Here is a 123,603-nt window from a genome sequence, read left to right as displayed (position 1 = left end):
GAATATATGCATAATAATATGTATATGTAATATGAATCATCTTGTAATGCTGCCATATCAGCTGCAGTGGAGATACCTATGTGTGCACTTTGGGAGCTCATTCCCAGGGCACCCAGCAGGCTGGAATGATTCCAGGGTGTTGTAACCAAGGAATGCCTGGCTCCTAAAACTCACCAGTTGAGTCTTAGAGGTTTTTTTTAGGAGCTGATTTCAGGCAGCAGAATTGACCCCTCAGCAGGCCCTCTGCCTGCTCTCCTGGATCTGAGGGATCTCTGGACCTTCACACCGGCACTGAGCTTTTCTTGGGAAGGCCCTCAGATCCCCAGACCATTCTGGGACACAGGAAAGATCCCCCTGCATTATATAAATCAGGCATTCTTCTGGCTTTCTACCCATACACCTTGGGTGGGGTATTTGGTATTTTGGATATTAATTGGGGAGTCTGGACTTAAAAGTTTATTTGGCCCTGGGAACTGGTATTCAGGCTTTTTTCTGTTCTGCGTACTTGAAGTTCCAAAGAAGGAATCTTGAACAAATGACTTTTGGGTTGTATGTTGAAAGCTCAGGAACAAATTGGGGCCTCCCTGGAGGGATGGTGCTGTTGATGCCCATCGGGGTTCTGAGACCCTGAGGATTCCAACACTCACCAAAAGGATTATTCAGGAAGATCTTCTGGCTCCCTAGACCTGGAGAGTTCAATCCAAGATCCCTGGGATTTTATTTAGGCATTCCTGGGAGTATAAAAGGTGTACCTACCCATCATAGAAATGGAGCTCTATAATGTAATATAATTGGTTTATAAAGGTGGTGATATAACTGTGAAAGAAGTTTATATTGGGATTGAGAAATGACTAGTGATGTGCAATTGGCTATGTTCTATTAAATGTAATTGTAAGAGCTCTTCTCAGAGGAGGCAAAACCACTTTGCTGTCCCTTGTAGGACTGACTGAGGCTGTGGATTGCAATGCAGAGCATCTGCAGGCTCCTGGTGCTTGGGGCTGTGGTGTTTGGAGTGCAGGAAACATCCCTGACTGTCTGATCTGGGTGTGGATGTGCATTTCCAGGACTAACTCAGTCTGGGTATCCCACCCACCCAAAGCTTCTGATGAAGTTCCAGGACCCGCAAGTCCCTGAAACTTGAGGGAGAGAAGAAATGAGTTCAAGTAGAAAAATCAGGTAACACATCTTGACTGATAAATCTTTTCCTGCCCAGAGTTGTTACTGTGAGGGGAAAAGCCTTTGCATCCCTGTGGAGCTGAGCTGTCAAACAGCCCAGAGAGGTTTGGTTTCCAAGTGGGAGACAAATCTGGGGCTCACTCCTTGTCTGGTGCCAGCTCTGCTCTGTGCAGCTGAGTGGACAGGAAGTGCAGAATAAAGTTCAATCCTACCTTCAAGCAATTCCCAAGGAGCTGATGACGCTCCAGTGGAATCCTGACCTGGGACAAGGCTGTCCTGCCTGTGGATCGATCCAGGTGAGTGCAGTGCTCTGGGCTGGGAGTGACACTTCAGGGGGCTGGGGTGGCTGCAGCCCCCTCTTGCTCTGGAAGGGAAGCCAAGATGAGCCCAATTCCCAGGGCCTGTGCAGGGGCTCCCTGTGCAACAGCAGTTCAGTGTTTTAGTCCCTGGCTTCTGGTCCTCTGAGGACAATACCTTGGTCTCTCCCTTATTTTTCAGACACTCACATCCTGCTCTTTTTGCCCCCCCTTTGGGGGCTGCATTTTGCCAGTGCGATTTTCCCACTTTTCAGTAGACCAGGGATCACTTTCCAAGGTCCCCAGGACATTTCTGGAGCTGACCCATTACTGAGCACAGAGCACAGGACAAGGGAACCACAAAGTTTTTAGCACTTACCACATGACATTTTCTTTTCCCACAACAACTTGCTCCAGCTCTTCCCATCTCAGAAGATTGTCTTCGTTCAGCCTCCAAGGATTCTGTGAGGAGATTTCACACCCACAAATCAAGATCCCAAACCCAGAGGGCTGTCTGTGGAGTGTTGGCTGCTCCAATGAACTTCCTCCACGGGCCCAACATAAAAATAATGACATCACTTCATAATCATCGTGGGCTGTACTGTAACAATGGAAAACTCCTTTTGCATGTCCACAGGCAGGAGATTGTCTTGGTACAGGCTGTGAGACCTTAAACTGCACATTTGTCTGGGGGGCTGTGACTGGGATTCCAGCAGAGAATGAACCTCCTTACACATAAAAACTCTTCCAGAGACCAGCACTGAAAAGGTTGGAAGCTGCTGCTTCACCCCATGGTGTCAGAAAAAGAGAGAAAACACAAAATGTGTTTCCCAAAATAATGATAAAATGATTCCTCCTGCTTTTAGTGGGACCAGGGATAACTGTGCTATGGAATGACAAAGAATTTCTCCCTCAGACCACCAGAGCCCCCTCCAAAAGCCAAACTGTAGCAGGTCAGGATGGCAGGGCACCTCTGCCTCATCTGTTAGGGACAGCACAGCTCCTGCTGGTCCCAAGGGCTGGGAATGTGGTGGGAGCCAAAAGCATCCTATCAGGCCAGAGGGTCTTTCCTAAAGCACCACCTCTGGGAAGCCAAGGGTTATGGAAGAAATGGAGTGGTGATTTACAACAAAACCAAGAAGAATAACAACAACAGTAATAATAATGGTGAACAGCAGCAAAGGGAGCAACTATAAGTCCAAGGGAGCAGGAGGGATGCTGAGCTTTAAATGGGGTTTGGGTGAGGCAGCATCTCCCAGGATTTCTGAAGCATAGCTCCAGCTCTGGAATTACATGATCAGTGCAAAGTCCTTCTGTCCACTCTCTGCATTTGCCTCCTGCCAGTGCTTGGCACCTCAGGCATGTTTTGGGTGAAAGTGCTCCAGTGCTGCTGCCTGAGGGACCAGGAAAATGGGCATTCAACCACTTCCCACAGGGCTGACTCTGAGCTCTGTGCCTTTGGCACCTCAGGCTTTTCAGTAAAACCAGTTTCCATCACTGTGAAAATACACTGAATAAACCCAGCATAGATAAATAACCTTTCTCCAGAAGGACAACCCCAGGGAATACACAACTATTCCTACACCTGGTCAAACACACCAGCAGCCAGTTCTTGGAGAGAGATTCCAGACTCTTGGCTCCCTCCCTGGCTGTAAAACACTTGCAGAAGCTTTGAAGTTCATACACGCATATCAGGATTTGGATACTTGGGCCTTAATTTAAATTCCATTGACACTGAGGAATTGGAAGTGTCCTAAAGGCACCTCCACTCATACTTTCCTTTTAAGCTTCTTTCTCCCACCCATGAATTTTGCTGTTCTTTTGTCAGGAACACTCCACCCTGCTTCTTTAGGCATCTCCATTTGGGAAATACAGTATATGTGGAAAAAGTTTGGAATGCTGCTTCCAACGACACCCTTTTATTTTAAGGCATCTCCAAGGGCTATTGCTTGGGATTTAATTCCTGTGAGGGAAGACTCCCTTGGCTTTAACACTGCTGCAGACCATGGAATGTTATTGTATTTTCCCCCAATATTTTGAGGTGCTGCCCTGAATTAGTTGATTTCTGCCTCCCTCCCAATGGTGTTTCCCAGCAGTCCCACGGCATCTCTTGGGCAATGCAGCTGCCAGAGGTCCCTCGGGACAGGCAAAAACCCCACAGCAAAGGAGAACCTGGATTTGGGAGATAGAGAATTGAATGGCACCAGTTTGAGCTGTGCCAGTCCAGGGAATGCCAAAGGAAATAATTCCAAGACTCCTCCAGTGGGAGTGCTTTTCCTGGATGTGTGTAAACACAGGCACAGTTTTTTACTACAAAGTGAGTTACTGAGATTTGGGGTTGTTTTCTCAGTTCCTTCTGTAAGTTGTCCCTCTCTCAGCCCCACTGGCCAAACGGGAGGAGCAGCAGCAGCTCCAGGGCCGGAGCTGTTGGATGGGTTTGGGAGCCCAGATTCCCATCCTGGTGCAGATGTGTCCTGCAGCCTCCCGGGGGGATGTCCCTGCAGCAGCGCCCTGGGGAAGGGATGAGACATCTCCTGGCACTGCTGGCGCACAGGAACCCCACTGACTCCCACCTGGGGCACCCATTAATGATCATTAAACTTACTCCAGAAAGGGAAATGCAAGTTCAACCTATTACTTCAAAAAATGTTTGAGCCTAGAAGGGGGAAATGAATGACTCTTTATCCCTAAAATTAGGTGTATATAAACCAAAACAAATTTAAGATGCTTAAACTGCAACAGCCTTTTCCACTGAAGTGTGTATAAATACATGGGTTTTTTCTCATTGTTAGAAGAGCAGAATAAATAACAGCAACTGTGTATTTTAAAATTACATTGTTAATAAAATCCTGGTACATTTACATAAATGACAACATTAATGTACAATTAACAAAGCATTGTAATATTACAGCAACAAAAGAGGACCTACATATTTGTACAGGTAGCTGGAGCAGCTACTTGAAAATACTTTCCAAGATCAAGCCTTCTGTGGTATTTCTCAGGCAGACCAGTGATAATTTTGAACCCCCTGTATGGCTTTCTGCTAATAAATAGGGTTATTGGAGCTGGTGATGTTCAGAAGCAGATGTGTACCTAAAGCACAAAGGCAGTGTGCCCTGACCAACCTGTCAGCTGACTAAGCCTAGACTTATCCTTGCATGCAATTTGCCTCTTGTGTAAATCCTTTAGGACTGAGGCTGGGTCAGCTTTTGATGGATTTGTTGGGAGATGCTGTCGTTCCTTCTCCTTCCCTGCATCTACCTAAACAGTGTCTATATTGTGCTTTGGAGCTTGGGCCCAGCTGAGCTTCCTTCTTTTCCAGTGTGTTTAATTATAATATTGATTAATTGTTGAGTTTGTAAGAAGGAACAGTTCTCCACTGAAAACTTGGTTTCCTCCACCCATTTAAAATGAATGAAAGGGCCTTGGTGAATGCTTCTGGTGGGTGCAAGCAAAGCTCAGTGGGAATAGCTGGAGGTCTTTTCCTTAAATCTCGGTGAGAGTAAGGTCTGTGTTTTAACCTTCCTACAGTTGGGATTATTTAAAGTAAAAACACACACAAAAACACATTGCTTTAGATTCAAAACTGTAGATTGAACTGTCTGCTTTTTCTTCTCCTAAGTCAGCTAGGATGAGGCCTTTTGGACCAGAAACATCTGTGAACAAAGGAAAAATGTGAATCTTGGGCATTTGAGTCGAGGCATCTTGTTTAAGGCTGCAGCCAACCCCCAGGTACCTGCCAGGTGTGCACTGTGCCCAGACCCCCTGAGGTAGCGTATCTGTGGAAACAGCAATCCAGGGATGAGGCTGTGGGAGTGGAGTATAGAGGTCAGAGCTGCTGATTCCAACTAGCTCCAGAAAGAGACCAAACCATGGAGCTCTGTGTTCCTCTTGGGTTCTTGGGGAGACTTTAATTGCTATTTATGCAACTGGGCAGTTTTTAGCATAGCTCCTATTACACCTGAGTCTTCTAGAAAGTGTCTTTTATGCTGTGAGGTCTCACAGATAATGTCCAGAAACAGGTTTTGAAGGTGAAAGCAACTGAGACTATCAGACCTTGACAAGTGAAAGGGCAGACAGTCTTTTTATATCTCCTCAAGATAAAACAAGATTAACAACTAGCACAGTGAAAACACACAACCCCCCAACTCTCCCCTCCCTGCCCCAGCTCGGTTCTTCATATAAGGTTTAAAGAACGAGTAATTTCAGAGTTAATATTAGTTTCTACTCAGCTTTGAACATCCAAAATATCTCTTTCAAGGTGCAAACAGTTTTGGGGGAAAAGTTATGTGAGTCTCTTGCAGACACTGGTGGTGTTACTGAAGTAGTTTGTGGCACTGGCTCATCGGATGGGCAGTGGATCAGAAAACTCCTTCTATGCAGCCTTTTTACACGGAAAACATCTGTTTGTGTGTGAACTAGGTGGTGTGTAGACACTTAAACCTATGTATTAGGCATCAGGTCTAGGTAAAACTGCCTCTTTCTCTCCAGCCCTGCCTTGTGCTTGTGGAAAGGGCAGCGCTGATCTCTGCGGTTCAGGTTCTTCCCTTGCACCCTCAGCCCTTATTTGTGCTGTGCCAGGGGCGCTTCTGTGACAGCAGCAGCACAGAGAAGCCAAGCTCCCCCTCCCTCAGCACCCTGGCCTGGGGGTGGCTGCTGCAGGGGGCTTTCAGCGAGATCCAGGAGGCAAACAGGTCAGCCACAGCTTTCCTGGTGACGAATCCCAGTGCCTTGTCCCGCCTCACACCCTGGAGGTGACATACACGGAGTGCAGGCGCACAGCCAGGGCTGTCTGCAGGTCCCTCAGTGGGTCCAGGCCCTGCACTTTGCTGTTCCTGCTGTAGATGAGCTGTTTGAATGAGTCCTGCTCCAGGAGGGAGCTCATGTGCTTGAGGAAGAAGCCCTCGCAGAAAGAGGCCAGTTCGGGTGCGTTGTGAATCTGAGGGAGAGAGGACGATTTTTTTAGCCTTGAAGTCCTAAATTACATCCCTGAGTCTCTCTTTCTAATGCTTTTTCCTAAGACAGAAAAAGGACAGTGGGAAAGCACTGAAGGCAGGACCAGTGATGGCTGATAATTTCTCCTGGTGCTTTTTGTAGGCACAGGTGTGAGCAGGGAGGCATCCAGGCTTTTTTAATTCCTTCCCCTGCTGGCCTGCTGTTGGCAGAGCCCCTGGCCTGCACTCCAGCCTCCTGCTCTTCAAGGAGCAGAGCAGCTGGCTGATGAAGTGGCCAAGGTACCTGTTTAGCTGTGACACACAACACTGCACTGCCAGATGGTGAGCACAGCTCAGGGCAATCAGGATACGGTTCACAGGATGTGAGCCTTGCTCCTACAAAAAGGAGATGGATGTAGAAGAACAGGGATATTACACTTCTAAACCATACTGGGTGATTTCTGGCTGGGATCTTCCCTTTGCTTCAGAATCAGTCAGGTCAGTAATGAGAACAAAACTCAAGTTCAGCATTAAGAAGCTCTGTGCACATACAGCCTGTTCCTGGGAACTTTGTGCAAATACTATTTTAAGGAAAAGTACTAAAGGCCAGTAGGAAATGTTCTTTTTCCCCTCTCTACCACGGCATACTGTTAAATTTTAGATCCTGAAAGAAACCAGCCCAAGTTCCATGGGAAAAAAACCAGCCCAGTGTGAGAGTCAGGAATTGAAAAGCCTCAGTGTGACACACTGAACACAAAATAAAAAAGTCATGATCAGCTCTCTGTTTCTTTTGCTTAAGGGATTTGATCCTGCAAAATTCCAGGAATAGCAAAGTATTTATGATTTATTGATAACATGGGTTATTTGCTACAGAGGTGAATATCTGCCACACAACTGGGTTTATGTTAATTCTGGAACTGTAAGGAATATATTCCAGCAGTAGGGGTCCTAGGAAAGGGTTTATTTCGTAGCTGCTGTGCTGTGATCAATGGCCCCTGCTGCTCCCAGGATTTGAATCCCTTGGGCTTTGCTGATGTTTGCAGGATCAGCCTGCTCAGACAGCTCTCCCCTCCTCTGCAGGGATCCCCCCTCAATTTCCCACATGATTGCTTCAGACAGGAAAACACACTTGGGCTGTGCAGGACTTTACAGACTCACTTTATGGTGGGGTAGAGTCACCTGCAGAGAGGTGCCCACCTGTGCCTGTGCTATTTACTTCCCAACAGGAGCCCATGGGAAGAATCCTGCTGTTTCATTGGGATTCTTAAACAAGGGGGGTTGGCATTTACCTTTGCATATTTATAGATGTTCACAGAGTTGTCCATGCTGATGGTCTGGGCACAGAGGATCTCACAGTGTCTCTGGAGGCCGTCCAGCTGGAACAGGCTGGCAGCCGACAGCAGCTATGGGGACAAGAGAGAAGCAGCTATTTGAGATCATGAGCCTTGAAAGGCCTAGGGAAGGCAAACAGAACGGATCATTTCCTCTCTGAACAGCCTCTGACTCCCTGTTTTAATGGCCAAGTCCTCATGAAAGAGCAGAAAGGCCACTCAATGCTAAAGTGATTGACAGACACACTTCCCGTCATAGCAAAGGCTCCTCATGCAGGAAATGTATTTGTGCTCCTTTCTGTCACAGAAGCACCAAGCAATGATGTTTTGAAACTTTTAAGCTCATTTCCAAGTGTTAAGTACACTCCTGGATTGGATGGGAGCTTGCTGTTAGCTCCCAGAGTTTGCCTTTCAGCTCTGTTTATGCCCCAGTGCACTTGGCAAGACTTAGAAGAAAATGCTCTCACCTCTAAGATATCAGTGGTGGGAATTTCCATAGATTCTGTTCCTCCATAGTATAAATACTGCATCAGCATCTAGAATTGGAAGAAGGCCAGGCATGAAGTTATCACTGAAGTCACAAGGGGCTGTTGATGGCTGTGCTCCCCTTCCTGAACAGACGGGAATCGTGTCCTATTCCAGCTCTCGCCTCCATTGGTGGCTTTTTTTTCCCCTAGCGTTGCAAATCTGCTGCTTTCTAACAGTCCTTTCTCTCTGGGGTTCTGAAACAAGGGCCCTGCTGAGGATTTTAGGCTGAGGGTGACAGTGTGTCTCTGGGCAACACCGCTGTCCTTGTAAAGCGGTGTCTCAGATCCGGCTTTGTAAAGCCCGGCCGGCTGGTCACGCGCGGAGCTGCCAGCGAGCCCAGCATGTGTGTCCCAGGGACCTCCCAGCCACTTGCCTTCCCTGCTGGGCTTCTAATCATCTTCCAGCCTCCCATCAGGGCCAGAGGAAAAGGCCTAATTGTTTTCAGAAAGAGCGAGAGGCAGCTTTTCTGTTCTTTGATGTGCATGCGCTCACCCCCAGCCCAAACGGTACCAGGGACAGGACTGGATTTGGTGTTGGGAGAGAAGTGTCCTGGGTACTGTGTAAGCAGGTGTGGGGCCTGCAAGCCATGCTTACCATGTCCCACAGGGATAGTAACAAACTAAGCTGCTATTTTTAAACATTTTCTAATTGTACATATTTGTATATATAACAATTACGGGAGAGCAAAGCTGCTTTCCAGTAGAACACTCAGATCTCTGGTGGCTCAGCATCCTCCACTGTAACTGAGATGGCATCTCCTTAACTCATCTGATTATATTTGCCATCAAATTGTTTAACTCTGTGAAGCATTTTGCTGTTTCAATTCAATTCCCATCTCCCTGTTCTGTACCTTTCTTCCAAATCTGAAATGCAAGTCTGGAAATCTGGAATACCATAACTATCACATTTCACTGACTTGTTTTTTAACTTCGTTGTGTGTAACCTGCCTTCTCTCCATCATGAATAATCCTCCCTTAGGTCCATTAAATACATAAATGTCATAAAAGCAAAGTATAATTCTCAATTCTGACCCTTTCTTGACAGGAACGCCATTGATTTCTGATCACCTGATCTGAATGAATATGAAGCCTCGTAATCCACCTGCTATAAATAATTTACTTTTGTTTAGCACAGCATGAAAATGGTGCTTTAAAAAAGTATGAAAATGGTGTCTTAAAAGTATAAAATGACTTCAGTAGAAGGCTATTTTCTCCTGCTTAATGGAAGAGCCTACTAAGAAAATAAGACTACAGACTGGAGGATTCTGTTTTAAGGCTGGTCCTACCTGAGAACTTTGGAAAAAAGAACAGAATACTCCTGAAATTCAGATGTATTGAAAGGAACTCCATTTCTACTTGTAAATTACCTATGATATTACATCTTACCTTCCAAGTAGGTGAGAAGATGATAAAGAATAAAGCAAAAGTAAAATAAGTTACATACCTTGAAAATATTGTATTTCATATCACTGATTTCAACAGTCTTGCTGCCGTGGCTGTCGTGCTCTGTTTTATTGGTCATTAGTGTCTTAAACCTGGAAATTGTTTTAAAAGATTAAGTTTAATTACACTTTAGATTGCTGTGTTAGTGTGTCATATACTCATCAACTACTGACAAGCAGCCAAAGCAAGGGGAAAACAAAGATCCTTGTTCTTGTTTGCAAGTTGAAAATTGAAACATTTCTTTCAATTTAATGGTATTTAGTTAAGGGACAATTTAACCTACAAGTTGCTTGGGTCTGATCCAATCCCACCTTGTAATAGTTGGAAAACCTGTTCCTATGCCAATAATAGAGAAAATAACTAATAAATCCAAGTGTACCAGGTCAGTGTACCAGGGGAGTGTGAGATTCCAGGAAAGCTGGAGCGAGTGTAGCTCTCACTGCAAACTCCGAGAGAAGGAAAGGGAATGGGTATGTAAAATCCCAACTACTGCACACATGTTTTAGGGATAATCAGGTTATTTAATTATATCCCTGGTTAGTGACTCACCTGTTAGATGCAGTAACCAGCAGGACTTTGTGTGCATAAAAGAGCTTTCCTTCTACTAAGAAAGTTACGTCGGACATTTCTTTGTTGTTCAGAAAGTGAGGATCTGTCGGGTGAGGGGAAAAAACAGGTGAATATTTTTTTTTAAACTGTGCATGTTTTTAAAAAATAAAAAAAACCCAACCACAACCACAAGAACTTCCCTGTGTAGGTGAGCACCTTACCTAGGCGAGCTGGCAGCGTCTTCCGGATTTCAGGAATGCTGGGGATCGGGCTGCTCCCATAGCAGTGAGTGAAGATGGACGCAAGCTGCTGGTTGATGGAATCATTCTGTGAGGGGCATGGAACAGGTATTATCACTCTGTTTGAAGCAGGTTTCAAATGTGCTGTAACAGTTCACTTGAGGCTTAGAGCAACTGCGTAACAACAGGAATAACCTCCCCACAGAGGGACAAGGATCTGAGCAAGTGTGTTCTGACAGAATTCTCAGCAACAGAGAACAGCCTGTCAGCAGAAGCTCATGCCCTTCTCTGGAACAGATGAGCCCACAGGTGTGTCCTCAGCAAGGTCTGATTTACACTTAGCTCATGGTCAGATCCATTTGGTTCCCAGTCTGCAGTTGGTTTTAGTCAGCCAGTTACATCTCTTGCTTTTAATTTAAAGGAGAGTTACAACACATGTTGTAGTGACCAATTATGGAGGTATCAAGAGCTGGATCTGCTCCTCAGCTTCCCCCTGTCTGTGCATTTCAGGACTGCTTTGGGGGCTGTATATGCATTTAGATAAATGCTATCAGGGCTATTTCCATACCATAACTCCTTAGGGACTTTGCACTTGTTCTTGTGCACAACCTCGTACAACAACAAAAACACTGATTTTCACACTGTCACAAACTAATACTTACTTTGCTGGTTTTGAGGATATCAAACATGAGCTGCAAGCCTTCATTAACCAGTTCTTCATTGTAATCCTCCTCTTTAATAGTGACAAACTCCCTGAGGAGGGTCTGTACCACGGAGTAACGGGACTGGTAGAAGGTTGTCCGTAGGGATTCGATCCACACGTGGAGTTTCCAGGGAACCCCTGCAGCCACAGAAAAGGAACAGTGAAAGATGATTTGCTGAAGTACCTGTGAGTAATTGTCCTGCTGCTATTACTAACACTTGGCAGCACTGGAGTAGACCATTACATACAAGCCAACAGCACATACATTTTTGTTTGACATTGAAGGTGACTGAACTGGGTCACTGACAAATTGAGTTATCTACACAAGCAAAGGATTGGTACCAGGATCATAAATTGGAGCTTTATGCTGATTGTTAAGGACCACAGACTCCCTGTTTTGTTCTGAGCTTCATGATTAGTCAGAGCCACAAAATAAATTTGAACTGAACTTGTAAGAATACATAACCCTACGCAAACATGGTGTGAGGGGTCTTTTCTCCTGGTTACCTGTAATACGCAAGCTTTAAAACTTCTCTTTCCTACCTTTACATCAGGTTTGTTCTCTCACCTTTAACCATTTAATCTCTGATTTTATTTATGGTTTTGAGACCAGCCTGAATTTTAGATGTCAGTATCTGACAAAGGGATACGTCCCTTTGTTTTGATATGTGGGAACAGAGAATCCAGCCAAGAGTGAGGGACATCCCACATCAGGAATTTGTGAAGAGCCTTAAACACTTCTTTAATTTAAATTACACAGCCTGGGATAGCTTTGCAGTTGGAGTTAGTGCTCCTGCAAGTGGAAGGGGCAGAGGAAAGAGCTTTTTATGCCTTAAATTTGCACAATGGTTAAAAGGAAGAGCTTACCCAGTGCCCTGAGCTCCATGGTGATGTCCACGTAGCCGTGCTCAGCACTGTAGTACATGGCCTCCTGCAGAGCCTTCATCCTTGTCTTGCAGAGCTTGACCTGGCCCTCACTGGAGCTTCCCTGGCTGGAGGTGTCACTCTCCACCCCCTCAGCCAAAATCTCCTCCAGGGAGAGAACATCTCCCTTCACTTGCTGGGGCTGGGTCAGGAGCTTGCGCAGGACGTTCCTGAAGAGAAGGAGGAAGAGATTTCACTTATTAATAAGTGAAGTATCAATTCACACAGGACTGTGGTGATTTAGCTGTGGGGATTTGGCTTAGTAGATGATTTCCTTCCCAAAGACAGACAGCAGGCACTATGGAACAGCATTTAAACAACTTGTCTTTCCTTACCCCACATCCTCATGCCCTGTTTGTGCACATGGACCATACCCCTCATACGGTGGGTTTGTTTGGAATTTCACACAGCAGTTGCAAGTGAGAGACTTTCTTGTTTGTGTCCAGCCACTTTGGGAAGTTTGCATCATTGGTGTCCCTCAGCCAGCTGGAACCATCTGCTCTAGACATTCCCAATCCCAGCAAGGCCACCCAGCACTCAGCTGTGCTGCTGCATTGCCACTAGCTGGTGCTCTCCTTGCACCCACACCACTCCCTGTGGCTAAATCCAGTTAATTTGGGTCTTTAGGATGGGAGAACAAACCTTGAATTTCACAGTTTGCACGGTCAGAAAATGGTGGGAGGGGAACAGTGTTTGTGTAGTTTTACACTGTAAATAACTGCATTAGGCCGTTCCAGCTTTGCAGAGTTTGAGCCTCATTTGATCTTGGAATACTTTTCTGGGTGTATCCAGATGTGAGATGTACCTGGAGGTGCAGTTTTGTCACTGTAAAGCTCAGCTGGGTTCAAGGGAGCTGTTATTTAACATGCCATGTTGTACAACCCTGTGGGTTTCTCTCAGCCCATCTCCATGGTTGTTCCAGGGTTGTTTTAATTGGCTTGTTACACTAACATTTTTCCCTGGGAACAGAAGGATTTCTGGAAGAGTTTGAAATTAATGACCTAGTTCTAAATAACTACCCTGCAAACAGGGTTGGAAAGCCCAGGCTGGCTGCTCAGCATCATAATGACTCATCTCTTGGTTGGCCATCCAAAAACCAGAGGTGCAGTCAACCAGATTCTGTTGCAGATTATTTTTGCCACCTTAACAAGATTAGATTCTGTCTCAGAACATGACCCAGGATCTCATAACCTCAATCTCATAACCTACCCTTAGGTGGAACTCAATCTGCTCACACAGGCCCTAGAACCAGCTCCTGCTCACTCCTAGTGCTGCAGAGCCAGACCAGCAAGTGACAGACTAAGAAAAAGCAAAGATCTCTGTTGTATTTTGTGCTTTTGACTAAAATATAATCCCTTTCTTTTATGAAAATTATAGTTGCTGAATAATGAAGTCTTGCATCAATTTTTTCTCAAAGGGATGGAAAAAAGAGCAACAAGCAATTTAAAAATCATGCCTAAAAGGCATCAGAATAGATTGGGAAACTGTGGTTTCTCACCTCTAAAAATGGTTATCAGGAGTGTCCTAACACCATCTTCTGAGCCACACACCCTGCGATTTGGGTCACAAAGTCATATATACCCATATATATATGGGTATATATATACACCATAGTGCAAAATACCCATAGTGCAAAAACCCCACCCTGTTCTGAACATAAACAGAGCCTTACCTGTGCCCGTGTGCTGCTGAGTGGCTGAAGCAATTCATGTCTTCGTGGAGAGATGAGGACATTCCATTGACTTCCAGCATGCTCAGGAGGGGATCTGCACCTCTGCTTAGCAGCAAACTGACCAACTCGTAATTTCCTGGGGAAAAATGGACAGAAGCATTACGATGGTTCCTCTCTGGAAGCATAAAAATAGGAGTGGTAACAGGCAGGGCTCCTTTCTCTATCCTCATTAGATGGAGGAGTGAGTGGCAGGAGACTCAGCACAGTGAACATCAATATCCCTTCAATAAATGTTGGAGCAGAGCAAACCAGAGAGACTCATCATAAAAGCACAAAAATGAAGCGGAAACAAATCAAGGGAAAAAAAGTAAAACCAGTTAGAGGTGAAAAGTACTGAAAAACAACAACTAGCACAGACTTGTTCCCAGAATGCCCAACTCCTGACAGCCCTCTAGAAGAAATGCACAATTTTACTTGTACTTAATAAACTAATAAAACAAATTTCTTTACATAACAGTGATTTTTCCCCAGGCTGGATTTAAACTTGTTAATTTTTTTGCATCTGGATCTTACTTAGATCCATGACATGCCTGGACTAGGCAGGGCTGATTCATGTTTCTTGACAGTGCTTTGCAAAGGAGTTGGTGCCATCAGCTTTGCTGTGGTGGCCTCTGGGAGGAGGCAAGTGTGGGACTAATTGCAAAAGCAGATAATCAGGGCCCACCAGGCCTGTGGAAGCAAGAAATGGAGCATGCTGGGGTCACAAGGAGCTCACCTGCAGCCGAGGCAAGCTGGAGGGGTGTCTCGGCATAGTTGTCCTCTCCAGTGTTCACAGCAGAGCCCTCAACATGGGCACCAGCATCCAAGAGCAGCTGCAACAGGCACATGGAAGACAGGGAGGTGGGAAAAGAGCAATTCAGAAGGGCAAAACAGAAGGGGCTGTGTGTTAGGAAGGAAAACCAGTGGATTCACACTGAGAAGGGCACACACACAAAGGGCCTGCACACAAAGGCTACGGCAAAGTATTAGTTACGAAGCAAATTTCTCTTGCATTTCCTCACTCATTCCTCACCATGAATGGCAATTTACAGCTTTCTGTAAATTTTCTTTCGTTCACTGTGCTTTCAATATTTGAGTTTATTCTGGAAAGGGGCTCAGCTGGCAGCCTGGAGAACATCACCACCTATTTTTTATCTCCTTTATGGACGTGCCTTTGCAATTGTAATTTCCCAACTCCAAAGAGCTCTGCAATCAGAACTTCTCTTGAGCACAGGAAGTCCATCTTACTTAGTTTCATGCTGTGTGCAGGAAGCAGGGTTCCTCCAGGGAATCAGCCCTGGAGCTGGTCATGGCTCTCGATCTGTTGCCCTGTGGAGCCTGCTGAAAAAGGAGCTCTGGCAGCTGCAGTGATTTGTCACACAGAACTTGCTTTCATTGAACCACTGAGCTGCCTGTGAGGGAAGAACCCCCTCCCAGATGAAGGGGACAAGGTTACAAGGTGATGGGGATGTTTTATGGCCAGGTGGGGCTGGCAGATGGCACAGGGGGTGGGACAGGGCAGGGAGGACCAGCCTTGTCCATGTGTATCCACCAGGATATTCTAATTGTGGGTAGTGCAGTCCAGCAGGAGCTTTGATATACTTGGCTTCATGTCCTGGGAGAATCAAACTCATATCTTACATGTAAATTAAGGCTGCCCAGGCAATTTGCCAGGTGGAATCTAATCTTTATAATTATTTACAAATGTACACAAATGATGAGTGTGTGCAGCCTCCATTTACTTATATCTTTTTTTCTTTCCCTTTGAGCAGAAGGTAAATTAAATTCATCAGCAATTGACTATCTGCTGTGATCAGTTTGTAATTCCTATGGAAGTCTGTGTAGGATTTCCAGAACTCCACTCCATTTTGCTGCCCCTTAATTCCACAGAAAAGGGAGCAGGGAGGATGTGCAGGCTCAAATCCCACGACAGTGTAAGTCTTATTCATGCAATTTTCAAGGATTATAGAGAAAGTTACAGATGATTTGCTTCAATTAGAGCAGAAATCAGCACACACAGAATTTTTGCACATGTAAATTTATAAACCAATCAATATCTACTGTCAGAAAGCTCCTGATCAAGCAGTCAAGCTGTAACCACTCCACATGAAGCACTACTTTGTCTAATACTAAAGAAATGATTGTGCAACATTGTTCTTGAAGCAGTAAGACTTGGATCAATACTGAAACCAAAGAAAAATAAGGAAACACACTGTGTTTTGTTAGGAATTCCATCATCAATTTTCCTTCTCATTTCCAAACATGCCGTTTTTCACTGTTTTTTTAGGAGGCTCCCACCAAACTGCAGGTGGAGCCTGGGCCAGATCTGTGCTCAGGAAGGCTGAGAGTCAGGGTCACAGTGCTGTACTTCAGCCCCTCCAGGCCTCCTGGAAGGATTCTCAACCAGAACCTTACCTGGACCACGGAGATGTGCCCATGTAGCACAGCAAAGGTGAGGGCAGTCCAGTGCCGGCTGTCAGGGTGCACCGAGGGGTAGCGTGGAGAGGTACTGGGAACCTGGCAGAAGGGAACCAGGCAGTCATTCCCCACTCTGTCTGTCTGCCACCATCTCTAGACTTGTACAGACCTGGCTTTTTCCTTTGTAAGTGACTTAGGCCACTTAGAGAACGCTGCTACCATCAGTCCCCTGAGCCTTTTTAATGGGCTTACTGGTTTCTCCTCATGGCAGCTCCTTCCCCTCCCCCCACCCCCGTGCCTATTAGACTTCCAATGCTAATCATAATTGTAGTCACTAAATTCTCCAAGAGGTTTGGACGGTTTTCTCCCCCCTCCAAAATCCCTGAAGACATGGTTTCTGAAAGAAATTCCTTGCTTGAAGCTTCCAGATCTGAAGCCTTCAGTTTCTAGAAGGAATTTCACAGCTGCTCCTATTAGTTTACAGATGAATAATTATGGGGAGAGGGTCCTCTGTTACTCACTGGTATATCTAAATTTGCTCCAGCATCTATAAGCATTTGGACCATGGCTTCATCTCCAGCAGCACAGGCGTACATGAGGGGGGTCATACCCTTCAGAAAGAAAAAGAAAAGAAAAATCAAGTTATCTTTCTATATCTATCAACACTGACACTGTCACGGACACAGGGAGTTTGAATCTTGTGTGTAGGGACAGCATAACACATGTTTTTAAAACAGTTTTCTATGCAGAGTGGGAACAACATACTGGTATTGGAAAGTGAGGTGGACAAAACACCAGGGGACAAGGCTGCAAGAATACAAAAGGCATCACTGAAAATCCTTGCTGTGTATTGCCCACAATTCTCGAGGTTTCTCAAGGCTGCCAACAAAGAAACAGCATTTCTTGGCTCATTTGTAGCCAAATGAACTGAAAGCAGAACACAACACAAAAATACAGAAGATGAATTTATTTGGCAACTTCTCCCCATTGCTAAAATCCTATTTGCCACAATATTTCAGAATTTCAATCCCATAAATCTCTCTCTCTCTACTTAACCAGCAAACCATGACGGCTCAGAGATGAATTATGAGAGAAATGAGCCTTACTTATGGAGTTCATTCCAGAAGTAGCTAGGACAGAAAGGAAATGGCCTAGTAAAATCCATTCCTGCTCAAATCCTATGACTTTCCTGCCCCCCCTTAATTATTGCAGGCATTTGAATTTTTCACAGGCAGTATCTCTGTTGCTTGGTGTGTAACAATAATACAGCTTCATCTTTACTGGGACCTGTATTGTAAAACAGAATTACATCTCTCACATAGGAGTTCTGCTCCTGAATTTGCAAGGCATCTTTTCCAAGATTCCAGGCACAATTCCAAGCTTCCTGCTTTGAGGTAGTTACATGTACAAGTCTTTAGAAAAAAATCTTCACAAAGGTATATCTGGGTGAGGGGGTTTGGGAGGATCCCCTCTCATGAGAGATAAGTAAACTGAGAATTCAAAACTCAGGTCTGCAGGTACAAGCCCATATTTACTGCTCCGGTCAGGGTTCTAAAATTATAGACTTACCTTTGCCTTTTTTTAAATTTTTAGTATTAGTTTTGCATTCCCTGCTTGTTCCTCACTATGCAAAGAGAAGGAGAGTGTTTTCCTAAAAATCTCAAATGCCATTAAACCAGAGTGCTGCTCAGTCCCCACTAGAAGGGAATAACAGGGTCCTGCTCCAAATTTGAGTTTCTGAGCACATGTTCTGAGTTCTTTCCAAAAATCTCCACACTCACAGATGGAGAATTGGGTCTGAACATGCTCACATTCTGGGAATGGTCAAAATTCAAACCTGGATCTAAAGCCTTCATGTTAAATTAGTCCAGCAGTCCTGTCTAAAGCTTTTGCTGCACATGGCAGGTGAGAGATGGTAACACCTGTCTGTGAGGCCTTGCAGGTGCTACCAACTGTGCAACCTGTTAAGGAGATGCATCCTGACCAAAAGAACCCAAATATATGAGCTTATACGGTCTATCTTATGACAGGACCTGTTTTATCTTGTCAGTTTTCCCAAGGCTGGGCATCTGCCTTTGACTTATTCCTTTCCAGGAAGGGCAAAACAAACTGGTGGCAAAATTCAGCTTTGGTTTCATACTCCAGCTGTGGCAGAGCTCGCTCCTAGAACTTGGATTTCACTCTGTCTGGGGTTGGCAGTGCCATGAAGGATCAAGTGGAGAATTTCCAGGCAACAATGTCTCCAGAGGGGGCCTGTCCTGCCCTCCTAGGCTGGTGTCAAAACACTCTCTGTGTGGCAAAGATGACAGAGCTGCCCCGCTCACAGTAGGGCTGGTGAGAGGATCCCATCAATAGGATGGCAATGAGACCATCAATCAGTGACAGCAGAAACTCCTCCAACTTCCAAGGAGCTGTTTACAAGGGTCTCCACACATACAAAAGCCAGACAGCTCCCAGTTTTCTGGCTGAATGAGAGGTAGGAAACACCCCCCAGCAAGAAGTGACAGCCTTGGCACCACTGTCTGTGGTGCTGGGGTAGTAAGGTTCACACAGCAAAATAATCTCTGAGAGAGCAAAAGGGCTACAGAAACAGGAACTGCAAAATTTATTTTAAAAAATTTAATACAGCAAGTGGAAAACCTTCATAATGTAAATCTGCCACCTTTGTCACTTTGACAGAGTGAATATAAGGTGCACCTATGAGGGGATACACACCTTTGTGACCACAAAGCTTGTGGTACTGGGTATGTAAATAAGGCAACTACATACCTAGATATATTTCTGCTCTATTTGTCTATACATCCACACTTCCTCTAAAACTGCAGAATGGTGGGAAGTACCAGAAAAGATGTGCCGGGTTCAGAATTCAGCAGTAAAATGCTGTCTGTAAGAAAACGTCTCTACCTGAACATAAACCCTTCCCACTGCTCAGTATCCTCTTGTTTCAGAGACATGACAGCTCATTCTCCTTGCTGTGACAGCTGTAACGAGTGTTTATTGGGGGGAAGTGTGTTTTTTTTTCCTTTTTAAATTAAAAGCTAATTCTATGCACTGAATGATGCCCCAGAGGACAGACTCTGCTGTTACTTGATGGGACTGACAGCATGAGCAAAAGCAGCCAGAGATTCCCAGGACTACCAAATCCCTATGGTTCAATGGAGCAGAGAACAGGTAAAAATGAATAAACAGACACATCAGCACGATGGACTTTGAGCAAATCTAGTACTGACTGATGACACCACTGGGGTTCTCAGTGCTGTTTCTTGTATTCCAAACTGTTCCGAGCCTGAAAACCATCAGACAGCAACACCTTTTGGTCACTCATCACTGCCCCAGGCTGGATTTGGGCTGTTGAAGCAGAAGAGAGTGTCAGTGGCAAAACCCACTTTGTCTTGACATCAGACTTTCCATTCACTGCCTGTGTATTAACCTGTCTGCCCTCAGTGCCTGAGACAGCCCATCCAAGGAACAGACCTACATTCCAGCTGATAAACGATTCATTCCAGCCTCTGATGGGCATTTTTGGAGGGGTGGCATGAGAATGGGGGGGGGAATTTGAGGGGTTATTTTTTTTATGGTTTCAGACTCCACTTTCAGACTAAAACATGCGGTAGAATTAGAAAAACCCTTGGAGAGGCAGCAAACACGACCTGGTGTATTGATTTGCCACATGGAAAGGAACATGGAAGTTGTTCATGCAGAGAATTTGTGGGTGTGTTTGTCTTCTGTGACATACCTGGTCATCCATGGTGTTAACCCCATCGGGTCCCAGTGCATCGATTGCTTGGTTGATCAGATCTGTCCTCCCGCAGTTCAGCATCCGGAAACCCAGATCCTGCTGGAATTTTTCAGTAGCAGCTTTAGCATCCAGTCTCCGGAAGGAACTAAAGCAGCATTCAGGTCTGTGGAAGACAAAATCATTCCTGGATGGTGCCCAAACCATGACAGGCACTGAGCAACCAGGGTTACTGCAGCAGGACTGAGGTTACTGTGCTGTGCAAACCTGCAACAACCAGGTCTCCTTAGTCCTACTTCTCAAAAAACCCTGTATTGTTTTAAATAATTATCTATATATTTTTTAAATATCGTATTTGTATTTTTCTACCTGTTATAGTCCATCAAACATACATAAAACATATTGCAAGGAGGAGAAAGAGGTGGAAAGTTTGTTTATTATACCAGTATCATTCTAGGATGAAATAATTTTGCTGCCTGCTTACCGGACTAGCTGTTATTTTGAAATAAAAGACATTTCTGAAAGAAAATAGATATCCCTTAGTCTTTTCTGGGGGGAAAAAAAATCAAAATTTTTTTAAAAATGAAATAAAAATGAAATTTAGACGGCAGAACACTCTCAACTCTTTTCCAACGAGGAAAGTGTGCTAACATTTCTACGAGGCTCTACTAACTCCTTATCCTTCAGATGAGTATCAAACAACCTTTATCTCATCTGCATGGAGCCCAGGGATTACTGTAAAACCCTCTGGTTGTCTGCTCACAGACTCCTGAATCCAAACCTGGAAGTGTATCTCCTTCACTGAAGAAGCACTTTCGAACTGGAGATTTCCTATCTCAGCTGGGCACTGATATGGTCAGGCCTTTGATGTTATTTTGGGGTGATGCCTCCACCACACGCCTGGTTTCCAGCACAGCCTCTTGTGCAAGCTTTCAGTGAGTGAGATATCACCCTGCCAAGTTCCTCTGATAAATGAGATGCTTCCAGCACAGCTAAACCTCTTCTGGAAACTCTGGATGGCCTTGCCAGAGAAACAACACTCATCACTTCACATAGAAGATGCAGGATGAATCTTATTCACATTTTAGTTCAGCTGGTCATTTTTTTTCTGAGCTTGCATGGCTGGTGGATGACAAATGGTGAGCAGAAGCTGTGAGCAACGTGCTGAGCAGGCAAAGATCCCCCCACAGCCTGGGGACTGGTCACCCTTGTACCAGAGCAACCATCATCTCATCACAGCTGCTCTGAGAAAGAAACTGCAGCAGGGCACAATCTGGGGCAGAGTCAGCAGGGAAGGGAGCCACTGGTTCTTTGGAGGTACAGCTGCAGTAAAACGTGCCTCTGTGGCAGCTGAGCTTTTGAAGGCAAGATCACTGAACTACTCAGATCCTAGATCAGGACACAGCACAGAGCAGAAGAGGACAGTGGGGTAAAAGGCCTAATATGCTGGACATATCTAAGTCTTACAGCTGGGCTTTAATAACCCTGTTCTACTAAGGTGGTTGGTACAGTATCACGGTGCTACAATATTATGACTTTGTATAATAGTAAGAAGAAAGAGAAAAAGAAGAATTCTGTGAAAAAAGTGAAATAAAATGACACCTCTTGAAATCCAGTGAACTTCAGAAAATAAGAGTTTTTGAAGGGATGGCACTTGTCTTCACATATTTTTCCTGTTTTGCCAACAGGCATAATTCCACCCAGAGCTATTGTCAGGAGGAAGAACACTCACTGACAAGCCCTGCAGAGCCACCAGAGAAACAGAACAGAGGTGTCAGGGACCCCGGAAAAAAAGGGGGCTGTAGTTCTCAGTGTAGAGCTGCCAAGAGGCCAGTTGAGGCACAAGAATTTGAAGTTATAATGCGTGAGCTTTGCTGCTGGGGACCCACAGGCTCAGGCATGCAGAAGTTCCTGTTGTTCTAGAGCTGGACAGTGTGATTTTCTCTGATGGATGCAAAGGAATTTTTTTGTTTTAGAATGCGATAAAAAATCCTACAAGAGCTGGGGGGGAGAGCTCACTGCTCGCTGCTGAGCAGCAGCTGTAACCACAGCAGGATTTCCATGTGTGAGTTGTTATCCTGTGGAGAAGAGAGGGAAACCCTTGCACGCTTCCCAGAGTGAAGGCTGTGCTCCTGCAGCTGCCCAGAGAGCAGCTCCTGTGTCCAGGGAAGGGACTGAAGAACTGGAGGTGGGCTGGGAGGAATGAGGAAGGCAGAGCAGGGGATGGGATAGGGCTGAGGTGTCCTAGTTTGGGAAGGGATATTTTCAGAACAGAGCAGGAACCTGGTGTGCTCTTTGCATTCCATAAGCAGTAACTACTACTGGAACTACTGGAAACAAGTGGGTTAAACAACTACTAGAATTAGTGGTAGTAAGTGATTTAAACTACTACTAGAATTACTGGAAACAAGTGATTTAAATTTGCTCTGCAGTGAGGAAAAATAATAATAAAAACATTGTGTGCTAATAATATTAACCTCCCCAACACTTATATTTAAGTAAGTGGAAGGGAAATACAGCTCTCTGAAATCTAACATTTCCCCACTTAGATTCTCATTTAACCAATAACAGGTGAGTGCTGAGGATGTTTATAAATAAATCATCTGGCAAACATAAAACAAGAGCATCCTATTAGAAGGCTTCATCCACTGAGACTCAAACAGTTGTTGTGGAGGACTGTGGCAGAGAATAGATATTAGAGGTGTGAATTTTAGGTTATACTAATTATACTCTATTTTTCTGCACAACTTCTCTTTCAGGGATGTCAACATACCCTACCTGGTGCATCACCACTGCAAGGAACATCATTATTATTATTTAATAAACAGACTTTTAGCCTGTGCTTCATGAGGAAAAGGAAGTTTCAATTTGCCTACAGTCACGCAGCAAGCCAGGGATAAATCAATCAATCAATCAATCAATCAGTTCTAAGATTTCTTTTCCCTCTAAATGTGCTGGATACAAAAGACTGCTTTAAAGGATCATATAAATGGCACTGGGAATGACGGATTCCTCTCTCTTTTTTCTGTTAGTTTAAATCTTTCATTCAAGGTATCCTAAAAAGCAAAGAATAATCTTGCAATTAAGGCATAAAAAAAAACCCCAAATCTTTGTTTTTCAGTCATTCTCTGTCTCATTCTTACTTTTGGCAAGACAAAAATCTCTGTTGAGTTTGGCCAAAGCTTCTTTACCTCTTGGAGTACCTAAAGGTTAAACAGGTGTCACCTGTGGAGTATCGTGAGCTCTGGCTCCCATGAAATGCAGTAAGAAGAATATTATAAGAGTCATACAATTACTGTAGGTGCTTATAAAGCTTAGGCCACGTACTTGAGCTGCCTGGGCTCGCAGTCCAGCCCAGGTAGGAGCAGCCTGGCTGTCTGCCTGATGTCATCACTGTCCACGGTCAGGCTGCGCCGGTGCTCGGCGTAGGTGATGGCCACTCTCATCCACTCCATCAGCGGGGGCAGGAGCATGAAAGGGCTGTGAAAATGAGAAAAAGCCCATCATTTAACACTGCCTGATGCAGAAGGACACTTCATTGCTTGCAGGTCGGAGGCTGGCACGGGTAAAACCCACCTGTGGAGGCAAACTGTGCTCAGAGAGACTGGCAGGTCACAGCAGGAGGAAGGAGGTGGAACTGCTCAGCCTTGGTCATCTGAGCAGCTTCTTACCAAAACTAGGGCCATGATGGTCTCATTTTGTACTGAGCCTGAACAGAAGGGTCCTCCTTCTGCTGTTCCTAGCTACAGGTCAGGCCCCTCCAGTGCTTTGCTTTGAATCAGAGGGGTTCTCACCCCAGCATGCAGCTTATATAACAATTGTGTCCGCTCTAAATAATCCGTACGTACAGGCTGCTCCACCACCAGGAACATGAAAAATATCCTTGATGGTTTGAAACTTCAGTTAAGCCAGGCTAATTCAGTCCTACCTCCATTAAGCTTTACATTACCACTATCTAATAGCTTTTCATATCCTACATTTCTCAGGACTCCATTTTTGCCCACCTGACCCTCTAGAGCCTAGCAAAACTGGTGGAGCAGGGAGGTTTGACTCCATGTGAAGGGTTTCAAGGCAATAAAGGGATATAAATAAGGTAATAACAACAGCACTGGTGATGAGGCCCCCTCATTCCTACAAGAAGAATGAGCACAATACTGAGACTACACATTAATATATAGGTACCATAATACTCATACGCAACATATCTCATCCACCCTCTCAATAAACAGCCAGACCGATCTATTATTTGCTTGATTTTTCCCCAAGGATACCTGCCATCCCAGTGGAAGGCTTGGAAGTGCCAGCTCTCCCATTTCCAGTAATGACCTTATTAACGGTGTGAAAACAAAAAAGGCTTTTCCATTTAAGCATTCAAAAAAAATAGGGGAGAAAGTACCGATTTCTTTACAAAGTTCAGAGAGAAAAAAGATACAGATGAGGAAATATGAAGTGATTTGGGCATTAATGAGAGCAGCTGAAGCCATGAAAGGCATTTTCAAAGGTCTGTGTGTGTGCATGTGCACTCTCATGTGAGAGCAGTAAGAGTGAGCAGCACGGATCCCGTTAGAAACCATTTATCCATAATGGGATTTGCAAGCAGAACTCCCTTTGTTATGACTTTGAGCATCCTTGAGGGTGGAGTAACTCCACTCCGTAAAATATGTGCGTTTTACCAGTTTCAATGTGCACCCTAAAATGCTGCCATTGTCACTTTGCAAGCACATCCACTGTTTTTCCCCTCCTCTTCTTCTGAGTGGAGAAGCAGCATCTACAAAATCAAAGGTGTTTTAAGCACCTGATCCACCCTGGATTGCCAAGACAAAGGTGTTTTTAACAGGACTGTTGTTACCCTTCTATTTGATGTCAAAGAATGGGACTATCAGGGTTGCTACATTTATCACTTTGAAAATCACCCAGTAGCTCCTCTGAAAAGAACGGGATGGGATGAATCACTCCAGCCCAGCCAATTCAGAGCTCAATGACTTCCCTAAGCGAAGAGCAGCAATTGTCAATAGGCATTTGGGAGCTGCCTTTCAACAGCCTATTCCAGAGAACGTCGATCCTTATCAGGCCTGCAAATGAGGCATTTACACTTTTTAAATTCAGGTCCTTAAGGGAGGAGCCAAAACTAATTATTTGTACTTTCTATGTACTCTAAGAGTCCCTAGTATGGGATTCAAGCTCTGTAAAGGACAGAGAGGTAGGCAAGGGAGGCTAAAAGCACCAGAATTAAATACAGAATTAAATTAAAGTTAGATGGGGTGAAAAGCTCAGGAGCACTGGAAAAGCTCATCTTCCAAGCAATTATATCTGCCACTTTTTATGCTAGATAAAGATTTAGGCCACATCCCAGCTTCCCTGACACTCCCAATGATGGGAACACTGCTGGACAGAGAACCATGTGGATCCAGCCCTCATCATACCTTGGGAACTGTTACTCATGGCACTGGTCAGCCAACAGCAAATACCACGCAGTCTGCACCAGAAATAACACCTAAATTTCCATTCTGTAAAAAAATCCACATGTGCCAGGGTTATAAATGGCTTCCAAACAAGCCATTTGAATGTGGAAAAACCTGCTTGGGGAGGAATGGGAAAGAAAAAGGATTTTTTTTTTTGTTTCTTTTTTTAATCTCAACAGATTTTTCCAAAGGCTTTAAAAGTGACAGCTCAGACTGCCTGGTTACCCTGTGTCCAAAGGGAAACAGGCTTTGGATTGCAAAAGGCAGCGTCAGGAAGGATGTTCTCCTCATAATGCTCTTCTGATTTTCCAAACCCCACCACTGGTATTGCTGTGCAAGTTGGATAATTCATTCTTTATTATCCATTATTCTATCAGGGGTGACAATAATGACTCCAATTGCTATTTTGCTGTAAAAACTCTACTTCTCTCCCAAATTTCTAGCTTGAGGATGGGCTTTCTATTCCTCCCTCCACCCTTTTATCCAGCTATTTCCTTTCTCCATACTATAGGAACAGTTTTATCTTTGCTCACTGACACTCCACCAGCTAAGCAGCATTATCACACGATCGAAGCAGAAAGAAGAAATAAGCAGAAAGAAGAAATACTGGATAAAACACCCGCACTGGGTCACATTGCACTAAGAAAATAAATGCAATTATTCATTTATAAAACACAATTCTCATCCCTGTGGCCCTTAACCTGGGCATCCATCTGCCTCCAGGGAATCACTGATCATTTCACAGTCTGAAAACACTGCAGGAGGGGAAGGGGAAAAACCTTCATGGAAAATTAACTGGGAGATGCTGCAAGCTAAAGAATTAATTTCTGTCTCTGCATTCCTGTCTGTGCCACATTCTGCAAAGTGCCATTTTCCTCTGGTCTTTCTGACATTTAGAAGCATTTGGCAGCTCATTAAATTCCACACATGAAGTGATCCAAGCCTTGGGAAACTGTCATATTCCAGCAGCAGCTCACTGGGGACACAGACTCTGTGATGTGTTACTGTCATGTGCTGTCAATATTCCATCCATAGGTTCTTTGAAATTCTCTCCATTTAGAACTGGACAGCCACTCCCTTCCCGAGGGGATCAGGCCAGAGCTGGGTGAGATGTGCTCTGAGAAAGGCTGGACTTCACTGTGGGCTTTTCCCCCTCATTTGAACTGAACCACATTGTTTTATTAGACATAACCAAGGAGGCCAAGCAGCACTTGGTAGAGATTTTATATCAATTTTATACTAGCTTTTTCCTGGAAAAAGGTACTGGCATGTGGAGATCACATGCAGCATCCTAGAGGAGAAGCTGTGGGATCACAGATCTCCTGGGTACCAGTTCCTCCTGGGGAGATTCTGCCTGGACACAAGAGGAAAACTTTCACAATGAGAACAGTCAGCCACTGGACCAATTTCCCAAGGGAAGTGGTGGATTCCTCAATATTGGACACTTTTAGATTTGTCTGGACGGGATGCTTGGCCAACTTGCTTTTGCCAAAAAAGGTTGGACCAGGTGATCCTTGAGGTCCCTTCCAAGCTGGTGTTCTATGATTCATCCATCACAAGGAAACCAGCCCCCAAAGTGGGTTCTTCTGAAGGTTTTTAAGAGTGCTGGGATCCAGGTATTTCTGGCAGAGGGAAGTTAATTGTATGCAAAAAGGAAAGAGCTCCAGAGGAGTCAGAAAATTATGTCATCCCTCCTCTGCACTGAATGCTGGGACAATGCTTTGGAGCTTCACTCTCAGAAGTGAGGAATATCTGCTACCTCAGGTGAAAACAGTCAGTTTTCCCAGAAAAAGCAGACATGCTGTCACATTCCTTCCTCCTCCCTGGGTCCCCAGGAGGGTCCTGTGATTAGGTTGCTGAAGAATCACAGAATAGTTTTGGGTTGGAAGGAACCTCAAAGATCATCTCATTCGAAATCCAGGAACACCTTCCACTAGACCAGGTGGCTCTAAGCCCCATCCAACCTGAAGGAAAAAAGAAGCAAGAAGGAGACATTTTCCCTGCAGCCACACCTCTTCTCTGTTGTTTTTCATTGCCTCCTGTTTTGCTCCAGCAAAACAAAGCAGGAGCCAACAGTGACAGCAACAGCAAGAGAGAAAAACCTTGTTCTTCTAAACAAAAGTCTCCTTCTTCTAAAGCAGGGAAGAAATGAGTGTCCTAATGGAAGCAGGTGAGAATGGCAAAATTCACCTCACTCTTGGCAGCCTGAGCAGGTCCTGAGTCACACATGCACAGTCTCCCATCCTGCCTGTCCTATGGTCTTCTAAATGCTCTGAGTGAAAACTTTCTCTTCCCTCCATCTGTAACTGCTGCTCTCTAAGTCCCTGATAACATTTTAAACACACACAAACTTTAGCATCACAAAACGTGTAAGCATCAGTACTTTCCAGAGTGGGGTAGTCCATGGTATATCCCCATATTTGATTTACTGGAAATATACAGATTCTACTGCAGAAAAGAACCCCAAATCTTTAAAGATCAGTGTGTGTTTTTGCAAGGGACTGAAAAAAAAAATAAAGAAAGGCTTTCAGTACACTAATGTTTGAGTTTAATGCTGGAACCAAACTCTGTGGCTCAGTCCCACCTTGCCCTAAAATGAGAGAGCTCAAAGTGACTAAGACTTTGCACGAAGATGGAAAAATCCCCAGGATGGTAGCAGAGAGAAAAAGAAATCAGAGTGAAGTCTCATTAACTGGAGAAGGGAAAAGACTTTGAGGCAAGACAGAGTATCCAAAACCCAAACCAGGTCATGCTTATGTGGAAATCAGTGGCATATTTATAATTTGGAATCTCAAACACTTAAAACCCCTCTTCAGCCAGCAGGAAAAAAATAATATCTCAGAGTATATAATTACATGTGAATAGAACAACAACAGAAATGCTGATTTAGAAGAAACACAAAATCTTTGCTCCAAAATACAATCAGTCTCAGTCACAAGCCATTCCTCACAGATTTAAAAATATTTTACAGAATTTTAAAACTTCCCATATTTACAGAGAAAAGATAGGAATTACCATGCTGGATCCTACTCAAGGATCATCTCAACACATGCCACCACGTCTTTTAAAGCAGACAGTTTTCACATCTTCACAGAAAAGGAAGAAGAAATTCAATCACTTTCAACTGACCCAAAAGGTATTCTTCTGAATCCCCTTGAAACAATGGCTGGCTCCCATCTCAGAAGATAAGAGTTCTCAAATTTTAGTGGATCATTATCAAGTTACCAAGGTCTTGGCTTGGATATGCCAGGAGTTTAGTGAGTCATCCTTCAGTCAGACACTGATGGAATGAAAACCATCTGGATAATATTATATTTATTTGGATCCTTTCTCCACTAAATCTGCATTCACAGCTTCCTCTGCTTAGAGAATATAAAATGGTACAAGAATAGTTTCAATCTAGAACCAGCAGCTCTGATCTCTCCTACCACTCCTCGTAACCACAGACAGAAATAACACCTTTTCCATCCTTTGCAAATCACACTTAAAAATAAGATGCAGCATCACACAGGTTTTACTTCATGCAAAACCAAGTCAAAACTAGATTTGAGCTCACTAAAAAAAGACATGAAGGGAATTCACCGGGAATCTTAAAAAAGACCCCCAAGTCTGTGGTTTATTTATTATAATCACATTTTACAAACTTTAACAACAGGGAAAAGATTCCATTTTCAGGCTGAAAACAAGCACTGGTGCTGCTCTGGAATGTACCATCAGGAAAACATGTTTGTAACATCTGTGTGCTGTGGCAGGAGGAAGGTTTCTAGAGGGATAGAAAATAATTAAAACCAACTTAAATTGTATATACTTGATGATCAGAGGCAGATATAGATACACATGATAGTTTAACTACAGCAATCTGGTCATAGTTATGTGGTCAAGGATGTGACTGACTCCCATCTGCCCCCCCAGCCCCACACGGAGCTGTTTGATCCCTGATGGACATTGTGAGTTGCCACCTCCTGCTCCTCTTGCTCCTCCCAACTCCTTGGTGTCCTAAAACTCTCCCTAAAGTGAAAACTACTGCAAACAGTTCAGGAGATGAACTGTTCTGAGTCTGGACCTAACTGCAGTCTTGACCTCAATTAACACAGAGCAATTCCAGAGATATGGAGGGAGTCCAGAGGAGGCCACGAAGATGTTCCACAGGCTGCAGCAGCTCTGCTCTGGAGGCAGGCTGGGAGAGCTCGGGGTGTTCAGCCTGGAGAAGAGAAGGATCCCAGGAGAACTTAAGAGCCCCTTCCAAAGCCTAAAGAGAGCTGGAGAAGGCCTGAAGTGACAGAACACAGGGAATGGCTTCCCACTGCCAGAGGGCAGGGTTAGATGGGATATTGGGAAGAAATTCCTGACTGTGAGGGTGGTGAGGCCCTGGCGCAGGTTGGCCAGAGAAGCTGTGGCTGCCCCATCCCTGGAAGTGTCTGAGGCTGGATGAGGTTTGGAGCAACCTGATCTAGTGGAAGGTGTCCCTGTCCATGGCAGGGGAGCTGAATGAGTTGGTCTTTAAGGTCCCTTCCAACACAAACCATTCCATGATGATTCCATGATTCTAACAGTGGCTCTGGCCAGGTCATCTACATCAGATCTATTAAGCCTCTCCCAGCTCTTACAAACAGGTGTCTACCCTGCTTTGCAAGCACAAAACACCCTCCCAGACAAGATCCAACAAGTCCAACACATGGAGTCCTGGTACTCAGGACCCATGCCAAGGAGACTGACCAAGGAAAACCTTGCCATGCACGACAATTCCTGCAGCAAAGGAAAACACTGGTCCATTTTGGAGCAGGACATGAATCCAAATGAGATGCATGACAGAAATGAGCTTGTAACAGCATGCTAGGTGATAGTCAGAGATAAACACGGGCACAGAGCCAGAGTGGGGTGTCTGCTATTCTTGGATTAGCCTTGATCCTGTGGGCAGAAAAACCAAGAGGTAACTCCTACAGTGAATTCCAGCAGCTCTGCTGGCAAACTAAAAAAACCAAAACCATTGGTCTCTCAAAGCAGATTATCAGGGGTCAGTGTGGTTCTTCACTATCCACTGCTGAGACTCCTTCCCCATTTTTTTTGCCCATTTTACTTAATTCCCAACAGCACGAGAAGGATTGAGATAACAGGCCTTTTAGTTATGACTTCAATCTGATTTGCCAACATGCATATGTTTAAAACATATGCTGATTCTCGAGCCAAGACCAATCTGCCAGATTCAATCACTGGACTCACTTTCAGGGCCCAGTTGTAAAATCCTGACACAGAGCGTTGCCACGCTCAGGAAAACTGCCTGAAGCTCCTGAGTTACAACTGTGGGAACAAAGAGCCAGAAAGATAAATATTTTTGTGTAGTTCTGGAAAACTGAAAGCTGTTTAATTAATTACAACTGAAAAAGTTTGCTCAGTCAAACACAAGACAATTCTCACCAAAGCAAAGGGTTTTCACAATGAATAGGGGAACGTTTCCCATTTACCTCCCAGCATAAGCCAAAACCTAATTAGTGTTTCAAAAGAGGAATTTTAAAACACAAAATACTGGTATCTAGAGGCAAAACATTTCAAGGTTAAAAAGATGATTCTTTCCTTTTCAGAACTGAGAAATAGTTGATCAAACTGTATTTTTTTAATAACTTTAATTGACATTACACTTGTGTGCCATGTCACGCTCCCGTGAGCATGGACATTGTGTGGCGTCGCTCACCCCCTTGCTGATGTCAGTGCTTCCTTAATTAAAATCTAAGTAATCTTTTGGCTTTCCACATTCCCGCAATCCGAGATGTTCCAGAAACTAATTTAGCATGGAGGCACGAGGAACACACCAGTACATGCAGATGACAGGAATGGGTTTTGGAGCTCTCTTAGGTACAATTGTGCCATGTGTGCTCTGAAATCAGGTACCCACTCCACCCCCGCAGTGGAATTACACAACCCAATTTCTGGCTGCTCTCTTACAAACACAGAAGGTCTCACAAAAGAGCCAAAATTTAAGAGTCCACTTTCTTGAATAAAAGGCATTCAAGCCCACAGTGTGTGGCATTTGTGGATGAACAGGCAGAACTATACCAGTGCCAGGTAAGACACATCAAATCTGTCATAAATGAAAGTTCAGAAGGAGAAGTAACATCACTGCTGGATCAAATAATTTCTTAAATTATTATTTTTCAAGAAAGTAAGACTCTGTCCTAATGGCAAGCTGCTTAATGAACATATTTCACCTAAGTCTTCAGGGAGTTTCTGTTCCTTAGTTCTTGTCTTAAAATATTGAAGAGTTGATGTGCAGGATGAAGAAGGTGTTCTGTTTGCTACCAGTGGTGAAGGGATTTGTTTCTGTTTTCTACCGGAAAGTATAATTAGATCCATGTTTGCATTTTGCCTTAGATAAATAAATAAATAGTGCCATGTAAAGGTACAGATATGAGAAATAAAAGCAACAGAAGTGTCCTGTTTAAAGAAAACTATCACTGCAGTGAAGTTCTTTTATGCCAGACTAGAAATCATCCCATCCTTCCCTTTTGTGTTTAATACTGTGAAATCTCCCAACTTCAAACTCTTTTTATGCTGCTATCCCTGTGATTTCCATGGTCCTATCAATGGGTATCGCAACCTAAATAACACTGGGAATGGCAGACACAACAGCTTAACTCTGGGATTCTGATAGGTGGATGGATTTAACTGGCCCAGCTCAAATTCCTTCTGTTTCCAAATATCCTAAATTTAGAGCACGCCTGCATTACATTTCAACATTTGGAGCTGCAGTGCTTCTCAGCAGATGCCACAAATTCCACTATTAAGTCTGCTTTCAGTACCAGCAGTGCTGCTGAGCAGTCTCTTGCTTTGCCTGTGTGTGAACTTTCACTGAATTTCAAATAAGAATAATTAAAGTAATAAAAATACCTCAATATATAGATCTTTCAGTAGATAAGTTTCGCCTAACATCTCATGTATTCTGAACAACAGAGTTGCAGATTTTATGCCAGGATGGCAAATGATTGAATAAGACCCAGCAATGTTTGTTTATACCCAGGACACCTGCAGTCCAGGGAGATGAAAAAACCCGACTGTCCCACAAGTCTCCATATCAAGGTTATCTGTTACCCCATCTCTCTCTCTAAAAAGCCACACTTAAATAGCCTTATATTAACAGATTAGATAAAAATTCTAATGGGGGGTAAGAGAGTGAAGTTTTCTTATCCACACCCAAAACCTGTTCTTGCAACAAGCCCAACCTGGTTCATGCTGACCATTGCAGAGGGTGCAGCACTGTGGTTACCACAGGAACACAGAGGAGTTTCAAGCTCCAGCTGCCTCCTCAGCTAATGACCAGCATGACAAAATAATAACTTTTTGTTTCTAATACCAAATTACAAGGATTTTCTCTTTCTTTGCAGCCCCCTGCGGCCAGAAAGCAGATCTAAAACCACAGAAGCAGCAATGATTGAGATGTTAAAAATGACAAAGCTGAAAGTGCATCAATTCTAATGCCAAGTACAATGTGCACAATTATTCTTTTCCAGCTTGTTGAGAAAAATATTTTCACTCAAAATCTTCATATGCTCTACACTTCAGCACCTGTTGCTTGAATAAACCTTTCTATCAGCACCCAGTGCTCTGCATTCCAAACACAAAAAAAAAGACGAGACATGGGAAACATCTTTCTTCCCAGAGTTTTTTCCTCAAAAAAACCTGAAGAAACAAAATTATTTGAGAAATAAATTGATTTTCATTTACCTTTCTTCACAGGAGGTACCTCTGAGCCCTGACTGTGTGGCTAAAGCTGTAAATAGCCAAAACTGTGCCACATCACTGTCCTGGGGCAAATGCCCTTTTGCTCTCAGATTAAGCCAGTTTGGCCACTTATCCTTAAGCATATTAAGTGTCTCAAAACAGACAGTTTAGCAGACTAAAAGTGGTCCCAAAGTGAGTTAATTAAACTATTGTAACTTCTTGTGTAAGGAAGAATGGCATGCCCAGATGGAAAGTCATTTAAAGGCACATATGTTTCTGTGATGTTCTAATGCACCAACTCTTCAGAGAGATCCTTCCTGAAGAATTTGGCAGCCCCAACAGAGAACTGAGCACTGACTACCTGGCACAGTGCAGAGCTGCACAGAGGGAACTCTTAATCACACAGTCTGGCTGCTCGGAGCAACGTAATTACAGCGAGATACAGGTTATGTTAGTTCCTGTTATAATTTCATGCTAATGTGCTCATGTTCCTCTCAACTAATTAACTATCCTGGACATGCATCATGGACAACTCATCCTTTCCTACTGAAAATGTCTATAGTTCTGCAGCACCTGTCTCAGAAGAGCCCCATGTTTCTCTGGCAGGATCTTTTCCATTTCTCAAGGAAGCCAAAGGGGTGAGGAATCATTAACTGAATTCCTTACAGTAGCAGAGAGTTTTCCAGGAATAAAACTTTCCAGCTCCTGTCTCCCCCTTCTATCCTCTAGCCATTATGATACACTTTCTAATCCATGGAAGAAAGACCTCCAGGTACAAACTCTTCAGTGGAACTCGTGTTGTCAGTGGTTTGGCTCCAGACTGAGAGTGCCTCTTTCAGCAGCATCACCCCAGATAAGCAGCAGCAAAGCACAGCTTGGTCTCTCCTCTCTCAGCAAACATGTCAGACCAGCACCCGTGGTATCAACACCAGGTGGTTTAGCCCCAGAAGAATCCATGAACCAGGGCTGAATCAGCTCAGACATGCAACTCATTTGAATAGGATTTGTCTTGCAGAGCAGACATGCTTTTTCAAACAGCCACTTCAGCAGTTACTGTAAAAACATGTGATTAAAACAGGGCAGTTGAGCTCCGTAAGTGACCGTAAGGTCATGGCAGCACAGGCACTCATAGGTATGGGACAGGGAACTGCAAATTGCCAGGGTCTCCTTTAAAAAGGAAACCAAGCAGAGACACACCAATCTAGGATTACCCCAGGGAAAGCTTAGTTCTAATCTCCACAAGGTCAGAGAAAAAGAATGATTGTTGCTATTATCATAAATTACACCCAGAAACATTTACTCTTCAGAGGAGCTTTGCTCTCAGCTCTGTGTTACAGAGATGTCAGGAACAATAACAGCAAAGCCACCAACAACCTGCCAGCCCTGGCTGCTGCACAGCAAAGACTCACAATTGTATTTATTTAGTGTGGCCTTTGTTAAAGCACCAGCTAACTCCTTCCTCAGGAAACAGGCAAGTTCTGCAAGGGAAGGGCTGTAATTTAGTCCAATAGGAAACAATATTAACTTCAATTGGAAACAGCAATTACTGAAAAAGGAGAAACTTGCTGGCTTGATACCATCATTGTTCTTTGCTACGTGCTCAGAACTTTTCATCCACTGAGTTGCTGCTTTTTAGATATATTAGTGCAAAAGCATGATGTTGGTATCACAATACTGACAATTAAGGATCTATTCAAGGAAAAATGGAGACAGGCTCATAGGAAAACACAGCAAACCATCAAGAATCAAGCAGAGAACTGTAGACTCCATCAGTCCTCTATCAATAGGCACTCACTGTCCAAAAGGCGGAAAAAGAAGCCAGAAGACCTTGTCTTACTCATTTCTGTGTTTCTACAATGCTCAAACAGTTTTGTTTTAGGTTTCCCTGCATTATTTTCCCTTCATTTTTAATGCTGGGTTGCTGCTCATTCTTCTCATCATGAACAGCAAACAACGAAAAACACACAGCCCAGGGTGCCTGCAGGCACTGAGGATTCCTGGGTGCACCAGCCCTGAGAATCCAGGCAGCTGAATTGCCAGGCTCTCATTTTCTTACACCTTTTTTATCTGCACAGATGGAAACTCAAGAGCAGAAGCCAAGAGCTCGACGTGGGCATCTTTACAGTACAGTAATTACTGCAGCTGTAGTTACAGTAATTGCAGGGTGGTAGCACACACATACACAGTGGCTGTCATCTCTTCACTGCTAAACAAGACAGCCAGAGATCATCCATCCACTTTCCAAACACCTAGACAAACAGGGACTTTCAGCAGGAATGGCTTAGGTCGGTGCCAGTCTTTCTGGGGATTTCCACACACCACCAGAAAAATGTCTATGAAAGAAGAAAATGTTTTTTTCAAACAAATGTTTGACTGAGAGGACAAAGGCTGTCAAATGCCTTATGCTTCTCTAGGTAGGTGGTGAGGACCAACGACTGCACTGTCTGTGAAGAACCAGTTTTAGGAAACAAGGTATTGATACCTGTGGATGAGAGGGAAGTTACCAAGAGGACAGAGGTACAACAACTTTAAGGACAAATATTGGAATTAGAACCACAGAAGTTGAGGTAGAAAGGCACTTCTGCAGATCATTCAGTCCAAACCCCTTGCTCAAAACCAAGGTCAGCTACAGCAGGTTGCCCAGGACCACATGAAATGGGTAATCTTTCAGGTGACCTGTCCCACCTGCATCTGTGATACCTGAGACTTCTCAGACCATGAAAACCAGTGAATATGCAGCAGCAAGGTCCCAAGACAGCCCATTTTTGGCTCATGGCTCCACTACAGCCACTATCATCAAATTTTTGTTTCACTGTGCATTCTCTTTTTTACCTGTAATGCCTTCCCCATGTGTCAGGCCTGGCAGTGTCTTTATTCTCCACACACACTGCTCTGTGCTGCTCCATTTCATACACAGAGAGATTCCTCTCCTTGCAGTTTTGCAGAGAATTTAAATAATCTGTGTTTGTACCCCACCCCTGCTCCAAAACAGCGAGATCAGAAGATATAGGAGCTACTTTGGAAACACAACAATAACACTACAAATTGCTTACAGCCAGTAATGTGGAAGAAAGGCTGGGCTGTCCCAGGTGTGAGATATGCAGAGTTAAAAAAAAATAAAATTGAGCAGTGTTTGTTTATACAAAAAACATAAAAGAGAAGGGGAAAATTATCTAATTCAGAGCATTGCCAGCTACAGCAGTTGCACTTGGATGAATTCGATCCTCAGGGTTTGCAATTAACTCCCTTCACTCCTGCCAAGGTCATCTCTCACATTCCAATTCTGCAATCTTTGAACTAGAAAGAAATAAACAATTAAAAAAATTATGAGCTGTAAAAATAGGTGATGCCAGGCAAAGGCAGGAATGTTCCAGGAACACAAACATAACTAGTGTCTGTCATCTACTGACTTCAGCCTGACTTGGTTTAATTCCATTCCCTTTAATATTCCATAAATACTTCATCCTGGATCTCTCTCCTCAGTCTTTCAGTTAAAATACCAGGAGCACATATAGAAGGAATCCCACTTGTGGGCTCTGTCAAGAAATCATTTTTTTCTATCTAAATGTTACTGAGATGTCCCATAAACAGCAGGAAGGTGAAAGTTGCTCATCAAAAATGTTGACAAATAAAGCTACTGACTCCTCTTTTTAAAATATGTTTCCGATTTTTAAAACTGTGGAAGATATTCAATGTATTGCAGCAATTTAGTACAGGTTCAGCAAACAGATTATCTAGTCTAAGGTCAGGAGCAGCACTGCCAATGAACAGTTAATTTCAGTCAATAGACACATGTTGATTGCAGCTTATTGGCCTCTGAAATAGGGCCATTCACTCCATCTTCCCTGTGAATGAGCATCTCAAAAACACAATTAAACCAGACATTAACTGGTCAAAGTCTGAAAAACACAAGGTAACAGCTTCCCTCCTTAGTGCTGGTGGAGAAAGTTAACCTTATCTGTTTATAACTTTCTTATTCTTCTAATAAATCTACCAAGTTGATTTTTCATCAATAGCAAATAGTTGCTTTTTTTCGGTCCCCTCTGCACAACCAATGGTACAGTTCAATGTAAGGTTTCTGTTTCTCTATATTTAATCAGTATGTTTATATCAAAATAGCTTTGGGGGAAAAAAATAAAATCAATGGACTGTTGCATGGGGATGGGACTGGAATATGCTCATCACTGACACATCTTTCTGTAATCACCCTGTTGACTTCAGGGATATTCGGAGTGGATTTAAGTACTGTTAAATATGAGTGTATGATTGTGCTCTCTCAAGGCAAATAACTGGATCAGGGTTTACTTTTATTATTCCTATACACCTATTTTTGTCTGGTGAGGCAGCTGCAGACAGAATGGAAAGATACTCAGATCTCTCAGACAAGCGACCCCAGAACTTGTTTTATTGCAGACCTTTTCAAAGGCACAGCTCACTGAACTAAGTGTATCAAGTTCTGTCCCTGATACTGCATGGAAACAATAGGATATGGCTGTAAAATACAAGAATTCAGACATAAATACATTAAATTTGAATTAGGAAAGGCTAGGCCACAGATAAATCTAAAAGACAGACAATGATGTAGCTATTACACTTCATAAAATTCCATAAACCTGTAGTTAAAAAGAGTAGAGGGGGGGGAAAAAACCTCATGACAGATCAGGGAGAGTCTGGAAACATCCAGCTGGAGAAGAGATTTGTCCTGGAAAGCCTTACCCAGTTCTGAAATCAGTGATACCTCTCGGTGATGTTGGCGATGAAGCTCAAACCCAGCCCTCAGCAGCAGGCTCTGCAGGTTATTCCTGATTTTCCTTCCTTTTCTGCCAGTTGGATGCCCGTGCAACACAGAGCAAGGCTTTTTGGAGGCAATTCACATTAATAACTGGGATATTAATATCCCTTTAATATGGATTAATACCGCTATATAAATTTGATCCATGTAGCCAAATCACTCCTGTCTCAAGCAATTCCAGAAGGAACATTTAGTTGTGCCAGGTATTTTCTGTACACAGGGGAAGAAGGCAGCAAAACATGAGGGAATGAGCTGAAGGCTCTAATTATTCCTAATGATGCACCTAGAAACCATCAAGTAAATAGGAACTAAGTAAGAACAAAGTAATGCTTTTTCAAAACATGAAATTTAGGAAATCTGATGAGATTCAGAAATAACCATAGCACAGGGGCTCTTTATTTGAATCAACCACTGCAAATCAATCAATTAATAAATAAATAAATCCTGCTTGGGCAGGATTTTGACAGAAGAATTAATTTAGGCCCAACTCTGGTTTCTGTGCCAGCCGAAGTAGGTTTAGATTTTACACAAGACAAAAAATATTAAGTGTTCCAGCCAATGATGATTTAAATCAAGAGCTCAAGTATTGGAAGAACAGAACATTTGAGCAGAGAGCACTCAAAAATTGCATGAAAGGGCTACAATCTTTTCTTCTTCCTTCAGAATCAGATGCATTTTTCATCCTTTCTCAATAAATAATGTCTGAGAGCTGACACTGCTGGAAATACTCCACAGAGAGAAAACCCAAGTAGATGGTTCAGCTCCTTCCTCCTCCTGCCCCAGAGGAGGAGGAGGCACAAGTCCATTTTTCCTGCTTGACTCTACTAAAAAATATGGTTTGCATGTTTATCCAAGGATCATGTGAGGTAACAGATGTAATGGGAAGACTCCTACTGGAAGTAGAAAAAAATTTAGGTCATTTTTCAACCTTGTAGGTAAGAGCAGGCATTGAGCTGAAAGCAGGATGAGCAGCAGCCTTCCAGCTAAAACCAGGATAAGCAGCAGCCTTCCTGAAGGATTATCTGTGGCAAGGAAGAAACTGAGTGAGCCCAGGTTTGTTTACAGTCACATCACAAAACAGACTTCTCCAAAAAAGCAGCAAATCTGGAGCCTGCACATGGCAAACAGCACGAGGTGGCCCCTGTGTGACTGCAGTTGGTTTCTTGCAGTGTCCACGGCTTTTCCAGCTGAAGAGCTGTGAATTTCCAGCAAATTGGCAAGCCTCAAATTTTACTGTTGTTGGCAGCTGACAAATCCTCCATCAGCTCTGGAATTTCCCTAGTGTTTTACTGGATTTTCACTGACAGAGTCAGATGGGTACAGTCTGGGTGCTTCTGCTGATGCAAATTGTTTTGTACTCACTGATGTTTGGAATAAAATAATGCCCCAGCAAACTCAGACAACATGTAGAACTTGGCACAGCTGCCACATGGATAGTCGGGAAAGGCCTGACATGGCTGGATCCACGAGCACTGATGGACAAGCCTGGAATTAGTTTTAGAATGTTCTGCAGACCAACAACAGAAAAACACAATTCAGAGTTTTTTAAAGGGGCAGCTGGAAGGGGAGGATAATCAGCTACACAAGGAAGCAGGATCCAACTTGTTTGCCTGTTCTTGAGTATTAGATCATGCTGACTTTCCTATAATAAATGCTGTAGGCACATGATAACCAAAAAGAGACAGGATGAGGACAGTCAGTGGTGTCCATTCCCAGCTTTAAGGCTGGACCACTATGCTGGCCAAGTCAATTTACCCAGGGCAGACAAGTCCACCCAGCTGTAAAATGAAACCATAATATTGACCTGGATTTGGGCTCTATGGGAGCAGACAAATACTCCCCAAGATAAGCATCACTGTGAGAGCATTCTTGCCTTGACATACCATTAAAAATAAAACAAAAGCTTTATGTTCCACTTAGGAAAAGTGAAAAAGGAGAAAGAAACTTTCTTTACCTTTGAATGGCTCTTGTCAAGTCACAGTATCTCAAACAATCCCAGTAAACATGATCTCAGGCTGTGGAGTGCTCCCAAGCTCAGCCAGCCTGACATAAGCAATGGGAAAAATCCCAGAGCAGGAACAGAGCAGAGAGTGGAGTGCCACGTGTCTGCTTGGTCCTTGTGCTCCAAAAACACATTGTTTGACCCCTGACACAACACAGACTAAGATTTCAGAGAAAATCAAAATATCTTATTGCCCAGCAGAGCCATTTTTTTGCAGCAGCACAGACAGGTGTGCTCTGATGACACCAAAAAGCTCTGAGCCTTCAGGCACCCAGGTGTATCCTCACTGAGCAAAGCAGCTTGTGCTCACCTCAGGGTCTAATTCCTTTGCCAAAATATTGCACAAGTGGCACTCTCTGTTTGCAAAATGCTTCCTCAGGTGGCCCATCTGACACCAAATAGCAGATGGTTTATTGTCCCTCCAGCAAATAAGGTCATTCTGGGGTTCTAAGTGGGCCATGGCTCGGTTATACAGCTGCATTCACTTTAATGTTTTGCTTAAGATACCTGTGTGCTTTCTCTCTAATTCTGCTTCCTCTACTCCTCTTGCTTCAACACCTTCATCTGGAGGTATCAGAACCAACATCACAACAAACTTTCCAGAGTTTCAGTGTATTGGGATCCATTCACATACTGGAGGCCGAAACAGAGAGCTCCTCTCTCTGCCAAACTAGAGGTAGCTTCACCGACCCTACTGCTGCAGGACTCTCCAGCTTTCTCACCTCAGGTCTTCTGCCATGGTGTTTAACATGGATAAACCCCACTTTAAACTGGTTTTGTTCACTGGGGTGCCTTAAATACCTTTCTGCAGCGTGTCTGTTTTCATACCTTATGAACTTTGCTGCAGGATACATTCAGAAGCTGAGCAAGATTTTTAAAGTCCTTTATGGCACGTGACAGCCCCCATTAGGTGTGGTTTCAGAGCTGAATTCTGTGCTTGCCTTCATGTTGAAGACCTTCCAGACCCTTAAGTGTTATGATTTTCACAGCACTTTCCATCACAGTGTGAAACACAGAAAGCTCACAGACAGCATAAAGCCAAAATAAACAGCAGATTGTCAGGTCTCTGGATGAACAACTGCAGTTCCTTCCACTGAATCAATGTGGCTCGTGGATTTTCCCAAAACAAGGTTCTACCAAGTTTGCAGCTCTAACAGCCATCCCTCTCTTTGCTAAATTTCACATCAATGCTCAACAGATTTATATATTTATACAGGAAACTGAAGCACAAGCAAACACAGAACAGCTCAGTGTTACTGTCCTGGTCTGTGACAGATTTTTCCAGCAGGAAACAAACTGGGATTGCTGTGCACAGAACAAGAATATTCCAGAGAGCCAGCACAAACACACAAAAGAGCAATGTCGAGTTTGCAGCTGATTTAGCACAGCTCAGGAAAGAATGAAAGGCTGCCCAGCCTTGCCAAGTCACACTAGGTGAATCAGTGCCCTCATCCCTCATGCCACGAGCCCAGCATCTCGCATGCAGCCTCCACTGTCCCTCCTCTTCAGCCAGGAATGAGTAAACCACCTCCTCTGCAAAGTGCCGCCAGCAATATTTATATAATAATAATATTTATATAAATAACTTGCCCAGAGCTCAACACATTAAGACACAGATAAATCCACCTTGGAGCAAATGAAAGGTAGGGTTGGATGTTCAATTCTGGTGCACCAAGCAATATTAATTTCATTCTCAGCTTTCATAAACTTCTCAAAACCAGTCCTTTAATCTGATAGTGCTCACTTCTGGTTGGGTTTTTTTTTCCTAATTTTATTTTTTTGCTCCATTTTAATATATCCTCTTTAATTTCCTTTACAGCTAAGTACCGGTCAGTAAAAAATGGCAGAAATTTCCCTTACACCAGCTGTCACAGGATCTAGTGAGGATTTTAAAACAGAATAGAGTTGCAGCCCACATTCCAAAAAAACTCCGGTGAACCATGTGAAGAGCATTGTTTGCGAGCAATTGGAGAGATAACTGCACTCCTGATTTAACTCATTTATTGTCCTCAGTGTACAAAACAAGTAGCTGCAGTAACATCATCCCACTGAGAGTACTGAAAAGGACACAAAATAGAAAGCCTAATCTATATTTCTGGTACAAACTGTTCAGCAGCTTCAGCTGTACAATTGTTGTACCTGTAAACTGTTGTACCACAATACAGTGGTACAACTTTAGACAATGTGGCCTCATAGAAAGTAATTTTTTTACAGAGTGCAAGCATGCACAATAAACAATCTTGCACTAGGTAGGGCATTTGACTAAAGCAAGTAAGCCCAAAAAACTGAGCTCCCAATGGGTTCTGAGTTATGCAGCTGCTTCTTTCTATTCCTGTTTTATTCAACTTCACTTAATTCCACTTGATTCTTCATATGTGTACATCAGTTCCCTCTCTCGGTGTATTCCTGTTCCTTTTGAAAAGATTTTAGAGGAGGATCAAAGAAAAAGACAATTTTTTTTTACCTTTGTAATTATTTGTCTGTTACTATGATTTCACAGTAATTTTAGAAGGTGGGACTGAGCACAATGAAGCTCAAGATGGGAAGAAGAAACCATGTTATTTCCAAAGTTGCAGAGATGTTGTCCTTTCCTGTCCAATAAGCACCTTGCTTTTTTTGTTTTGTGAGTGTGGCCTCCCCTCCCAGGCTCCAATACCTCAATACACCATGGAACTTCCCACCCACTTTGCTTTTGGGAAGGGGCAGGATACAGCCTTCCCTCAACCCCGATGTCCAGCAGGCTAAAGGACATCCACAGAGCAAGCTAGCATAACTAATGGATAATCAGGAACCAGAATTTCCCATTTAAGATTTCTGAAATAAATAGGAACTCGTATATGCACTTGGAAATGGGGAACTGAGCCTGTAACAGCCTGGGTCTTCCTGCAGAATGCAACTGGGGAGCAGGAGCTGCCTGACCTGTCAAGGAACTCAGCTTGTGGCCAGGGCTGTGAGGGCTTCTCAGCTCTCCTCTTGCCACCAGCCTGTCAGGCAGACTGCCAAGGAGCTGGGCAGGAAGGAAACCAGGGAGGTTTCCAACAGAAAAAACGTCCCTCTGGAAAACTTCTGACCACTCTAATAATGGGCCTACTTTCAGAGTCAGTTACGGTGCTGGCAGGAGGCAGGGAGACCCACTGCATTCTCTGTTTAGTTATTGGCTTCCTATCCAAATTCCTTTCTGCACGAGACACAGGGCATCAACTGAAGTAATCCTTAGAAGGATGTTCATAAATCCCTCCAACCCCCTCCATGGTAAACGTGGCTTTTCCCCAGAACGATGACAATTGTTAATTGGTGCCATTCAGAAGGTAACATTTTCTTTGGTAAGGTCTTTACCGCTTCAGGCAACCACATGTACTTTTGGCAAGGTCTCCAGACAAGCCCTGTTGGCAGCACACAGCATGTGCCTCGCTCGGAAAGACTGCATGAAAAAACAGCTCACTTTCCAGTTCCAATTCCAAGGCTTCGTAAACTTGGCCACACAACCTGGACTGACTGCAGGAATAACTGATGCCTGATAGGTAGCATCCACAAAGCTGCCCACACAGTTACCCTACAGAAGGGTAAAAACCTAAAAAAGGGCAAAACCCCTTCTCAGCCTAATCCCACAACTACCGAGAGCGAGCTGACTGATTTACGTACCGCTCGTTGCTCAGGGTCATCCGTGGAGGGTCAAGGTTGGGGTTCTCCATGGACTCCATCTGGGGACAGCGTAGGAAGTAGTAGAGGGTGTGGAGAGCATCAGGGGACCAGGAGATGGGCTGCTGCTGCCGGGTTTGCCGCACGGGGCTCATCCCGGGGCGGATGGTGTTCAAGCACTGCATGTGGTGCATTGCTCGTGAGACCAAATCACCTGCACAGAGAGAGGAATAAAGTCCTTTTAAGTGCACTTTTTGACCTAAATAACACTTCTCTCAGCTAAGAGAAATGTCTTCTGTGTGCACACAATTTTCCTCCACAAAGGCCTGTCCTCAGGCTGCCACTCTGCAGGTTGTTGCGTGGGAAATTTAACTTGCTTTCAAATGACAAGTTGTTACTTAGAAAACATTAAATGAAACTCAGTCCCCACACATTCAGAACAATAGCTTTACACTGAGTTTTCTGGTTTAGTGTTGGTTTTCACCTCTTTCCACCCACATACACCAGTTTCTTGCCTGCCTACAAAAACTACTGATGTCTTTGTAAAATGTCCTCTGTCCAACCTGGGAGCAACAGCTTTCACAAGGCAAAGCCTTCAGCACCAATACAAATACTTTACTCTCATTTCTGTCATGAGGTTGCTCCCATCTCTTCCAACTGGGTCATGCTGTTCTACCCTCCTGCCCAGGAACTTGAGACAAACCAATGACATTATGTTCAATACAGAAATTCCTTCTTTTAGGGATCTGCTGCTCTCATTCTTACTGTAGCTGTAGGTTTCTCCAGAATAACAAGACCTGACTATTGTATTAAAAAGCCAATCTTTATCATGCTGCTTGTCACAAGCTGTGCCAGAAATTTGCTCCTGAGCTTAATCCAGGAACTTTCTGGGCTTCTCAATCCTCTTGGTCTTTGAACTCGAGCCACCTGCCTCTATGCTGGAGCATGGTGGACCTGAGGAGGTCTGGAAGAAGGTGACCTGTATTACACAGTTTCACTCAGAAAGGATTTTAAGACTGCAGATTTTCAAAAAGTTCACAAAGCAATGACCCCAAATCTGCTCTTTGTGTAATAACCTTGCTTTATGCACACCCTGGTTACTCTCCTTGTATTCTGGTGCATTACAAAATCTAAAAAACCTTTTAAAAGCTTCAGACATTACATCTCAGAGCAGTGTGACTACAGGGAACTGAATTATTACTATAGATTACTATACTTAGCTAGGATCTATTTTTTCCTTGGGAGAATCCTCTATTGCTTTATGTTTAACAGTCCCCTAAAACTCTCACAGGAAACGTTACTCTATTGTGTCCAAAAGTCACAATACTGGGAAAGGATGGAACTGAAATAGTCGCCCCATCACAAAGCTGGTTCCTGAGAAGGCGCCCTGAGTTTAGCTGTGAATTAGTAACACCTCCCTCTGAAATCCTTAGGAAGTTGTTATTTGTTCATTAATATCTAACAGCAATACACTCAATTTGCCAACCAAACTCTGGTTGAACCCCTGGGCTTCTGTTGTTACACGGGAGAAACCCCTAAAAAGCTACTCTATGTCTAAACATGACGTTATCAATGGAGTATTAAAAATCTCACTTTACAATCTAAAGCTGTGCCACTCGTTTGTTGTACAGTATGTTCAGGTTAAGGACCCACTTCAGAATTAAAAAAACCTTCTAACAACTCTGCCTTTCCACTCCAGTAGCCACAAGATCTGCGCATTTTATGAGAATATCATGAATCCTCCAGCACTGGTGCTAACACAGAAGTCTGTGCGTTATAGCAGAAATGCATCTGGAATTCAAATATTCAGCTCAGAATAACGTTCCTTCTCCTTTGCACACTCACTCTATTTTTCTGGCAATGTGCAGCAACATTTAAAAGAAAGAAAAAAAAAGTAGGCAACTGTATCAGGAGATCTATTCACTGGATGTACTGACCAAGTTGGCCAAGGCAGGGATGGGGGAAGAGAGGGAGAGAGGAAGCTGTATTCAATCTCAGGCCCTTGATACAAATGTTCTCTTGTGTTCCAGGATAAATAGAGGTGTGTTAAAGGAATTCGAAAACCTCAAATTAAGGCAGGTTGCAAAATAAATGGTGAAACCCACAAACTCCTTGCTGGCCCTGACATTCATTAGCATTCAGATGGTGCAGACTAAGAAAATGATGCCAGCAGAAACTTTGCAAGGGAAAAGTAGGACCAGGAAAACACAAATCATTTTTGTTTACTTTAAAGGGGCTTTGTGAGTACTCTAGGAATGGAACATTTCATTTGCTTAGCACGAAAAAAGGAAGGGTTTGAACAACTTTTTGTTACCCAAGTGCTCTCCGATTTTTTTTCCTCCACTTTTTGTTTTTTAAGTAACCAAAAAGCTTTTCCTTGAATATCCTGCACCCTTGACATTTCCACTGCAGAAACACTTAACAAAGAGAACCCTCTCTGCTATCTGAGGGAGGTGCTTCACAAATGTGCAAAAAATCCTCCACAGGCATCTAGGCAAGAGCATCCATCTTCAGTTGGCACTAACACCACTACCAAAAGGCTAGAAAAGCCACATCTTGTATATCTCCAGGTGAATTAAATTTAAAGCAGACTAATGAAACAAGCTGATTTTCATAAACAGCACCACGAGACAATTAAATCTTCCCCAACGTCAGCCAAATGCTGCTTGTGCTGTCAACAATGGCAAGGCTCCCACTGACCTCAGAGGAGGAACTGGCTCTCCTGCTTTGCTGAAAGAAACCTGTGGTTGATTGCAGCCAAAACTTACTCAGTTCAGAGATGCTTCCAACACATGTTGCCAGCAGGGACTGCTCCAGGGTCCGGAGTTCCAGCTGGGCGTACGCATCGGCCCGTCCATCGCTGCACACCGAGCCGTCGTTGTAGGGGCTGAAATAGGCAGGTAGGGACAGCACACCTGGGGCAAGAGCAGACAACAGACCTGTTAGAAGTGAAGCTACAGGTGTGCAAAAGCAAGTCCCTCTAAGAACTCAGCACCTTTCTTGGGGGACTTGAGGTCTTCTGACAAGTTCAAAGAAAATCAAACTGTGCCATAAATACCCTTGGAATGGTTGAAACAGGGGAATTGGGCCCTGGGGACTGAGTCTGGGTGTTTCTTCAGCCTTTAAAAGCTCAGAACAAATTGCAGTTGAGATATAACTACATGAAAAGCTTTGGTGAAGTCTCCACTCTTGTTTACACAACAGCTCTGCTGCACACACAGCTCAGCTTGCTGGGGAACAGCTGTATGCAGATTGTGGGATACAAGGGCCTGACCTGGAGATGTGGAATAGCCTCGAGTCCACCTCAGGTAGCTGAAATCTCTGCAACCCTGCAAACAAAACCATGGGCTGTGCCAGCCCTTTGAACCTGCCACTGCAGTTTCAAATGCTCAGACTGTGGTTTCTACATGTGCAAAGATCTGGATAAGCCAAGCAACGCCCACGAGTTTTGAGGTTATATTTTCATCTCTATAAATGACCCCGTGCAAGAGACAGAGATTAGAAAGATAATTACATTGCACACATGCATTTACCACACACACACTCCTTCCATCTCCTCTTGCATGCATTACTATGCAGTCATTGATGGATTTGCACTCAGTTTTGTTAGTTGTTGTTGGGACCCCATCCAACTTTGTGCATACTCCTACAACTCATTTGCATTACTAGCAAATTAGAGACCTTTTGGGTAAATTGGCTGGAATGGCAGTGAAGGGTATGCTACCAAGAACCCACACATTAAGGTGCAGGCAGTCTCTAACAGGGGCACTCATTCACTTTCCCCAAGTCACCTTTCTCACCCATTATCTTTGGCTGACCATGGCAGATCTGCAGCCACAAGGCAAGTCAGTGCAACATAAAGATCAAAAAAAACATGCCTTCCCTGCTTTCCTCCCAGAAATCCATTAGTTGAATAGTTTCTCTTCAAATTAGCCAGCTGAAATTTGTTGCCTTTTGGCCACAAGATTGTTCCATGTGGCACAGGGAAGGGGGAATGTGATCCCTGGAGCTGGTGTGAGACAGGGAGCTGGGTATGTGATGGGGGCTGGGGTGGGACAGTGACCCTGAGGTGGATCAGATGAAACCCAGAGTGACACTGCATCCACATGGCGAGTGGACTCCAAAAAGCTGCCTGCAGTCACTCAACCAGTGTTCCTGTGCCCTTGCTACTGCCACACCTTCAGCTGTGTTTGACTGCTACCACAATTTTAATTACAGATCCATCCTGCAAATGCAGTAGCACCCCCAGCCCAACTTTTCCATGATTTCAGACAAGAATGCTAACAGCCACAACTGCCTGTGCTCTTACCCTGCGACATCCTGTATTTTTGCTTTTTAACTTTGATCCATGCACAGCCATACCAATCCATTTCAGCTTGGACCCACATTTCCTTCCACCCTTCACCTCCCGACCCCGGGTCAGTCTCAGATGTGGAGATACTTTGCTCCTGTGGCAATGACCTCCTGTCTCATTGGTGCTGTGTATTCTTGTTCAACAAAACCCTGCCAGAGGAACGGCAGCACATTGTACAAGACCTTTTGTTTCTTTGTCTTGATGTTTTCTTTTGAGATTTTATGCTGCATTGATCTCTCCTACCCTTTTCACATCCTCTTCGCATCCTGCTTGGTGGTAAAGCCAAGGGCTGCATCAAAAACTTCCTGGACATTATGAGAATAAGGGAATGATTTATCCTGTTGTGCTTCTTCACTGTACATCACTGTTAGTTAATGGAGAACACTCTGCCAATGCCCTCTTAACCTGAATAATTAGGAAGTTGAGGCTTTAAGAGCTACCAGAAGTGATGTATGCAAACTAGAAAAGCTTGCTTTAAATACACTATACAGAGCCTAAGCCACTTCCTTTTCCATGCCAAAGCTATGAAAGGATGTTTGAAAGACATATGGATTGAATTTATGGCAGAGGGAGAATGAAAATAGACTGATTTGTCAAAACTTTCAAATAGAGGCACATAATTCCACAGAGGCGAAAACAGAAACTGGCAGTTACATTACCAGGAAAAAAATGGGGCACATTTTCTCTGCCAGCCGGTTCCAGTTGGTTCTGTTTTCTAACAAGGAATTAAAAATAAAGATTTGCAGAGGGATTGAAGTTGGCTCCCAGACACAACAACATTTTCTCAGTTTTTCAGTTAATGCTTCACCAGGTGGTGTGAGGAAACAGGGAGGATTTATTTACCTTTGGAAAAATGACTCACGCAGGATGGTCGTGGATGAGATAAATGTTGTCATCTGCCTTGGTACAGCTGAGGAGCATCCTCTGTGTACCAGGGAGAAATAAGGAAGTTACCAAGACTTGGGCGATGTGCCAAACCCTGATGGTGCCACCGGGAATTTTCCCTGGGATCGGGAGGGGTATGAATCAGGCCCTCATGATATAAGGTTTCAAAGGCTCCTTGTGTCTGGCAGGCCTTGATAGATATGAGCAGTCCTGGGAATGAGGACACACCTCCCAACACTGATTTTGAGACAGGGAGAACAGTGACTAAACTCTATTTGTGGGGTAGAAACATACCCCACAATTATTATATCTTGCAGCACCCTCATCAGGATTTCCTCTCTGATACACTTCCAGTGGAGTTGGAAGAAGCATCATCTTTGCTCTTCAGATCAGAAATTCAGGCACAAAGACATTTGAAGTTGAGCTTTTCCCACTGGTATTATAATTAGGAACAGGACTCAATCATTTATATAGAATAAAAATAGTTGTTTGATAGCAGACAACTGCCTTGTGATGACTGTTTATACCCCAAACAGTGGTTCCTGCTCTCCTGCCTCTCAGGTCAAGGAATGTGCACTCAAAAGGTGTTATAATGGTAAACCACAGGGACGGTTTCTGTCTGGCATTCACATTCCTACATTTTTTGAATGTATAGAACTACTGCTTTTAATCACAACTGGCTAAATAAGCAAAACTGGAATTGAAATAAATCAATCCATGTCAAAACACTCTCTGTTTGAAATCACCTTCAGACTGCCCACTTGTTTCCTGACTTGCAAATATGCATTTCCCCCATAAAACAACAATGTGAAACAGCACATAATTACACTGCAGGAACGAACTGCTCTTACAGTATTTACTCTATGTTGCGTTTCCTACAAATCCCTGGTTTTATCCTGGAATTCTGGTCACTTTTTTTCAATTAACTAAGATTTTAAGTACAGGATCCAAGCCCAGATCCACTGAAGTTAGTGAGTTAGTTAACCAACTAATTTGAGCGTGGCTTAGCTCAAACCTCAGCAGAAGGAGCTAAGAATTCACCTCTCTAGAATGGTGTGATTCTAGATTAACAATTTGTTTCTCATATTTCCATAGCCTTTGAAACAGCAGCTGGAAATAAAGGCATATTTATTCTACCTCAGTTAAATATGAAACCTGCTCATGAGCACTTGCTGCCAACCATCTTAAAAGGCAGTCACGACTGGGTGAAATTCCAGTTAAGCAGTTCCTTAAATTCAAATTATTCTGCTTGCCTAAAGAGTTTGAAATTGTTGTCTGTAATTTGATGCTTTTTAATAGCAACTGAAAATGTTTCCAGTCTGAGCAAGATCCAGGGAAAAGTCTGTTCACACTCTTGGACATCTTTCTGCTTTAGGAGGTGCAGCAGTTCTGTGGAGAGCTTTGGTTGTAACGTGACAACTCCCACAGGTAGGACTGGGCAAACTCTTGCGTGGTTTCCAGCATGTGCTGGAGCTCCTCTGCTCTGGAGACAGGCTGGGAGAGCTAGGGGTGTTCAGCCTGCCGAAGAGAAGGCTCTGGGCAGACCTTAGAGTCCCTTCCAGTGCCTAAATGGGCTCCAACAGAGCTGGAGAGGGACTCTGGACAAGGGGGAAGGGCCTTAAGCTGAAGGAGGCCAGGTTTAGATTGGATATTAGGAAGACATTTCTTCGTTGGGAGGGTGGTGAGGCCCTGGCACAGGTTGCCCAGGGAGGTTGTGGATTCCCAATCCCTGGAGGCATCCAACACCAGGCTGGATGGGGCTCTGAGTAACCTGGTCTAATGGAAGGTGTCCCTGTCCATGGAAGGAGGGTTGGAACTGGATGATCTTTAAAGTCCCTTCCACCCCAAACCATTCCACGATTCTGTGATTCCCTGAGCTGGTTCTGCTCTTTTGGTATCACGACAAAGTAAATGCAGAATTTTACCTCAATTTTATTTTAAGATCTGAATGTTTAAAAATCTTATTTCAAATAACTTTCCAACTACCCATTGTATCTTCACGCTTCACATTGTTTGCATGTTACATTCATGGCAAAAGGACTCTCCATGATTTTTACCTTGCTGGAATGATTTTCTCTGGCCTTTCCCTCATCTGATTCCTTGATGTTGGCAGACAACCTCCCAGTGATTAACTCATCAGCCATTTGATGACTTTCAAACACTTCTCTGATGTCTAGAGGTTAAGATGGGGCCACTCACAAGTGGCAAAGGGCCAAGGAGACTTGGCTGGAAAGCACTTGAATTCTGCTGTCTGGGATTCCTCATGGAAATTGCCCAGGGTACTAAGTCCCTTATTTCAGAAATGCACTGGCTGTATTCATGACAGATTAGGCAAAGGATCAGGAATATAATTAGGACAGGGGTTTACACCATAAATTACTGACAGAGAAAAAGTCTTTTTTTTTTTTAAATATACCAAGTAAAGTCTATGAGACAACACAATGTGTATTGATTTTTCCCTTTGGCCAGAATAAAACCAGGTTCTTTGGGCAAGGATTCTCTGTGTGTTGTGTTTTCATTGCACCTACATCAGTGGTGATTGTTACTGAACACTTCCATAATACAAATTACAACAGCAGGAACAAAAGTACCTATTTGGTCAAACCAACCAGAAAGCCCTTGGAAAATTCAGGATCACCTTCATACATTATAAATTGTTTCTAAAAGCCCCATATGTGAAATGAGAACTGCTGTGAGTATGCTTGAAAAATGTATTAGGGAATTGAGTAAGAAAAATTGGTCTCCAGCATAAGTGTGCTTTGCAATGTTTGGCTTGCGATACTTTCCACAAGGAACATTCCGTGGGGTGAGAACGGCAGTTGATCCCACTGAACTAAGCTGTGACTTGAAAGGTCAAAATTTTGAAGATGATGACCTGACTACACTGAAGTGAAACAGCCAAATCCCACTGATTCCAATGGAGCCATCCATTGCAACTGCAGTTCCCATGCTGGAATTTGGCCATGACATCAGAGTGGCTGTCACCTTGCACAAAGTCCTGCAATTCTTCATGGCAAGGAGCATTCAAGGCTCTCCTTGTTTTTTGTTCCCCATTCTACCACACAGCACAATGCCCTGCAGTTCCCCCTTGCCAATCAATTCCGAGCACAGAGCACCACCAGGAATTAATGCCAATTCCTGGAGCTCTGTTTTCTTCTTGCTGACCCACCACTGCTAGGAAAGCTCAACCCTCCTTTGTTTTATGAAATGAGACGGGATCATTTTGACAGAACATAAACATACTCTCCCCACCTCTCCATAAAACAGCAAGTAAAGTGTTCCTGATAGAACCCCCTGATAGAAAGTTGATTATAGGTTCTATAATCAACTCCAGTCATGCTACAGATTGTGAGAATGGCTTGTGATCAGGAAACAATGCAAGTAATTGCTAACATATAGGAAAATAATGTGGCTCCTTCTACAGAGCAGGCAGGCATCTCTCTCATTTTGTCAGCAGTAAGAAAAATCAAGCACAGTTGCTTATTTCTGTATCCACATTAAACAGTAATTGTGTAACTGAAACCAGGAGGAAAAGCAGAGAAGGGAGGAGCTTCAAGCAGGAGGGAAGATCTTTTAAATCTTCTGCAAGTGCTCAACTGATCTCTCCATCAAAGAGCTGATGTCCTCATGGGACACTTCTGGACTCCTCAGTCTTGATTGAACTGCTCAAATAGACAATGTCCTTTTCAGATTAACAAACTGCAGTTTGCCTGGACTTCAGGAATGTTATTAAAAACATTAATGCACACAGCCTGGTCCATCCTGTAGGTCAGTGTCAACAGGCACTGCTGGACTGAAGTACCAAAATACTCCAAAATGGAGTTATGAAGCACTCTCAAAATCCACTACCACTTCTTCCTGGAGTGCAGCACCTTGAGGTCCAAAAGCAGGGAAAGCAGTAGAGTTCAAAGCTCACAGTAACTGCCCTTCCAGGGAAAGAGCAGGAGCCCAGGAACACTCACTACAAATACTTAAATGCCTCCTTAGTCATAAATAACTCATTGTCCCTGTCTTTATCCCATACTTGGAAAGGTTCAACATTTTGCCTCCCTTTTGCTATGGAAATGGTGGAAGTTGGAGGAAAAAAGGTAGGAAGTGTCTGTATTATATTTGAATCCAGCTGTGATATATGGGATTGCAAATGACTACAAATGTAGGAGAAAGGCCTTGGTTTAGTACCGAGTCAGTGTTTCCTGAGTCATTAATCCCACTTCCATATCCCTGTGGTCTTCTGGACAACCACTAAGCTGGCTTGGTCCCAAGCACTTAATTGAACATAAGCACAAGGGAGCATATCCTTGGCTTACATTGTGATGGCTGCCAAAAAACACAGCACAATGACTGTCCTCATTCCCATTTCCTAGATGGAGAAACAGACAAAAGGAAAAGAAGCAATTACGAATTTTGTGCATCAGAACCAGCCCATTGCAAAGCCCAAACCTCCCAGTTCAGAATCTCTGTGCCATCAGGAACTGGCCAACCACGCTCCCACAACCTGGATCCACAGATTTGAAATAAATGGAATGATTATGAGGGTTTAGTTTAGTTTTGTAGAACTATGCTTCCTATTTTATATGTCATAATAAAAGACCTTTGAGATATAACCTGTAAATATGACCTGTAAATGCTTCCTGGGATTATGTCTACAAGTACTTTTGAAAAGGAGTATGTGAACCTAAAATTAGGTAGATCCATTAGAATTTGGCATGTGGTTTTCCAGGCATTGGATCTTCTACACAGGGTCCAAGGACAGGCAAAGACCCACACTACAATAATATCAGTATCAATAAATCCCGCAATTATCAACAAAACCATGTTTTTAGGGCTCTTGTTTTCAGGATCCAGTAACTAAAGAGAAAACCCCATACTATAAATATCAACGAAACAAAAACAGAGAAAGTTTTATGAGGCGCGGTATAAATAGATTATGAACACTGTGAAAGAAATACAAACCCAGAATCCTGTGCCAAAAAATGACTGTGGTCAAACAGGGGGAAGACTTAGAACTATAACTAGTTGTGTAAACCTTGACCAGTTTATCTCCGTGTCCCATCTTATCTGGAAAATGGGGATATTGCTTCATTCCTGTTAAGGGTTCTTGCTTCATTTCTCATTCTCATCTTACTCTTTCACGCTGCTCTACATCTCAGCAGTGTCCCCATTTCCCAAGTGTGCCAATAGCACATTTTTTTGTCCCCTAGCAACAGTCCATCTTTCATTTACAAGGCCCTTTTTCCCTCCAGTAATCCCAAAGCTCTCCCAGACACAGCTATTTCTGAGAGGAAAGGACACAATATTGTGACAGTATATAATTGCACCAGAAGAGGACCTTTACTCAACTGAGAGGGTTAAGAATGGCAAAATGATTTGAGCCCAACAGAGATTTGGGACAGTTATTCTGAAAAACACAGAAGAAATTCCATGAGAAATTATAAAGAAGAAACAACACGTATATATAAGAAAGCTAAAAAATAAACCTTATTTTTTAAGGAGGGAGAGAGGTAGGGCAGGTAAACAGTGGCAATTCCAAGAGTCCTTCAATGGCATTGCTAAGGGGATTAGAAAGCTCAGGGAGAAGAATTTTATATCTCTTTCTCCATTCCCTTGGAATTCTTTAGAAGTCTCCAATTTAGGTGCTTACACAGTAAAAACAGCTTTATCTGGTGTAACCAGTGGGACTGAAGCAACTGCAGGCACCAGCTAGAGCCCTCGTAGCCTCTACAATACCCTCTTCTAATCCATTCCTTATTGTTCACTGTCCTTCCTGTAATATGGCCTTTGAATCATGCCCAGTTCCCCAGATGTGGTCTGACTAAGCCCTTTGTACATGCCATAATGACCTCTCTCTACTTGCCTTCAATTCTTCTATTTATACATCTCATGACTGTGTGCTTGCCAAACAAAGAGGAGAGTAAATTTATATCCTCTGTCACTCCCAGTTCCTTTTCGTAGGGAACATCAAGATGGAGAATCTGGCCAGAGCAGTATTCCAGAATAATCCAATGCAATCCCTCCTCAGCTATTCCAGAGCAATCTTTTGGAAGACCTGTGCCCAGCAGCTTCTTTATACAGGTGAGCCCTTGCCCTGATGAAATCTCCTGGACATTACAAGAATAAGGTAATGATTTATCTCCTGGCTGCTGTAAACATGCCATTAAAACAGAATTTTAAAAACTGTGGCCACTTAATAATAAACATCAAGACTGCAATTACATCAGTTAATGACTTAAAATATCAGAGTGTCATAAGAACTGTTTATTCTAAAAAAGCCAGGAGGAAACAGGAACTCAGCAGTAACCAACCTACCGCTCCTAAACGACTGGAATTCTTTAGGACTGTCTCCATTAGCCGTCAGCTAATGCACAGCTTGGATTTTGTCAGGGTGAAATATGCATCTGTCACTCAATATAAAATTGAAATTTTATCTAAGTGAAACACAGTGCAGCCATGAGACCATAAAGTGTGACCTCAGGAGGGCAGGGCTTGGAGGCTCACTAGGATGAGCACATCCATCCCCTGCCTGCAGACAGGTTTTGAGTCACCACCCAGACAACACAAAACTTTAGGTGGGTGTATCCTGGGTTGTTCACGAGAAAACAGACAGTATATTGTAGATTTGATACCCGGGGTTTAATCTCCAATATTATCATTGCAGAGCAGTGAATTGCTCACACCAGCATTTACGTGCATGAGTAATTAATGAATCACAAGCGCTGTCATTTCCCCCCCCAAATCTGCCTCGAGCCCAGTATTAGTCCAAGCTTTTGGGACAAGACAAACACAAACCTCCACCATACAGATAACAATGTTTGTGTTTACCAAGCACCATTAGGCAGGGTTTGCTCTAGAGGAGTATTTTGATAGCACTAAAGACAAGCTATCCCAGGACAGAAGCTATTCCTCTTTTAATTTTCATTTCCTCAAACAAACACTTGGAAGTATTTGGCAGTTTTTTCCCCCAGAATACAGCAAATCAGTCTCTTACTAATGACAGTATTTCACAACTTTCTGCTTCCTCCCATCAAAGCATCCTAGAGATCTTGTCAACAATGACCAATTGTTTAGAGCTCAGAAGTGGAGTTGAGGAATTCCACTTAGTCACCAACTGCCCAATTTTGCCCTCTATCTTTGCAACACTTCAGCCCGTTTCTCACATCGTGTGTGGTACTAAAGGACCATCTCATACCATCTACTTGGCTTTCTTGGCTTCTAACACCTATTTTACTCCCTGCTCCTGCATTTGAATTCATCTTTCTTGTTCCACACCACCTACTTATTGTCATCGCAATTGCACTCAGGATTCAGCCTTTCAAGGCTCAACACCAGTCACAAACAAGATCTATTTTTGAATGCACCCTTTAGGGGTGGCAACACTGTAAGAATTTGGCACTGTTTGTAAAGTTGGAGGGGTTTTTTCTGCACTACAAGGCTCTGGCCTGTCTCTCTTGTTGCATAAGTGCCAAATGCATTTCAAAGTCTAAGTTCTCTTGGTTGTAGCCATTTATAGTTGGTATAAAAAGCATAACTTGTACACTTCCATTAGAGCCCTAAATATAACTGCCCTGAGCAAGCATTCCCTGGTCAAACAGTACCTCTTTGAATTTTGTTTCCAAAAGAATCCTGTGGCCACTATATTATTTATAGACATTTACATTATGATCTGAATGTTTGGTGAGGAAACCACTCTAATTAATGGATCCCCAGCATTGTTTTATAACTCAGAAGAAAACCTAGTTGCCTATATTTTTATTCTAGAACAGCAATTTTTTTGCATAAGTATAAAAGCACCAATATTTACAGTGCTCAGACTGGATGGTCATGGTTCTTTGAAGAATTTGGGAACACTACCACGTTTCAGTTTTCAAATATAGCAGCTGTATGGAGGATGAAAATTAGAATCTTAATCTTACATTTTATTTTAAAAATATATTTTGATATCTTTATTACACCCATGCACCAGATCTCTTCCATTGACAACAAATAACAGCTGGAAAAACTTTTTTCTTTTTTTAATAAACTATCATAGTGTTACCTCTGTTTATAAAACTTATGTAGGCATTAGCATATAAACTAAACTTAATATTTGCTATTTTCTTGGTTCTGTGTTGGTCTCTGTTGTGATTTTCTCTCTGATGGCAACATGCAGCATCTCCACTGCTGCAAGGCAGAGATGCACAACATGGAAGTACTTTTAAAGCAAAAGTCCATCCCACATAAATAATCCCATTCCACAGAAGTAATCACTTTTTGGATCCAGCTGTTTGTATGTAATCACTATATCCAAGCAATATTAATAGCTTTGATTACTGCCAAGAAAAAAAATGTCTTAGAAGGCTTCTTAAATTTATCATGGAATAAAGCAAAAGCCAGAATCATGGCAGAGGCAGATTTGGGGAAGCTTGACTATCTAAGAATACTTTTTTCTGTTCCTTTCACCAAATTATTGAACAGTTTGAATAAGACACTGTTCTGTTAAAACAGAACAAGCTGGTAAAGGCTAAAACCAGACTGCCCTGCAGCTCCACTTTGATAATTTCAAAATACAGATGGGAGTAAAGATTGGAATAGGAGACAGGGAGCATCACTTGGATTTGACACCCAGGTGGCTCCACAATGTAAAGTTATTTGGATTTCAAATTTTACTTTAGAACTATCTTTTTCCCCAAAGATATACAACAGTAAGAGGGTGGAGAAAGGAGCACACAGGAGACTCAGAGAGGCTGGAAATAGATACATGGAGGAAGGATGGTGGAAAAGAAACAGGAAAAAAAATAACCAAATATTCCGTGATGAAGAAATCAGTGAAAGAATGGGAGAGCCCCAGGAAACAGTCTAATAAGTAAGAGCCAATTCTGCACCCTCATCTTGGAAATATTTTATTTTTCCTAAAAGTTTTCAGGGTCTTTAGGAACTCATAACACTCTATATCCTTTAGCCCCCAGTATCATTCGTCTCCCACTCACCTCATTCTCTGGGAAGTGGCACAACAAACAAAGGGTGATTGAGCAGAGCTGGACATGCCTCTGCTTAACACTGCTGGAACCTGATACCCACTGAGCTATCTGGGCAAAGCCATTCAGCTTCCATTGTACCTTAATTTCAAGATCACCATAATAAGATACAAATAGGAAGGAATCTATTTTTTAATACTGTGCTTTGAAACCTGAAGTTACTGGGGTTTATTTTTGCTTGTTTATGGTTCTTCAGGGCAGAATAATCAGACAAACAGAAAAATGTTACAGTCTCTTAACTACCAATTTTCAAGATGATCTTCACCTTCCTGCCCTATTCTTACTAATAAATCACTGATTCACTGTTAGGGCCCTGCAGGCCCCACCACTGCTTCTTCATCTCAGTGGGAGCCAAATGATGATTGAGATGCCAATATATTAGGCTGGCCTGATTCAAAGCAGGATAAGGAACAAAGCATTTGTGCAGAGCAAAGATAAATGAATATAAATCAAGTGCTGAACCATTTTCTGTGATGGATTAGCACCTTTCTTTGACCTAATAATGTCAAGGGGTCTCCATGCTGACAGCAACTAATGTGGAAATCTCTGTGTTGTGTGAAGCCAGGAGGAATCCTGATCTCCAGCTGCACTTTTACTGTACTTATATTTTGCTGGGTGCCTCACTAAGATGTGAGCAATCCATCTCCTTTATCTCACCTTTGAAACATCACTACAGTGTCCACCAAACTACCTCTAGAGTATAAAAGATTGCTTCCACTCTGTCTTTGAGTTTCTCCCTGTAAACCCATTTTTGCCAGTAAACCAGCATAGATAGTACTGACCTAGGCAAGGACTGGATGGAAAAGCTTTCTCAGTGTCTCATGGAATCATAGAATGGCCTGCATTGGAGGAATCATCTCATTCCACCCTGCTGCCCTGGGGGCAGGGGCACCTTCCATTAGAGCAGGTTGCTCCAAGCCCCGTCCAACCTGGCTTTAAACACTTCCAGGGATGGGGCAGCCACAGCTGCTCTGGGCAACCTGTGCCAGGGCCTCACCTCCCTCAAGGGAAGGATTTCTTCCCAATATCTAATCTAAAGCTGCTGTCTTTCACTTCAAAGCCATTTCCCCTTTTTCTGTCACTCCAGGCCCTTGTAGAAAGTCTCTCTCCATCTTCCTTGCAGGCTCACTTCAGGTCCTGTGAAGGCCACAGTTAGGTCACCCCAAAGCCTTCCCTCTGGTATCTGGTGATGTTGTCAAAGTATAAAACTATACAAAGCCAGCAGCAAAAAGCAGATGTTTGGATCAAATCTGGCAACTGCAGTTTTGCCAAAAACAGATGACAGCAAAAAAATTAGTACACGCTGAGAAAACTTTAGCGGAGTGGAGCCCAAACCTCTCAGTTTTGGCCGTGTGCGGTAGCCAGAGCTGTATTATATAGTGGTTAAAAACCCATTGCATCATTGACTGGTGGCAAAAGCTGCAGGTTTAGAGAGCAGGAAATACATCAAAGTCCTGCAGTTATTGTAGCCTCCACTATTGGCATTTTCCAGATGCAGAAGTTATCTGTGACCTGTCCAAAAAAAGAAGAGAATGATATTTCTCCTGTGTTTGTGTTTGCAACATGAGCCCCTGTGGTACGTCTTAGATTCCCGGACACTTGGGTCAGTAAAAGCAAGGTTTTTGTGTCTGGGCTGTTCCCACAGTTCACTCTGGATCCTGGTGCAGACAGCCTGGGATGCTCAAATCACAGCTCTGCCATCAACCCACCCTGCAAGTGAGTGGCACTTGTCTAACCTGTTGGACTCCGAATCACATCTGACCCTCTCTGAAGAGCTGACCTGATGAAAGATCACCTCTATAACGTGCCTCAGGCCAGATTCCACCCCTGTGTCTCCACATTACCCATCCCATGCAGACTGACAGATAGGAGGCACTATCTCAAACAGACTTGAGGCACTAAAAATGAGCTGAGGGCTTGGTGTTACATTGTTTTAAACTTCCACTGAACTACTTCCAAGGTCAGAGAGCAGCTCTGCTCCTTCCTCACTCCTCTGACATGAACTTTGTGCTCCCAGTCTCTGCTTTTGTCAGAGTTGGAATCTCCTCCTCTCAATAGGCTCAGCTTTGGTAATATCGATTCCCCGCCTCAGCATCAGCACTGTAAAAACACATAAATGCAAATGCAGGTGTAAAAGGGGCAGTGGGCACATGTTTGGGAGCAAAAGGGGACGGGTGAAACTGCAGCACTCCCAATTCAGTTCAGCTTAAGCTGCCACAAAATCACACCCTGACAGTGCCACCATGTCTTGCAGAAATAACAGAAACTGCTAAAATACTGAAAACCATAAATTAAGTAGAACCCCCTAAATTTAATCTCCTGCTCTCAGAGAAAACAGTAAAGGACTTACTTTTAGAAATTAGTAGAAAACCTAATCCTCAGCTTTGGCCTTCTGAAACCAACTGAGTTTGCCAAGTGCAAGAAGTTGTTTATAAGAAAAGAAACAGAGAACTGGCAGTGGTTCCAGAAAATTTATTATGATCCACCTGACTGTAGCCAAGAATATTACATCAGCCTAGATAGCCTGAGAACTGGAGCAATATTGCTCTCAAATTAGCAACTTGCTTGGTACCACAGGCAGGGAGAAATGGTTTTGCAGGAGGTCTGGAGTTCTGTCCCCACCTCTGTGAGTGACAATGGGCAGATCTGCTTCTCTGCCTCTAAATTTACTCCCTGTAACCAGAAATAAAGGCATTTCTTCTCTTTACTCCTAAGGCTGTTTTTTGGCTGGTTGTTTTTGGTGGATTTGGGGGAAGGGGGTTTGTTTTTAAAAAATATTAAGATTCTTAGGACAGTGAGCATCTCTTACACTTCCAGAATGTCCTGTTCTTTCTCAGTTCATGCTTAAAGAGGGATTAATACAAGGTAACTTCAACCCAAAAGCCATAGAGAGCCAGTGGTGCTCATGGTGAGTTCGACTTAAGTATAGTCCCAGAATGCCAAGGAATTCTGTGTGTTGCCACATTAAAAAAGGAAAACAACACATGCAAAAAGATCAGCTGAGCTTAAACAATTCAAAGATCATAATTAGAGAACACCTTTTCAATACTTAGACAATTTCACTGCAAAATAAAACACAGCACTGAGTAGTTACAAAATGACAGCTCATCTAATAACCTTCTCTTCCCCACTGCAGCTGGAAGAGAATTTCTCTCATTTAGCATCACTGATAAATTACCTATTTTATGAGTGCCTAAGAAGACAAGACTCATAAACTCTCTGATGGAGCTGGCATGACATCATTAATTCTGAGACAGTGTTATCTTGAAGTATCCAAAAGAACTTTCTTATACATTAAACAAGGTGGTTCATCGGCAGTGCTTCCTGGAAAGTGGAAATACAGCCACTTCTGGGTGAAATCAAAGAGAAAACAGTAGCTGCCCACACACAGCAATGCTGTCCTACCAATTAGGAAAACTACTGTCCACAGACACACAACACACTTGAATGTTCTTATGAACTACCTGGGGAATGCTGAGGAGTCAGGGCTGGACTATTTCAAGCCCAAAGCACTCACTCAGTGAAGCCCCGGCCCATTCAGGATCCCTCCTATCTGCTTCCACAGAAAAATCATCCCAGAGAGGTGGGAAGGATGGAAGAGCCTATGCCCATTGCCACAGTACAGGATGGGAGGCTTGGAATGCCAGAGGTAGCCCAACATCGAAGTGTGGTTATGATGATGCTCTGAGGGTCTTAGTGTTGGACTAAAAGACAGGGCAACCCCTATAGACCCTCTGCAGCGAAGCAGATGGCGGGAACACAACTCAGTCCGTGGGGACACAACCTGAAGTTTGTTCTTGTACCATCATTTTCAAATCAAAGTCAAAACCTTCATGTAACTGTGCAGACGTGGGACTCATAGAAATGAGTTTTCATGCTTGTGAGTCAGCCTGGCCCTGAGGAGACATAACCCACAGGTTGTTTTCTCCCCAGTTTTGAACCATTAATTTATTTACTTTGCATAAAACATTCTCAGAGGTGCAACTGTTCAAGCTCACATTGCTTGTTGTCTGAAAGCTGAAATTTTAATCAAACACCCTGATACCATTTAACATGGACAGTATCTTCCCAATTGCTCTAATTCATTTAAATGCTGCAGAAATACAAACTTTACTGTTACATTACAGAAAAGAACCCAAACTTCTGCAATGGAGGAAAAGATGGTAGGAAATTCTCTGCTGTTTTTCTTCAAGATTTCTTCTTGTCTGTACCTAAATACATCTGGTAATATGTTTCTTCTTCACAGGAAGGATCTTTAGACAAACGTAGAAGGGATTTTTTTGGAAGACTTTTTCTCCCTTCTCCCTCTCTCCCTTCACACTGAGCATCCTGATGAAGGAAGGTCTGAAACGAGGTTCATCTTCTGAACATTCAGTTCTTACAATGGCAAATCCCCTTAAAGAGCTCCAGTAATCTCCCATTCATCTCCCACCAGGGTTAAAAGTCCGGGGCAAAAATATAACCATCTTATAATCCCCCTCTTGGGCTGGGGGAAGTGCCAGGATACAACACTGAACCAAAGGCATTTAGTCCCTGAGCTAAAGTTTTCAGTAAATCATCAAATATCCTCCCAGGACAAAGGGGCTCTCTCCAAGTTATCAGCCTATCCCTATCCTATACTTTCATGAATACCAAGGGCATTCCCAGGTGGAAAAACACAACTTCAGCAATCTCATGAGTTGACTTGAGTAAGAACCATGTTGCATATAACCACAAAGAGTTCAGTTCTTATAAGCTTGATCACATCATCCATAAGGCCCATGTTAGGTCTAAATCATACCATAGTTCATATTTTATAGATTTTTTTTATCTGTACAGTACATAAACCTCATAAGCAAATAGCTAATGAAAAGCAGAACGCAGGAAATTTTACAGGGCAAGCAAAGGTCATCTGTTTCAAAGGGGTTATGTTGTCATTTTTATTTCAGCTGCCAAATGTCTTCTCCACAAATAAAAGTGCATTTGTTGCATCAGGTTTCATTCCTAACTTCTCCTTTTGAATTTTATAATGAAAGGAAATGCACTTTATATACATCAGCATTTCTCTTTTCCTCACCAAGCACCGAGGAGGAAAATGTTGGAGTTTAGGGGCTTTTTTGTTTGTTTGTACTGTTTATTTGTTTTTAATTTACACCTGCCTGAAATTGAGGTTTGGATTTCAAACTGTGACAAAAAGCTGTGAAGGAACACATTGGCCCACGACACAGACACAGTATATTTGTCAAAATTTGGTTCGGATTTAGACTTCAGTGAAGAAATCATCATCACTCCTTTTCCAAACATGGTTAAAGGTCTGAGGTTTGGGTCTAACTGGAGCAGTTCTGCTTCCAACTCTGCACTTCCTAGGTATGAAGGAAAAGGTCTCTCTGAATCTCTTCTCATCTAATAGACTGAAAAAACAAACTGGGAACTCCTCCTTTCTTCTGGAATGTGATGAATAGACCTAAACCATTCTTTGCAGGAACACTGATTTATGGATTTGAATGGACCTGGCTCTTCCTCCTTTTAAAGCAGTTTGAAACAATACCTATAGAACCCCTTTTTTTCAGTACAAAGAAAAGATCTATATCACTGTCTTTGTTTTTCAGCAGAAGAAAAGAGGCACAGGCACCACAGCCCTTGCTCAGCATCATTCCAGGACTGTGGTGGAGCAGTCCTGGAAGTCAGGCGTGCTCCAGGGAAAAGGGTGTGAGAATAGAAAGTGGTATCAATAATTCTTTTCCTGTTTGCACATTTATGGTGACCACAGGGCACCTGGTGCAGTGTCCAGGTGAAATCCATCTCCCTCAAGCAGATTTATGCAACACCCCACAGGGTACCTGGTTGACAGCCTAAAAGCTCAAGGCATTCCCATATGGATATGGTTTATTCAGTGTCTTCATCTGGGAAATATAACAAAAAAATAAATCACTTAAATGCTAGACTCTCTTTCAGTGTTGTTTTGGTTACCCTCTGGCTTGTTTTCCTTATGTTCCCTTTCTCCTAAGGGATAGTGCCAACAAGACCTGCACCACTACAAAAAAAGCATGGAACAGCCTAGAAGGAATGGACACATTAATTCTGCCACTCTCATATTTTCTCCCCTCGTTAAACAAGCACCACTGTTTTGTTTCATTGCTTCTGTGCACCGGACTAAGGGCTTCCAAGATTTTTCCACAACAACATCCAAAGCCTTGCTCCAGCCACAGTACTCTGGATGATTTTTCCAGTGCACACGTAATTCCCCCAGCTGACTTCTTTCATTTCCAAGTTATTGTACCATTAGAATGACAAGATGAGATTTATGACACTGTAGACGTATCCTAAATAACCCAGAGAGGCGCTGACATTCCCAGCTCTGGATGGGGCCTGCGCAAACCCCTCTCTCCTGCTGGAAGGACAAGCTGAGATCAGATTGATGTGGAGCTTTTCAGCAGGGACTGATTAAAAATAAAAAACTGGGGAAGGGGAGGTATTTTGAAGAAAAACTTCTCTATTCTCAGAAGAAAAGGAAGACTATTTTGAGGCAGCTTTATAAACCATAAGCTGTGCCGAAACACAGTGGGAAAAGCCTTAGTAGGCTGTAAAGGCAACAGTAGGTTTAGTACATCGCTCATGGGACCCGGCAGCAGAAATACTGAATTTATTCCAGTCTGCCACTAAATCATGTGACTGAGGCATTTCCCTCAGCTTTCTCATCTGTTAAACAGTTAACAATCCTGCTTCCCACAGATGATGCCTCAGAGATGCTTGGGAAATGCTCTGAGATGCAGAGGAAGGAAGCGGCACAGCAGACAAAGCTCTCAGTCTTCCCAGGGAAAAGATCTGATCCTTGTGAACACTAAATCCATGATCCACTGAGACGAAGGGCTGCTGCTTCATATAAAATATAATGCTGTATATAAAACACATACTATATGTCAGCCTCTTCACAATTCTGTTTTTCCTCCAAAGAACTCTTGTGGGGGGGGGGGAATAAACAATAAAGAGCAAGACAACCCTCAGCTAACAGTCAGGACAAAGTGAGCAGCTGCTTCAAGACAAGTATTAACCTGAAAAACAAGCAGTTTCTTGTCTATGGCAAGGCAAGTGTTGCTGAAATTACAGATTTCTGGTATTCACAATTAAAACTAATTCCCAACCTATGCAGGGGCAAGGCAGAGCCAGGGAACAGCCCAGAAGTTCTGTCCAGAACCACCACAAAAGCACAAGGGGTGTGTGTTGCCTCTGCATTTGTGGCAACATCTGTGCTCTGATGGAAATGCAATCTTTTTATACTGATAGAGAAGATTTCCAAAACCAATTATTCAGCAAAGAAGCTGTTCTACAACAAATTATGAGATAAGGCTAAATCTATCTGTGCTCTCCCAGGGCCTTTAAAAGCCTGAAGGGAGATGAAAGACAAGCCAGGGCATGTCAGTGGGAGCAGGCAAATGACTTAAAGATCACCAGTTACACACAGAAAATTCCCTTTATTGCCAGTGTATGACTACACTGGAAAAAGGAAAGAAAGTAATTAAAAAATAAATCAATCTGTTGTGGTTAGACTAAAAGACACCCCGCTCCACCAGCCATCTTCACTTTGAGCTGCAAGACAAAGCTGCACTTTGTTTGACACTTGGAACCTTGCAGCAAGAGATGTCACAAGGTACAGTACAGAAGGGTGTTGTTACAGACCCAGGGCATTACACTTCTGGGATTACACCCCCCATTTGGGACATTTTCCACATCCAGGAACTGGGAAAAAATATGGTCATTTTTATGAAATATTCACATTTTCAATAGAGGAGAATATATATATGTGTAAGGCTCAGCTTCTCTCTGAGCAAAGACATTTTCTGTTTCAGATTTATACTGTTCCAGATGAGCCAGATAAAACAGGGAGAGGAAAATGAGGGTCCTGGGAGCAGGACCACCAGTGGATGAAGCAAGAGTGGGAGTGTGTCCCACAGGAGAACAGGTTCCTGCGGGTGCTCTGAGAGCAGAGGCTCCAGAAGGGACAGTTTCCCATAATTCTGCAGTGAGTAATGAATCCACACAGCTTCCAGCCAGAGCATGTGATCCATTTCACTTTCCAGGAGGAGAAGGCCTTTCCCGACTGGACTGTATCAACAGCTATTTAGGACCGAGCTCCACTCACGTGCTCCACCATCACCCTCTTGCATGGAGTCAATCCATACTGAAATTCCACTTATTCCCGACCTCACTTTGCCTGGGACTTAAGTTGTCATCTTGAAATGAGAGTTATTTCTTTCCTTGCAGTTTTCCACATTCCCTGCCTGGTTCTGAGCAACTCCAGCTTCATCTAACATTAATGACATGGCCCCTGTGGGGACCTGCTTGGGGCTGAATTGCAGAGAAGTTTGTGACAGGCAGAGCCATCCTTTCAGAGCAACAGAAAAAAAAAAAAAAGACTTATCATATAAAAGACTGATTTTTACTTTAATTCCAAACCAATCCCTTCCAAAAATAAAAGGCAAGTAAATGGTCAATTCAGCTTCTCTGCTGCCTTTCCCAAGGTCATGACTAAGGGCTGACAGGCTCAAAGCCAGGCTGTGAAATGGATAAATTTCCCTTCCCTACTCTCTTAAAAAGTGTAACATCTTGGCTCACCCTCATGCCTCTTTAATCTCTTTGCTGCATTCATACAACCTCCTGACCAACTAGATTGCAATTGCTGTTCCACAGCCTTTTTTTTAAAAACAAACAATCCTTGTTCATTTCATTCTTTAACATCATCTGATTCTGTGCTCTGGAAGCAGAGTGATTTTGGAATGCCCATAAATCACACCACAAACTAGACTAAAATAACTTTCTTTTTTTATTATTATTATTGATTTGTTTTACACTCTATTATTGCAACCAGCTTATCCTGTGTAAAGTCTGGACAGGTATCTGTTTTTTAAAAAAAAAAACAAACCAAGAAGAAAACAACAGAAAACCCAGCTAATACCTGTAGCTGATACTATTGGAAGCAAAGGCTGAGGAAGCTGCAAGGAGTCAATCCTTGATGTCATTTCTACACTTACACCTTCACTGGAGTATTTCTGGCCAAGAATCCAAATCATGTTCTCACACAGTCTTTCACCACCTAAATTAAAGGGCTAAAGTGAGGTATTACAGCTAACAAAGAATGGGGGGAAAATCCTCCTCCCAAAAAAGCAGTTGCTGTATTTTGCTCACTAGATCCCATCACCTCTCACAGGTTTAGAGTCTCCTCTTGGACAAGAGCCTCACATTCCCTGGCCAGGTGACTCCAGTTGCACCAGTACCACCAGCCCCAGGGCCACAGCTCCAACTCAAAGTTGCCCTAATGCCTCCCAGGTGGCCGACTGAAGATAAGGAGTAGGATTCTGTCCCACAGGCAAGCAATATGCACAGCCTCAAACCCCAAGATAAGAGGAGGCAGACAACCTTCATGTTTAATTTCTGTGAGAAACCACCCCTCCCTGCTGCACAGGAATGACTGAGGATAAAGCTGGGATATGAGAGGAGCAGGGGCTGTTTTAATGAACACACCAAGTCACTAATGTCACATCAGCCCACTCAGCATGGTGGCTTTTGAAGCTGGAAGAAGGAATGGCATTTTTTGCATGAGGAAGTTACAGAACATGCAGGAGACTTTATTTAGGTTGGTAGCTGAGAAAGAGAGGGAACAGCACAGGGATATAGTGTAATTGGATCCTGGCTTAGGAAGGAAAGACAAGGCTGTGCTCTGTGTGTACACACACACTGAGGAAAAGAGAAAGGAAAGCCAAAAAACCTTGTCAGAGTTGACCACACTTGCTTTCCACAACTGAAGTTTCCAGCCACTCTTTTTACTACAAAAGAAACAAAATAAATATAAACATAGAAGAGGATTTCTGTGAGCTCTGTGGGTGTGGGAGCAGGACATGTGTGACAAAAGCTGGTATGACAGCAGAGTTGTGAATCATATGGTAATGAAATGAGGAGTTCCTGCTCAAACAATGCACTCAGTGTTGGACTACAGGTCGTGTAGGCAGCAGCCCTGAGCTGAGGGATCCAGAGCTAGAAAAGCCCATGGTGCTGACAAAAGGAAAGCCCCCAACAGACAGTGAACAGCAGAAAAATGGGCTCTGTAATGGTCACACTTTATCTCTGAGAACAGAAGAACCTCAAATCTACAGAGAAAACTTTGCCTCCTACTTCACCGTCTCTCTGACGAAAACTTGCCCCAGAGCTTGTAACAATGAATTAAATAAAAAAGACTTTAAGATCTCCTCAGATGTTTTCGAACGCCACCAAACCGATATTTTACTACATTAAACTCCTAAATTTGTTGTTTTCAGCCTTAGCCCCAACTAATCCTTTTAACAGCCTCTAAAGGCATCCTCTTTACCAGTTTCCCTTTAGCTTTCAATTACTAAATGCCAAAATCAGTGTGTTACCAGTATACGAAACACTGTTCAAAACCAGAAGACCCACCTTTCTTTTAGAAGGCTAAAAGTCCAATTTGAGGACTTTTTTAGCTTTAGAAAAGCAATGGCAACAAAAAAAGATGCAGCAAGAACTCTCAGTCAAGCAGGAGGTGCTGAGATGACCAAGATCCAATGCTGACCAAGATCTGGACAATCAGCGCCAAGAGCTCAGGAGAAAGACAAAGGCCTGAATGTCACCTAAAAATAATCCCACAGCTCCGAGAAAAGAAGTAACACAACAAAATGCAAAGAATATGCAAGCTTAACCAGTAAATGCCAGAGCAGAAGATGAAAATAAATCACAGCTGAAGCAAACCTAGTGAAAACCACAAGCGTAATAAAAAACAGACAGTAAAACACAACGTAGATGGATCTCTAGCTACGAGTTTTCTCTGGTAATGTTTCCAGTAAGTCCCAGAAAATAAATCTCATTTTGGAAACGATAAGAACAGCCTTTCTGAGTTATAAGAGTATATACATGCACAGATGCATGAAACTGAGGAGGAAACAGCATAGTCTATGATTTCTAAAGACCTGTGCAGTTGCAGTTTTTTCTGAAATGACATCTGTGCACACCAAGGGAAGGTGGGAAGGAAATACGCTCCTTAAAAACACGCTCCACTTCTTCTTACAAAAAAGCAAAACCACGTACACACTTCTGACTCTGTTAGCTCCTACTATGCAGCCAGTTCTCTGTACATGCAGCCCCCCACTTCTCTTCTCCTTAGGTCATCTTCATTCACCTTTTTTTCCTTACTTCTCCTTCCTCAGCTGCTAAGTAGAGCTCATCTTAGATGGAAAGCTCTTTCAAAGGAGATAACACAGTGTCTTGCACTGTGAGTCTTAATATATAGAAACAGTGCCCAGAGGTGAGCTTTGGATTTGGGAGAAAGCTTATGATAGGCTGGTTCTGCTTTGAGGGCTAAATAGCTCATCATATAACCAGTTAGAACCAAAGAATCATTCAGGTTGGAAAAGACCTCCAGGATCACTAAGACCAAATACCACTTTGCCCACTAAACCATACCATGAAGTCTACTTGTTTTTTGAATACTTCCAGGGATAGTATTCAATACTTCCCTGGGAAGCCTGCTCAAATGCTTCACTACTCTTTCAGTGAAGAAATTTTTCCTAATATCCCACCTCAACCTTCCCTGGAGGAACTTGAGGCTGTTTCCCCTCATCCTATTGTTAGTTACCTGGGAGAAGAGGGTGACCCCCAACTTGTCACAACCTCCTTTCAGGGAGTCAGAGAGCAAAAAGGTCTCTCCTGAGCCTTCTTTTCACCAGACTAAACAACCCCAGTACCCTCAGCTGCTCTTCATAGGATTTATGTTCCAGACCCTTCAACAACACTTACTGTTGTATGTAGCTAAACTACCAAGAGTCCCTTTTCCACTGTAGCAACTGAGCACACTGGCCTATTAAACATTCCAAACATGCCAAAACTATTCCAAATGGAACCATAGCCATGTTTAGGTAGCCCTATTAATTGCACTGAATTGCCACACTGAACACTGCAATGCTGAGGAGACTCTCACATGTAACAAAGGTCCCAAGGACCTGTTCCTCCTCTTGCCCACACCAGGATGTTGTGACGCCAGTGACTTACACAACTGATGTAACCAACAGTCACTATGAGTAAAAGAACCTGAGACTCAGACACTGTTCTGGCAGATGAAAGGCTTTGCAAAAAAAGCCAGGCAATAGCTGAGCTATGCACACCACACCAGTATCTGCAGACATGCTTATTAAAGCTTGAGCAGCCTCCAGATTTCTTACCTTACAGAAACGACAGCAAGAACGTGCAATTTGGTAATTGTCAGTGGCCAGATAAAGTGAGGATGAGTTAAGGTTGCACTTTCCTCTCAAAACTGGTAGAGTCCCCCACTTCACTGTTCAACAAAAGCATAAGTACAGACACTCATCCCTCACTCACTGGGCACTCAGCCAGCGCTACACTCCTGGGTCAGGTATTGCCAGGTTGGTACATCACACTTGCTTTTGAAGGCCTGTATTCATTTCTGTCTTCCTTACACATTGCAACTCGGGAAAACCTCGGTGAAACCAAGCGAATTTCCCAGTAAACCATTCGCTCCTCGTGCAGAGACTGAGAGTCTGGGTTGTGTTCGTGGGAGGAAATGGGGAGAGCCTTGCAAAGCCAGCCTTGCATAACCTCCTGACATCAAAGGCCTGCCAGGGTTTTAAATCAGATCAAAATTTGACTGTGCAGCATTTGCACTAGAAACAATCAAAACTCAGATATCCTCAGAAGCAATTTTGGATTCGTGTTTGAATCTTAACCAAGAACTTTTCGTTGCAATCCCCGTTTCTTTATTTTTTCTAAAGCAGCCCAATTTAAGATAAGATTATTCATATTTAGTAAATCACTTTATGTGGCTTCCAGAGCAACTGCTTAAAACGTCTGAGCCCATGCAGAGAACACCAGAATACTAAACATCTGACAAATTCACTGAAGCATTTCTATAGAGAATTAAGAATAGATAAGAAGGGTATGAGGAAAGTGGATAAAGTGTAATCAGCAGAGGGAGGGGGGAATCCAACTTACTATTTGCTGGGTTTTTTGAGTCAAATAACTGACCTGAATGAAAACATAAATACCTGCTTTCTGCATTACATTTTGCATCATGAATAATACATACACCTCCCCTCTGTACTGAAAATAAAACTCACTTGAACTGTCACTGTGCAGCTGGAGACTGTCAAGATTAAATGACATCCTTAGGTTACAACTGGAAAACGTGCAGTTGTGCTTTTAAGTGAAACAGTTTTGTATTTTAGCTGTTGTCCCAGTTCAAGACAAGAATGGGAAATTCCCAGCATATGTGTAAAGGTAAAGCCATTTTATTGCAGAACAAAAATATATGTATTTTCAAGAAGCAGAAGTGATTGATACCCAGAGGATTAAAAGCATAGTTTAGTTGGGGTCACTTCTGCAGACAGGAGTCCATAGATACCTTTGTTCTTAGTCACTTAGGTAAGACAAATTTATTCAGATGGAACAGATATGAACAGTAACAAGGATTAATTACAACATAATTAATTAATGGTAACGTCTGGATGAAATGATAAACCAGTGGAAAGATTAAAAAAAAACAAAACTGAAGTGTGACATAGATCCTTAGTAAACAGATCCATTTATTGCCATTAATGCACAGAGGCAGCATTATTGTTTCTCTCTGTGCCATATAAAGTTATAATTAATTATGCAGCACAGCCATTGACACCTGAGTTCGATTCATGATCATTTATACTCTTCCAGGGCCAGACTTTGAGAGGAGACAACTTTGGAGATACCTGATAGTGCCTCAGCATCTGTTACCTTGGCACAGTGTGTGCTGAGCAATCCCCTCCCCTGGCACAGTCCAGATGCAGGGAAAAAAGAGGAAAGGGGTGTATTTAATTTAAAAATATGCACTTCAGGGTTTATCATGTGCATTTTATGGATAAATACACAGAGGTACAAGGAGCTCACTGACTCGTGGCAAACTTTGTGCCCTAGGTTTAGCATGAGCTTCCTTTTTGGATTGGAAAGTCCTGGACTTTGTCAGACTGTGCTGCACAGCACTGACATGAGGCACTTTCTATAGTGGAAGATAGGACTTTCACCTCAGAGTCCCCAAAAGGAGTAATAAAAAGGGCTGTGAGATTAAATCAGCCCAAATCGATAATGAACTCCAGGTTTGTTTTGAACTGAGCTCACTCTTAAATGGTGTCCCCTCGACTAAGTGACTCAGGGGATTGGTTTGGAATTGGGAATGTTTTGAATTGCTGCGTTCTGGATTTCATTATTCCCCCCGGGCAAGTGGATGCATTTGAGAGCCTGAAACTTCATCTGTAGAAATCCTGCTATAGCTGGAAAAGCAGGAATCAAACCAACCAGGATCGGATACATGCTGATGCCTCTGAGTCAGCATTCAAATTCCTGCTCCACTGCAGCGTTTACCAAGTCTGGAAAGAGAGAGAGGAAATAAAAAAGAAAAAAGAGACAAGAGGCTTTCCTTACACTACCAGCAGCACACAACCATGTGTGTGCTACAGGAAACAGTCTTGGTTTGCTTTTCAGAAACTTTTTTCTCCGTGAAGCAGCTCATTGTATATTATTACAATTCTATTCCTGTTCCTGGTTAACTCTGTGCCTCACCTTCCTACCAGCTGGTGGCTGTAACTGCTGCTCTCTCATCAGGTAGGGAAAGGTGAAGATGTTGCCTTTTGACAGGAGACTTGTTGCTGCAAGTCTGATATATTTAACATTCTTTCTACCTGGTTCATTTACTAACACACAATAATTAGCTTCCAGAAACAACTGGCGCAGCTCAAAGGGTTTGTTTGCTGAGATTCGTAACCAAAGCTTTGAGTATGAGCAAACGCAAAGGGAATAAAAAAATACAAAGAAAAACACAGTGTGTGTTCAAGATGAGACTTGAACCAAGGCCTCAGCCCAGTGCTGAACCCCGGGTGATAATAGTGAAGGAATGCACAGAAGCAGAAAGCTCAATCTGCAGTCCAAGTGGACTCAAATGTGATGGCAATTATGTAGAAGATGTGCTTCTGCTCCTCATAGCTATTCCTTCCCTTGGCTCCCTCCCAGCAATTCTCAGAGGTTTTATGGGCAACTCATATTTGAGACCAAGAATTAATGGAGATACTGACCACACAGATATCATACAAAATTTGATTTAAAAGACAACAATTGGTGCTTTTCTTTCTACAGCTACCTGCCTTCCTGAGAAATACTCAGGAGACACCAACTAAATCACAACTTTATGATGCTTAAGGACTTAGAGTAAACAGACGTGTGTCATGGAATCACAGATTCCTAGAATGGTTTGGGTTGGGAGGGATCTAATTCCAAACCCCTGCCACTAGACCAGGTTACTCAGAGCCCCATCCAACCTGGTCTTGAGCACTTCCAGGGATGGGGATGTCTGTCTTATTTAAAAACGGTTTTATTTTGGAAGGGGTGGATACAGTAAGAACATTCTCAAGTGTTCAAACGTGGGAAAAGGAGGTGCTGAGATGACTCCCAGGTCATAGTTTTGTACTGTAAAAGGCCAAAGCACTACAACAAAAACTCTGACAGGGATCACCATCAGGGCAGGTTCAAAGGAGAGATTTCAAAAAGTTCAAGCAAGGACAGGTCCTGCCTGGTTAGAGCTGTTAGTGCTGCTGGTGGATAGAGGAGCACTTTGAAGACAAAAGTTAAGATGATCTTGGGGTTCAAAGAACAGATTTAGAAGCAAGAGATCTTAGTCTTCTCCCCACTTCAGACACGGTTTCATCTCCCACCCCATCACTACTTGCTGAATTGTCAAAACTCCTTCAATACAGCACCTCACACTGAGAACAGTAAATGGCTGTTGAGAATCAAGAAATTCAAGATCTGGCTTTGTCTGGCACTCGGTGTTTTCATTTGTAAAGTGGAGGCAATAAACATCTCTGCTACTTCAAAGCACTGAAGTGCTTGTAGCAAAAACAGTAGGTACAGTTATGATCTGCAATGTGATCACTGTAGGAACAGCACAAGTCTGCTCTCTCAGATTTACAGCTCCTTTACAGACCATTCATTTTTTTTTTTGTGTGTTACAACTGAAGGAGCTGATGACTAACTTACTGAATATAGAAATGCTACTGTACTCCTTGGAGTATTCCTTCCTGCAGCACTTTCCCCACCCCCAGACATATGTTAGTGGTTAGAATCAGCTTGCTGCAGCTCAAAAGTTTGACAGAGGAAGGGGAAAAAGGGGAAAAAGAATATATTTGTGTTTAGAACAAAACAGAATACCTCAAAAGACTGCCCTTGTCTCTCTGGCTACATACACACACGCTTCTTGCCTCTTTATAAGATTTTTAGTTAAGGCCAAGGCACAACAAACTGAAGTAGTAAATAATTGAAATGGTCCCCATTACTTATACCTATCCTTGAATAAAAATAATGATTCATTAATGAAAGAACTCAGATTTTACTAATGTACATACATTGTGCATTAGTCTGGATCAGAGGGAGTTATCCTTTAGCTTTAATCACAGAATATCCTGAGTTGGAAAGGACCCTCGAGGATCAAAGTCCAACTCCTGATGACAACATCAGCACAGTAACCATTACAGTTTATCCTGCCTTTATTGGTAGGATAATTCTCCAGAAATCATTAGCCCTGTATCCAAAGTAGAGCAACATTCCCTAACAGAATTCCTGAGGAGGAATGGGCAACACCACACAGGACTGGTAAACAGAAAAGAAGAGCAGCAAACCTGCTGCTAGAAATCCCCCAAAAACAATAAAAAGAGTTTTCATGCTTCTGATTTCCCTTATGCCAGAGACATGAAGAGGGCAGAAGGTAAAGGAGGAGGGAGAAGGAACACTGATCAGAAGCCAAAACAGAGGAAAGTGTGGCTGGTGGTGAACGTGTCACCCAGGCAGGGAATTCCAACCACCGCAAGTGCTCGTTCCAATTGTCATCGCTATGACACAGGAAAAACACCCCAGTGCTCAGCAGCCCCAGAGCACAGCCAGCCATATATGTTTATTAATACCCCTTTGGAGCCAGGAGGTGACGGGAACCACGGGAAGAGACGCCAGCTCGGTGCCTACTGGAAAAGGACTGGTGGTATCTCATTCCCAGCCCCAGCAGCACGTCGGTGACACACACCCCCAGCAGCGCTGGCACCCCGCCCAAAGAGCACTTACCCAGCCAATTCAATTAATGTTATCATTAAGTCACAATATATAATGAATGGGGCAGCCAAGTTCCTCCTCATTATCACAGCATTTCTCTCCGGAGCAGTGCCGGTGATGGGATGCAGGGAGCAGGCTCTGACGTACAGGCAGCAGGGAGTGGATAAGGGAGGCTAAAACAGCCTGGGGAAATCAGCCACTCTGCTCCTGGGCCTGGGAATAGAATTGTCACCTGGGCTTTTATTTGCATAGGGCCCACACCAGACTTTCTCCTGCTAGGCAGCCAAGTCTGAAGTGAAGAGTTCAACAAAGCTAAAAATACTACGGCTTTTCAAATTTTCAATTTTTAATTAATCAGAGTTACATCAGCACTCTAGAAGCTTTCACATGGCATATTTTTATTTTGAAAGAATTACATCTTTTCCCACATTTAGGTAAGTGCTTGGCAGGACACATCTGATAACAATGCTGTCTGTACCTGTTCATGTACTGGAGTTACCCAAAGCAGGAACAGCAGGGAATTCTTGGAGTTTCAGCAACATTAACAATCTCACTGTTTTCATTCCACCAGGACTGCCTTCTAAAAACCTAGTTATCTCCATGTTAAATACCCCAAAACAGAAGCCTCTTAAAAAAAAAGATTACATGAAAAGGCTGAAATTCCACACCCACATCTCTCTGGATTTTAGACTCTTCCCTCTCAGATGCCCTGAAGCTTCACCCACTGTCATAAATACAGTGTGCTGCTAAACATAAATGTAAAATGTTGTTCTGCTATGGCTGAGGCTTGGTCTGGCAGAAAGCTGCAGATAAGCAATGAAATGCTGACAGGGAAAAGGAACAGAACCAGAATTCCACTCCTGGACTACCACTGTATTACAGGTTGGGAATAAAACCCTGCAGGGTTCATCAGCACAGGGAATGAGGCTTGGCAGAAGATCTCATGTGCTTCTATCACAGATGTAAAAAGAACACAGGATTTTGTGCTTCAGACTTTTTTCCCCCTAGAGATTTAGATGCTCCCAACTAAATGACCAACCTTGGTGTTTCCCATGCAACATGATTAAGGCTTCATAGCTATAATTTCCCACATGTGGTTTCCAATGCACTGTTTTGTTTACAAAGGACAATTGGATCCAGTTCCCTGATCAAACCCAGTGTCTGGCAAGTTAAAAGCCAGGAGTGCTTCAGTTGACTTCTTTCTTATTCTACAGAATTTAGGATTTGCCTGATCTAAATAAAGTGCATGGACTGATTTTAGGACTCCAGCTTATTTAACTGGCAGAAATACTGATTTTTTTGCTGATGCTGTTTGCTGGAAAAAAGGCTTAGCTGACTGCTGAGTGTGGCAGAGATGCTTGTGATAAGTCTAAACAAGTTGGCTTAATCACTAGAAGGGCAGTAATTGCAATAGCACAGCACTAAATATGAGTTAATATACCCTGCTAGGACTCCCAGCGTAAATCTGCCTACAAGGAACTCCAGGGCACCACAGCTGTCCTTCCTCAAATATTCAGGTCAACTCTGTGCTGCAGCACAGGAACACCTGGAATCTGAGAGAAACAAAAATATTTCAGAAAGGGAAAAGATGTTCACAATTAACTAGGAAGTTAAACTAATTTTCCTGGAGTTTTCCTACTAATTTTCTCTGTAGTTTCTGAACATTCTAATAGCTTTTCTTACAATTACAGATCAGAAGGACCTTGGAAGCCTGGGACAGTGTTTTTGGGGCTCAGGACTTCTTCCACATCTAGGAGACTTTAATGTTTTCAACACTGGGGCTTTCAGCACTTCCCTGCAAATCTGCTTGACAGAGCAACAGATCTACTGTCAGGAAATCCTTTGGTATTCAACTTGAGTTCCTTTTTGCATCCTCTTTCCTCTGCCAATTACCTCTCTGGAGCACACTAAGCAAATCCTTCAACATTTACATCTTTAAAGTAACATGGTATAATTAACTCCAGGGGAACAGCTTTCACCAAACTACATATATTTATCTCTTTTAATCTTGTGTTATTAATTTAACCCCTCTAGCCAGTCCCTGAGTTGTTTGGGTTGCTCTCCTGTGAGCTCATGCCAATTTGTTAGCTTTTTTCTGGTGACTCAAATGCATAAAGCTGAGAGCAACATGGTAGGTGTGGTCTTTGCTGAGCCACAGAGAGAAATCTCTATGGTTAAAAGTCCATCCTGAACCATGAAGAACGACACACATTAAAATACTGTGGAAATGGAAGCTAATTCCCACATGTCTCTCTGAGGAGGGGAAGTGTCTGACCTGTTCTACAGATTGAAAGCAACAAAACATTTTACCTCTGGCCACAAAGGGAGAGTCAGTGTGAAAACAGTGTCTGAAATTCAGCCTTTTCCTCTCAGTCTTCAGTTTAGACTATTTCCATTGCTCCATAAAACAAACTGAAGGAGCTCCAGAGGGCAAATTTTCAGAAAGAAGTGACTTAGTCCCAGTTGAGCTGTAATTCTGCTTCTGGCACTCTGCTCATATATTATTGTATTGGCTCTGCTACCAAGTACCATTTTGCTTCCCAGGGTTCAGACACTTATGATGCTTGACTTGCTTCCCTCATTCTCATCCATCTGAAACTGCAGCCTGAACCTACAACCCTCTGTAGGAGCCTGATCCACTTCAGCTTTGAAGCAAATGTCAGAACCCAGAACATCAAAGCGTGAGCCTGAGAACACACCACACCTCCAAAAAGCCACAGCCTGAGCAAAAATGCTTCTCAAAAAACTCCGAGTCAGACGTGTAGATTTGTAAAACGAACTGAACATAAAGCAGTTCAGTGCAAGACCCTTCTATTTGGGGAAAAAAACCTCTAACATTATAAAGTGTTGGCACCGTTCAGCTTGTGCTTCATATATTTCAGCAGCGCTGTGTTGTTGTTGGTCTTGACAGACTGAGCAATGCCAAATCCTCAGGGATTGCTGCAAGGAAACTTGCATGCCTGGCTGGAGAAGGAGCAGCTGTAGAGCGAGACCATAGACTGAAGAGAACATGTTTCAGCTTGATTTTTAGTTTTTTAAAGCCATTTCTGCACCTTCCACACATAGCTTGTTTCCTTTGCACTCTCACTCACACTCTGAGAAGGGCCCTTTCTGTGCCTGTTGGTTTTTTTTTTTTTGTGCCATGGCTACTTCTGTAATCTGTCTTTTTCCAAAAATAAAAAAAAGCTTAGCAGAATCTTCTAAAAACAATACAATTGTCACAGCCCTTCTGTCTCACCACATTAGTGGCAGCTGCAGACAATTCTGGTTTAATATACCTTTGATGTACTCAGTAGACAACCATATCTACGTGCTTGATAAGTAATTTTATTCAAATTCAGGATTTGAATATCCTGAAGCAGTTTATAAGGCATGTGTGCACTTCACAACCCCTGCCTGTAGTAATCTGAGAGCTCACAAACCACCTAAGGCTTCCAAAGCCAGCACTTCTCCATTCACACCCACTTCCAAAACTCATCTGCTACACCCAGAAGGTGGAGAGACACCAAGGGGTAGGATTTACACAGTGTTGACTCTGTTCTCTAGACAGAGTCTTGCACTGACTGTGGAAAAAAATCTGCACCTTCCTCCAACATTACACATAAAGAGCTGTAAGAAAAAAAAATTAATGGGAGGAGGTGATTGAGAGATCTCAGAAGAAAATACCATTCAGAAGGGCAGAATCTTCCAATGACACAGCATTTTCAATGCATGCAAAAATAAGATACTTGTAGGGACATGTAAATTAGAGCAGAAGTGATAAATATTTTCAGTTCTGTTTCTTCACAGGTACTTGTCAGGCCTAGATCTGAGAAGGGAAGAACGTCATTTGAGGGGAGATTTCATTTATCCTGGAACTCAACCTTTCCCTGGGGACTCTCCTTCATGAACTTGAATACAATACCTCTATTCATTAACTTCTTTTTCTCTTCGTTGTTTTCCTTTAGGGGGGTCCCTTCCCTGCTCAGCCCTTTCCTCCCATTCCCCCTCCTCTTCCCTGCACTATCCCACACTTTGTGAGCCGTGTTACTCCCATTCTGTTATCCCTGCAATAGGGATTGGACGTGCTGGTGTCTGTTTAGATTAAAACCATGTTGTAATTCGGAGGAAAAACACACAAAGCCACGGCTGAGCGTGACAGAAGAAAGTTATTCCCAGTTTTGGAAGCTGTGGCATGTCCCTCCTGGGAATAACCCAGCACTGTGTTTATTACTTTAACCAAAAAGAGGGGAAATGGCTGAGTTTTCCTGGTCTTCCAGAGGCCAGAGCTCATCCCCCCTCCAGCTACGTGGGGTGAACATTTTACACATCCTCTCATTTCTGCTTAATGGTTCTTCCATCTTTCCAAAGAACTCTCTCCACTCTGGCAAGCACATGATTTATGGAAGCCCAGCAGGAACAAATGGATTACAGAGCTAATGAATGAATCCAAGGAACCCAAGAGGGGACATCTCATGATCAGCTGTGGTGGGACTGAGCTTTTAAATGGCACTTCTGCTACTTTAGGTCTTTGCACTTGGTTATACCAAGGTTTCAAAGAGCCAGAAACCAGACAGATACTGCATTGTTTAAAAAAGCATGGAATTTTTTCACGTGGATCTGCCCAGCATCGTCTCCATCCAAATTAGCTGCAACTGATGCAGAAAACCTCTCTGTGACAGCCTATAAAAAAACCTAGGGCAGAACAACTTTTGGAACATTCCTTCTCTCAAATATAGCTATGGCACTGGGCATTTCTAACAGGACACTTCTCTTGGAAAACATCCAGGGCAATGAAATTTAATCTGCTCAAATTTTAGTAGTAATAAAAATATAATAAATAATATTACTGATTTGTATATAAATATTTTAATATATTTGTATTTACATACTTAATATATTATTATTCATTATACATTATAATATATAATTATATACAGTATACATACCTTGTCATAATATATAATTATTAATATTATGTATTTGCTATATATAATTTCTTTATATATTATACATATACTATATAATATGTTTATAATATTGATTTATATATTATATTTTTATACTTTATATATTTATATAAATAGAAATTAATAAATATTACCCTGAACTTCTAAGCTGGTTTGTACCCTAAGCATGGCCTGCAGAGGGTGGGATACCTGGAGACTCCAAGAGAAAGAGCAAAGTTTTGCTCCAAACTTCCATTCCAACAATGAAAAAAGCTTTGCCTTTCCACCAGCCTGAAGAAACTCTTTCAATATCATGGTCTATTATTTTGATTGAAAATTTCTTCAGCTTTTACACTAAATGCAAGCAAATTTAAAATTTTAATTCCTAGTGACATTAAAATCTTGGCCTTTTAAACCTAAAAGGCAAATGTTTTAAACTTTACAAATTTTAATCCTACTTGTTAGGCCCATGCTCTGAATTTGATGAATACCCATTCTGAGCTTAAAATTCAATTGCACTTTTGGGGAATGAACCATTTGATTAATAACTGCCTTGTGTTGTCCAGGATTTCTTCCCTTCTGCCAAAGAAAGGTCACCAGAGGGAATGAAGAGATTTAGCGGAGAATTAGTTTAAGATAATCATTATATAACTTTCAGGCTCTTTCTACAGACAGGAAAACAACTATTGCAGAAACAGAAGTTTGGTTTATTTAAGACTATATTTTGTAGAACAAGTGAAGCTCCCAAGTAGGATGTCATTCACTTATTTAGTAAATATGCGAATATATATTTAGCATATATTTATGCAGCAGCAGCTTAGAGTCATTCTTCCTTTACAGTGGGACATTATCCCATCTGGATGGTGCCTACAGACCTAAATTCATTAAATTTGTGGCTTTTTGGTTAATATTACGAAGAAATGCTCTCTTTGAGTGGTGCCTCAATACTTTCCAGGACTCATTTTTTCACTGCCCAAACACTACGTTGGTTTTACTCAACCAGTCTTGAGAGATTCAACATTTTGATGTTAATCATATTTACTGTGAGCTACCAGCACTGAAATGACAAAAACTGTTTCTATTCTTGGAGACTGATATAATTGATTGAACCCTGCTCTGCTCTTTACACCATATGGAAAAATAAGTGGCAAAGACTATTTCTCCCTTTCTCTCCACACAAAGGCTGACATTTCATTTTATCTGAGCCTTTTATTGGTTTTCACATCTGGATTATATAAATTTCAAGCCCAGTTTTCAATATCTGAGTTGCTTAAGGTTACAATATTTGACAAATCCTATTCGCCAGGCTGTCAAATTAAATTAACATGGGCAACGGAGGGGGAACAAAACGATAAAGAGGCTGGGTTTGATTCCCTTGTGTTTGGAAAGTGAGACAAAATTAACCCCCCTCTAAAGGAGAAGCATCAGCCCTGACAGACAAACCTGCCAAAGTGGCAACAGGCAACGTGACATAAATCCAGAAATTATGCTGGCTGCTATCCCAGAGATCAACTGGCTTTTTTGTTGGACCATCAGCTAAAGTTTTAACCACAAATCAACAGCAAACACACCAGGAAGGATCCATTTAATGCTTCTTTTGAGTGTTCTTTCTTGGATTCAGTGAGAAACACCTGAAAGATGCTGTAAACTCACCAGTGGGCCACAAAGATTAACTGGTCCCATGTTTTTTTTAGCTGATGAGAAGAGTGAAATCCCAAGGGATGCTCTTCACATCACTCCTTTGAAGATTCTTCACACACAGAACCTTTATCTGATGCTCCAAGGTGGGTTTTGGGGGGACACCCAACTTCAGCAGCCTTATGCTGTGGGGAGCACTTCCCAAGAGCCAACAAAAAGGCTCACAAAGTCCAGAAAAATAGTAAGGATAGAAGCAAAACTCAGGGACCTGGCCTGCATGAACCAGCTTAATTCCTAACAGATGCTTAAACCCAGTATAGTGCCGGTTCTTTATCTGCTAGGAGAAATCTTGGATCATAGTCTGCATCAATATGGCACTTGAAAGTCTCTGGAGCGGGGCAAGAGGGAGAATTCTTTCCTCAAAATTACCTGGGGGCTCTACAATTGCTGCTGTTTTCTGAGATAAACTTCTGTAGTCACATCCCAGAGTTGAAATCAGGCGGTCTCATCTTCACTCTTCCCACAATTGCATTTTTGCCCCCCCCCCCCCCCCGGTTCCTGCATCTCCCTCAGGTATGGATGGACAGACTCCATACACTTTCTTTCTGGGTGAAACTCTGCAATTCTTGTCCAAAACAGATATTAACTTCCACATTATCCACTAGGAGGGTTTCACTGAGAGCACATTCACAGCTATTATGGCATTTCTTCCTACTGTATCCAAGTAATTTGGGGGGAACTGACTGTTTAACTAATTCTTCTTAAGCTCTGGGCAAATCGGTATTAAACTTGAGTAACATCTTTGTGTTCACAGTACATACATTACATAAACTGCCTACTGAGCAGCCCCATTACACTGAGCAGGACTCAGATTTTAGGAAATTAAGAAAACCACATGGCCTGGTTATTAGGATTGGTTATCAGTATTTCTTGCCATTGCCATGCCTAAGGGCAATGATGATTTCTCCTTCCAGCTTAAATTTGGAATATGCTTTTGCTTATCTCAACTATCTGCTGACAGGAAACATGAATAAATGCGATCATCTAAATATACACATTAGTTTTTTTTTAAACCATCATTTTACAGCAAAACCAAGGGACTGACAGGCAGTAAAAGAGCAAACATGCCAGCAGTAACACTGTTCAAGACACAGTAAAGCAAGGCACATCTGTCATGAGATGAAGGATCACAAGTGTAACTCTTTTTTGTATGTGCAGATACACGTACATATATATTTGACACCACACTGACAGTGTTCAGCATTTTTATCTACAGTCACCATGATGTCAATGTGGTACCAAGGTTCTCCAGAAACTCTGAGAAGAACTGGCAGCTCTCCCAGTCAAAACCTACTCAGTCAAAGCTGTAGCCACTCCTTGGGGATTTGTTTAGGTTTATAATAGTGACATGAACTGATGAATCATCAAAACTCCTCAAGTTTCTGCTTTTACAAATAGTACATCACACTCCCACTGCCCCCAGACCTGGATGACACCGAGTCACCTGAAAACTGCAGCAAACCAACCAACACTCATTAAATCACTTTTTGTTGAGAAAATGGGTATCTAAAGATGACAAGATTCAGATAACACAATTCCAAATGGAGCAGTGATGGCTGAAATCACAGCAGCACAATGCCACCATCCACCTGCACCTCCAGGGCAGCTACCAGGAGTTGTTTTGTAACACCAACGTTTCACAAAAATATTTACCAAGGGTTTGTTTATGGGCAAAAGGTCACACCAAGGAAGAGACAAAGCCCAAAATAAAGCTGCAGTAGTCCAGTACACGGTATTTGCAAGTATGTGGAAATAAGCTGTGAAAAGATAGAAGAAAGAGCCTTGAAGGAAGAACAGAACCTGAGCACAGAAAGAGGGATTAAGGAAGGTTTGGAGCTGTACTGAGGGAAGGCACTGAAGATTCCCAACTATGGAAAAGTGAGGCTGAAACGGAGGAGGAAGAGGGGAGAAGTTTGGAAGAGAACATCAGAAACAACCAGCAGGATATAAAGTATTATTGGATAACTTCTACCTCAAGAAGAGGCTTTTGGATAGTGTTTAATTTGTGCTTCCTCAGATTCCAAGCTTCAATTAGCACAGGCAACATTCTGAGGCCGAGGTATCAGATTAGATTTATTTCCCAATGGGAATATAAAGTTAAAAACAGACTTCAAAAAGAAACAAGATCCTGCTTATTTCCTTATCAGCAGTTTCTGAAGTAGTTTCTTATCTCTGCCAGAGGGAGTGGCTCTCCACCAGTGCTGCATTCTGAGCTCAGCAGCCCCTGCTATCACTGATCCTGCACTTCAGATGCCACAGCTTAAGTACCCGGCTGTCGAGTTTTGCTTTAGACCCGACTAAACACTCTCCTTTGAGCCTCTTCTAATAACCTTTTGTGCCAAGAGACGTTGCTCCAAATATCACAGAGTCTGAGAGACCTTGTGGACACAAGTAAGGATGGAATAAAGCAGTGGGGAAGTTGTTGAGCACTTATTTCTCTAAAGGATTGATTCTGACCAAGAATCTGAGCCATGAACAGAAACCTTTCAAGCACCCACAGAAAATCAGCTGATTGATCAGTATCTGGAACCGTTGAGGATGTAAAACTCTATTGAATGAGGCAGATCACTCAAGCCAGATAAAATCAGAAGTTACTCCTACACTCTGGTGTGATGGTTAATGTTGAGCTTTAATGTTCCCCAGAACCCTTGTGTAACAATGTTCACTTATCTGCAGATCAGCAGTTCTTTAGGGGCATTACATTCTCTCATCAAGAGAGAATCTCCATCTCCACTAGATGTAGAGGAATGTAAAATAAGAACAGCAGCACATGGCAACACTCATACTTGTTTAGAAGGAAAGATTTAAAAAATGAGATCGTTTGAGGGATTATTTATTCTTGGACAATTTATTTTTCCATTAAAATCCGTTTTATCATAGATCCCTCATAGAGGAAATCAGCCTTTCTCAAAGCAATTTGAAAGTACAGAAGCATAGAAAGCATTATGAATATTCAACAAGGGACTGGACAACACAATGACAATTATAAATTTCAAAACTTAAGAATAACTACAACCTCAACTGCTGGTCCTGAAAACTATTACATTGAAATTTGGAAAATAAAAACACCCACAATGGAAGAAAAAAAAAAAACCCACAACGCCCCAAACCAAGAACAATCTGAACTCCTACCTCTGAACATCAATATAAAAGCAGGGCCACGTGTCCTCACAGCTTCTCCTGTGTGTTCTCTTCCACACTATTATTGGTTCTGCAGTTACAGGATCATCAAGAGAAGGCAACATTCATCCTTACGTGGCTTCCAATCCCAAATGCTGCACATATGGCAAAGTACAGTAAATAAAAACCTGATCCCATTACCCTCTGTTTGAAATCAAAGGTTTTTTTTCCAAATCTGCTTTGTGTGGCTTGCTCTATTCCTGAGGGAAAACCAAGAAAATGCACATCCTGCAGGGGAAAAAAAAAACCCCAACCATATTTGATAGGGATTGAACCAGGAGAAGGAAGGTCAAAAATGCAGGGAACAATAGGAAATATTCCTGTATTCCTGCTTTTGAAATGATCCACATACCAGCTCTTTATCCTACAATGCACAGATGTCATGGAAGCAAAGTACAACACCGTAAGGCATTGCACTTTTCTCCCAGCCATTCATTATTTAGACATCATTTCTCTTTTATGGCTTCCCTCGAAGGTCATGACAAATTTTCTCTCATCACCTCCAAGGCCCAGGTTGGTAATGAAACACCTCCCCACCAAAATAATTGCTGCATTATATGCTGTAATGCTCCATTTGAAAAGGGGAACACGAAATAGCTCTATCCTTCAGGGAGCAGGGCTTCCACTCACAACACCAAGGCCTCGCACATTTCTCTCATTTTTTGCCTTCCTGTTCTGCAATATCATGTATTTCTGGCCAGAGGTTACACTGAAAGATCAAAACAACTTTTCCTCTTTCTATCCTTTTCATCCATCAGGCCTGAAAAGTGTAAATTAAGGAACTGCAAGGAAAAAGGCTTATGAAACAGACACATTAAGGAAAAGTAGTTTTACAATAATTAGTAAGATTTTCTGAATGTTACAGTAAAATTCAGTACTAATAAGCAATACCCCAAATATTCTGGTGTATTCAAAGGACCAAACAGAATTATCCACCTGAATTTCCTGCTCTCTTTCCAGAGTCAAAGCACAGCCTCTGCTCTTGCTTACAGCGTTAATGTGACTAACTCAAATTTTCACTAAAAAGCCTCAAGTTTGACCTTCATATTTGCATTTGTTCCTTGTACATTAATAACGAATATTCTGTACCTGAACAAAACCAGGTAAGCACAAGGATTTGTACCACAGCCATAAGATATTTTTTTGCAAGGACACACTTTATACACCAAGCTGGGATCATTCATTCTGATTTCCAATGGGTGGTTTACACTTGATAGTATGAGTTGCACATTATTCTACCAATTTTTACCACTATGTAGTTGCTCAGGCCAGTTAAAATGAGTGCTCTGGTAGAGGAAATGTGAATAGCTGGGAGGAGAGAATTTACTGGCAAAATTATTCCCTGCGAACTCCTGTTTGTCCTGCACAGCTGCAGGACTGGATTGTCCTCACAATAAACAGGGAAATGCTCAACTGGGACAGATGTAAGAACCACCTTCAAAGCAAAGTAACTTGATAAAGCCCTTTTTATTAGCAACTGTAATAAAGAACATTGATCTGCAGTGTACAAAGCAAAAGGAGTTTCTCTAACAGTCCCCTAATAATTTGCAAACATCTCCTAAGCGTGGCTTCACTCCTCCCAGGGATAAGAACTTCCAAGGGCAGCTGCTCACAGGGATAGAGACCTAGTAGGGCTATTGCTCTCCTGAAGGTAAAAAATTTATTTATTTTCTTGTCCACTGTCAAGGGGTGAGAGTGATACAGAGAGTATTTAGATCAGTCCCAAATTTTAATTGCTATGTTTGTTACTACATCCTATTTATACAGTATTTATTCCCACCTTAAATTTGGTCCAACAAACCACAATTTTCACTGATTTAAGGTTTGATTCTGCAGTGTGCATCCCACCAGACTACCTACAAGGATTACTTCCAAGAATAAAGTTAAAGGATAACATTATGCTTTGTAAATGCCTTGACTTCAAATGGAGTTACTGCTGATCTTTATCAGAGTGAATGGAAACACAGTGGATCAGATGAGACCAGATCCTGAATAAACCTTCTAAAAAAAGGAATTGGATCCACTACTTCATGTACTACTAATCAGGAAGATCAGATTAGTCCCCAGGAGATGAGAGGATAAAGCCTTTGTTTTCACACCGGAAACTGTAGTTTCCTGCTGGTTAAGTCAGTCAGCAGCTCTGAGAGCACAGCATTCACCCAGAACACTGACCTGGGCTTCTTCCTGCTTCTCTCACTCAAATAAAGGTGTTCAGAGATTTGTTCCACACCCTTACCAGAGGGAAGTTTCATGTTTATCTCCTTCTTCTCTAGGAAATCCCCATGATGTAAGAGCTGCTCAGGTACTGCACTGGCAAGGAGTGAGTCAGTGGTACCAAGGAAGGGATATTTGCCTTCCAAATTCCACCCATTCCAGTGTTTCCACATGCAGTGCTAGAACCATACAGGGGAATTCACATCCAGTAACAGAACCAGGATCTCTCACCTGTAGGTGCCAACTCATTTTAAAACATCCTAAATAAGTATTCTCTATACTTCAACTAGATGGAATCAGAGTTTATAACTTAGGTTACAGCTTACATTGTGCTGGCTCCTGTTAAAAAGTGAAACCCTATTTTCTTCTTCCTCTAAGGTGCAGATTTCCCCCCTCAGTCTTGCACAGGCTTGTGTAGTTTTGTGTTTCAGGTCAATTCAATCCAATAGAAAATCCAATAGAAAATCTATTCAGTCAGCAAAGTGAACCAACTTGCCCACAACCAGAGTTGCCAGAGCAAACACAAAAGGTGGAAGCACATGGCTGGCCCAGGGAGAACAGGATCTCCTTTCACTGGCAACCCAAACTTAGGCCAAACTTGGTGTAACACAAACTGCACCCTGAACTGTCTGTGAGGCTGTTTCCCAGCTGTTCACAGGATACTGAAGGGTATCTCTGGATAACTGTAAAGAGGTAGCTGTGCACGAGGCCGATTCCTCCTCCTCTCATTTAAGAAAACTAAAGAGATGTGAAGTATTTTGCTATAAGTGGTTACAGAGGTTGGCACAAAGCTCCCAGAGGATAAATAAAGGAATAATATATCCAGAAAGAAATCATGACGTTCTGGATGACACCTTGCCACAATGTACAAACATGATCTTATCTTCTCACATAAGCTAGAACTCAGTAAAAGATTTACACAAATTATTAATTATAATTCCTAGAGCTATCCAAACTCCTCAGTCTTCAACACAAAGCCAAGTCTCCTTCAGTACAGTCAACAGTTGCCACTCTATTGCAAATCATGGTTTTCTGTGATTCTCCAGCACAACTCTCAGAGTTTTAGTATTAAATGAGCAGAACGATGTTCCTTAGAAAAAAAAAAAAGGGCAAACAAAACATCCATCCTTTTATTCTTCACAGATAAGGAAAAAATTTAAACACTGCAGGCTAAAAATACCAGAAAACAAACCTAACCAAAACAAAGGTATTTTGTTTTGTTTTAAAAACATGCTCTTAACTTTGAATAGCCAGGTTAGGATTAGGAAGACTGAAAGTGTGAGAAGAATCAATCCTTGATCCTGCAAATTATAACTCCTTAGTATTCCAGGATTACCTTCAATATCTAAACAATAAATAATGTATTTTCTGCTAGAAGGGCCCTTCTAAGCTAGTTGCCTTTGAAAGTCTTCAATAGTTTATATTAAGTTCTTTATATTAGTGCTCTTTTCTTTTGTGATTAATAACTTGAATAATAAGAGGATGACAATTATAAGCATTAAAACTTTTATACATAATCTCTTAATTTCTTATTTTTATTATTAATTTTGGTATTTTCATCCTATGCCAGTTCTGAGGAAAAAACCTGAAATTTAAGAATTCACTTAGAGTATTAGAATTTAAGAATTCATTGTAGTTATTTTGGTTTTGCCAGGCAGGTCTTCATTCAACTCTGTCCAGGAAACCAGCCTGGCTTCTGGCCAAACAGAACCTGCCTAGATTGAGTTAGGTGATCGTTTAAATTCAGGTTGGCCTCTTCAAAAGGTAAAACTGGTAAAGATGAACCTCAGTTTTCCAAGCACATCAGCATCAGCACACTCTGAACTGGAGCACTTTCCAAGGGCAGAAGGAATCCCAAATGGCAGCAGATGCTCATTGTTCAGATGTGTCATTCTGTTGTAGAATATTAAATATTCTTTTTTAAACTCAGTTTCTAAAGATGAAAAGAACTGTTAAGACTAGAAACAAACCAGTCAATGTGACAAGAGAGTCAGATTTGGAGGCTAATTCTAAAGGACAACATCCTTTAGCACACAAGCACATTTTACACAAGCTTTTTAAATGGCTTTCACATTTATTTTGCCTCTGCACCGCTGACAATACAATACAAAACTGCCTGAATTTAAAATATGCATTTAATTTCCACTACAATGGATATATCTTTCTAGCAGATGTTGTGTGGAGTACCTAGTGATTTCTAAAATGTCTTGATCTAAAGTGATGACTAAAATGTGCACCAATACCCCCCTTTCTCCGCTGAGATGGGTTTTTTGCAAATCCAGTTCCCATCACTTCACATGAAACCATTTGTGGGACAGCCTTAAAATTCCAGGCACCACCAGGAAGTGTCAACATCACCATATCCTAAAGAAATACTGATTAGAGAATGTTGTTTCTGATCTCCAGGCCGAGACTTCTCAGCATATCAGGTTTCCTTATTTTGAGGAATGGTTTATTTAGGAAACTGTAGCAATATTCCTCCTGGAAAACAAAGAAGGCAGTTGTTTGAAAAGCAGAAGCTGACCTGGATTATCAATGTCAGGGCAAGAACTTTCAGCTGTTTGATGTAATTTTTAGTAAGCAGGCCAGGAAAAATGCAGAGCATTTGTAATAATAAATGCACAAACACCCCTCTAAGTCGTTGTCTCCTTGGCTTTGAAAACCTCTACCTCAAAACTGAATGTTTGGAAGTGTAATGGAGATATTGTATCTTATCTGCACTGACTACTCTTACAGTTTTGGTTAGTCCTGTATTCAGGATTATTGTTTCACTCTCAATTTTTCTTTCCAACTCATTTTCTTAGCCAAGTGATGGTTATTTGACTCCCCACGCTCACATACCTGTAACTCTTATTCTGGTCTCTGCCATTATGCACTGTTCAGGAAGTGTGCTGCCTGTTCTTATAGAAATTAAAATTTCTTATAGAAATTAAAAACAGCTTAAATAGTTAGGAAAAGCAATTTGCCTTTTCTTAATAATTTTGGGATTTTCTGAGGAGTCTAATTGCTTTTTCTAGCAATGACTTGATGCTTCTGTGATAACTTATCTTTGTTCAGTGTTTAACAGCCCTCTTCAACAGACTGCAAAGGCTAAATAAATAAATAACTGTGAAATAAATCACACTCTTCTTTTGCAAGTTCAAAGTTACTTTAAAAAAAAATCAGACTGAAATCAGCTATAACCAGGATCAGCATTAAATTAACTTCCATCAAGAACTGAACATCTGGATTTCAATTAAGCTCAGAGTTAATTGATAACTGTCTTAACTCCTGACCCATCAAAGAGTTAAAAGAAAAAAAAGAGAAGAGATCAGGCTTTGATGATCAGTCTGGAAGTTGCTGAGCTATTAATCAGTGGTTATCAGTTTGCCTTAGATGACTAAAACTCATTAATAGAAACGAGGAGCCTGAAAGGATCACATTAGAGTGTTATCAGGTCCATCATTTACAACACTGAACCAGCTACAAGAGTTAAGCCATCACACACTGCATGGAAGGATAATTTGGCATCATTAATTCTACTCTGCCATTTGCCAAACCTAATTGGGAATGATGGGGCTTGTAAATCTGAGTTCAGTGCCTGACTTTGTTCATTCTTAAAGGGGCTTTTACACTTTTGGCACACAAGGATTATTATGAAATGGGAGTAGTTTCTTTCCTGTTAGTTAAAAATGAAAATAAATATATATATATATAATTTTCAATTTCTCAACTCAAAAAGGAATACCCCAGGATTAATCTTGGAAGCAAAGAGAAAACAACAGTATGTACCTAGTCATCAAATGGTTAATGCACTAGCTCTTGAAAGCAGTAAAATAATTTCTTTTTTGTTAGGTCAGTTTGTGTATGAGCCCAATAGTGAGCAAAATGCACTCTTCTCAGCTTCACTGCCATTGCCTTTGAGGAAAAGCTTAGTATTTAGCTAGTTCATGAATAAAAAAATAACTAAAAGTAATCCATAAACATTAAACACGAGTAATTTAAATATTCAGATCCAACCCACCTCTGATTTCAGGCAAATATTTAGTTAGTTCAGGGAGAGCAATCCTAAAGTAAAGTCAAGGGTGGAAATCCCTATTCTAATTAATCTTTGTTGCTGGTCATTTTAATCCCCCTAAAGGTATAAGGAAAGCTAAAAGACGGGTGTTCCAATTCCAGCTGTAGATGAATATGCTGGGTCAGGATTATGGTTATTTATTTACACTCAGCCTAAACTGAATTACTCTCAGCTGTAGCTGCATCCCTTGGATCCGAAAGGCTCCGCTAATTCCAAGGAATCATTCCCGATTTGAAGCACCATCAGGGAAGAACAAATCATACCTGTGCTTTCTAAAGAGATGTCACTCACTCCACAGAAGGAAAGCATTCATCTTTCCCCATTTTGTTACTCCCCAGATAATCCCTTTAGCCTTTGGGCTGTTGTACTTTATAGAAATTCAAAATAACCAGCCACCAGCCTTATTTCCTAGCACAGCCTTTTATGCAGCTCTTCAAAGAGCATTCATATTCCAAAGAGATAAGGGAGTTCTTTTGTCACATTGACATGGAGACTTTATTATCCTTTAATGGAAACTTCATCATCTGTGGCAGTTTTGAACCTTAAGGAGGTTGTGCTATTAAGACAAAATAGACGTGCTACTTTTAACCATTAAAAGTTATAACTCAAACAGTGGTTTCCACTTTTCTTGATATGTCATGATATTATATGACATTTTCTCTTCTCTTGCATTCACAAGAACACGCAAGTCACAGTCCTCATTCAAAAACTTTAGGTTTGTTTGGTTTCTTTCAATAAATTGTTTTGAAAAACTACTTTTAAAGGTAAAGGAAAAACAAGGGCTTCTCACAACTATGAGTCCTGAAACTTCATGTCATGAGTTCACTTCACACACTGAGAAATAACCATCTGCAAGCCAATAGAGAACTAAATCTAGAATGGAACGTACCTTAGGGGATGGTTCAAAGCATGAAGCTGATGGAAGAATACTTCTCCAAGCCAAAATTGCCCCTAGTGAATATTACTTTGGAGCCCCAGGTCAGTGGTGTTTATCCATTAAGAAATGTTGCCCAATAAAAGAAAAATTTACTTTACACTTGGAATCAGTTTCTGAGCTGTGCCTACTTCCTCCCCTCCAATTAACTCAGGGAGCCTTTTACTGCATCCAGCATCCTCAGGAGCCTTTGGAAAGTGGACACTGGTTTGTCAAAACTTTCAAGGGGTGGTGCATTTTCCTTCCTTTAAAAATACAACAGCAATATGATATTTACTCTCATTTCTTTTCAGCCCACCAGGTTACAACTCTATCCTTCAACTGGAAGGATTAATCATTAAATTTCTCCCTGTGATGTGAGGACCTTAAAGCTCATCCAGTTCCAATCCCCCTGTGCCATGGGCAGGGACACCTTCCACTATACCAGGTTGCTCCAAGCCTCCTTTTCTCCAGACTGAGCCCCCTCAGCTGCTCCTGATGCTCCAGACCCTTCCCCAGCTCCATTCCCTTTTTTGGACTCACTCCAGCACCTCAATGTTTTTCTTGTGAGGGCCCCCAAACCGGACACAGTTTGTTTTTCTTGGGAGGGCCCCCAAACTGGACACAATCCTTTTCCATTGGCATGGATTATTCCTCAGGCAAGAGAAGTTCCCATTTGCTCAGTACTTACACAATCCATTCACAGCTTACATTAAAATATAAGATGTTAAGGAGGACCAAATTCTTTCCCAGGAATTCACCGATACTGAAGCTTTGTTAACCACAACCTTGGATTTACATAATCCCAGAGTCTGAAAAATGTGAATAAGTATTCACTACCAGGGGTATAAAAAGCATCCACTACAAGGGTGATGTTTGTGAAAGTATCCCAAGGGAATAATTTTGTAACCCGCTGACAAGGTGCAAACACAGGAGTCCTGGGGGACTTTTCCAAAACCTTTTGGGGCATTTTCACTCTGGCCAAGTAATGCTCACACCAAAACATCCCAGGGGGGCAACAGAAACACCCTTTATTGTTCTATTTTATATAAAACAATGTTCATGTAGTGGTAGGAACAGATTGTTCCTTCCAGCAATAGGAGCTGCTCTAGTAGGAAAAAAATCAAACCAGTAATATTCCAACAGTAGCAGAAACTTTGTTTTCATTGTTTGTTTTAGAATCAAGGACAAATTTCATGTAACAGATTCTGGAGGACTCACAAAGTATTTTATTTTCATTAATATAACTGGCTGAAGTGTGAGGGGAATTATTCCCTTCAGAGCACTCACTTCATCTCCCATTGACATTCCTGTGATGCCTCTACTCAAAACCTGCACCTTTGCCTGCTGCAGATACTAAGGATGGATTTCCAAGCATAAAAACAAACCTTACCAAACCTGATTTTAACCCAGCAGTGCTTTACAACCACACATGCACTTCAAGCCACAGTTTTACCTGATAAAGCATTGGCAGTAGAACTGTCAGGGTTAATGAAGAGGCTGAGAGAGAAGTGCTAATTACCATGGTATTGGAATGGTACCACACCCACTATTACTTTATGCAGCATGGCAATTCCTTATTTCTATCACCTCCAACACTGGATATTAACTAGTTTTTTCAAGTGAAAAATAAAGCTGGTCTACTGGAAGGTGTCCCTGCCCATGGCAGGGGGTTGGAACAAAATCATTCCTTTAAGGTCCCTTTCAACTCAAACCATTCTCCAGGTCTATGATGCTTTTTAAATAATCACCTTTTTTCCCTGCACTTGCAAAGCAGGTTTAACAGAATCTACACTTCTTGGCGCACATCCTATTATTTGAGAGGATCCAATTCCTGCAGGATGGCAACAGGCAGTGTGAAAAGTAAGATTAAGCCCTGCCATCGAAGCATAGAGGTTTTGACACACAGGGGGCAAAGTAAGGAGCATGTAAGCAGAAAAAATTAATAAAGATGGAACACTGTAGAGCAAGAGCTTCCAAGAGAAGCAGTCTCTGCTCCCAACACAGCCAAGTAAGTGGAGTCAGGGCACAGAGTGTAATGGTTTGCTACAGGTAAAGCCATTTAGGTTTGGGCTAAAACTCAAATGAGACCCAGAACCCAAATTTCACTGCTGCACTGCCCTGTGGCATTAGAGAACACAGTGACTCCCATTCTGCCAAATCAATCAGCTTAGCACAGATTCAAGTCAAGAGATGGCATCTAGGAATTGCTCACATGATGTGCCTCCAATTCTGCTCTGGTCATGTCAATGTAAGTCTGTTTGGAGTATAAATCCATTCTGGAAACGTACCTGATGATAAAAGATGACAGCATCTCTTTTAAAAGCAATTATTATTTGAAAGGTGCTCATTATTGCTAAAATGATTCCTCTTTGATAGGGCTCCTACCTGCAACACTCCTGGTATTCCACACTCCCAGGAGGGAGCAGCTCTCTCAACTGCTAATTAATGTGATAACACAATGGCTCCACTCAGATACACTGTAATTAAATTTAGGGTCTAGAAAGAACAAGCTCTCCCATCTGTGTGGGGAGGGAATGCTTTATTAGGACAGGGATTTTCTTTCCTCTCTTTAGCCCCCTCTAACAGGGGACTGTTTGCTGAGAACTTGAGCCCAATCTGTTTATGCTTATTTTTAGTCCCTGTTATGCCTCGTGGGAAATCTGTCAAGCTTTGTTTGCAAATTTCTCTCTATATTTTTTTAAAGCATTTGTGCCACTGTCCCACCCCCCCACCCCCAGCAGTTCTGAATAACTGATGCCTTTTTACAAATTTTGTAATTAAAAGACCTACTGGAGTTACTATAGTAACAGGGGCCCTTAGAAATCAATTGAATAAAACAAAAAAAGGGGGTTGTTTGGTTGGCTTTGATCTTTTCTCTTTGTTCACTGGTATTAAGAATATTCTGAAAGATCATATTTTTTTCTCAGCTGCAGAGTTCAGTTATATTTCATGGCTTACAGTGTGTAAACACCAATATTCACCATCAAGCCATGGCATAAACAGGGATAACTTTTGCTGTTTTCTTTCTGGGACCAATCCTAAAAAGTAAACTCCACTTATGCAGTTTTAAGACAGCCTTCTTGAATTTTTACACTGCTGCCTACTGTGCATGGAAATCCACACATGGAAAGACTCTTGACTATGATGCACATTTTAGGGAATATTCCTCTAAAAATAAAAGCCAGCTCAAGTTACAAGAACAAAACTCAGAGCTCCTTCATTTCAAAGCAAGGTCCAACTGGATGGTGTAGTAAACTTGTTTTATTGCAAGTGTTCTATTTGATTTTACTTCCACCAGCACCTGACCCTTCAGGTTTCTGTTTCAAGAGTGTTTCCACTTTGAAAAATTACTTTAAAACAATAACAAGCTCTTATACAACAGCTCTGTTCCTTCTCATGCTGTGAGCAGACCCAGATTATCAATTCTCTGGGCACAGATCAGGCCTCTCTTGCTTCTCTCTTTCCAGCAGTTCAAGAACCAACACAGAGACGAAGGTGTTTTTGGTAATCGTTATCTTTTAATTATGCTGACAGACAATGTACGTCCTTGTACACTAATATCAGAGTGTGTTACACCTTAGAGTAACTCCTGCAACACAGAATAGGAGTGGTAGTACCTGTGCAAGTCACTTTGTCTCATTGCTTCACCTGATTTAGTGCTTTAAGTCTCTCAACTTGTATCAAAGGAGAAAAATCACACCAGAAACTTTCACTAGGAAAAATATTCCACTAGAAGTCACAAATTAGAAGACCACAACAGGATCCCAGGCACACGGAAAGGATGCGATGGCATTTCCCAAGTTCTACCCTGCTGCACAGGTGCTGCTTGCTTTGGGATACCAACCCACCATAAACACAGTGATGCAGCTGCCACCCACGTTGGAAGGGCATGATTCCCACTCCAGAACCTTTCCTGGGAAAGGTTCAGCTCAGCTCTCAGAGCCAAGTTTAGGCCTCTGTTGCAAGCAGCCACCTACAACATCTTCCATTTGCAGCCTTTCATTAAGCTCTTCATATTATTTATTGGCATTTGCTTGAAAAATACTTATTTTACAAATATCTCGTTTCCTTGCAGAATTAAGATGAAACTACAAATGTGAGTCTCAAAATATGGAACCTATTCCAAAGATACAGAACCTATCCTATTGGGGCATGGCCCTACTTGATCCTCACCATCAGTCCTGCCTAAACTCCAGACCAGGACCATTCCAGACACAACCTACCATCTTATTTTCCCAACTATGCAGCTGGAAACTCTACTGGAAACTCCCGTTTTCCTTAGAAAACTTGGTTGCCCAGGAAACCAGGCAGATTGAGGAGGAGGTGGAGAGATTCCCTCTCAAGTCCTGTCCTGCCTTGTGGTAGGATCATCAGAAGGTGTTAGACCAGATCTGCAAGGCACACCAGAGAGTAAATCCACCCCACAGCTTATGCAGAACCAGCAAGACCAACAATTTAAAAGGGTATTAAATCACTTTTCTCCAGAGGAAGAGACATCTTAGAACAAATTTAGCAACAAGGAAATTCAGCCACTCATAAATCAATAACATTTCCAGAGGTCTAACATGACTTATGTAAAATCTGTTCTTTAAAATGTCTAATTTAAGACTGTTGTAACAAGTTTACTAAACCAGATAAATTTATGGTCAGGCACAGCTATGGAATGAGCCCAAATTTCCATGCAAAACTTGATTTTTACCTTAAATAACTAAGTTTAATAAATAACTAATTTTTATTGGTCTGAAGGGCCATTGCTTAAAACAGGTTTCTTTTCAGCCCAGATGCTCATTTCAGATACTCAGCTGCAGCTCAGATGAACACCAGATCCATTTGGTGAAGTCCAAGCCTGATTTGAAAGTAATAAATCACAATTTTTGTTTATATTTAAGTTATGCTAGCGAACTTCCTTTGGAATTTTATATTTGCAATTAAAAATGTAAAAAAAAATCACAACTGATTAGTGACAGAAGCTGTTTTTACATTAAAAAAGAACAGTTTTAGCACAGGTAACAGTAAATTGTGTTCCAAACCTAAAGTGAGCCATTAACACAATAAAGGATTGATTAGTTTTTTGATAAAGTTTTATAAAATAGACAGTAATGAGCTCTCTATGCAGGTACCATAAAAAAAAAAAAGAAAAATGCAGATGTATCCTCCTTTATCTTCAGCATCTACCACAGGGCTGGAATAGAAATAAAAACTCCTTCTGGGAAGAGCCAAATGGAAACAGACTGAGATTTCACTTTCAACATGGAAAGGAGTTTTGTAACCAAGTCATGTGGGATGCAAAGAGAATTGGCTCACTCTGAGAAGGCCCTTCTTGATTCAGCTGCAGGAACATCTTTCTCCAGCAAAATTCCTGCAAAACCTCTAACCAGAATAATTTATTAAAATTAATGGCCTAAGCATGGCACAACCTTTTGTCCCCAAGTCTCAAGCAGATCACCTTCTAATAACCACTCAGAAGGAATTTCAGGAAGACAGCACCCCCTTTCCTGTTTGGAGATGGGAGGAGATGCTGGAGACGCTTTGCTGTGTCGTGTCCACTGTTCGTGGACTATAAATACAAGCAGTGCTGGGGTTGCTCTGAAAAATTCTCCGCCTTCCTACAATCTCAGAGCACAGAAAAGCACATCCAGGACACATCTGTTTTGATCCTTGATGAGCTGGCACAGGCCCTAAACTAACAGCACATCTGGCCATTAGGTAGCACCACAATATCAACTCAGATTTCAGGATTTTCTTTCCAGTTTTGCCACTTTCGTGTGATTTTAAACAAAATCACCTCTGCATAACAATTCATATTTTCCTTTTTTTTTTTTAATGTTAAGGTTGCAGTATTTTTTGCCTTCATAATAAATCTTATTTAGTAGTTGTAAAACACCACCGAAAATTACTTTATAAAAATCTAAAGTTATGCATTATAATAACAAGAAGCTTTCTAGCTGCTGACTTGATTCCTTGCAGCGTTTTGTAAGCAGGGTGTGAGGTAGAACCACCACACCGAAACTCTTGTGTGTCATCTCCTCCACAGGAGCTCCTCCACCTCTTATTACGCTGCCTGCAACGCTCAGGGACCTACACCAACACACAGTGAACTCACCCAACTTTTCCATATAGCTGAAGGGGAAAAGAGAGAGGATTTCCTCATGTGGATGGTATGCCCTAATTCTGCTCAGCTGGGGAAGATTTAAAAAGAGAACCATGACAAGCCTTCTGACGTACCCAGTGGGACTCATTGCGAATCCAAAAATAGATGACTCTGTGCCTCAGAAAGAAAAAGAAAGAGACCTTCCTGTAATTTGCACTGAGGAAACCACCTTAGCTTATCATAAAGCAGAAGTTGGATCATTGCTGGGCTGGGAGTTGTTTGTCACCAGATGGGTACATGGAGGTTGTTGCAGGGGAGCTGCACCAACATGTTCCGTAATGAGCACACACAGTGGTTTGCCTTCCACAACATGGAAATGAGACCCAAATGTGGGTGACTGCACAGCAGGTATTCCTCAGAATATTCCACCAAGAGACACTAAATTTCAATTTGGCAGAATGCCACAGCTGGGCTGAATGGAAATCCTTGGAGTTCACTGCTCTCCTTCACGACTGGGGAGAAAACATCAGACGAGCAAGCTATTAAAAGAAGTTGTGGAATGTATTCCCAGTATCACTGATTTTTACTGCAGTGAGGCCTTGCAGTTGTTATTGTCATGGAAGGCTTGATGCTCATGGTATAAAAATCACTGTTACAAAACCTCATCATCAACTGGTGCAACTTGTCCTCCAAAATCAGAAGCTTCAAAGTTACAGCTGGGCAGTGGAGGACAAAAAAACCCTCAGAACTTTGAACAGCCAGAACATCTAGAATTCAATCCCAACTCTAATACTGACTTGAAAGGTGGCCTTGGACAGTTGAAGTTTTGGTGCCACGCCAATACAATGGTAGAGTGTTGTACTAACAAGCAACAATATTAAGATTAAATAAAGTCAAGCTTCACTAGGAAAAAAAAAAGATACTGGAATACAAGGAAATCTATCCCACACGTGTTTTTATTTTCATAAAGGATCTGCTTTCCTTTTCCCACAGAACAACACCAGCAGGGAATGCAGGTCTCATGTTTTCAAGCCTCAGTTATACCTTGTCATATTTATTCTCCCACAATCTTCTATATATTCCTACATTCACTAGAATGGACAACATGGACAAACTTGGAGAGATTTGCAAACATTTTGATTGCATCCAATGATTAAGTATTAACAACAGACCAACTAGACACCATAAAAGCAGGAATAATATCTGATCCTTCATTTGGAAAGCAGGAGACATCCCTAATCCCCCCTGCTCACTGATGTGCTCCTCATGGGATGCTACTACAGAACTAACTACAGTAAATCCATTCAGTGCTGGCTTCCCCAATGTTTGCTCATAATTGTCATTCTTGGTCATCCTTCCCTTTTTTTTTGCATGAGAAGTGTGAAGGACAGGAAGAATTCTGAGCAATCTGTTTTACAATCACTACCTCCTTGGTTTCCCAACTGCACTATTCACCCACAGGTTTTCCACAACATCTAAGAGCAGACCATGTTTTCAGAAGAATTTATGTATCCATATTTTCTTCACAACAGAAAATTATATTTTCATATACATATGAATTTTTTTGTATTTACTAAGCACAAGTTTAAAGTTAAGCTGTTGTTTGTAGACTGTTACTGGTACCAGTGAAACAGGTTTGTAAGCATTGTAAAATGCTTTCCTATTGAAACCATTTAAAGCACACGTTATTACCAACTTCTTAATTTTGCTATTAATGATAAAACTGTAAAGATGAACCCCCTCATTTTCAAAGTCAGAGCTAAAGGACATAACCAAATTCATGAGCTGTTGTGATTAAGAACAGCTGAACTGCAACAAAAAAAAATTACAACAGAATGAAAAGTGTCAAACCAGATCAAAGACGTGATTGAAGAAGCCTGGAAAGACCTAGTTAGCTCAGAATCTAAACAGCTTCTCAGACAAATAACAAGAGATCCCACTCTGAACACAACATACCTTCATCCTAGTGCTGCATTTCTGCTATGAGGGCATTTCACAATTATCAGGATCCCTAAGGAATGGGAAGGGGGTATATTTTACACACAGTCATGGTCCCTGAGACCTTTAAAACCAGTTAGGTGTATAGCCACACTTAGGAGATCCTGGCTAAGCACCTCCTGCTCTGACCCCAAATCTCTCTAGCTACTGACTGTATTTGCAACCAAAATGTTTTAATCCCTTATTAATTTACTCTCATATTAATTTATTCTGAAATGCACAATAAAAGAATTTTTTCCTTTGCAATCCCACACTCCAGCCCCACTGCCTCAGCTTCATCCCTTCAATGTTTTGGGGAAGGCTTTTTGATATTTCTGCTTGTAGAAAAGACACCAGATACCCAGAGACACATTTTTGATCCTACTGCAGTTGTAAGTACACAGCGTGCTGGATAAAACCTGACAAATTCCCTCTTAATACTTGGGAAGGGAAGGGAATTAGCAGTAAGACTCAGTTCTGCAATGAGAAAGGTTTAATTAATAGGTGTCAGCATAATGCAAAGGTGGTTTCTCCATAATCCCTTTTGCTAAAGGCTGGGAACGGGAAAGACTGGGAAAAGTTCACTCCTTATGTCTGGCTTTACAAGCAGAGTACCTGTGCAAACCAGCAGCTCCCAGCACAAATATCCCATCAGTAAATCCCAGGACACAGCTGACTGGGAGCTTGCATGGGGTTGTATTGCTTTATAAAAGGCTTTTACTAGCACACGTTTCAGATGACTTGAAAACTCAGTAGTGGCTTCCTGAATAATGTGCCTGGCTCAAACTCACACCAATAAAACTTTTATACTGGCCCAAACTGCCACCTAGTATTTTAACATCACACATTATGCAGGGAAGCTGTTTTAGAGAGCTTTAAATGCTGTATATTTGCTCCACTTCCTCACATCTCCAGTGATGCTGTAACTGCCAGGAGCAAATGGTACCCAGCTGTACAGTTGGAGACACAAACACAACATTTCCCAGGTCACTTTTAGGGAGGTAGTTATTAAACATAAAGATGAGAAGCACCGATGTGCTCTGTCTAGTCAGAAAAAAAGGCCATTTCTCGACCTGTGATGCACACAGGGCTTATCCGCGGCAAGTGAAGCCGATTTCAGGGATGTGCTTCTAAATCAGCAGAGCTGGATCCAGCGGCACATCGGATCCCCGGCAAAGCTGGCGCTCAGCCACCTTCAGCTTCTGAATCCTTGTGTGCAAGGAATGAAAGAGCCGGTCACATCCGCCGAGTGGAATGAATTAGTTACTGACAAAAGATAACATTTTCTGCTCCCTGAATAAGAAAGCACTGAAAACGGCTGCGTTTCTGTAACGTGAGTGCGTGTTTAAGAGTCCCCTCTGGATAATCTGCATGTAAATGAGGCAACATTAGTTGCGAGTATCTCTGGAAACTTAAACTGGCTACACATTCTGAAAGTTAAGTAAAAACAGAGCCATGGGAGAGAACCCCTAATTACCACATAGCGAGGGGACTGATTAAAACCATCGGGGCAGGGATCCTGTGTTTCATTAAATAAATACACCAAGTCGAGCTTTATTATTATTTTAGCTGATGAAGGAAAAATAAAGTCTACCTCCAAATGCATGAAATTGCCTAAATTCAAAGTCTCACTAGTAACAGACTTCGAGCAGGGCAGGATTTTCTTTCCCCCTAATGTTTGTATTTAAGTAGCTCACTATGGCTACTTGGATTAATATGAAATACTGAAGGCACAATTAACCTCTGGCATTTCAGCATTCTACATAGAGCCGTTCCTTTGGATTTCACATGGCAGGGTGTAACTAATAAATTCAACATCAGAATACTATTTTAACCATTTTTTTAAGCTAAAAGCTGAGAAGAATTACAGAGCTTTTTGGTATAATAGACACCACCACCACCTCGTTTATTGTCCAGCTTATAGAGCCTTTTTCTGCTTTCTCAGTGTTGCATTAAGTATTCAAAACTGATTGCCAAGAGCTTGAGCAAACAGCCTCAGTGAGGTCATTTCTGGGTAGCAATTTCACAGGGGGTTTACTTCAATTAAAGAAAGACAGACATGAATTTGTATGTACGGGGCAAGTTTCCTCTTGCTACCATCGAACTCAATTTAGTTACAACGCTCCAGGCAGGAGAACATCCTTCTCTGGGCTATATTTGCAGCCTATACCTTGTTAGTCAGCATTATCTCTGCTGATGTTTCCAGAGGTTTTAAGTTAAAAAGAAGCCTCTACTCCTTTTCCATTAGTACTGACAGCCTCAAAGGAATTCCACATCCAGAACTGGTACTGCTGGTTAATGGGATCTAGCCCCTTTGAGGAAAGCTTCAGCATAATCCCAACATTTTCACAGGAGAGAAAGTTACAAATCTTATCAGTTGTTTTTACTAATCACTTGAAAAGCTCGAGTTTTGTTAAACGCTTTGTTCAAGGGCTGAACAACTTAATACAGAGTAACTTTCAGTGTCATGCTCTCCATCCCACTCTCTCTTTTCAAGTTTATAGCCTCCGAGCAAAATAAAGGAAAGATGGAAGAAAAGCTGAAACTTGCACAGTCACCAGCATTGCTATTTTAATTGGCATAAAATTCTTTTCAACTGCTTACTTACGTATTATTAGTCTTAATTTTTATAGGTGACGTTCTGTTTTTTAAGGGTTACGTAAGACTAAGGCATAATCCTGTACCTGTTTTCCTGGGCAGCCAGCGTTTAAAGTCACATATTTACAAAGAAATACTGAATGAGTTTTTGGTTTGTGAAAGCTCCACAATGCAGTAGGTAGAGAAATTAAAATATTCTCGGTTCTCCACTTGCAGAGTGACTCAATTCTCCAAGTACCTTTAGGCACCATTCATGTAAGTGGCTGTTATCACTGGATGCCCTTTTTAAGGTTACAAAGGACAACAAAACTGGGTCTCCTATAACCAACAGATCCTACTTGGCCATTTTCTAAGCTTAAAAATGATCAGGCAGGTTATGCCTTTAACTCTGGGAAGGGGGACAGGAAAGAAAAGAAGAAAGAAAACAACCACTAAAACATGAGACCAGATCTCAGGCAGAGGCAAACCTCACAGCCAGACTTCAAACCCTTGATTTTGATAGTCTGGATAGTGAAAATACTGATATTGTCACACACTGACATACATCATGGTTCTAACTCAGTGGAGAGAGTCTGCAAGAAGTGTGTAGTAATATTTGACTGCCACAAGGAAGACTTCAGGGATTTTTCTTGGGTTTTGGGGGAGTTTTTTGGTGGTTTTGCAGTGGGGTGTTTTTTTCCCCTTTCTGTTTCGTTTCATTATTTTTAAACATCAGAAATAGTTTTGACTGTACCAACGGCTACAAGGCAACTCAAGAATCCTCGTTTGTGGTAGCAAGTAGCTCAGTCCCTAGGGATGAAGTAATTTCTCTCTGGAGACTCCCTAGAGCAAAGGGATGTCTCTGTTTCACGCTCTGGCAGAATTAAAATTCTGCCTTTGAAACCTCTATTTTCCCATAGTTTTTTCACTGCACACAAAGCCACAACTTTGCTCACTGCAGACTGTCGAGTGCAGGACTTTGCTGGAAAGGAACATGTCTTGGTATTGCCAGAGTCCATCAGTGGTCAGGCTGGACCCAGTTGGTCTGGGCTCATCCCTGCCTTTGCCACAGGGTTCTCATACAAATGTGGGATCACAGGTGATGTAACACTTGTTTGTGAAGTTCTTTCCTTCCCTGAACTTTAGAGACTCTACGAAATGTTAAAGGAAGCTACTGACACCTTTAAAATGTAAATTAAAAACAGAGACACAGAGAGGGAGAAAAATCACATGGCCCAGAAGTTATCCAGCAGCTCAGAACCACAGGAGTCAGAAGATGTGGGACTGCCAAACGCTTTGGAGAGGGCCTCTGGATTGCTGCCTCCTCCTCTCTGGAACTCGGCCACTGCTTCCCTGCAGCCACCTGGGCAGAATTCAACAGTTTCCACAACCAGAAAGGCCTTTCTGCACTCAAGGTGAGGCCAAGATCACAGTGCACCACATAATATGCGGGACTGTGTTGTGTGCACATTAATTGGGCAGAATGATAATGATCAGAGAAGGCAGCAGCTGATCCTGGGGTCCATATCGCTTAATAAAGCCCTAAACAGCCTCAGCAGGTTTGTGGGTAACACTGTTTTAGGCTGCTCAGTTCAAGAGGGGTGTGTGTAAGCTGCAGAGAGAGCAGCAGATGGTCTCTGCCCAAAAATGGTCAGAGACCTGCAGATCAGGGCCTTCAAGGTGAGGGTGGGGGAGCTGGGCTTGTCGTGTCTGGCTTCGAGGACATTGAAGGCCAATTTAAGAGAAAACTACAACTATTTGAAGGATAGCTACAAAAATTATGGAGTCAAATTCTTCTCAGGAGCAGCACACAATGCACCACAAACTCTGGTTTAGGAGTCTCAGGCTGGATATTAGGAGAAACTTCTTCACTAAAAAGCAAGCAGGTTGCTCAGAGGGGCTTGTGGGATCTACCACATGAATGTTTCCCAGATTTAGAGATGCAAAGCCACCTCTTACCTGATCTAGTTCTGGCAGGAGCCCACATAGAGGTGGGAGATTGGACTAGGCAACCTCCAGGAGCTCATCCCAACCAGCATTTCAGCGATTCTAAGGTGACCAAGCAGCTATGCAATACAGCCAAGAGTTCCAGCTCCCAAAGTGTTCATTTATATTCCTCCTCCTACCCTTTCTTGTGTCTAATTCATAAGCTCACAGAGCTTTCACAATGAATGAATCAAAAATACCTAAAAATACCCAATAAACCCCAAAACTATCAAGCCCATGCAACTTCCCTGATGTCAGGGGGATGTTCAATATAACAGAGCATGTATCTAAAAACACCCTACAAGATAATCTACATAAAACACTCCATTCCTTTTTAAAGTGCTGCTTTTGTCTTAGTTTGTCATAAGCTGAGGAAAAGAGAGGGGCAAAGGCAGGGAAGAAGCACATAATTCCCCTCCCACAAAAATAAACCAAATATTCATTAAAGGCCTGAATATTTTCAGCAGACCCAAATACTCAAGCAATTCTTAATGCCTTCAACACCCCTGCCTGAATGTTGTTACTGATTACTTGCATTAGGAAGTTGAGGCCAAAGAATAATCTGTCCCAAAGCAGCCAATTGGGAAAGAAAATAATAATCAGTGAACAGCTGTGTGATTGCTGCACAACAGTTGTGGGAAAGGCAGTGCACCGAGGGCAGATCCGGACCCATTACATCAGTGCGGCTCAAGACAGAAGGAAAGCGTTAGAGATGTGAAGTAAGCTCAGAGTGCAGTCCACAATGTGCAGGACAGGCAGCAGAATGCAGCTCATTAGCATAGCTCCATGAATGCCATTATTCAACCAAAATTAAGACTACATTGCTCTCAGCTCCTCAGTGTGCCAAGCCAGGAGTGTTTTAAGAGGAGGCACAACTTGGAGCCCAAGAGATCTCATTCTGGTTCACCTCATGCTTCTACTCACCCTTCTAGCCAATTAAGGCTGCCAGTTTTATGAACTACTATATATTAACGACCACACAAAGCTGACTGTACCCTCCCAATAAAGTGAAAAATGCTGGTTGAGAACACTCCTTAAAAGCTGAATGAACCCTTGGTCCTGTGGTTATGATTCCATTTTGCTCTGCAGGAACAGAAAATTGTGTTATTAAATAATTACAGAGCAGGTTTCTCACCAGATCATTCAATCTTTTTGAGAAGTTATCTACTGATCCTTTCCTCCATCTCAAAACTAATCTAGGTTTTAATGGTTGATCCATTTGCTCACAGTACTCAGAAAATCTCTGCAACAAGTAGATGTGACTATAATGTAGTAAGTTCTCAAACCACTACGGCTACACAGAGGATATATAAGAAAGACATTGCCAAGGAACTCAGGAGTTTAAACACAGAATAAATTCTCTTGTAAAATAAGCACTGGGATTTGAGGGGAGAAAAGAAGGAGAAGCTGGTTTATGTACCTTACCCCCTCAAAAAGACTTTTAGGAAAGTGAGAACTTCTGTGTCGGCGAGATTGAACAAAGTGAAGAAGCCACTAGTCCAGGACAAAAATTTATACATGGCAACTGTGGAACACAATAAGAGTTCAGTTTTCCTTGTGCAGGTATTTATATACAGCCTCCTTCTACTCCTAAAAATGAATAAATAGAGCCAATACTTCAACAGGGATCCATTTTGCTTTACTCCTTATAACAACTTATTTTGATGCTCTTAACCTGTAGATCTGAATACATAACATACATCTCAGGATTCCTGGCCTTCTGAAATGCACAATAGATGCAGTAAGTTTTTTAAAATAATAACTGAAGGTCAAGCTCAGTGATTAATGGGTTCTTTAATGTGTTATGCTGATTTTGTTCCAAAATAAGCAGCTGCTTTATATGACCTGCTTAATTTCAACAGCAAAATCACAAAAAGTAGAAGAAATCACTCCCACATGAGTCTCCTAAAGCTCGTGCTGTTCATCACAGAACAAGCAGAGAATAACCTGCTGTCCCTGAACAACAGAAAAGTGTCCTCAGATGAACCAGTCCTATAAAATACTATATATTTTTACAGATATTCCCATAGCAAGCTCCTCAGTAGCAGCTGAGCAAGAAGCAAGGCTAGGAGAGCAGATGATTATTAATGCAGATCCATATTCAGATCCAAAAGTCAAACTAGAATGTGTCCATCAATCCCTAATTAAGATAAATCACATAAAACTCCTGTTGTCTTCTAGAAATCACTGTGGGTGACATTCAGCTGCAGCCAACCCATGCAAGCTCCATGAATATTTTAAAGAAATATTGTGTCTCTCCCTCCATAACTGGCTCAAGGGAGCTGACAACAAAAGATCTTGTACCTCCAAGCAAAATACAGATTGAAAATATAAGTGACAGTAGCTTCCCACCATTGTGGAATATCAGAAAGAGCTGTAAACCACCCCAGATTGTTCCAATCAGCCTTACTCAATCACTCGAGCACTTCTTTGTTATGCACTCTCATCAGAGAAATACTTGGCAGTGTTCACATGGAAATCATCAGCAGCTTTTGGATCACTTCTTTTACTGGAGAATCAGCCCAAACTTTTCAGAATGAGGATGTTTCACTAGAATGCTCTTTCAGAAATACAATGCTCTGCTGAGGATTCGGGCAGGTGGCTTGGCTGAGACAGTTTACCATTTGACAATTGTCTCCAATCAGATTGAAAGAAAATAAAAAATAAAAAAGCATCAAGTCTTTTTGAGATATTACACAGGGAAAAGCAGCAGTTACTAGAAGGTATGGGGTCATGGAATAGACTCCTCACTCACTGATCCCAGACCCAGGGTTAAATGCTACCCAAGTTATTTGATTTCTAAATGGGATTAATTGGTATCTCTAGTCTCCTTCTTGACAGACATCACCACTGCATCCAGCAATATTTGGCACTGTAGCCTTCACCTTCCTCCTGTTCACAGTTCCATTCTTTCAAGCAGCTGAAAAGGGACTACATAGCCAAAAAACAGCTATGGTTGGAAAATACCTGGAGAACAAACAACCCTCTTGTATGGTCCCCTTCAATCAGAATTAAAAACCACAGATGGGCCTGGGAGAAAAAGTTTTAAATCAGCTTTTTTTGCCACAAGAGGTTTGCTGAGCTCCTATTCTGTCCATCCTGAATATGTCCTCGGTATTGTTTTGTTATTATTTTTTAGTAAAGGAGCATCTTCTCTACAAAAATGAAATTGGAAACTGATGGAGAAATTCTCCAGTCCCCCTATATGTCAAGGGAGCATAAGCTGCCCAGTCAGACACTGCTCTTCAGACACACTGAGAGCTTTGCAAACTGTGCAGTTCATTACACACAGATTATTGTGCTTATCTCTCATAGACAGATAAGAAAACTGTTTGCTCTCCAAAGCAAATCACTCCAGTATCCCCTGTTTCAACCTAAGAAAATACATGGATAAGTGACCCTATGATCTAACCAGAGCTAAAAACTGAGCCAGCTCCACAAGCCAAACAGCTTCTGCATCCCTGTCACTTGGTGGATCATACACATACACTCTGAGCTCTAGATGTTTAACTAACACACAGAATCTGTGAAAATCCTCCCTGAAAATAAAACCAAACTCCCAAAATGAGCCCAGGGAAGCAGAGGCAGGAGGTGTTCTTTTGTCTGACATGCCCAAAGCTCTCTATGGTTCCTCCACATGTGCCAGGGACCCAGTTCTCTGCTGCTTTACTCTCCTTTTAGCCCAGCACAACCAATTAAGTGAGGGTTGAATCAGGCCCCTGGTATATAAATGGACCATTTGAAGTTACACACGTTACTTTACATGGAAAAAATTCCAGCTTTTAAAAAATGAGCATATAAAATATAAAAAGACATTGAAGGCACACACAAGGCAGCTTTGCTTTGCCCTGCCTGTTCAGGAGAACAGATAGCCTGTTCTCTGGCTCTCTTTTAACTGCAAACCTTATACTAGCTGTGTATATTTTGGACCCTTTCCCATCCTACCATGATTTCCTGTCTGAGTCTGCAGCCCATGGCAACAGCAGAAAATTGGAGTGTGGGCTCTGCAGACAGTGGAAGGCCAAATGCCCTGTGCCAGCTTAGTATCTTCTGCCATAACTTCTGCATTATCTAAGGCTTGGTTGTGTGGCAAGAATTACCTTCATGCTAATAAATTATATTCATTGGAATTTGTAAGTTGTGCTCGCCTTAGGGGAGCTCTGGCCTTCTGCAGTGAACGTGAAAAACCACAATCACACAGCCTTACACATACTATAAAAGGAAAATGATCCTCTGAACTGCTGTGGAGGTAGAGAAAATTCACACAGTTTTATCACACAATTCCAGCAGGTCACTGAGACTGTTTAAAAACAACAGAACACAGTCCCCTCCCCAAATTTAGGGATGTGCAGCATATACAACGTGGCACAAAACAACCTACAATGAAAGCTGCATTTCCACGTGTCTGCAAAAAAACATGAGACCCAAGAATACACACACAGGGAAAAGGTGCCAGAAACAATTCCAGGGTTGTTTTCCATTGACAAACGTAGTGTTAAGCATGAATCTTCCTCGAGTGGCTTTAATAAGAGACTTTGCACCTGGCACTGCCCTGTGAGAACAGAGCTGGAGGGAGTGGCAGGAGGAAGGCCACACTTTTTCAAAGGAATAATATTAATAAAAGCACACCAGTCACCCTCCTCACACTCACCAGCACAGCTACAAAACTACCTCAGTGCACAGATGCTTTAAATCCCCCCTGCTCCCTCCCATATATGAGGACATTCAGGCTTTCCATGGAATGAAGGGTCACCATCAAAGCTTCTCCCACCTCAAGGTGTAAAGCTCCTAAATTTATTGCAAAGTACTAAAACAAAACTACCTCAGACAAACATGTGGCCTCAACCCAAGTGCTTTCAGACCAGGCAACTGCTTCAGAAAGAATCCGTGTTTTTTCTGATAAGCAATAACTGATCAGTCCCCTATTAAATCTAAGGGAAATTATTCCTTTGGCTCCAGCAAGGTTAAAACTTGAAGGTAAGAAGCACTTCCCATGTGGATTCTGAGCTTCTTTCAGTAACAGCATTGACAACAATTCCAACAAATTTTCTACTTGATGATCTTACTGTCATCACCCCCAAACATCTTTTCAGTTCAAACAAAACTGATACTCACTGAAGCCAAAATTTCCACATATACTGACAAAACAGAGAAATTTTCATAACACTTCCTGGAAAGAAACACTTTAAAAGTCATTATATATTGACAATAGAATTAAATGGTTATTAAAACCAACAATAAAGATAATAATGTGTCTTGGTTGCTATTGTAGTTTCTGATCTTCTTCCCTCCCCTCTAAGTTAAAGTATCCCTTGAGTGAAAATATCCGAAGGCACCTTATAAATTTAATATAACAACTTAAAAGCACCAGAAACCATGCTAAGAACATAATAAAGCTGTATCAATTCAACTCTGGAGCGATTTTTATGATCTCTAGACTAAACAAAGCTGCCAGTGCAAGCTGAGCATTAAACAGGGTGGGGGGTGGAGGGAAGATAACATATATAATGAAATGTATTTCCTCTGTGGGGGTGGATATATATATATATTTCTGCTCTTTGGTTGAATGTTATCTCTTATACTATTATAACAAGCATCCATCCTTAAGTGTTTTGGTTAGACCTGTGGTGTTATCTCAGGAAATTGCACAAAAATTGGGAAAGAAATAAAAAGGAACCTCACAACCTTTTAAGGACAAGTTTAGGGCATTCACCAGTCCATTAATCATGGAGTCATTGGATCATTTAGGTTGGAAAAGTCCTCCAAGATCAGAGTCCAACACTGCCAAGTGCACCATTTCTCATCACTCCTGTCACCGATTCTTCCCAAACTCAGCCCACAATAAAAAACACTCCAAAAAGACACCTCTGACATCAACACTCTGGCTGATGGTACACAGAGGGTGCTCTCTACCTGCTACAAAACCACCACACCTGCTCCCATCCCTGCTCCTCCAGCCCCAGCAGCATCCCAGTACCATTTCCTCATCCATCAGGAAAGGCCAAAACCCTATTTCAGATTAAAAATCCAAGAGGAATCAAAGATGAGTTGACTGTCTAAAAGCAACTCAAAAATCAAGTTTGTGTTTTCGTCTACTAGTTTTGCCACACATGGAACACTGAGTAGCTATTTAAACAAAACATGCAAACAAGAAACTGCTACTAAATTCTATTAAAACATCAAAAATACAACCAGTTTGAAGAAAATATGAGGCAAAACTGGCCTGATTCCCTGCTTTAGCTGTTTGCCAACACTCAACTCTTGCCCTTCAGCTGAAACAGTCGTGTGCTTTATTCACAAACAATAAAATGTAAATATTAGAAGAAACTCTATTCACTGTCAACTTGGAACTAATCAAGAGAAAAACCAGAGCTATACAGGATCAAGAAAATAATAGATAATTATGCCTCTACATGTTTATTTTTTTAATGTATAAATCCCAGTGTAAACACACAGTCATATTCCCTTCTTTATTCTCCAGGACTCAGGCAACAGGCTGCAAATTGGGACAGAAATTCAAGGAACAGAATTACCCAACATGGACTGTAATGTTATAAACACTAAAGACTGGGACAAGCAGATTATGTCTTCTGTAGTGTTCCTTTCCTCTCATCCCTGAAAAATCATAAACAACATTTACTTTGATCTTTTACAGCCCCACAGAAAATTTATCAGTTGTTATAAATTTACATCCACGAACTGAAAAGCTGGTCTGAAATGTTTATTTGGCTTCAGTTCTTTGTCTCTATCCCATGATTATACCACAAACACTCCTAATCATCTCAAGCATTTTAGTGTCACTACACAAAACCTACAGAAATTGCTTAAGCACATTTTCCGCTGTTTTCCTCTTTTTTGCTTCTTCATTTTTGGACAGGGAGAGCAAAATGCAGCCCTGACAGGCCTCTCTGGCACTGCAGGAGCTGGTAGTTTGCTCAGTTCGGATGAGAAGCAAGTTAAGTAGCCCTGTGAACATCACACAGGTTTTAAGAAAGAAATGGTCCACGTGTAGTAACTAAACAACCAGAACAAGATGGACAAGTGCTCGGTGCACAACTGACCTATGAGTGTCTGGGTCAAACCCACACAAAGAACACCAAACACTTTTTGCTTGGTCCACAGGAAGGAGGGAAGTGCATTGACAGCAATCCCTGTGACCTGATTTAAAGATGCTCCCAAGGTTATGGTCCAAAGTCTCAGCTCTGCTGAACACCCTTTTCAAGGAAATGTTTCATGTTAAGGTCACAGCAAAGACCAATCCCAACAACTCCTCCACAAACAGCATCAGTTGGACTAGAGTTAATAAAATCACATCATTAAGTAACAGGTCTGGAGCAAATGAGGAGAAGTTTACAATTCTGAGGCTCTTTCATCTGCAAGTAACACATAACAAGGAGGTTTTAACAGACAAGGATTTTACAGCTCAGAATTCCATTTAACTCAAATTAAAACAACTGATCCCCTGTGTCCACTCCTGAAGACAGTACAGTCACAGCATTCCTTCTCCTCAGAAGTTACTTCCACACTATTAATTCCACCCCACATATCCCAGGCTCACAAAAGTGCAGCCACCACCCTTGCAGGGTACAGGCAGACACTTTAATTACAGGTTGACAAACCACCTCAGTTGTGCCCTGCCCATCACTGGTCTCTCCTTGCTCCCCTTGCCAAGCTCTCCAAGTCACCCTCTGCTCCCAAACATTTCCTGAGGACCAGGATGAGCTCCCAGATCCAGCCCAGCCTGTGAGCAGAGTCAGAAGGCAAGTCTGGATGTGTTGGGGTCAAAGGACCAAACCTTTCAGCATTTGGTGCATCTTCTTTCTATTATTGCTTTCTTGGCACAAGTCCTGCAACTCCACTTAAAAGGTTCTCTTCACTCAAATGCTTGAAAGGTTGGACCAGATGAACCTTCCAACCTGGTATTCTGTGATAAATTCACAACCTGGAATCCTTAAATAGACTTAGATGCTCTCAAAGTCCACCACATATTAAATCTATCTCCTCTTCTGGAAGGAAAAGAATCAAGAGTTCTGTTGAAGTACTTTGGCCCCAATTTGTAAATTAAGAAAGCATGAATCCATCATTGTGCTGGATTTACTGTTGCCTCAGGCTTGCCTGGATTTAACCAAATGTCATGTTGGGCACTTAGGTTCAAAATAGCATGTAAATTAATCCCATTAAAACAAGAAAATCATCAGAAATGATTGTGTTCATTCTTTTGTTCGTCAGCCTAAATTCTCACTGCTCAACAAGAGCAAATGGACATTTTCTCCTGCTCTGGTGGAGCAGAACTTAGTCAGGGAGAGAGGTTTTCCTTAATGTCCAGTGTATAAAACTGCAAAGTCCTGCACCATAAACAATGGAAAAATGTTTATAAATATATACATTTTACATATATATTGACTTGAAAAGCTTAGCACTGACCAAATGCAAAACAAGAACTAAAATGTAAACAGATAATTATTCCTCTCTTGTTTCCAACCATTCAGAAGATAAAGACAGTGAGGGATTTGCTGGGCATTGTTGGGTATCCAGTGGGTTTATTGTGCTTAGAAGCCTCTGTTTCTCCTCATTTGAATTCCACTGGCACAATGGGCAAATTGCTCAAGAAAAAGTAAAATGTATTGGTCTTTAAAAAAATACAACTTCGTGAAGATTACAAGATTAATGTTATCTTTGGATTTATTTTTCCATTTTCTTGCATTGTTGCAAAATGATTTCTTTTTAAAAACCTACTTCTAGTTCAACACTAAGATTTTTGGTATAAGCTCCCAAGTGCACTTTGGAGCTTCAGTTCTTTCTGAAGTTAATTAAGTGTTGAGTCCTAAGCCCAACTCTGCAACTTGGTAATTGTGTATTAAGTGAATTTTATAGTCCATTGTAAAGAAGTATTTCCAGGACTTTACTTATGTTTCCTGCAGAGGATTTTATAAACTTCAGTGTTTCCTCTGAGTTGTTGCAAACCATTACAACACCAAGCATGGGAGAGGGATAGAAAAAATCCAACAGATTAAAAAAAAGCTTTAAGTGGACCCCTAACTGGAGGAATTGAATCATACCAGGTACATCAGCAGAAACAAGTATTACAACATGAAAACATTAATACCCAAACAAGATTTTTCAGAGTAAAAAGATCATCATTTCACCCCACTATCAAAACACAATTTATTCAAAATTTACCACTACCCTGTGTTACTGGTGCACTGAATTTTGGAATAGCCCCAAATTAGGTAGGATTAAGATGTCAAAACAGTCAAAATATATATGATATCCATGCTCTGGGTGAGTGCTGATCTCAAGGAAGAGGAGGCAGTGTGGAAAGCTAGAGATCCGTTAGGGAAGTTCATTGACAACCATCAACTCTCCCCAGATGAGTTTAGATTTCAAAAAATATTTTATTATTAAGAATATGAACACCCAGAGCTCATTCCTCATTTTCTGCTGACAGACACACACTAAACAACACGCAAGAGTACCCCAAATATCCAATCACTGCCAAAGTTTGAGCTAAAGTAGCATCATTTTTCATCTGAAAAATAAATAAACCAATGAGCCAAACACCAAAACTGTTATAACTTAGGGGTTTACACACCAAGGATAAAATCCTGTGCTGGTCCCAAAAGAATTCACTCAGTTCAAACCCTTGGCTTCGGCAGTAACAAGACACTTCAGTCTGGACACAACAGGTCACAGAGTTTTCTCTCCAAAAGATCCCTCACTCACAGGCCCAGCTCCTCAGTTTCACAGGGTTAAGCTGCCACCAACCCCAATTCCCCTAAAAATCCAAATATAATCAGCATTTGGTAATTATACACCAAGGGAGTTTCAGCTGTTTAGCCAACTGAATTGAAAGGACACAAATTTTATTGCCATGGAGTAATATCAGCAATATGAAGGATAAATTTATGACAGCACCATTACTTCATTAATGAAGTTTTCCTTTACTATCACTAAAAAAAAAAAATATAGACACAGAAAACTGATTATAAGGGGGGAAAAAAAATAGACATTTTAGCCTTACTTGAGCTATACCTTAACATAAAATGTACAACTAAAATACAGACAACTGCAGAGAAGCAACTGGTGGTTTGTGTCTGTAGGAGAGGTGAGCATTAATACTTAATCCCTGGGGGTTTGTGGATATAAATCCAAGCTCTTGACTGTGGAGGAGTGGAAGCACACAAGGTATTTGGGGGTCCACAGGTGGATGAAGCCATAATTTGAGTAGGATCATAGCTACAACCAGCTCATCCAACATGGAAATGTGGACAGAAGTCTATTACATTTCTGCCCAGGAATCCCAAAACTGCTTTAAGCTCCTGCTTCAGACACAGTAACAGAATGCAGAGTTATTTATTTTTTTCTTAAATAACTGGCAAGCCACCTGCAGTATCATTGTCCTAGCCCTCTATTTGTCCTCAGCTTGGTTTATTTTTTGCATTTACAGCTCTCTTCCCAAAAGTCCACCCATTCTACCATGTACTGCTTTCCTCAATAGTTGTGGAGCTGATAGCTTATTAAAATTGATGAGGCTCTTGATGAGCACACCAGTTTGTTCAGCTCCGATAACAAAAGGACATTCTACTTCTTGAAGTGTCATTATTTTTGCTCATGCTGGATTTCAGTACAATACCACAACTACGCTGAAATAACTTTATTTCAGACCATTTTGACAACTACAAAAAGGAATTTTTAGATTGGCACAGCTTTAAAAATCCTTAATTATTTATTTTTACTAATTACCCTCAATTTTAAAACTGGCTATAATTTTTAACCTGTATTAGTGCAATGAGAAATATAAAAGAAAGTGTGCTTAGTGACACTAAATCTCAAGTCCATGTTTGATGTGTGGCAACGTTTAGAGAAGAAAATTTAATTTTATTGAGTCCAACCCATTCCCTCTCACTCCAAGGAAATGTTACACGTTTCTCCCCTCAACCCCTTGCTAAGAAAAATGCCTTAAGACATAAATAGAGCTTATTTCAGGCTCATGTTTCTGCTCCTCGTCAGCTGAGCAGGCTTGTTTCTGGATTAGTTCATCCAGGGAGAACTTCAAGTGTTTAGGTTGAGAGGTACATGGACAAACAGTGTTATCAAATTAAATTCCAACCCCACCTTATTTTTTTTTTAGCAAAAACATCTGTCAACACTTGTATCTGCAGAGCACCAGGATGTGCTGATGCATTAAACAGCACAGCAGGTGTACTGGCAGTCACAGGGGTGTTTGGCCACAGCCAGATAGTTAAATACAATCTAAGTGCTCTAGTTAATAGGGCAATAATAGCAAAACGTATTTGCAGTGCTGATAGTTCAAATTCTAAAGAAACAAGCACCAAACATAAGCAGGGCAAGGAAAAAAATCGTGATTCCAAGGTAAGTTCATATTTCAACTCATCTCTCAACAAACATTTTAAATTAACAGACTAATATTCCAAACTAGCATGACTTAAAATCCCTGTGAAACTACTGGGTGCATTCTCTACTTGAGCTGCATATTACACATCTCTATGTAATTAAAAATAGAAAATAAAATGTGTTTCAGTTTACACAAGTTTGGGGTTTTTTTACCTTCCAGTAGCCACATTCTTCAGTAGCTGCTTATAATTTCTGCTGCTTTTCTTTCATTTTCTTTCCAGCTTGCACTGCATTATTTTTGCATCAGCCCACCTAGACTCTGCCTAAAAAGACTTAGTCCTTGGAGACATCAACACACCCAGAGGCTTGGCAGAACTCCTTAAGGCCACAAGCTCAGAGAACATTCCTCGTTCCACAGAACTCACACTGACAGCACAAAACATCTCATAGAGGCAGCAGAAATTAAAGAACAGCTTCACAGAAAGGGCAAATAAATAAGCGAGCCACAGATTATTATTTATTAAAAAAAAATATTAAAATTCCCCCTTAAGCACCTAGAGTTTTAAACTTTACCCTTCACACACCAGGTGTTGATTAAAACACATTTGTTATAACACATAATATTACTCCAAAGCCTCGAGACCAGTGAGTGGACTGTGGTCTTTGATGGGAGATTAGTCACTGAAGAAACACAGGGCTAAAGCTCAGTCTCTTGAGAATTTAGGAAGATTTATGTATTTACTTACTATTTCTTTGACTCCAAAGCAGCAGGCTATCCTGATCTAATAATGAAAATGGTATTCCATAGATCATAATGCCAGAAATGTCCATTATGATAATCTCCTGCATAGGACACCGCCATGGATTTCATCCCAAGATTGCAATGCTTGACTGGAGTTAGACCTGAACCTCTTAAGTGCTCTTTATCTCTGACATCGAACTCAGGGCTATAAACAAAAACCCCAACACACACATGCCAAACGTGCAATTTATGAGTCCTCCACTAAAATGCTCTTACTAGAAAAGAAGCAAAAGTGACAGCAAAGCAAGTTTTCCTGTTCCTTAAACAGGAATAAATCCAGCTATTTCACCACCAGATCTACTTCAGATTCAAATTAATGTAAAAAGCAAGATCACTTGAAAGCACTGCAGAGAATGATGTGAATGCTACTCATTTACAATTCCTACAGGGAGAAGAAGAAAGAAGTTATTTCAAGCTTTTTTGCATCCATATAAAACCATTTGTGGCCTTACAACTGCAAGAAAAGCCATTTAGAAGATTCACTGACTTGTGTCAGGTAAAATACTAGTGACAGACTGTCACAGAAAATCACAGGATGCCTTCATGTGCGGTTTTATTCAATTTCCAGACTTAAAAAATGCATCCAATTATTGACAGAATTGATCTGAAAGGCAGGAACAACAAAAGAGGCAACAGAAGCCAATCCTTCTGTGGCCACTGCCTGCCTGGCTTTGCACTGGAGGAGCGTTATCAGAACTGACCATTTGGTGCTTTGAATATTTATAAGCGTTTCCCTGCACAGTCACCCTTCTTTCCATTGAACACCAGCATCCATTCACTCCCTGCACTTTTTCCAAGGAGATTTCTCTTAAGAAATAAAAAAAAAAGGGACTGACTTTTCCTCTCCATTTTACACACAGAACTTGCGTGGCAAAAGCACTGAGCAGAGAACACCAAAAAAATGTATATTTTAGTTCACAGAAGCACAATATTTCACTCCAGCTTCCCTAAATAAGGGGAAACAAGTCCTCTTTTTGGACAGGTGACACACACTCCCAGGATAAACAAAGAATTACAAGTGTTTTGGCAGACAGGACATCCTCATACCTCTCTAGTCATCCCTGAGCTCGGAGTTAAAAATGTAGAGTCTCTGTTTGACTTTGAAAGTTACAGCTCTACCCTGAAACGGTGCCAAGAGAACATCCCAAAGGGCTCTTCACATTTATTTCACAAACATTTAGTGACACTGTCAGCGGAGGGAGGGCAGATAAAGTGCACAGGAGGGGTTTTGTGAGCACCCCTAACGGCAGGAGGTCTCTTACCTTGGAATTTGAGCCAGGGGACACTCACTGCACTTATCTACCCGTGATCTGAATCGCGACATTATTGCTTGGGTACGGGATAACCTCGGGAAATCAATGCACCCAGGGAGGAGAAGGTGAGTCAGCCCTGTTTCGACACTGTTTCCTTGCTAACACTCACCTAGGGGGTGTTGTCTCTCCTTCATTTGTCTCTCGCTATGAGATTATCTTCTGAAAAGACCAAGCCGCTTGGTTTTAGAGTTAAACCATTAAGGTGTTAAGCATGGAATAATCGACCATAAGGATGTGGCCAGAGAAAGTCCTGAAGCTGTGGGTGGTACACTAAATAGTTTCCTAAAGTCCAAGTTTCCCTGAATTTTCCACAGAAAAACGTGGCATTCCTCAGTGTGACAGTGCAAAATAAACAGAACTGTCACAGTTAAGCCTTCCAAACTGCTCCTCGGTCTTGTAGGAAGATGCCAACATTCCTCTATCTGCTTATTTGCTTAAGTGCTCAAAACCTTTGCTTTCCAAAGAAATTACAGGGGTAAGTACCTTAACATCGTGTTATTCTCATTACTGAGGCACCGTCCTACATACTCACTTTGGCAAGCCAAGCACAAGCTCATGTTTACTGCACAAGACAACACAGCTCTGCTGAACTAGAAGGAAGCCCAAGTAACACGTAGTTACGAGTTTGAGCTCAGAAACTGAATTTTACTACTCCAAAGAAAAAAGATTGAATGTTGTTTTCCCTCTCCAGGCTGTATGTGGGAACGGCATCTTTAAGATGAAGCTGCAAGACACTCACTATAATAGAAATTTTATCTAAAAGCGACAGTGGTATTTTCTGAAGAGCAGCTTCTAGAGCACATTTCATCTTACGGTTACAGAGAAAGAGGTTTACACGCCAGTTAAGAGTAAAAAATGCTCAAAACAGCAGCTGGTAGAAAGTCAGATGTTTGTTAGGACAACAGGGCTTGGTTTCCCACAGCTTCTTGCCTTTTATAAGCTGGGACATCTTAAGAATAGAGCAGGATCATTCTTGCCTGGTAAAGCCGCCGTGCCCGCTTTGCGCACACACAAACCACGACCAAGATGCAATCCAGATGGCAAGAAAAGCCAAGGAAACCACTGAGTCCATAGAGATCAAGGATTTTACTGTAAAGCTCGCTGGTATGAAGACAACAAATCGTAAAAGCTGGGTCTTACCATTCGCGTTTTTCCCACAGATGAGATGCTCGTAAGGTTGCAACACTCCCCAAAGTTCCGCGTCGTTGTTGATAACCATCTCCAGGACTTCGGCCGAGATCTCCCCTCCACCATCCGGGCTCTGACTTGCCAAAACCCTACCCTTAATCTCTTCCACGAGGTTCTCCATGCAAGCCGTCAGGGAGATGGCCGCGTACTCGTGGATCCTCACCGAGATCCTCGTGTCCACCATCCACCTGAAAAACCTCCCCACCGAGAAGGTGAGGCCACACCTGGCGGACTTCCCTTTCCTCAGCCCGTCTCCTGCGCTCATGCTGTACAGGGACAGCGCCTTGACGGTGGCCAAGACGCAGCTTTCCGACAGGGACCAGCTCTGGATGAGCTTGATGGCGCTTTGCACCTCGAACCTGGTGCATTTGGAGTGCATCACGCTGAGCCGCTGAGCCTCCCTGGAGATCCTGATCAGGGCGCGCCGGAGCAGCTGCGAGAGCCTCCTGACAGCTTCCTGGGAAAAGGTCCTGCCGTGGCCATCTCCCTTCCCTTTGCGAAGGATCCTGCCGATGTCTTCATCAGTCCACGGGTATTCCTCTAGATCCGGCAACTTAGGGCACTTGGAGAAGATATCTGCGACCTCGGGGTCCTCCGGCAGAACGGTGTTCACAGTATCCCAGCTGTTATTCCTACTGTTCATGGAGCCCGAGTAGTACCACCAGTTGCCTCTGTGCTGAGAAGAGGTGAAGGCTTGGGAGTTGGACTTGGAAGAGGAGAGACTAAGGGACCTGCAGGAATCCCCTGCCCCATAACCAGAGTCCAAAGTCAAATCCTCCAGGGTCTTCAGAGTAGAGCTGTATATCCCAGCCATAGGAAAAGACGGGTTAAAGCCAACCGGCAGCGCAGCGCGAAAGGTGAGGATGGGCAGAGCCTATCGAGCCACCAGCGGCGCGGGAGGAGGTCGCAGAGCGGGAAGGAAGCGCTCCTCGAGGGTCCGCTCTACCATCCGGCGGGAGGCTGCGGCTGGCGGCATCTCAGCCCGGGAAGGGCTGCGGAGGGCCGGCGGGGCGGGACGGAGCGCGCCCGCGGCTCCGGCGGCAACTCCCCGCGCGCTGCACCGCCCGCCATTGCAAATGAGGTCGAGCGGAACCGCCAATCAGCGCGCGCGGCGGAGCCGGCCGGCCAATGAGGTGATAGGTGGGCGGGCGGAGGGAGGCCGGGAACCGGGATCGGGACGGGATCGGACCCCCGTCCCGGCCCTCGGGCTCGGAGCCTGTTCGGTTCCCGGGGCGGGGGGCACCGCTCGAACCGGGGATTATACGGGGCGGCCGCGGAGCTCCCGAATTCCTCAAAGGAGCCTTTGTGTCCCATCGCGGAGCCCGGCACCAAGCCCAGGACCCCGGCTCGTCCCTGCGCGGTGCGAGGGCGCTCCCGCTCGGCCGCACCGGGGAGCGGCAGCGCAGGACGCGGGGTCTGCCCGGGTCTCTGTCTCAAGTCCTTTCAGACTACAGTGATTTAACTTTAAAATGAAACATAAATAATTACTAAATTAATTTAACTTTGAAATGCACTTTTCACAGCTTCCCACAAGGCGGGGCCCTCCCCCCCAAAGATCCTGCCATCTACAGCCAGCCGAGCCAGGCACGCAAAGTAAAGCAGGAGAGAATGCACGTCCTTGAAAATGTGCATCCTTGATAATGTCGCAACTATGCCAAAATGTATAAAACTCAGAGGATTGGATTTTTATCTGTTGGTTCAAAAGGATTCCGAATTTTTCTTTCTATTCTTGCCATATGCTCACTCTTTGTAGGATGTAAGTGAAAAGATATTTGTTGAAGCCAAAAGAGTCAATTCAAGATTTCTCACAAATTATATCCCCCCCCCCCCAAACTATAGAGTGCATCTGTAGAACTTCACACGAAAATCTACAGATCTACATAGTCCTGTAACAAAATACATAGATCCTACACAGTCCTGTAACTTACCTACAGGTTTTAAAAAAAACATTGTATATCTTTTCCATAGTAATGTCCCTTACAAGACACAGCTTCCAAGTATTATCAGCTTCAATACTTGGAGAATACCTTCCAAAACTTCCTTTTGTGTTTTTGTACTGCTCTATGTACATCACTTAGTGCCAGTAAGAAGTCCAACTGTAATTCATCTCTCTGCTTTTTCACAGCTTCTCCCCATGAAAGCATGAACATGAAGTAAAAGTTGTCTGATAAAACCAGACCTAATTCTCTCAAAGTCATTCAAATTTATTTGGAAATCTTAACACCTCAGCACCTCATTTTGTGCTCCACAATCAGCTCAGAAATAGATATTTTTACTACACAACTAATACCTCATTCAGGTGTTATTTTACAGATCAAAGCTAACTCTGCTATTTTGTCATATTTTTCAGGTTTGAGTTCTACTTTTAAGAGTTTCAAACCCAGTAAAGACACCAGAGCTGACAGTGCACATGGTAAATAAGTGTGACAAGGCATAATGGATTCAAACCACAGCTTTAAGTCTAATGCATTCAGTTAATACACTGATTTTTAAAAATAATATTTCCTCTCTTACATCTGCATTTAATCCTATATATTAGGTGCCATGGGCCACTGCAGGGCTCTTAAGTGTGACTTTTGTGGGGTGCCCATCTTTCTGTCCCCACATCTCTCCATTACATCCTCAAAATAAGGGGTTTTTTGGGTCTTGTTTTACAAAACTACCTGTTAATTCTTTAAAGATCATACACAGAAAACTCTTTGTTTTGTGTTGCCTCTTTGCAAATGCCTTCCCTAAAACTCATCCTGTTCCATCTACCCCTTGGGATTCATATCAATCTTAAAAAAACAAGGAATAATTGCCATTGAGAATCACTACTCAGTTAGCAACTGACATTATTTGGGAAAAATGCAGCTGTGAAATTACTTAGAACTTCCACAAATCATTTTTGTTCCTTCCCTTTATCACACTTCTTTCATGCTCCCACACAGTTTGTTATTCCTTCCATTCTGTGCAATATAACAGCACAAAAATCATCTGGCTTAACAAACAGTGCTTTCCCACTTCCCTCAGACAGCATTTTCTCATTGTGGGGAGTCACAATTTCACTTGTATTTCCTTATACAAAACCACTTTGTTGATAAATCCTTCTCTCTCTGTACTGCAAAAGTATGACCAGAGTTTTCCTCAGGCAAACAAACCTTGGAACAGAAGCCCCCAAGCACAGAAAGGATTTTCCTTACTGAAGATTTAAACCTCAAGCTCCAAGATATTGAACATAGCAAAGAATCCAAGTCATGCATCTAAACACCAATAAAAACAACTTACATTTCAGAATGTGTTAATTGGTAATTCAGATAAATTTGCTTGATAGCACCAATTAAAATTGAAAAAAAAACCATAGAATGTCATGAACGTAGAATTTTAGGTATAATACTACCCCTTGTGTAAACTTTTCAAGTAGGTAGAACTCACTGAAATCTTGTGCAGAGAGTACACTGAAGAAATCTTCAGGATTATTAGTAGTAAGTGGCTATTCTACCTTCTCCCTGCCTTGGTTTTATCTGTGTGATTTAGCACAAACTAAATCTACATTTTGCTGTTAACAATTCCACAGAAACACTCCTGCCTAACAAATCCTGCCTCATTTTTTTTCTACTCAAGTGATTAGTCTAATAAAAGACATTACTTGTCCTTACATAACTTGCCTCGCTGATATCCTTAGGCTGTCAATTAAAACACAATTTCTATTTAAAAAAGATCAGCCAGGTAAATTTGCTTAGCATAGGAAATCAGCCCAGATTAGCTCTACTGTTATTTGTGATGTGACAGATAAGGCAGAACTTCTCAAAATTAATACTGTCAGGAAATGAGGGGTCATGTCTATCATGACTAATAGTGACTGTTAAGCAAAGACCTTTTAAAAAACATTAATTGCTGAAGATTTTATATAACAACCTGCTTCTGACACACATTTTCATGTATGGAAAGTATAAGAGCCACTGAGAATCTACGAAAATGATCCTTTCTACTTTCAAAAGCTGCCTTTTGTAGTAGACATAATTAAAGAGATAAGTAAGGTGGAGTGAATTCTCCTCTAGGGAGGAATAACCACCTGCATCACTATATGCTGGGGGCTCACCAGCTGGAAAACAACTTTGGATAACAATATGTGGTGGTCCTGTTGGAAAACAAGTCGGACATGAGCTGGCAGTACATCCTTGTGGCAAAAAAAAGCCAGCGGTATCCTGAACTGCACCAGGAAAAGCACTGCCAGCAGGTGGAGAAGGCGAACCTTCCCTCTGCTCAGCTCCGAGGAGACTCAGATGGAGTGTGGAGTCCAGCTCTGGGTGTTCCAGTACCAGACACGGGCAGACCGAGTTAGTCCATCAAAGGGACACAAAGATGGTTAAGGAAGTGGA

The 123,603-nt window shown here is 42.2% G+C and overlaps 1 protein-coding gene across 1 annotated transcript; it reads right to left on the bottom strand.

The window, feature by feature from the left end:
• Positions 1-4,622: 4,622 nt before the first annotated feature.
• On the bottom strand, positions 4,623-120,056 carry ABTB2 (ankyrin repeat and BTB domain containing 2). Its single transcript, XM_008922682.3, has 17 exons — positions 119,195-120,056; positions 46,364-46,510; positions 43,599-43,809; positions 23,315-23,467; positions 19,988-20,153; positions 16,773-16,862; positions 16,249-16,350; positions 14,570-14,666; positions 13,795-13,930; positions 12,066-12,292; positions 11,158-11,336; positions 10,478-10,583; positions 10,257-10,359; positions 9,709-9,799; positions 8,205-8,273; positions 7,696-7,809; positions 4,623-6,411 (listed from the first exon to the last, which is right to left on the bottom strand). Exons 1-17 carry the CDS (start codon positions 120,054-120,056, stop codon positions 6,214-6,216), a joined length of 3,051 nt encoding a protein of 1,016 aa, XP_008920930.1. The 3' UTR covers positions 4,623-6,213.
• Positions 120,057-123,603: the final 3,547 nt, after the last annotated feature.

The sequence above is a fragment of the Manacus vitellinus genome, unplaced genomic scaffold (assembly GCF_001715985.3).
Source record: "Manacus vitellinus isolate BGI_N305 unplaced genomic scaffold, ASM171598v3 scaffold_57_pilon, whole genome shotgun sequence".
Classification (NCBI taxonomy): Eukaryota; Metazoa; Chordata; class Aves; order Passeriformes; family Pipridae; genus Manacus; species Manacus vitellinus.
Note: the sequence above shows the minus strand (reverse complement) of the source record. Positions and strands in the feature narration are given on the sequence as shown.

Coding starts and splice junctions, on each gene's coding strand:
- ABTB2 (XM_008922682.3), bottom strand. CDS start 120,056: ATGGCTGGGATATACAGCTCTACTCTGAAGACCCTGGAGGATTTGACT. Junction 43,810..46,363: donor TGGAAGCATCTCTGAACTGA/GTAAGTTTTGGC, acceptor CTCTCTGTGCAG/GTGATTTGGTCTCACGAGCA. Junction 8,274..9,708: donor TGAAATACAATATTTTCAAG/GTATGTAACTTA, acceptor TTCCAATTCTAG/ATGCTGATGCAGTATTTATA.